The sequence below is a fragment of the Carassius gibelio genome, chromosome B7 (genome assembly GCF_023724105.1).
Source record: "Carassius gibelio isolate Cgi1373 ecotype wild population from Czech Republic chromosome B7, carGib1.2-hapl.c, whole genome shotgun sequence".
Taxonomy (NCBI): domain Eukaryota; kingdom Metazoa; phylum Chordata; class Actinopteri; order Cypriniformes; family Cyprinidae; genus Carassius; species Carassius gibelio.
This window is the reverse complement of record NC_068402.1, coordinates 37,086,142-37,222,899: the sequence shown is the minus strand read 5'-3', so window position 1 is coordinate 37,222,899 and position 136,758 is coordinate 37,086,142. Positions and strand designations below refer to the sequence as shown.

The window sequence follows — 136,758 nt, the reverse complement described above, 5'->3', positions numbered from 1 at the left end:
TATTTTCCACATTGTGTCAAATACTTTCTGTGGTAATGAATGATAAAGTAAGACTAAATGTATCAATTATGCTAAATCAGTCATGTTTAGTTGTGAAATGTGGGGCAGGTGAATAGTTTTATCCAGTGAATATGTTCCTTATTGCAAAAAAAATTGAGCAAATATCAAAGGTTTCTATACGGGTCATTTTTGACCCATTTATGTAAAATTGATGTAGAAATACAACAACTGTCTGTATTTGGTAAGTCTAGAAAGGAAAAATAAACATGATTTGTGGGGGAAATATATATATATATTTAAGTAATATCTGGACTCATGATAAAATGCATGTCTTTTAAAGATTCGGCAAAGAATCACTCAAGCATTGAATACGGGTCATTTTTGACCCATTTGTGTAAAACTGATTAAAACTATGTTTGTTTATAATGTAAGGAAGGAAAAATAAACACAATTATTTGTGAAAGTCAAAAATAGTATATTTACAGAATAATAAATGATAGAAAAACATTTATTTCAGAGATTCAGCAAAGAAACACTCATCCAAATGAAATAACAGAAAACACAAAAAGTGGCCTTTCAAAACATTTATGTTGTATGTTTTATTTCTATGACTCTGTTCATTAATTTCACACAGTCTTGTATTCTGTCTGGAAGATGTTTCTGGCCTCTGCATCACATCTTGCTCTTTAAAATGAGGATTCTCTCACTGACTCACCCTCATGGCGTCCCAGATGTTTATCACTTTCTTTCCTCAGATGAACACAAGCATCTTATTTTTCAGTCTGTATAATGCAAGAGGACAGGACTGCTTCAGAAACCACACAAAGTGAACATGACGGTCAAGTTTAAAATATCGTTTCACTGAAGAAGACACTGATTCATTAAAAGGGGTGTCATATTCACTTGATGTAGTTTTTGAAAGTGTCATTTTTGGACGACAACATATATTTGCATTATATGAAGTGAATTAGATATATTTTTCTAAAACTGTTAGTTTCCATTGAATCCCATTGCCTGTATTAATTTATTTTTCCCCACTGTGATACACACTAAATCTTTGTGTTTAACCTTTGCCATTGCCATTAATTTGCTTCTGAGTTGTCAGTAACTGAAACTGGGCTGTGGATCTTTTGTTCCTAACATGCCCAGAGCTGGATCAGGAGAGTAAATGTTGAAATGAAGTGTTATCATGTGTTTTTTTGAGTAAAGGGAAATACCGGTTAATATTTAATGTTCAGTTGTGTTTGGCATTTAAAATAGTTTCTGCAATGCCGAAGAGTTTTTGAGACTGTTGCTCCTCCAACGAGCAATAACTGTTCTAAAGTGACTTGGTCATTGCAAACATTTGCTATGCAATGAAGCTGTTTTAATAACTTCCAAGAGTTAATACTCACTTTTTATAAGTGACTAGATGCTTAATGTATGTAAGGTAAGACAAATGTATATAACCCTGTATTGTCAACAGAACTAAAACACAGTTAAAAGCATGACACTGATCTGATGTCTGCTGACTTCTTGCAGCTGTATACTGTACACAGATTGCCATCAAAATTCATTCAGCTCTCTGCAATTAGATCCTAATAAATTCTACATTGCATCAGTGTTTGCTTTTTCTGATAGGCATACTTAAAGACATGATGGACCAAGAAAGAGACGAGACTGAGCAGGTTTTTCTTGCATTGGAGGGTTTAACATCTGCGTCAGCCAAAATCGACAGCAAGAAAGCAGATTCACTGTTTGTTGCAATTTTATTTATTTATTTTTAAAACAGATTATGTGCATTTAGACTTTGTGCACTATATCTTTTCTCAGTTTTACAGTTTGCAAGTTACATTTTATTACAGTGTAAACTGATGGACATACAGTACCATATCTGAAACGGGAACAAATAAATGCACTAACACACACACACACACGCGCGCGCGCACACACACACACACACACACACACACACACATATCATTATACTTAAATAATGCAGTAAAGATGGCATGTTAAAAATAAGAATAAAAAAAAAGTGGGAATGTCGTTTTATTGCTTTTCACCATAAAAATATGACAATTCATAGTTTTTTTTCTTGCAAAAACACTAATTGGACAGTATTTTGAATTTAAATAACACTTGAGCAAGAGATATTACATTTTTCACTGTATATGGTAAGGTAATTTACTGTACAGTTAACCAAAATAACATTTTAGTCTTAGTTTACTTACATTTTACAGTAAAAATGTAAATAAAACTAATAAAAGATTTTTGACATTTAAACATTTCTGTTTATTCTTATTTTGATTATTTTAATATGCATCTGTATTGCATTATTTTAGCATCATGTGATTAACCTTATTGTTGGTGTTTTGTTCTTACATGTTGGCCAGGTTTTATGGACTTTTTATTGCTTGTTTGTTTGTTTGTTTTTTTTTAAATGTTTTTAAACATTAAGATTTTTAACGTTTTTCTAAAAATAAAAATAAAAAGTACCTTCTGCTCATCAAGCCTGCATTTATTTGATCCAAAATACAGCAAAAGCATTAAAATTGAGAACTATTTTAACTATTTAAAATAACTGCTTTCAATTTGAATCTATATTTTATTAGCTATCTAATTTATTCTTTTGAGCAAAGCATCATGTCTCCAGTCTGCAGTGTCACATCATCCTTCAGAAACCATTCTAATATGCTGATGATTTGCTTTTATTTATTTATTTATTATTATTATCATTTTAAATAGTTGAGTTCATTTTCTTCAGGATTATTTGATGAATAAAAATATCCAAAGATCAGCATTTATCTGAAATAAAAAGCTTTTGTAACATTATTCATTATACCATTCAACTTCTACACAGCTGTTTTCAACATAATAATAATAATACATTTTTATTATAATTTTTTTTTTTTTTGCAAAAATCTAAATATTCAGCTTTGAAATTACATGAATAAATTACATTTTAAGATATATTCAAATAGAAAACAGTTATTTAAAATAGGTTAAAAAAAAAATTGTGTTTGACAAACCTTCGTCAGAAGAGGGCGAGAGTTCATCGAGGACAGTCCCAGGTGAGACAGAAATGCGCCGCCTCGATCTCCAGCGCGACTAACGGACCGCCTTCACACGCCTTCAGCTTCAGAATCACGAGAGAGAGAGAGAGAGAGATTCTTCCACACACTCTGGGGTTTGAAGAGGAAGACACTTGTGCCACAGAGTGATGAAGAGACGCTGCTTGTCTTCATCACACGGTGAAAACATCCTCAGATCCACGCGATCAGTTACTGAGCGCTGCGCTCGGATCCCCAAACTTTCAAAGACGCGAGCGATGAGGACAGATGTGCTGCGGATCCAGATCTGAATCAAGGTGAGCGAGCACTGTCTGAATCTGATTGGCTCTTTGGGGGGTCTGAACTCATTTCTGTTATTACGCATTATGCAAAAGCAGATATATAAGCACAGAGGCGCGTTTATCTCAGAGAGGGAGAGAGAGAGAGAGGCTGCTCTCACGCTATGAGGTTATTTTAGTTACACACTGACACTTCTGTTAGTGTGTGTGTGTGTGTGTTTTCCGTGAGCTCGCCTCGTCTTTACACCCAGCGTGGTGTGATGCTGATAAATCGAGTTTGAAAGCATTTCTAAGCTGTTCTTTTTATCTTAAAGTTAGTTATGTTCACCCTCCCATCATCATTTAGCAACCTTCATTATTATTTCAAACAACTATGCTCTTTTCTTCTATGGAACATCTTCTTATCTTTTTATAGAATGAAAGTCAATGGGGTCCAAAACATGTTTTTCTTTCTGCGGAAGAAAGAAATCCACACAGGTTTGGAGAAGTGATGATAAATCTTTTTCATTTTATGTGAACCGGCTATTTATGAATTACCCGTACAATTGTGTTCCTGTCAAGTCTGTGTTAGGTATCTTGTGTTAGTGTGGATTACACAGAGTGCATCGGGGGGTAGATATAGATCAGTGATGATTCTGAAAGAAAGCTGACCGGGAGCCATTTATGCACATCTGATTGACAGATAAGCCACACTAATTTTAGCATTGTGGGCATTTCAGCCGGGTTGCCTTGTACATTCAGCTTTAATTTGAAGAGGTCAAACTTTATCATGCATGCTGTAAATGCTAGTCTTTGAATGAGCAAAGTATCTACTTTAACTAGTCAAGTGATATCGACCCATTTCAGAGGCAGCCAAAATTACAATTTAAAATCATTCAGTGCTCTAAAAATGTATCTTCATATTTATTCACAAGTAAATCCCTCGGCCCCATAATTCACACTCTGTTTATGACCTCGAAACACTGTTACCATTGCGCATGATTTGTAAACGAATGCATTGTGATGTTTTTGCCACATATGTCTGGCTTGTCTGGTGTAGTAAACGTGCTTGGTAGCGCACCTGGTGCAGTGTTGCACATGTTCCAGCAAAACATGAGTCACAATAAAACCTTTCAGTGACTTGTAGAAGCAAGCGGAAATGGCATGTTTGCATGAGCAAATGTGTTTTTATCCAAGGCTTGCTCTTGTTAACATTATTGTCAGGTTCATGGCAGGTTTCAGGCACGTGCACAGGTAGGGCTCAACCTGTGCAGAGCACATGCCCTTTTTGCCCTTACACTCCGAAGTGCCCTTTTTTTGGTGGTGTTTTTTTTTTTAATCAATGCTATTGGTCACCCTTTACGTCTGTCTGTCTGTTTTACAAATATTTAGCAAATGAAAGTGCTTAAAACGTGCTGTGTAAATCTTATTCGATCCTCAAGCTGTCAGTAAGCTGATAACTCCGCCCCCTCTATATTCATTGAATCAACAGATTCAATACGCAGTACAGTAGACAACAGCGGAGCTGAACAAAGTTTTGCGAAGAGTAAATACATATTTTGTTGTTTGAATAAGTACTACTAAACACTATGTCTATAAAGGCTCTTATTTTATTTATTTGATGTCTGACTGACTCACTGACTGAGACATGTGGGACATCGCCTGAGAGAGAGGGCTAGCATTTGCCATCTAGTCATAGCCAATACATAGCCAACACTTAAATAGCCTGTGCATATAGTAGCATTTCATCTTTTATAAAATGCGATTTTGGCCAAATGCATTTTACCACAGGAAAAACTGAGCGCTCCGTCTATAAACCTAGTTTGTAACCTGTAGATGAAAATGTAATGTGATGCCGGCAGCGGCAGGCGTCGTCGCCGTTTTAATGACAGACAAAAAAAAAATTCACATTTTCACACATTCGCTGGTCAAAAACTATATATTGATAAGTAAAACAACAACAATATAATTTGTTTTTACCATCGGAAAATCATAACAGGTGCGCCCCCCGCTGTTTCATACTGGAACTTACACAAAGCAACGAGTGATCCTCGTCACCTAGATAACATATATTTCTAAGAACTTTCTTCTTTGATTTATGATTGCTGATACACTTAATTTATTAACATTTAGGATAATTATGTTATGGTATACTCTCCGCTCGTCCTCAAATGTATAAAATGTAGTAAAACATGGTTTTACTACAGTAATGTAGTAGTAACTAAAATAAAATTACAGATCACTGTGAAATCTTTATATTTTATCATGCAGAATGTAATTCATGATTCATTCCAAGGCTTCATTTATTTGATCCAAAATACAGCAAAAACAGTAATATTGTGTAATATTTTTACAATTTTAAATAGCTGTTTTCTATTTGAATATATTTTAAAATGTAATTTATTTTTGTGATCAAAGCTGAATTTTCAGCATCATTACTCCAGTTCAGTACTCTTCAGTGTCACGTGATTCTTAAGAAATGCTTTTCACTGCAACTGTACTTTTCACACTATTTTTATTCATTTTTTCATTGCTGGCTTATTTTAGGGAAAGTGTTGTGAATAAGAGACCAACATCCCTGGTCCACCACAGTATCAAATTTTTGCCAGGTAGGCGGAAACATGTTGGATATGTTATAGTAACTAATGGTATGGCTATAGTATCTTATAATCTGGAATTGAGTTGGACAAAATTACTTAAATTATATTTTAAAAAAGTTTGTCAAAAATACTTGACTCATTGCTCACCTTCCCCTCTTCTCAATGTCATTCATAATCATGTTAACCAAATAATACAAATAAGCTTATAAAACCAAACAGAATAGCTAAAAAAGAGAATATATATAATTGATATAAAAAAGAGGGGGTGCCCTTTTTCAGTTTCAGCACATGCCCCTCAAAAGGTCTGTGCACGGCCCTGGCAGGTTTAGTGAAGGTGCACGCTTAAAAATAAAGCTACTTTAAAGGTTCTTGACAGCAATGCCACAGAAGAACTATTTTTGACTCCACAAAGAACCATTCAGTCAAAGGTTCTTCAAAGAACCATCTCTTTCTTACCTTTTTAGAATCTGAAGAAGCTTCTTTTGCCACAAATAATCTTTTTGTGAAACAGATCTTCAGATGTTAATGGAACCATTTAGACAAAAAAAAATAGCATCGTGAAGCAGAGTGTACATTGTGTTTAAAAATGATAGAGCATTAACCTTATAGCGGCATTCACTGGATATTTCATTTCTAATATTAATTAGTTGCTATATTCACGTTCATCTGTTTTGGATAAAACTGAATGCACTTTTGGTGCCACCCAGTAGATATTCAACTTTGAACGTGTTCTGAAACATGTGAGACTCAATTAGGAAGCAATTCATTTTGCAGAAGTGTCGCAACAGGCACGTTTTCCCAATAAGCCTGAGCTGGAATAATCATTGGTAACTAAAGCTGCCGCACTGGCAGACTGATGAGATATTAGCTCTAAACAGAGCAATAAACAAGGATTATTTAGCTACAGAGAAATAAAATATTGACCTGGGGAAAATCAATCCCACAGCTTAGACACGGAGAAGCAAAAGAGCAAAGAGCAAAGAGATGCAGAGACTGTGGAAGAAAATATTAGACATATTGGAGGAGAAAGCTGGTTTAAGATTCAAAAAAGAAATGCCACAACGCTTTTTTCTGTAGAAGAAGATATGAAGAGACGTGACTCATGAGGAAGACTGATGAAATCGTGTTATGTTTCACAGGAGAAAGTTGTCTGTGAACCTCCAGGCTGTCAGGGTCACTACATAAAGATGTTTACTTTAACACACTTTAAAAAAAGTACTGTTTATGAAAAATATTGTACTTTAATATAATATATACTTAAGTGCAAATACAACATAATGTTTTCAGTCACTTAACTGCATGTTAATTGCAATTAAATGATAATGTATTTAGTTTAAAGGGGGGGTGAAATGCTGTTTCATGCATACTGAGTTGTTTACACTGTTAAAGAGTTGGATTCTCATGCTAAACATGGACAAAGTTTCAAAAATTAAGTTGTACGTTTGAAGGAGTATTTCTGTTCCAAAAATACTCCTTCCGGTTTGTCACAAGTTTCGGAAAGTTTTTTTCGAGTATGGCTCTGTGTGACGTTAGATGGAGCGGAATTTCCTTATATGGGTCCTGAGGCACTTCTGCCGGAAGAGCGCGCTCCCGTATAGCAGAGCACTGAGAGCACAACAGACTTCACTGATCAGAGCGAGAGCGTCGCGAAATGTCACAAAAGAAGTGTGTTTTTCGTTGCCAGGGCAAGACAACCCTGCACAGATTACCAAAAGAGAAACAGCATTAAGGGACCAGTGGATGGAGTTTATTTTTACAGAGCATCAACGGAGTTGTGCAAGTGTTTGTGTTTGTTCCCTGCATTTCGAAGATGCTTGTTTTACAAACAAGGCCCAGTTTGACGACGGATTTGCGTATCGTTTATTTCTTAAGGATAATGCAGTCCCAACGAAAAGGGGTCACGATCGTGTGTTGGAACCGCAGGCGGTGAGTTAAACTGCTTCAAATATCTCTGCCTTCTTGTTAGTGCGTTCGCCTCCCATCGGAGACCCGGGTTCGAGCCCCGCTCGGAGCGAGTCGTTGCTGCTGCTGCTCTCGTTCAGTTTCAGCCTCTGGATCTGATTCTGGATCATAAATAAACGGCTGAATCTGACTGTTATCCATGGTTTGTTTTGGATGATGTTGTTTCCCTCACGGTAATGTCACAGCTTCCACATGCTCTCAAAGCAAAAGCCTACTGGCGCTCGTGATTCTTTAGCTCCGCCCACACGTCACGCCTCCAGCCGGTCGTGTTTTTCCGGGAAAAATCGGTACAGACTATCTTTCTCTTATGAATATAATAAAACTAAAGACTTTTTGGAGTTATGAAGGATGCAGTACTACTCTATAGGTACTCAAGATTAACAGGATATTGAGTGAAAACGAGCATTTCACCCCCCCTTTAAATTTGTAGTAAGTGCAATAAGTTAATAAGTTGAAAGCTAGAGTGATTTACACATGACTTATTTTTATATGTAATTTCATAATTATTGCTAGTGTCTTATAATAAACTAAAATATATTTTATCTTCATATCTATTATTGAAACTTTAATGTATTTGTAATTACAGGGTTAGTTGCAGTTTAGTGCATGTTTACTGTAGATGTGATGTTGATTATGGTTAGGTCCAGTCCTTGACTCTGATTGGTCAGCAGCTGTGTTTTATTCACGGTAAAGCACGGCTGTGACTGCTTCACCCATCACTGCACAACACCCTTACCTTAGTGTCAAAACTGATCCATGTATTATGTATTTCAGCAAAGTCAACTTCTCATTATTTATGTAATGAATTATGAGTGAACCCTGCTGGCTTTATGTTGCATCATACACCCTTAATTTTGAGGCTATGCCTTTCTTCTGTTGAATGCATGAATTTAAAAAATGTAACATATCAATACATTTATTTTTGGTTTTCATATTTGTTTAGTGTGGAAACCCTTTAAAAAGGCATGCTGTATTGTGATTAAGAAGTAGCTTACTTTTGCATTCATAAATAAGATTTTGGTCACATCGCCCACCTCAAAATATTTATACATAACATTTATGCTGCTAGAAAGTTATTCTGTAATTCTCATTTGCATCAAAAAGTTTCAAAAGCGTTGGGAACAAGCAGAACAACAGCTTGGTAACCTCACGAGGAAAACATGACTGCTGCATGAAAGTGAAAACATGTAAGCATCTCTTATGGGGATCACCTTTTGTCAGCCTGTGCTCAGGAAATGAGGTCTACACGGAGACGCAGTTATGCAAAATCTTACTCACATGCACACGGACGTTTGCATGCATGCAGCACACCACAGTATTAGCAAATAACTGATACAGTACCAGAAAGCTGTTACTGCAAGCTTCATGCACATCACTCGCAGACACACGGACATGCAAATATTTCTAATCTCAACAATATAAGGCTTTACAGAGTACTGTCTGTCTCTGACAGAAACGTTGTAGAAACACAGGAAACGCAGCATGACCCTTTCTATTGTCCGTTCGGGTAAACAGGAAGTCCATGAATTTAATAAAGCGTGCTGTGTGAAGTTAGGGATATCTTCATTTAATTTCTACTAGGACAAGAGTGAGAGATGTGTGTATTTGCAGTGACACGCACACAAAGAGCCTTCCTCTTTGTGAGTTTTAGATGAGAGTGTGTTCGGCTCATTTGCATTTCTGGTTTAATAAAGCTGCATTGTGTTGCTGCTGAAAGACAGACGCTGGACAGAGAGAGAAAAACAAGTCTTCCTGTCTGCTGGTTCAGTTCAGCAGAATTTTACAGTAACCTCAGTGAAGCGGCAAGCACAAGCAGAAGATCTGACTCTCTCGGTTTCAGTTTTAGTGTGGTTTGTTGGCATGACTTCACTTAAAACTGCACTTGTTCTGCCTGAGAGAGCTTTTGTAGCACAGCTGTGTGCAGTGACAACTGACAAGATATCAGAAGTGCGAATGAACAATGTTAGCACATGACATGTATCTCTTTTTCTCAATTATATACACAGATGAACAGTAGCTTCCGCCATTTGTTAAGCTGTCAAACTGCTCCATTTTCAGCACAACAGGAAGCATCTGCACTGAGAACCAACGGAGAACATTCCCTCTTTCTTTCCCTCTCTCCCCTTTCAAACACACACACACACACACACACATTTACTCACAGAGGGCCTTAAACAGTGTCACATGATCACTTGTGGCCAGAGTGTATTTCAGAATGTCACAACCCATAAAGTGAAGCCGCAACATACGACAGAAATGGACAATAAAAAACTGCTTACTGTTTTATTTACAGATGCACAAGTGAAAGTTTTTCACTTTCAGGGATTAGCAAAGGCCGAAAAACAACCAACGCAAAACAAAGTCACATATTAAACAGAAAGTTGTTAGAGATTACATAGTGACGCATGCTACAAATTCTAATCATAATTATTAAGCTTTGGCTAATTTGGTTCCTCAAATCCTTACAGCAAATTATGCATAATACAGACCTCATATAATTAAAAAAGAACATCATACAAACATGCACACACATATACAGACATATATATATATATATATACTATTGGTGATTCTGAATATTGCACAATTCTTAAATCCTGATGCGAGAAAAAAAAAAAAAAAAAGATTTGACAACTTTATTGGCAAAACACAGCAGAAAGAAACAATGCAACAAATATGTATAAAAAAATGTAACCAGTGCACTAATAAAAAGGATGCTCAAATAATAGTATTAATGTGATAGTAGATATATTTTTTTTTATAAAGCATACTCTAATAATCTTTGTTTTATTTACAACTTTTAAAAAATAATTTTGTAAAGTGAAGTGAAAGCTCTTCTGAAGATACTTATAATAGATCACAGTTCTCATTTATTTCCGTTCTTCACCAGCTCTATCTCCACAACATTATAGGCTTTATGTGTACAGTATATTTAAATGTCAAGAGTTATTTTTATTGCGATGCTTTGATGCATGATTATCCTCCCACGTAAAGCCTGTGTTCTTACATCGCTTGATGATTCTCGTAAGGGTCAAGAACACTTTTGGCAAAGTAGACCACTTTTTACCAAGTCCTCTACAATAATCCACCCGCATACCAGCTGTCTCTGTCCAAACCAACACACGCTCGGACCGAATCTACAGTAAATGCAAGCTAACTCTCATATAAACTGCCAGGTTGTGTGAGAGATAATAAATACACCTGCACATCCACAGAAACAAACAAGTCTGCCACTTTACAAAAAAAGTCGTTTTCTGCAACATAATGGCCTCTGCTGTGGTTCAGAACATCTGCAAACAAAAAAAGCAAGCTCATTTTCACTACTACACAAATACTTTTGTTCACGAGTTTGAAACAAAAATGATATGGAAAGGAAACTGTGCAACTGTAATGAAGCGTGAAATCAGATATTGAAAGAAATGCACTAGCATTGAACGGTATAGTGCGCATTTGTCTATTATTCTTGACATGCCCATCAGTTTACCTCTCAATACTGGTTTATTGTAAAATAAACATTTTTAAACCAATAGAATTAATATTTGCATTGGTCAGTAATTGAGAATGATGCATCATATTCGTTCATTACCATTTCAGATGTATAACAAATAAAAACATAAATGGTTTGTTGTCCAAAATAAGCTAGAAAGCTGGCGATAGTGCATATTAAAATTATAGCCATGCTTGATTAGTTTGAAAAAAATGCACACACGGGTAGAAGAAGCTGTTTTTGTGGTGAAAACGAATAGTCATGTGGGGCAACCAACATGCAGGAAAATATAGCAGCTATCATGTGGCCAAGCACAGAAATGGCCATATCTAAACCTCAGGAAATACAAAATAATATACACTGCTGAACCGCAGAAGTTAGTGAGTGAGCCCAAGTAGGTTCTGTTTTTTAGAACCTGGTTTATTTATCAGTAGGTTTCTCTTGTATAACATGGATCAAGGTATTGCAAACCACTAGTTAGGTTAATGAACTTTTATTATTATTATTATTATTATTATTATTTAATGCAGATGGATGGTTCGGTATAATTGCATTACTTACTAATGCAACACAGCTAACCTGCTGGTTTTATTCTGAGTAAGAGATGACAAACAGAAACTGGACCAATCAGCTGTGAGCAAAGTCCTCGCTGATGTAATACAGTTTAACCCTTGTATGTCCTGCTCTGGAACTTTACTTTGCAAGTTACATAATTGTATGCAAAAATTCTGTTTGCAGAGTTGTTCTTTCTGTTGGTTCTCTTGTGCTTGTGAGAAATCGTTTTTAAAGCATATGGAGATCTAGGGAACTCTACAAATCCAGTCATCTTGGTCAGTCTTCAACGCCTTGAAAAAGTTTGCTGAAAATGCACTCACTCAAGTCATCCAAGATTAGGATGAGTCTGTTTCTTCATCAGATTTGGAGAAATGTAGCATTGCATCAGTGTCTCATCAATGGATGCTGTGCAGTGAATGGGTGCCGTCAGAATGAGAGTCCAAACAGCTGATAAAAACATCAAAGTAATCCACACCACTCCAGTCCATCAGTTAATGTCTTCAGAAGCCAAAAGCCAAGATATTTTAAACTTCAAATATCCTCTATCCATAATATTTCTTTCTTGAGTGAAAATTCATGTAAACCCTGCAGATTTCTAATTTTGACAAGTCAAAACAGTCCAAAACAACTTTAAACAAATATGTGTGTGGATTTTGATGTGAGAGGAAAGGAGGAAGCAAAATGATGGACTCTTTCACTGCCGAGCATCCATTGGTGAGCAATGATGCGATGCCACTGTTAATTAACATATTTCTCTCTGTTTATCTTTCGATGCCGTCCAACTATTCTCAGTCCTTGCACGAGCTCATGGAAAGAAGTATGAACATGAAGCCAATTTATTATTACATCCACCCATTAAATCATGGCATTGCAAGGGGTGGTGCTTTAGTTTATCCAATGAGATGTGGATTATATATGTGTGGTACACAAGCCAAGAAATATACGCTATATAAAATGGAAGTATGGCCAGGAAGTTTTGGACATATCAGGAGCAAACTTGGCCAAGGATACCCCAAATCTGAGCAGAAGGACAGACCGAACTCAATAACCTTTTGGGCTATAGCCCCGATCCTGGTCTGAACATCTGAACTCATGAGGAAATATGCATGTATACATCCTTTACCAACTTGTGAACCAAGGCAAAAATCATTCTGAGTATTGGCTACATCTCTTGCCTTATAATTCCTGAGCATTGCTAGACATAATCAGTAAACCTTTATTAATCAACCTTTATCAAACATTTGCCATCCGCCTCATTATGAGGTTTATCTGTGCGACATATTCCCACTATAACACATTTAGCCTTTTAAACATAATTAGTTCATTTTGCAGTGCAGGCAACTTTAAGCCTCGTAGCTTTTCCTTGGCCTCCGTCTTAACAGTATGGTTGGCTAGTCACTACCACATGTTCATAGCAAACGAATGGTGTATCGGCATTATCTAGCCAGTTTTCACAAGGAAATATGTACAGGTGAGCATATTACCAGTTTAGCAGCCTTGGACTGATCATTTTAGCATTATTCTTACAAATTCTAGTTTCCTTCACATAATTCTCAATCAAAACATAATATATTAGATTGCAAAAATATAAGAGATGACATCTCTGAATTCAATGATGAACTGCCTTTAATTTTGCATTATTGACACACTGTTTTTCTAATGAAACAGTGTGTCAATAATGAATGTTGTTCAGTTGCTTTAACGCAATTTATTTTGTTTAAAGCGCTATATAAATAAAGGTGACTTGACTTGACCTTCTTGCTCTGCCTTCCCATGTTTTACCCTGCACAGGTGTGACACTGTTTTTCTCCCACAAAAATATCCCAGGCCAGGATAATTAACCAAATTAGTCCATAGCCATTATTTTCTCAGACATAATCTACCAGCTGATCATGGCAGTGTTGGTGCACGCTCACACACACTCTCACACACACCTCTGGCCAGAGCATCATCTCTTTCTGCCACTGCCTCCACAGACAGTGAACTGAACGCTGAATGTGTGTATACATTGAGATAGAGAGAGGTAAGACTACCAGGAGTAGAGAGAGAGAGAGAGAGAGAGAGGACAGAAGGGAGGAGGGATTGCAGAGAGGCAAACTCACAGAAATGTCTGATAGCATGATATACTGTAATCTAACAGCTATATTTCTCCAATTCTGATGAAGAAACAAACTCATCTACGTCTTGAATGACCCGAGGGTGAGTGCATTTTTAGCTGATTTTAATGTTTGTGTGCACTATACTTTTAATGCATTACACATGACCAAATGTATCTTAAAAAATGAATGGAGCTTTCAAATGAAATACAAACAAACAAAATTAAATGTTTAAAAACTAAACTATGACTATGAGTGGCTGCTCACACTTTTATGCACAAGCACTGCAGTGTCTTGGGTTTTATAGCAAACGCTTCTTTAAAATATATCAGATATCTCAGAGTTTGGATTCAAGAATGTGTTGTCTCTTCATCTAAAGAGCATATTGTGTCTCTCACTTCTCTTTTTCCACTGCAGTAAGCCCGTGTTCAAATCTGACATGATGAAGAAACCTCCAGTAATGAGAGTGAGATTAATAGTTCAGTGACCGATAATATTACACGCTCTGAACGAAAGTTTCTGTGTGAAAGCTGTTATTTCCTCCTTTAATGAGTGCTGTGTGTCTCATTAGAGCGGTACTTTACAGAGTCATAAGAGAGAGAGAGAATGAAATAAACACAGATATGTATTTCATAGCTGAAGCTACTTTCTCTCTAGAATGAAGTCAGACTTGGGTTAGAAATATCATTCAAGCCCTGAGCTGTCAGGACACACTCTCTGCAGGAGAGACTGAAATATTCAGGTAATATTCAGCTTTTCTGCTATTGATCAACACAATTCAGGGCTGTATTGTGATACCAAAATAACATATAGTAAAAAATACATTTGATGAACTTTCATGTGAGCAAAAAAGTCCAATGCTTGTACTTAAAATCAACTTAAATGTTTTTGTTTTTTGGTTGTCTTGTCTGTGGTGTATCCATGTCATCGTATCCTGTTGGTCATGTTTTAAACATAAATAAAAATACGGAAAGATACTCTTTGTTTGTAAATAAAATAAATCATGCCTCATCAGGTTTTAAATCAAATGCAGACTTTTAATTCATGATGGTTTTATATGTTTTTGATTAACTTTAATACCATTTTATGAAAAAGTACAAATGTAATGACTCTAAAAGTGCCATGTGCTGTAAAAAGCAACATAGTAATTATTATTATTATTATTATTAAGTTTTTATATATCAGTCTAGGTGCAAAGTATTTTTAACAAATATCTTTTGTATTATTTGTGTTATTTATTTAATTAGTAATCCAATTGACACTTTACCCTACATGGGGTCGCTCACTTTACCTTTTGTGGGTAAGTGTTGGTATATCAGATAGATGTATATAATTTTCATTTTGTATTTCCTGAGGTTCAAGAGCGGCCATTTCTCTGTTTGGCCACATAAAAGCTGCTATATTTTTCTACATGTCAGTTGCACCACATAACAGTATTTTCTTCTCTGTATGCATGTAGACTTATCTCAAACTAACTTGGCAGTGCAATAATTTTAATCTACACTTTGTAGCTTATTCTGGACACAAACAAATTTTTTTGTTTTAATGTTATAAATTTAGAGAACAGAATATGGTGCATCATTCTCAATCAGTGATCAATGCAATCTCAGTGGTTTACAATAAACAACTAATGAGAGCTTAATTCATTGGTTTATGTAGTCAAGTACTTTTCTTATTTGCTTTGGTATTATTTTGGTAACTTGACACAACACTCTCATGTAACTATTTTATGGTAAATCTGCTGACGTCCCATCGATGGTTATGTTTAAAAATAAGTTAATTAGGGAACAATTCTGTCTATTATCTAGTTGCTTATAAGCATGTTATTGCTAATTCACTAGCTGTTTATTAGTACTTATAAAATGCTTATTCTGCATGAACATAATCAACATCCCTAATCATAACCAATACTTAAACTTTACAACTATCTTACTAACTTTTAATAAGCAGAAAATTCGCAATTGAGGCAAAAGTCAACGTTAATGGTTTGTTAATAGCAAGAATTAGACCTTCAAATAAAGTTTGACCGTCAATTCAGTATCAAACAACATCCATGTTGCTGAAATACAGACACAGAAATACAGTCTACAGTTGTCACATTAGAAAATACACTTACGTTAACTCTCTTACATAACTGAGAAAATCCATAATGTTTATATATGCATCTATAACTAAAGCCGATTTTTTTCAGCTCAAGGGTGCGTTACATTTGAAAGATGAAGGACAGACTGTGCTTTGGTGTTTGTGGAACAGTTTCTGTTTTAGGGTGTGAAAACTACATCCATAATGGCAAAATCCATAATGTTTGTGACCGTATCTGTAGTTGATTTATTTTATTTTTTTCAGATCAAGGTTGAGTTACATAACTTTGCCCTTAAAAATAATAATAATAATAATAATAATAATAATAATAATAATAATAAATAAATACAAGAAAATGTCTTGTGTCTTGTCTGTTGGGTCACGTGATTGATTTAAGGGCTGCTGGTTAACAGTTCGTCAATTAACAATAGCATGTGAAGAATTTGCCCAGATTTGCATGCCTAGGCTACACAGAACAGAAGTCAAAGGGAGGTTTTTGGCAGGGTTTCTTAGGATTTGTAGACAGCAGGCCAATTGTGGATGGGGATTCAGGCCTTGTGTCAGAACTGCTGTTAGTTTGAGTCTGAGAGAGTCTCACTGCGCTCTTCTATTAAATCTGTTATTCTCTTCTCTTCTCTCTATGAGGGCTGTAATTGAAAGTGTCCGCCCACCTCTCTGCAGCAACACACACACACACACACACACACACACACACACACACACACACACACACACACACACACACACACACAGACACACCTGCACACCTTCCACCATATAATGAGAAACACGCATCATGTAGCGTAATGGAGGCTTTTGTGTGTGTGTGAGTGTGTGTGTGTGTGGTCATGCATCATTACCCAAGATGCCTTATTTGAGGACCCACCACTGACTTTAGGATTTTCTTTGTATTTTTGGTGGTTTCTGCCAAATATAGAAGCGAGCCTAAATTATTAGCCAGTCAGAGGACAGTGAGGTGGCCGGTTGGGCGTCACATTTTATGTTTCTCTCTATAAACTGTATTGTTTTGTACAGTTTGTTAATGTTGTATTCTTTGTAGTGGAATATAATTTGTGTTTTCGTATGGAGAGGCTGATCACAATGGGATCAGAGTGTGTCGCCAATGGTTTCCTGTTGGCCACCTTGCTAAGACTGCATGAGCATGTGTGTGTGTGCGTGTGCGTGTGTGTGGGCGTGTGCGTGTTCTGCCAATACAGTAAAGCACAGTTAGTGATAAGTGTGTGTGTGTTGTGTGAAGGGTAGACTGCGGTTTGGTGCTTGTGTGACCATTGTGTTTTAGGATGTGATTACTTGAGGTCAGTTGCTAGGCAGTCACTCAAGATACTTCTATGCATGTGTGTTACGCTAAAAGAGCTTATCAGTTGAGACCGTTTGTGCGTCTCATTCAGTCACTAATGTCTGAGAATGTAGAGTCATGATGCCGTCTTCAGCGGGTGGTTTGGTCAAAGACATAGAAATAAATAAATAACACACTGTTCTGCAGCTCTTTGTATTTCATACTGATAAAAAATGTAAATAAAATATTTTATACCATTTAAGTTGCACTAGGTATTGCATAAAACCTACTGTTCGAGTTGCTCTAACACTAAAAAATGGCTTTTTGTGTCAAGTGTTACACATTTGCAATGATCAAGTTGCAATTGCACTTTTACACGAAATTGCACTTTTTAAAAGTCTAAATCAGTTTTAAAGAGAGCACTTTTTCATTTCTTAAGTGCACTTAAGTGACCTTTTTATTTATTAAGTATTATATTAATATTTAATATTAATATTATCTGTAAGTACAGCTTTCTAAATACATAAAATTAATATTTGAAGTACAGTATAAAATAAACTTTTTAAAAGTCTACTTAAGTTTGTTAAGAAACAGTCATGCAAGTACAAGCTCTCTTTAAGTACACTTAAGTTGCCTTTTATCTCATTAATATTATATTAACTGCATACATTTTAAAAATATATACTACAAGTGCACATTCAATACAATTATGCACACTTAATTTTCAGAAGGATGTTTAGTGTGTTCTTCTTACAGTAACAATCTCTATTGACAGACAAAAGAGAAGAGGAAGATCACTGGAGGAGAAGAGAAAGACAGAAGGCTGTTAGAAAGTGAAAGTAGAGGAAGAAAAAGAGAGATATGATGGATCCGTTGCCTATGGATTCAGGAACAGTGGACGAGTTGGTGGACTTCTGCATACAATCCTTTGGTGAGTCTGTAAAGAAAGAAGTTTGGCTGGAACATTTAGTCTGATGAATTAGAGCAGTTGAGAAGCAGAAGTTATTGCTGCAGATCGACAGAAATGGTGAGTCAGCAAACAATAAGTATCCTTTTTATGAACAATGCTTAGCTGGTAAAGCTGGTCAAGGAAGTTGACCAAGGAAGCCACCACAAAAGGCAAAGCAAGTTTATTTTTATAGCACATTTCATACACAATCATAATTCAAAGTGCTTTACATAAAAGGAATTAAAATAATCACAAAAATAATCAAAACAAGAAATTTAACTCTTATTAAATTTCATATTATTAGTACTATCAATGCCTTATTCTGCATGGCCATATTAACCCTAGCCAATATCTAAGCATAGCTTCTACAAAACAACTACCAACAAGCAGCAAATTAGGAGTTTGGGTGAAAATAGTGAAGACGCGTTTTCTAATCTGAAGTATTATTAATTTTTCTTCATTAATGGTCTGTGATGTTTGTGTTTTCAGACAGTGAAGGCACTATTAAAGATCCCTCCTTTGTGAAAATGTTTCTGATGATGCATCCTTGGTACATATCCTCCACCGATCTGTCCAAGAAACTGCTGCTAAAGTATCCTTTATCTACAAAACCTTCCGGTTGTATTTTTCATACAATCGTACTTGACCAATATATTAGAACTAGATGGTTACAACCCATGTTAGATTGACTGGATCTAACAGAAAAAGTGCTGTGAAACCTGATTTTCTACTAGCGTTTGCATTCTTGTTCAAGTTAATTATGTAAAGCTAAATGAAAGAATATTTATTGGAAATCTGTGAAAACTGGACTATGCATTGATAACTTAAAATCCCATGAAGGTCATGTTTGGGTTACATGTTCTGTTGTAAGCTTTGCTGGTGTTAACAAAGTCTAAAATTAAAACTTCACACCCTTAACAAATATACAGGTCACAGGAAGGCAGCACTGAAGACATCAAAGCCAAAATATGCCACCTCGTCAAGTAAGACATCATTTAAACTCTCAATTGCATGTCTTATCTTTTTCATTGCATTTTCTCACCGCTCTTTCTGTATGTAGGTACTGGATCTCCGAATTTCCAGTAGAGTTCGATCTGAATCCTGCTTTGGCTGACCAAATAAAAGACCTGAGAGAGAACCTGAACACTGGCGGCAATGAAAGACAGAGTCAACTGATTGATGTAGAGAGTTTGTAAGTTTACAGAAACACACACCCACACTCATTATTGTCATATGAAAAGGTTAAGCGGTTTACCAAATATTAAAAATCTGTCATCTGTTGGCATCTATGGTTCCACAAAGAACCTTTAAAGGGGGGGTGAAATGCTCGTTTTCACTCAATATCCTGTTAATCTTGAGTACCTATAGAGTATAAAGTTTTTTTCGAGAATGGCTCTGTGTGACGTTAGATGGAGCGGAATTTCCTTATATGGGTCCTGAGGCACTTCTCCCGGAAGAGCGTGCTCCCGTATAGCAGAGCACTGAGAGCACAACAGACTTCACTGATCAGAGCGAGAGTGTCGCGAAATGTCACAAAAGAAGTGTGTTTTTGGTTGCCAGGGCAAGACAACCCTGCACAGATTACCAAAAGAGAAACAGCATTAAGGGACCAGTGGATGGAGTTTATTTTTACAGAGCATCAACGGAGTTGTGCAAGTGTTTTTGTTTGTTCCCTGCATTTCGAAGATGCTTGTTTTACAAACAAGGCCCAGTTTGACGACAGATTTGCACATCGTTTATTTCTTAAGGATAATGCAATCCCAACGAAAAAGGGTCACGATCGTGTGTTGGAACCACAGGCGGTGAGTAAAACTGCTTAAAATATCTCTGCCTTCTTGTTAGTGCGTCCGCCTCCCATCGGAGACCCGGGTTCGAGCCCCGCTCGGAGCGAGTCCTTGCTGCTGCTGCTCTTGTTCAGTTTCAGCCTCTGGATCTGATTCTGGATCATAAATAAACGGCTGAATCTGACTGTTATCCATGGTTTGATTTGGATGATGGTCTTTTCCTCACGGTAATGTCACAGCTTCCAAACGCTCTCAACGCAAAAACCTACTCGCGCTCGTGATTCTTTAGCTCCGCCCACACGTCACACCTCCAGCCGGTCGTGTTTTTCCGGGAAAAATCGGTACAGACTATCTTTCTCTTATGAATGTAATAAAACTAAAGACTTTTTGGAGTTATGAAGGATGCAGTACTACTCTATAGGTACTCAAGATTAACAGGATATTGAGTGAAAACGAGCATTTCACCCCCCCTTTAAAGACTCTTCTTGAAACCATGTTTGCCAAAAAGAACCTTTATTATATTTAGAAAGTACCTCTCTAATCTTATTTACACTTCTGCATTTTCAAATGTACAAAAATCAAAACCACCAGTTGAACAATAAGTTCAGATAAAATGAGGTTGAGTTGGTGATGATTTTTGTATTTAATTTTCCATGCCATTCACTGCACTGTCAGATTTCAGCATGTTAACTGCCAAGAATAACAACATTAGCACTGATATATCTGAAATAGCATATCTTTCCGCTGCAGGCCCTCGTATAAATGGAAACGACAGGTTACCAAAAGAGTTCCATCAATATCAAAAAGGAGAAAAATGTCTCTTTTGTTTGAGCACGTGGACCCCGGTGAGCTTGCTGAACATCTGACCTATCTGGAGTACAAGTCCTTCTGCAAGATAATGGTACGTTTGTGGGAACCTGTTTTGCTCTCATTGCTGGGATGAAAGTGCTCTAACTCTATTCAGAAGATACAGAAATAGACCAAATAATGTTCTAATTAAAATCTAAAAGTGCTGAAGGTGTCTGTCTTGTCTGGGTGGAGTGTTAAGATGATGCATTTATTTGTATCTTATATTAAGAACCTGATGCGAATGAGTCTGCACATAGATATCTATACAATCCTGAATATCCAGTTGAGTGCATGGGTTTGGATTTAACCCTCTGGGTGTTGTTTGGGCATTTTTTGTATAATTTTTTACTTCAACGGAATGGTATGAAACATGGATATGATTTTTGAAAAGGTTAAAACACTTGTTTTGTTTGCATTGGGAAGCTAATTCCATCTAATTGCCAGCGTATGGTACAGTGCCCAAACAAAATCTTACTGAAAACTAATTTTTTGAGATATCAACTTCAAATTTGGAACATAATTTGTTTTGATTTAGGGCTTTGATTTTGTTGAGGGAAACATCTTTTGGAAAATATATATTTCATGTTAAATTGAATGCTAGAATATTGTTCTTACAACATATTTTTGTTATCTGTGATAAAGTCATCAAGAAGTTATTTCTGAAATAGAGTCTGTGACCATCTGTTTAATGTGTGTTTTAGTTTCAGGATTACCACAGCTTTGTGATGCACGGCTGTACGGTGGATAACCCCATCCTGGAGAGGTTTATCACGCTCTTTAACAGCGTCTCGCAGTGGATTCAGCTGATGGTTCTGAGTAAACCCACCGCACCGCAGAGAGCTGCTGTGATCGCACACTTCTTACAGGTCGCACAGGTCAGGAACTCTAACTTGGTCCTACTTTACATCAGGCATCTATGTATGTCTATCAAAAAAAATATATATATACAATTGTTTGCTTCATTTGTACGTATGCTATTGAAAAAGACTTTTGCCACAGTGGAGGTGAGCTACAGGTAAGGTTTGGTAAAGGTTTCATGGTATGAGTAGGTTTAAGGATGGGTTAAAGTGGAAAGTCAACAGTGTAATTATAAAAGTAATTACAGAAATTAATTGCAGATGTAGTTATAAATGTGACTACATGCAAGTGATTTTAAAGTTAAATTTTTTTCAACTGCTTACACACATTTTCAAAACTTTGCCTCTTTTTTTTTCAAAACTTTACCAGTCCAGGAATTGCACTCACAAAATGCAAAATGCCTCACATCTCTTGCAAAACAACGCACTGCATTTAAAATATAATCTCAACACAAAAAAACAAATGTGTTGTGTTTTGCAAAAAGTGTTTTATGATATTAAGAACTTAGTCAAAGGCTTAGAAATAATGTATGTAAAAATATATAACCGGAAATTGAGATTCCCAGAATTCCCTGCGCTACATTTCAAATTTGATGTTTTTTTTTGCTTGACATAACCATGTTTCATCTTAGTTTTTTCTTATCACTTTTGTATATTAGGGTTGTGTGTTACACCTGATGTTGTTTAATGAATGTTTATTGTATTATTTCAGTTTCATGTGTCTCACTCAACATGATGGTAAACGGTAAAAATGGCAGCTGTGGTTGCTGGTATATTACCGTAAAAAATACGGTAGAAACATTTTAGGTTTTATGGGGGTTTTTTTTTTTTTCATTTTTTTATGGTACTGAAATCTGTTTTGTACCTTTTTGATACGCTGGTGATGAGAAAGTCACATCTTGAACCAAAAGTACATCACAAGTAGCTTTTAAATAATAAGAAATATATAGAAGGTGCTGTATCAAGGCCATATAATGTATGATCTTTTTTTTTTTTCTGTATTTGTATTTAATTGTAAACTTAATTATCAATTACTGAGTGAAAATTTTTGCACACCAATCCATTTTTTTTCAGAGTACAATGTAAAACATGTGCATGTATTTCCACAATGTGTAATGAATGTGTTAAATTATTAATTTTGATGTAAGGCCATAAAGAACCAAATTCTGTCATAATTTATGTAATTCCAAACCTGTACGAGTTTCTTTCTCATGTTGTGCACAAGAGTAAATATTTTGAAGACTTTTGAAACATTTGTTGGTCCCCATTGATTTCCATTGTAGGGAAAAAATACAATGGAAGTCAATGGCAAAACAGATTCCTGGTGTAGACCTTTAGTACAATGACACCTTATACCCATGTGACTTTTCCTCACTTTGTATTCTTCAGGAGCACAGTGGGGCTCCATCACCCCCTGCTCTTCCTCCTCCTGATGATCCCTTGTTCTCTTCCTTCTTATGGGCCCCTGAGCTCTTCCTCTTCCCAAATATCACTTCGACTGCAGCTTTATATCTTTCTGATCTCTGCCTTCTCTTTGACAAGGTTTCCTGCCTAATTTCATTTCATATTGAGTCGTCTTTTTCTTTAAAACACTTTTCCCTCTCCATTCATCTCCTAAAAACAGGCTAGAAGTGTATTTAGGGGCCAAACTCCAAATATTTGCACCTATTTATATATTTATTAAGGGTTCAAGCACCTATATAGCAACTAATGTAGTTTAAAATGCCTGGTTTCAGCGCGATTGACATGATAATCAGAAGCAAACAGATGTTTTTTTGGCAAAGTATCAAATATAATAGCTAGCTGTAAAGGCACATACCTATCCTTTACAGCAGCTCATTTGCATTTAAAGAGACATGCACGAAAACAGCCTGTTTCTGCTTCCACTCAAAATAGGCGTTTTCAAACTGATTTAATAAATGATCAGTGGGGTATTTTGAGAGGAACATCACAGACACATCAAGGGGACGCATCCAGAGACTAATATTACGTCTTGTAAAATAAAGGGGCATAATAGGTGCTCTTTGAGATTTTGTCAACATCATCCTCTCTTTCTTTCTCACTAACTCTCGCTCTATAGAAACTACTGCTGCTGCAGAACTTCAACACGCTGATGGCGGTGGTCGGGGGTCTCAATAACAGCTCCATCTCTAGGCTGAAGGAGACACAGGCAAACATCAGCAACGAAACTAATAAGGTGCATACAACACCTTTCACCATACACGTACATCAGAGCCAATACCAATCTCAATACCTCTTTCAGATCTTTGACAGTTTGCAGGACCTGCTGACGTCTTGTGGAAACTATAGTCGGTACCGGCGCCGATTCGCTGAATGCACTGGCTTCCGATTCCCAATCCTGGCTGTGAACCTGAAGGACTTGATAGCTGTTCATGTTGCTCTTTCGGACTGGGCAGACCCACAGAAGACTCGCGTCAACCTGATTAAAACCCAGCAGCTCTTCAGCATCCTGCAGGAATTGGCTCTTGTGCAGAACAATCCTCCTAACATCGAGCCCAACACAGACTTGCTCAATCTTCTTACAGTGAGTGCATGTGTTTTATGTATCATGTTTTAATGTTATTAGGACAAAACTGACTTAGTGAATGGGTTTCTATTTGTAAAAACCCATATTATTGTCAAGTTTGAGAAAATATGTGGATTTCCACCATAGAGTGCTGCTGTGAAAATATTTGTTTGTATGCCACCCTGTGTGTTAGCTTCACTCAGACTGCCTCAGTGATTTTCAGGTGCACTTTATTTTAAGGTGACCTTTTCCGGTGTAATTATACACAGTACTGAGTAATATTAATTGACTACATGTACTTACTATATGGTTAGGTTTATGTTTAGGGTTTGGCATAGGATTATTTGCATGTAATTATGATTAAGTTATTGTTGTTACAATATCATATAAATGTAACTTGTGTCACAAGGACACCTTAAAATAAAGTGTTACTAGATAGTTCCATTGGCTTTTGTATTTTTGCAGTAAATAAGTTCTGCAACCAACAAAAGTTTATTATTCGGAGATGTTTTAAGGCTAAAATAAAATACGCAGATGTTAAAAGCTAACAATAGCTTCAAGCAAACCACACCATGCTCGTGTGATTTTATTGTCACCACCGATAAGCTTCTGACAGCTTATTTTAAATACATTCTCTTAATAGTTTGCAAAAGTGTGATTATAGACACAATGAGGCTGCGAAAGCGACTAGTGAAACATCCCCAACAATCTGCAGTCCAGTTTAGCCACTTGTTTTCTTTGAAGCAAGTAAAAGCTGAAAAAATAAAAATAAAATCACAAGGTGGTAACTAGTGTATTTTATGTTGTAGAGTAAAACTTGAAAATATTTTGATCTTGTATTAAACACAGATCTTCATACATTTAACCAAAAATGGCAAAATAGAAAAAACTCTTACCTTCAGGATGATGGAACTGGAAAATGATAACTCGTTTCTGAGTTTTTGCATATAAATGTATGTAGGGCTGGGCGAGATATAAAAAAAATGATATCTCGATATTGTCAAAATTTTTACGATATTCGATATGTATCTCGATATGTTTGCATTTGCATTTAAATAATAAAAAAAAACATGATTTTCTTTTGCCCATTAAAAAAAAAGAAAAAAAAACTATTTAGATTAAACAGCTAATTTAAGCAGTTAAAAAAATCTAGACCAAGAGTTCACTTACTGCTTTTTATTAAATTAATACATGTAGGTCTATACGTAACTGAAGCAGTGCAAATTAAGTACAGAAAGTGCATTCTGTCAACTTTTTAGTGCATGCACTTCACAATTTAAACTATGCAACTGGGATAAGTATTTTATTTAAATTTTTTTAACAAGTTTTTATGCTAAGAACACAAGTCTGTCAACTTTCTGTGGTTTTAAGAGAAGCTCTGTGGCATGAAACTATGTTCCTACTGACATTAAAAACCCTCTTAGATGGGGAGCTAGTTGCTGAAGCACATAGCTATTTCTTATATATAAATATATATATACAGGGTTCCCACTCTTTCATAAACACCAGATTCAAGGACTTTCAAGGACTTTTTAAAGCACCATTTTATTAAATCAAGCACCTTTGAAATTCACACCCCCAGCGCATAACATCATGAAAGACCTTACTGTACTTACACTTAATATTTACATAAAGAAATGTCAGAGTAATAATGATTTATTTAATGTGAAGGTTTTATAAAATTAAACCGTTTTAGACAGTCGTGTTTAAAGGACTTGAAATCCATTAAATTATATACTGGTAATATTCAAATGCAGTTTCTGAAATATTGATTAAAAAATTAATTACACTAGTTTTTAAAGAGTTTTTAAATTAAGAATTAATTTATCTCAGCTTTTTTATATATATATATATATATATATATATATATATATATATATATATATATATAAAAAGCTGTTAAATGTTTAATAACATAGTAAAACCTGGTAACATTAAACATTTGTACATTCACTTATTATAGACGTGCAGGGGCGTAGCCATCTTTTCAGAGGGGGACAGAAATTACACACACACACACACACACACACACACACACTACAATATAATATAAAACATTACAATATAACATTTCTGTAATCAATATAGCCTACCAGTCTATAGTTTTTGAACAGTAAGATTTTTTATGTTTTTAAAGAAGTTTCTTCTGCTCACCAAACCTGCATTTATTTGATCCAAAGTACAGCAAAAGCAATTGTGAAATATTTTTACAATTTAAAATAACTGTTTTCTATTTGAATTTGTGGTAAATTGTAATTTATTCCTGTGATCAAAGCTGAATTTTCAGCATCATTACTCCAGTCTTCAGTGTCACATCCTTCAGAAATCAGTCTAATATGATGATTTGCTGATGATCAATATTTAAAAAAGATGAGTAAATTTTTCAGTATTCTTTGATGAATAGAAGGATCCAAATTCAGCATTTATGTGAAAAAAAAAAAGCTTTCGCAACATTATACACTATACCATTCAAAAGCTTAGAGTCTGTTTTTTGTCTTTTGTGTTTTTTGGAAAATAAATTATAGAAATGAATACTTTTATTTAAAAAGGATTTTTTAAATTGAAACAAAAGTGATGATAAAGACATCATTTTACAAAAGATTTCTATTTCAGATAGAAATTTTCTATTCATCAAAGAAACCTTAAAAAATTATACTCCGTTCTTTTCAAAATTATCATAAGTCTTTCTGCGTGAGAGCGCGCTCCTTCTTCGAGTGTGAATGAGTGTGTTTAGCACTCCTTGATGGTTATCTCACCTTCTGGGTCCGAATAAAATATCATGTCATGCGCAGACTATCCTGTCTCGTTGTGTTTAAATCTAGATTTATTCACGCTAGCTCTTGAAAACCTCTATTCGAACACACTTGACCGAAAAAGTGCAGGGGACAAATTTATGTAATATAAAGTGGTGGGACATGTCCCCCGCATAATTTAAGCCCCTGGAGATATGTTAAAATTAATTATAACTGCTTTTCCATAGGTTAATGCGCTAGACTTTGGGATTGGGTTAAGATATTTTAGATTTAGTCCGAGAGCTCTCAGTCCCTTCATTGAAGCTGTGTGTACGGTCTACTGTCCATGTCCAGAAAGGTAAGAAAAACATCTTCAAAGTAGTCCATGTGACATCAGAGGGTCAGTTAAATATAAAAAATAACAAAAACTACGACTTTATTCAGCATTGTCTTCTCTTCCGTGTCTGTTGTGAGTGAGTTCAAAACACTGCAGTTTAGTGATATCCGGTTCGCGAACGAATCATTAGATGTAACCGGATCTTTTTGAAACAGTTCACCAAATCGAACTGAATCATTTTAAACAGTTCGCGTCTCCAATACGCAATTATTCCAAATAATGACTTAAGCTGTTGACTTTTTTAATGTGGCTGACACTCCCTCTGAGTTAAAACAAGCCAATATCCCGGAGTAATTCATTTACTCAAACAGTACACTGACTGAACTGATGTGAAGAAAGAACTGAAGATGAACACCGAGCCGAGCCAGATAATGAACAAAAGACTGACTCGTTCACGAGTCAAGAACCGTTTACGAATTCGTGTCCGATTCGAGAACCGAGGAGCTGATGATACTGCGCATGTGTGATTCAGCGTGAAGCAGACCGACACACAGCGCTGGACCGAACTGATTCTTTTGGTGGTTGATTCTGAACTGATTCTGTGCTAGTGTTATGAGCGCGGGTAAACCGAAGGCTTGCAATCATCGCCAATGACGTCATTACGTCGAGCGCAAAAGAACCGATGAACTGTTTTCTTCAACCGGTTTATTGAATCGAACTGTCAGAAAGAACTACTGGTGATCAGGAAACCGATACAACCGGTTCTTGACTCGTGAACGAGTCATTCATTATCTGTCTCGGCTCGGTGTTCATCTCTCTCTTCACAGCAGTTCAGTCAGCATGCGCAGTCTTCTTAATCGCTTGATTCGCACAATGATGTGCCAGCTTCATCAAATCTGCCATCTACAGTTCTGGCAGTGGTAATGTGGGTAACGAGTAACGATGCAGCACATAACAAAAATAACGGTGTAAAAGTATTAAACTCATCGAAAATATGTACTGAAGTAAAAGTGGAAGTAGGGGAAAAAAATAATACTCTAGTAAAGTACAGATACCGCCTTTTAGTACTTAAGTACAGTAGTGAAGTAGTTCTACTTCGTTACTATACATCTCTGCTATAAACGGAGCAACTGATTCAGTCAAAAAATAATTAATTCAAGTTATTTGTTTTGTTTAAAAATCCCATACATTTTTGAGGTGGAAATAGGGGCCTTTTACCCTACATGGGGGAGAGGCACTCCAGCATAGTTTGTTTGAACTCAGAGGGAGTGTCAGCCTCGTTAAAAAAGTTCACAGCTTAAGTCATTTTTGGATTAATGCGTATTGGAGTCGTGAACCATTTCAAACAATTCATTTCGATTTGGTGAACTGGTTCAAGAAGAACAGATTAAATCGAATGATTCGTTCGTGAACCGGATATCACTAAACTGCTGTGTTTTGAACTCTCTCTCACAACAGACACGGAAGAGAAGACAATGCTGAATAAAGTCTTAGTTTTTGCTATTTTTGGACCAAAATATATTTTCAATGCTTCAACCAATTCTAACTGACCCTCTGATGTCACATGGACTACTTTGATGATGTTTTTCTTACCTTTCTGGACATGGACAGTACCCACAGCTTCAATGGAGGGACAGAGAGCTCTCGGACTAAATCTAAAATATCTTAAACTGTGTCCCGAAGATAAACGGAGGTCTCACGGGTTTGGAACGACAGAGGGCGGGTCATTAATGACATAATGGGGTGGTGCTGGCGCAGTGGATAAGACACATGCCTTTGGTGAGAGACCCGGGTTCGAATACACTGTGAGACACCAATGTGTCCCTGAGCAAGACACTTAACCCCTAGTATCTCCAGAGGCGTGCGACCTCTGACATATATATAGCAATTGTAAATATAGCTTTGGATAAAAGCATCAGCTAAATGTAAATGTCCCAAATAATTTTCATTTTTGAGTGAACTAACCCTTTAAGCTTTTCTTTTATTTTTTTTTATAATGTTTAAATTAATACTTGTTCAAAACAATCACTTTAGCAGAGTTTCTACTATTTTCTGCACATTCTGAAAAATAAAAATTATTTTTGTTCAGTCTATGCATATAAGCGTTCTGTGGCATATCGCCGAAAAGAACTTAAATTGCAATTTCAGTTTTGATCATACAGGTAAGAGCAATACATCAATTTAATTTGTAAAGGGTCTTCTTTTATTTGTATACACACATAATAAGAAAACTTTGTGCATTTATAAAATAAAGAAAACAGAGTGCGCTGTCTGCAGCCTTGGTTTGCGTGATCTTCATTTAGAAATGCGTCATTAAAATGAACTGAAACTCAACAAATACTCCACAAAGAGATAGGAGAGATATTTCTATATAAATCTTGACATGTCTACTTTTAAACTAAGCAAGTCTTATCGACAACAAATATTAAGTAATAAAGTAATCCATATGAAACCAACGGGATCTCCAGTCTTTTACGTCTCCCTTCACTAACGCTAATGTGACCACGCCCACGCGCTATAGATATTTAATCATCCATGTGAAGCGGGCGCGTGTACACATTAATATAATGTTTTTAAATATAATGGTTTCATTCTAAACATGGTGATTATCTCCAAGGACACCCAACATAATATGGTATTTAGCAACTGAATCTAACCATTTCATGTCAACAAATGGAAAAGTCATCAGTCTATTAATTATCATGTTAACCATGGCGCCTTTAGTCGCTACAGCGGGGGCGCTTTTTACCCCAAATATCACACATTTACATATTAATTGGTTACTAAAAAACCAGTGCTTTAATTATCATAAACAAAACTGAAAATCACAAAGAAGATCTTTGTCTCAAAATATATGCATTGATTTTTTTTAGCTATTCTTATTTGCTACTTAAATTTACAACATTTAAAAAAACTAAAAATTAGATCAAGCAAGCACAGAATCAACTTTGCGGTCTAGGTTATGTGGGCGATCGCATCAGAAATCAAACAGACTTCCCGTGTTTAGTTCTGTTTTTGACTGAAGCACATATCGGACAATTTAAAAAATAGCAGCACAAACAAAACTGATTTCATATAAATAATTCAAGCACTTTCAAGGACCTATGTTGGTTTTCAAGTACTTTCCAGGCCTTGAATCCATATGTCTGAAATTCAAGTACTTTCAAGAAGCGTGGGAACCCTGTATATAATTATAAAAATAAATGAATACCAAAGACTTTTGCATTCTCTGTCTATATTATGGAAACTGGTAAACATATCAGTGAAATTCCCCAATAGTAATTCCAAATGGCCATAGCCTATGTTTCTCTATTCAGACATCAGCGGTCGAGTAAGTGCATTTATTTTGCGATCACAAATGCAAACAATACAGTTGAGATCTCACGACAGAAGACAGACCGGGTGAACAACGCTTTCATCAGCTGGTTAGTGTTTTCAGATTATCGGCGGCGGCTCTTCCGCGATGAGGAGTGAGCATGTGCACATGGTTGCCAGATTGCTTAAAATAAGCAAACACCGGGCAGAAAATGTATCCTTGTAACAGTGGAGCTCTGATTCGGAGATTTAAACTCTTTTTATCTGGCAACCGCTATCATTATAGGTGCTGTAGGGAACTTTTGTAAAAAATATATTTTTTACATATTTATTAAACCTGTCATTATGTCCTGACAGTAGAATATGAGACAGCTCCTCTGGCTCCCCCCAGTGGTCCTATTGCCATTTGCAGAAACTCCATCGCTCCCAGTAAAAAATAACCAATCAGAGCTGCGGTCCGTAACTTTGTTTGTGTTCAAAATGTAGAAAAATTTATATAATAAGCGAGTACACCATGAATCCATTTTCCAAACCGTGTTTTTGGCTTGTCCTGAATCACTAGGGTGCACCTATAATAAGTGTTTATATTCGGACTATTTTAGATTGCTTCGGGGGTACCGCGGCGGAGTAACCTAGTACCTTTGTGATTCTTCATAGACATAAACATAGAGAAGTAGTTCCGGCTACGATGTTCTTCCGCAAGACGCAAGCAGTTCTGTTTATTAACCGCTAGAGCATCAAAAGTTACCTACCGCAGCTTTAAGCTCTCGTAGTTGAGGGGCGTAGAGCAGTCAGCAGTTACAGTTTCCTTTTTTGGACATTTGGCGCGTTCTTTTTGGAAAGTATGCTTGAATTTGAAATATTCGATATTCCCGATATATTCAAATTTTACATCGTCGTCAAAATTATTCCGATACTATCGCTAATATTCGATATATCGCCCAGTCCTAAATGTATGTATGAATTGGAAGATGTGTGGAAGACTGGACTTCAACTTACATATTCCATATTCCTCAATCTTTTCCTGTCCACACACAACATGTAAAAAAAGTTTTGAAAAGTAGTTATTATAGGAATGTGTTTTTTTTTTTTTTTTGCTACTGTAAAGCCACAAATAGATGCATTTCATAGTTGCCATAGAAAAAAAAAATTCTGAATGTGAACAATACATAGACTCTTCTAAATAATTATAGTAATTGCTGCACTGGGTTAACATACCATCAGAATTCAGGTCTGATCCAAAGCTGACCGTTTCAGAAACTACAGGGATTTTCATTTACGACTCTAAACTTTGCTTTCATTGCCCAATTGACTAAAAAAATTTAACGTAACTGTGACTGTGAGTTAGGTATAAATTCAGAATTGTGAGACGTAAACTTTTTTTTTTGGGGGGGGGGGGGGGTTCAGCATATTATATAGCATATATAGGATATAATGCTAGTAATGATACTAATGCATGTATTCTTCCTAAAAAGTTATATTATTTATTAGCAATTTATTGAATCTGTATGTGTAGGTGTCACTGGACCAGTATCACACAGAAGAAGAGATTTATCAGCTCTCATTACAGAGGGAACCCAGAGCTGCAAAACCATCGGTCAGTTTCCAGCCAGTTCGTTTTTATAGATTTTATATATATATATCGATCAGAAATGTAGATCTTTGGTTATAAAGAAATGTAGAATTTACAGTAACATGTAAACTGACATGATTTGATTGACTTTATTTTTTGATGGGTGGATCAGAACTCCTCCTCTTCCTCCAGTCCAGCTCCTCAACAGCCTTCAATGATCGACGAGTGGGCAGCGTCAGTCAAGCCTAAAGCTGATCCTGCTATCATCAGCAGTCATATCGAGAAGATGGTGGATGTAAGAGAAGAACTAACATTATTTTCATTTGAATTTGTCAAACCCATTACATCACCTTTGATTTGAGCCTTTACTTTTTACTGCTGCAAGCTCAGTCTGACTCTCCTCCTCCTTGATTAACCGTGCAGTTCTAGTTATTGGCTTGACAAGAAATGTGTGATGGAAATTTCTATATTAACCACCACATTCAATCTCTGAAAGGTAGATTTTGCTTAGTGCACATTTACACAGGACGTGTTCTTGTATTCTTTCTATGATATTTAGGCCGTAGCATTGTGTCTCGCTGTTTTTTCAGCATCTCACGACCTGAGCACTGCTTTTTCAAGATGCTCAAGTTCTTTATCTTTGAAAAACACGTCTTGAGACTCCAGGGGTCTATTTTTGAGCAAAGCCAAGTCTAGTTTTTAGTTGCCGAAGTAGCATTTGTCAGTAATGGGTCTCAGTGCAGGCAGGGTCAAATGTATGTATTTGTTTACACTGTTAATAATTTAATTTCCAGCATGTGAGATGTATTTTTGGAGATACATTTTCATGTTTTCTTTTCACAGTCTGTGTACAAGAATTTCGACACAAACGGCGATGGCCTGATCTCACGTGAAGAGTTTGAGTGTATCAGGAATAACTTCCCTTATCTCAGCAAGTTTGGAGAACTTGATAAAAACCAGTAAGTGCATTGATGCCAGTTTTAGAGTGTATCTGTTTTACTCTCTCGTGTCATGTTCTGTCTCTCTCCATTCATCAGGGATGGACAGATCAGCAGAGAGGAGATGATAGATTACTTCATGAAGGCCAGTTCTTTGCTCAACTGCAAGATGGGCTTCATACACACCTTTATTGAGACCACATATGTGAAACCCACCTTCTGCGAACACTGCACCGGCTTTGTAAGTCTCATATATGTATATAGCAACACTTTTTTTTTGAAATTGCATCTTGGGTTTTCTCAGATGGACGGTTTTAGAAATTAGCTCTAGCCTGAACACACTGGCTTTGATCTGTTGGTTTATTTTAGCATGGTGCGGTGTGCAGCTGTGTATTATTTGTTGTACGCCTTCCATTGAGTGCGTGTGTGTGTGTGGCCTCTAATGTTGTGTGTTTGTGATGTTTGTGCTCTCCCTTTCATCTATTGTTTCCCTGCTGTGATTCTCTTGATCTTAGTTCCTCCCTATTCTCACTTCCAGATCCTTTCTGCGTTTGTCTTTTTTCCTCAAAAATAACTTCTTTTCTTTTCTTTTTAAGATATGGGGCCTTTATAAACAAGGATATAAATGCAAAGGTAAGAGAGAGCTGTATGTGTGCGTGTTTGGTATGTAATATATTATATACAGAAAACATAAAATTTTGCATACCATATTTAACCGTAATGAGTTCCAGAAGCTGTGAATACCTGTATTGTGAAGGTGGACAGTATTAATTCAATTCAATTCAAGTTTATTTGTATAGCGCTTTTTACGATACAAATCATTACAAAGCAACTTTACAGAAAATTCAGTTTCTACAATATTTAATAGTAGCTTATAAGTGGTGACTGTCAGTTTGTGTGCGTATGACAGGATTTTTCAGAAAAATTAATACAAGTCGTAGTCAGACAGACGGTGAACATTATTAACAGCAATTATTATATGATGCAGTCACACTTGTAGCAGTATTTGTTAGTTCTGTTGTTGATTCAGGGTTAGCATCATCTGGGGTCCTCTGAGGGTCAGCATCATCTCTTCTCAGGTGTTCTGGATCCAGACTGGAGCTTGTGTAAATCCTAGTTACCACGGGATGTAAATCGACAAATAGAGACTTCATTAGCATAGCTAAATAATTAGTAATAAATAATTAGTTTAACCCAAGCCAAAGAATAAGAATGCGCATTTGATCAGATGCAACTACACTCACAATTTAAGAGATACATTATTCAATGCCTAAGAGATGCGTTTTTAATCTAGATTTAAATAGAGAGAGTGTGGCTGAACCCCGAATATTATCAGGAAGGCTATTCCAGCGTTTTGTGACCTTAGGGAGCGTGATGGATTGTAGCGTGGTAGAAGGCTAGTTAGGTACGCAGGAGCCAAACCATTTAGGTCTTATAGGTAAGTAATGATAATTTGTAACTTATACGGATCTAAATAGGTAGTGCAGAGACTGTAGAATTGGGGTAATATGATCATATTTTCTTGACCTCATAAGGACTCTAGCTGCTGCATTTTGGACTACCTGTAGCTTGTTTATTGAAGAAGCAGGACAACCACCTAAAAGTGCATTACAATAGTCCAGTCTAGAGGTCATGAATGCATGAACTAGCTTTTCTGCATCAGAAACAGGTAAAATGTTTCGTAGCTTGGCTATGTTTCTAAAATGGAAGAATGCAGTTTTTGTAACATGGGAAATATGATTTTCAAAAGAAAAATTGCTGTCTAATATAACACCCAGATTTTTGACTGTAGAGGAAGTAACAGTACATCCGTAGTTACAAATTTTGGTCCAATAATTATAAATATTTTTAACACATTCTGTTAGCTTAGATAATTTAGAGGTTTCATCTGGTCTCATTGAGATATATAGCTGAGTATCATCAGCATAACAGTGGAAGCTAATTCCGCATTTTCTAATAATATTACCAAGGGGCAACATGTATATTGAAAATAGATGGGGACCTAGGATGGATCCTTGTGGCACTCCATATTTTACTGGTGATAAATGAAATGACTCCCCATTTTAATAAACAAAATGGTTGCGATTGGACAGGTACAGTAGGATCTAAACCATCTTAGAGCCTGCCCTTGAATACCTGTATAGTTTTGCAATCTATCTATGAGTATGTCATGATCTATGGTGTCGAACGCAGCACTAAGATCAAGTAAGACTAGAAATGAGATGCAGCCTTGATCTGACGCAAGGAGCAGGTCATTTGTAATTTTAACAAGTGCAGATTCTGTTCTATGGTGGGGCCTGAAATTCTTCATACAGATAATTTTTTTTTGCAGGAAGAAGCTCAGTTGAGCAGATACAACTTTTTCTAAAATTTTAGACATAAATGGAAGATTTGAAATAGGCCTATAATTTGCCAGTACACTAGGATCTAGTTTTGGTTTCTTAATAAGAGGCTTAATAACCGCCGGCTTAAATGGTTTTGGGACGTGACCTAAAGATAACAACGAGTTAATGATATTGAGAAGCGGTTCTTCGGCTACAGGCAGGGTTCTAAATTAACACCCGCCAACCCGCCAAATGCGGGTTAAAATTCATTTTGGCGGGTGTTAATTAAAACTTACTAGCCAGTTTGGCTGGTGATGCATGACATGAGGCTCTGTTCTCGGTCATTTATCCCCCTGGCAACACTTCCTACATTTCCCATGAACACTATGCTGTAATCCTACGTGATGACGTTTCATATGCTCATTGTCTGCACGCAGTTTGCAGTGAAACCAGCGCGAAAAAACAAGGAATAGAGCTTCCATCAGAAAACACAAGGAAGAAGAACAAATGGAGCCAGAGCATGGACCATAGACTGAAAGAGGAGGGAGTTAGCTATTAAAGAAAAAAATTAAGATTAAATTAAATGCGGCTGTGATTGGGACGGATTTCTGGGGGCGAAAAGAGGAACGAGGCAGGGGATTGAGGATATTACGGAGCCCCGCACGTCACCTGTAGGAGAAAAATAAATAAATCCGTGACGACGGTTTTGCAATCCGTCCCCACAGTTTATAAACCGTACTCACGAATTCATAAACTTTTCCCTTGGTTAAACAAACCGTACCCATGAATTCCCAATCCGTGCGCTCAGATTTTGTAAACCGTACCGTCAGTTTTTGAATCCGTACACACGAATTCATAATCCGTGCGCATGCTTTCGCAATCCGTTCCCTCGGATTTGTAAACTGAAGCGCATTTGTAGCTCCGCCCCCACCTGCAGATTAATTTCTGTTTATTAAACATTATTTTTCATAGCATCCAATGAGTCTTTGAGCGTTTATTTTACATTAATCACCAATAGGATAAGACACAGCTGTCTGTGTTTTATGGCCAAAAAAATAAACGCTAAAAAGAAGAAGAAAATAAGGGTAAAAATCAAAACAAAACAAATAATTTGCCGGTTATGTTTTCATTCTTTTTCTCTCTAACTGAATGCAATGTTATTTTTGGCCTCATTATTTAATAATAACATTAACAGTGAAACTTGCATCTAACTCAGGCAGGAGTGGAGCTTAGTTTGATAAAATCACAAAAATAAGTACACAAGCATTTACAAAACTGTCAAAGTTTATTTAAAAATAAAGCAATTAATGAATTATTTTCTTGTACTCATTTATTTAGCCTACAAATTAAAATTATAAAAATAACTTTATTTTTATTTTTATCATTATTAAATATTATTATATAGGTTATGCATAAGAATCTTTAATCCAAAACAATTTACAACCAAGGAAATAATTACTCCAGAGTTAGTCACAATGGCAGGTTTATTGTACAATAATAATCAAGTGCTATTATAAGATTATTCCTTTATTATTATTAAACCTATTCCACATAATAATATTCAATAAAACTGTATGTTAACAGGAGCTTGCTGCATGAATCCTTGAGTACGGTTTACAGATCCGTGGGAACTGATTGCGAAAGCGTGCGCATGGATTATGAATTTGTGGGTACGGATTCAAAAACCGAGGGTACGGTTTACAAAATCTGTGCGCACTGATTGGAAATTCAGTGGCACTCATCATTTGTTATTTTTACCGAAAAAAAAATGGCTAGTGGAAATTCTGATTGGGTGGTAACTTTAGAAAGTTACCAGCCACATTGGCTGGTCATCAAAAAAATTAATTTAGAACCTTGGCTACAGGTAACAACTCTTTCAGTAATTTAGTGGGTACAGGATCTAATAAACATGTTGTTGGTTTAGATACAGTGATAAATTTATTTAGCTTTTCCTGTCCTATAGTTGTAAAGCCCTGCAGTTTATCTTTGGGTGCAATGGATAAAACTGAACTTTGATTGTATTTCTAATGTTATCTATTTTATCAGTGATGAAATTCATAAAGTCATTACTATTAAACGTTGATGGAATATTTGAATCAGGTGGCGTCTGGTTATTTGTTAATTTAGCCACTGTGCTAAATAAAAATCTTGGATTGTTTTGGTTATTTTCAATGAGTTTGTGTATATGCTCTGCCCTAGCAGTTTTTAGAGCCTGTCTATAGCTGGACATACTGTTTTTCTATGCAATTCTGAAAACTTCCAAGTTAGTTTTTCTCCATTTGCGTTCAAGACTACGAGTTTCTTTCTTGAGAGAGTGAGTATTACTGTTATACAATGGCACAGTATATTCTTCTTTAACCTTTTTCAATTTGATGGGGGCAATGAACAGCTTCTAATGTATTAGAGAAAATAGTGCCCATGTTGCCAGTCATTTCGTCTAATTCATGTGTATTTTTGGGTACAAATAGCAGTTGAGATAGATCAGGTAGGTTATTCGCGAATCTTTCTTTGGTGGCTGGAACAATAGTTCTGCCCGGACGGTAACGCTGTGACATATAGTTAATATCAGTGATATGCAGCATGCATGATACAAGGAAATGGTGTGTAATATCATCACTTTGAGGTATGATATCTATATCAGTAAGATCGATTCCATGCAATATAATTAAATCTAGTGTATGATTAAAACGATGAGTGGGCCCGGTGACATTTTGCTTGACTCCAAAGGAGTTTATTAGGTCAGTAAACGCAAGTCCTAATTAATCATTTGTATTATCAATGTGAATATTAAAATCTCCCATGATTAGCGCCATATCAACTGTAACCAGAAGGTCTGCGAGGAAATCTGCTAATTCTTTTAAGAATTCTTTAAACTGCCCTGGTGGTCTATACACAGTATCAATTTTGCATTGTCCTGCTGTGTAACACTTCCTCAAGATTTCATTTTGTGCTTTATTTTCTTACAATTTCCTCTGCACCAGAAGTCGCAGTGGCCTCTGAGGTTAAATGCAGAATTGATCACGCATAGAGTTCATTACAGTGCATAGTCATGGAGCTTTCAAGATTTATTTTATTTATACCCATATGCACGGGGGATGACTCGGGAATGCAGAATCCACTAGCCAAAATTCATTCAGTTTTTTTTTTTAAGTCAGAGCTCTCAAATGAATCCCCTAATGTCATCGGCTGGGTTAGTGGCTAACCCTAACATGAATTTGAATGGCTGCTGTCTCAGCAGGTGTAATTTTTGTATTTCGAGGAGACCTGCTCATACTGTTTGTCTGAGTAAAAAGAGAAACATGGTCAAGATAGCTGGTTTTGACATTTAAGTGAGAGAGAAATTAGTAAAGTGGGAAAATAAAGGATCTGGAAGAAATTAGAAAAATCTTATGAATCTTTTGTCACACTTGTAGAGTTTTTAGAGCTTGTTGACGTGTCACTAGAGGATGTAAAAAGCTTTCTTTTTCTAAACTGCAAATAAATGAAATGCATTATAGTTTAAATGTATATCAAATGCAATCAATATAAATACTATTAATATCATTATATTTTACATGAAATGTAACTTGAAGAATTAGAGTGCTTTTTGACCCACTTAATAAGGATTCTTTAAACTGTATGTTATTTCTTAATTACTTCTATTGATTTTGAAATATGGTTGAAGTACTGCTGAACGTGCTGACAAGCATTTCTGATAAACTAAAATATACTTTTATGTCATTTCTTTCTATATATATATATATATACATTACTACATAAATATATATAAATAAAACAGAACACCACAGTTAAAATATTAAGCAAGTGCTTTAGTATGCTCATAAACACGTTAAAATAAACATAGCATGGATTAGGGGAAGTCGTGGCCTAATGGTTAGAGGGTTGGACTCCCAATCGAAGGGTTGTGAGTTCTAGTCTCAGGCTGGCAGGAATTGTGGGTGGGGGGAGTGCATGAACAGCTCTCTCTCCACCTTTAATACCATGACTTAGGTGCCCTTGAGCAAGGCATCGAACCCCCAACTGCTCCCCGGGCGCCGCAGCATAAATGGCTGCCCACTGCTCCGGGTGTGTGTTCACAGTGTGTGTGTGTGTGTTCACTGCTCTGTGTGTGTGTAAAAAACATTTATTTCATGCTAAGTATGGTTAAAATCTGTTAACATATATTAGCTAACTCGAGATTTACTGATATAAAAATGATGAAAAATAAACTTTATTTGGCTTACAACTTAATATTAACGGTGCAATTGGAGATTTTGGAAAATGCTAAGATTTGCCTGATAGCAATGAAAGTGAAGGTCCCACGCTCCCTGCAATCGCCGTCCAAAGCCACGCCCCCTGAACGCATTTATGCTCACAGACCAGAATACCACAGATAACATTACTACAATCAGAGATGTATAAAGTACTAGAGACCCATACTTGAGTAAAAGTACAAGTGCTCTATCAAAAAAGTGACTTGAGTAGAAGTTGAAGTGCTCTTTAAGCACCACACTTAAGTAGAAGTACTAAAGTATTCAACATTTTTTGTACTTAAGTATTGCAAGTAGTCTATTTTAAAATTTACTACTCAAGTACTGAAAGTAAAAGTAGAAGTATTGTGTTATGTAGCTATTAAAGAAAGTAGTCAAAAGTTTGAACATATTGTTTTTACTATTTCAAATGATTAACCTAAAGGACAATCACAATTCCTTTGACTGTAACTTCTTGTAAACAAAAAAGATTACTAAGGTTAGTTAGCCCAATTTGCAAAATGATGTCATTAATAACTTACCCTCATGTTGTTTCAAACCCGGAAGACATCAGAGGGTCATTTAGAATTTTTTGAAGCATCGAAAATACATTTTGGTCCAAAAATAGCAAAAACTACGACTTTATTCAGTTGTCTTCTCTTCAGTGTCTGTTGTAAGACAGTTAAAAACAAAGCAGTTTGTGATATCTGGTTCGCGAACGAATCATTCGATGTAACCGGATCTTTTTGAAACAGTTCACCAAATCGAATTGAATCGTTTTAAACAGTTCGCGTCTCCAATACGCATTAATCCACAGATGAATTAAGCTGTTAACTTGTTTAATGTGTCTGACACTCCCTCTGAGTTAAAACAAACCAATATCCTGGAGTAATTCATTGACTCAAACAGTACACTGACTGAACTGATGTGAAGAGAGAACTGAAGATGAACACCGAGCCGAGACAGATAATGACTCGTTCACGAGTCAAGAACCGTTTCTGTCAGACGCGTCTGATTCGTGAACTGATGAGCTGATGATACTGCGCATGTGTGATTTAGCGTGAAGCAAACCGACACACAGAGCGTCTGAACCGAACTGATTCTTTTGGTGATTGATTCTGAACTGATTCTGTGTTAATGTTATGAGCCCAGGTGCAGTAAACGCCAATGACGCCATTGCATCGAGCGCAAAAGAATCGGTGAACTGTTTTCTTCAACTGGTTTATTGAATCGAACTGTCAGAAAGAACTAACGTTACTGGTCATCCGAAAACCGATTCAACCGGTTCTTGACTCGTGAACGAGTCATTATCTGGCTCGGCTCGGTGTTCATCTCTCTCTTCACAGCAGTTCAGTCAGCATGCGCAGTCTTCTTAATCGCTTGATTCGCTCAATGATGTGCCAGCTTCATCAAACCTGCCATCTACAGTTCTGGCAGTGGTTTGTAATGGAATGATTCGTAACATTATTATAATTGTAACGAGTAACGATGCAGCACATAAAAAATATATCGGAGTAAAAGTATTAAACTCAGCGAAAATATGTACCGAAGTAAAAGTGGAAGTAGGAGAAAAAAATAATACTCCAGTAAAGTACAGATACCGCCTTTTAGTACTTAAGTACAGTAGTGAAGTAGTTCTACTTCGTTACTATACATCTCTGACTACAATAGGCTACATAAGCGGTTCCCAATTCCAGTCCAATAAATAGTGGTGGGTGATACTGCAAAAGTTGGTATCAATCCGATACCAAATACTTATAGGGTCAGTATCACCTATACCGATACCAATACGATACTTTTTACAAAAAAGTTTTACAGTGTGTGTGTGTTCACTGCTCTGTGTGTGTGCACTTCGGATGGGTTAAATGCAGAGCACAAATGGGTCACCATACTTGGCTGAATGTCACTTCACTTTATTAAAACATAATGATTTAAATGTGTACTTGAGTGTGAAACATATTGAAAACTGTCTGTTAAGTAAGTGGCCTTATATTTCAGTATGTTTTCAGTTATCTTAAAATATACACCAAAGATCTAATCTTTGAAGTCCACTTCTTCTTTTTCACAAGAGCTTGCTTATTGTCTTTACACGTTTGTCCACCACCCTAAATACTAACCCTGCCTCTCTCTCTCTCTCTCTCTCTCTCTCAGTCTGTGGTGTGAACTGTCATAAAGCATGTTATGGACGCCTGACGATCGAATGCCGTAAAAGAACGAAGAGCGTCAGTCATGAGACTCCACCGTCACTGCAGTCCAGATCCTACAGCTTCCCTCTGCCCAGCAATGCCCCGTCTAACTCAGGTACGTAATCACACACACACGTCTCATAACTGCAGAACCTAGATGAGCTGTGTTTACCAGCCTCTCTGAGCCTATTTCTGCTTGTTCTTGGGTCTCTTCAGTCATCTCAGAAGAGGATGTTGAGGCGGCTGAGCAGGGCGTATTTGACTGCCACCTCTAAACTGGTAAACCAACATTCTGCATCACTGCATAAATACATTTCTCAGAAGAAAAGAAAATTCAGTTAGAACATTACACATTATATTTTATTGTTCACTCAATATTATTAACTGCACTAGTAAAAAAGTAATATTTAAAAAACATTTATTTCATGCTAAGTATGGTTAAAATCTGTTAACATATTAGCTAACTCGAGATTTACTGATATAAAAATGATGAAAAATAAACTTTATTTGGCTTACAACTTGTGCACAATGCACATTTCTTAATATTAACGGTGCAATTGGAGATTTTGGAAAATGCTAAGATTTGCCTGATAGCAATGAAAGTGAATGTCCCATGCTCCCTGCAATTGCCGTCCAAAGCCACGCCCCCTGAACGCATTTATGCTCACAGACCAGAATACCAGAGGTAACATTACTACAATAGGCTACATAAGCGGTTCCCAATTCCAGTCCAATAAATAGTGGTGGGCGATACTGCAAAATTTGGTATCAATCCGATACCAAATTCTTATAGGGTCAGTATCACCTATACCGATACCAATACGATACTTTTTACTAAAAAAAAAAAAAACGTTTTTTTTTCTGGTTTTAAAAGCAAATGAAATAAAATGCACACAATTATTACTGAAGAACAAACAAAGAACAAATATACCTGTGCAATTACATTCCCTAAGCCCCCCTTCTGAATGTGCTATCAGCTTCACTCTCTCTGTTTGCTGCTCCTTGTGTCACGGAATTTATTTTAGCCGACAGGTAGTGAGAAATCGCAGACAAATGCCCAAAATCACAAGCAAATCGGTGCTCGTTCACACAGTGTGATTGAGCAAAGACGCGATCTGTGATTCAAAATTAGGCTGTGTGAAAAGTGTTCTGACTAAAAACTACATCGGCGATGACCGACAGCCAATGAGAGAATTCGGGGAGGAGTTATACACCACAATATCAGCAAACATGGCTGATGAGTTAGTGTACACATAAACATTACAATTATATCAAACAGAAACAAAGCACAAACATTTGCTCGACCATCCGCTACAGCAGCATATTGAAAAGTTATGTATTTACCTCCAACTCCCATTGCAGAACACATAATTCTTGTCCCTCGCGTCTCCCCAACCATTTCCTCCATATTCTTCTTTTCTTTTTCTTGTTTTCGCTGCAAATCAGTGCAAAGGCAATTCGTATTGCAAGCTTCTTACAGGCTACCATTTTTAATAATAATCCCAGTATAATGTGAGAACTTCGCATGCGTGATATCACATTGTTTCCTTGTGACGTAATGAGTTATTCTGTCTGCGCGAACATGGTGCACAGTGGTATGCAGGTAAGCTATTTAAAAAGCTTGGACCGAACGTTTTGATTGAACGTAAAATTCTTGGTCCTACGCCTTCCACAGAATATATAAATGCAGATAAAGAAATTTAAACCACTTAACTTAATGATTGGTGTCGGGAGACTTTCAACCAGTAGAGACAATCATCGTGTTTTAATATCACTTTTGATAAGGACTGTACGATCTTTGAATAATATCACGTTCTTTAAATGCGAAATATTTAAAGTGTACTTGCAATACTTCAACTTTAGCACAATCTAAATATACTAAGCATATCTTTAATTGTACTCCAGTAATATTCCTTTGCACTTGAAGTGCATTAAGCACAAAATTAGTTGTTCCAGTTTAGCAGACTTTAAGTATACCAGTTTAGTATACTAAGAGTACAGTTGCAGGACATTTTATTAAGTGCATAAATATGAAAATCTATTTATGATATACTTGGCATGAAACAAATGTATTTCAAATGCATTTAAGTATATTTATTTTTCACTAGTGTGTACAGATTTTTGTCTGACTTCACGAATGGTCGAATGGTCTTGTGTTGAGCACAACAGTGTTGAAGGAAACAAGATGTGGAGTTGGGCTGAACTGTGGGATGGGACATGGACATGCTGCTGTCTGCTGGACTGAAGCTGCAACTGATCAACTGCCTCTTCCCTGATCAACTCTGAATGTACTACCAAAAATCTCAAGCATATTTGTAGGATTTATCATTATGGTGTACTTTCACTGTAGTAATTAGATATTTTTGTGAATGCAACTGAACTGGAGCTTAATGTCACCAAAGCAGTTGTGGCTGAATTTCAGTGTAAACTCATGCTGGTGGCATAGAACAGGTGTGTTTGCATCTGAAATATTATGCAATCATCTGTAATGTTGTTTAAACTTTGAATTTATTGAATTAATCAAAATGGGGAGAAAAAAAAATCCCAAACTTTTTGTTTTTACCAAATGAATGTATCTTGAAAGAGTTAACTGCAATAAAAGAAGCAGTTGATATTTTAGGTATAACTGATGCATCTGTGTTGAATGCTGTGAAAAAAGATCTGTATTTAAAAAGAAAGATTATTAGAATTATATAGAATTAAAAGGTCCTCCTTCCACACCACAAATATTATGTGTGAACAAGATTTTGAAATGAAACAATGCATTTCTGTAAAGCTATTCACACCATGACCAAACATTCGCCCGTCAAAGTTTGTTTGTTCTTGTTTTTTTTTTTCATCTGGTGAAGGAGTACGTTGGAAAATAAGATATCAGCTTATGGTCACATGTCCAGAAGCTTTTCCAGCCACATATCTAAGCATTTAACACTAATTGATGATGAATCTAGTTAATAGAAACGGTCAGGCACTCATGATGCCTCCATCCATTTCCAATAGAACATTTTATTTTAAAGTTATTGAAATAAAAACATGAATGGGAAAATGGCATCTTCATTGGGAAATTACATTACCTTGGATTTTTGTTGAAGAATTAATTCTAATTTTAAAGATTATAAGTAGTTCTTATGGCTCTGTGTTCAAAAGACGTTAAAATCCACTTAAAATGAATCTGGCTCTGTTGTTGAGATGCAAAAAACATCATCTGTTTCACAACACTAGGCTCATGTTTCCAATCTGAGAATATCCCTGTTCTTTCTCTTTTTAATGCACTGTATGTTGTAGCATTAGCTGTTAAGATGTGATTTACAAAATTCTTCCATTGATCTGAGAAACTGTTGATATTAGTCTGGGAAGTCTGACTCTTATGTTAGTTGGGCATGTAACAGGTTTTGTATGCATATTAACTGATATGTTGTTTTCATATATCCTGTGCTGTTTGTTGAATGTTTTGTTTCATATGTACAGTGATTTGTCATTAATTAAAAGAGAAAGGAAATGTGCAGGTCTGTAGGATTCTTTTCAGTTACAATAAATATTGATATATATATATATTTAAAAAATATATATGAGAGACTATGGGCATGAATTTAAAAAAATAGATGCATTTCTACTGCAATCAGAATCTAGCTTTAAATAATTGACAGCCTTCGTAGGCCATATAGTTGAACCACTACGATTTACTTAAGTTGTAGAGCCCCCTAGTGTTAGAAATGGATGAACGTGCCCATATTATGGATTTTTGAACATTACCTTTCATGCAATGTAAAAGCAAGCTCTAAGTGAATGAAATCATCCTGCAAAGTTTAAAATCTGAAAGTGCACCCTGTATTAAGTCATTGTTCCTCAAAAGAAAGAGTCGACTCTGAATCAGTGAAACCAATATAAACCATTAACTTCAACAAATAAATACAACATTGGATGAAATTATGGATACAAAAATGAAATAGGAAGACAAAGATAATAATAGAAATAAGAATACATGAGATAAAACATAGAAATACAGAGATAGTAAAACAAAATTACGTAACATTCAGCAGATCTTATTTGACACTTTTTTAAGTATTTATATTTTCCAGTGTTATAATTAAGTAGTTCAAGTCACCAAGAAAATAATATAGTTTTGGGAATGTTGGGGAAAAAAACTTACATTTATGAATATATCCCAATAAAATAAAACATTTCCTATATATTCTATGTTATGTTTACAATGAGAAAAAAAAAAATATTGCACACATATTTAAATAAATGTCTACATTGGATTTTGAAGAAAATAATTTTGACACCTCAGACCAAAGTTCCGTAACAAGGGAGCATTTATAGAAAAAAAAAATAGACTCAGTAGGTCCTAAAGAAATTACAGAAATTACAATTAAAATGAGGATTAACAAATCTGGATGTAATCTCATTAGTGGGGTAGGCTATATCAAGTCAAATCTGCTTTATTGTCAATTCTTCCACTTGTACAGTACATACATAGAGAGAATCGAAATTGTGTTACTCTCAGACCCCCGGTGCATACAGATAACATTAACAGTACAGCCTAAAAATCTAGATCAAATATAAAATGTAGATACAACTATACAATAAGGGAATGTAAAAAAAGACATATAATAAAATTTTAATTAAAGTTAAATAAAGCAGCACAAGGCACATGGCAGAAAGAGTGCAAATCAATGAAGTGAACAACAGTGCAGATAAAAGATTTTAAGTGCAAAAAAAAAAAAAGAAGCTTATTAAGTCTGATTAAAGTGAAAAAGGGCTCAAGAACAGTTATTTTATTTAACTGCCTGATGAGGTAGTGGAAGACGTCAGTTCAATGCTGAATGAGTTAGTGAGCAGACCAATGCTGCACAAAGTGACTGGTGCATGCCATTGTATATAGTGGGGGTGGAAGGACCTGAGGATGTGGGATCTGGGGGGGGGGGTTATAGTTCAGTGGTGCTTGGGGCAGAAGAGGGATGGATAGGGCAAGTTTGGGAGTGAGTTCAGCTTCCTGACAGCTTGGTGGATGAAGCTGTCCTTCAGTCTGCTGGTCCTGGCCAGAGGGCTTTGCGGGTGAGACGTGTTCCATAAATGAGCTGGAGGGAGGGAAGAGAGACACCAATGATTTTCTCAGCTGCTCTCACTATGCGTTGCAGAGTCTTTCGACAGGACGTGTTGCAGGCACCATACCACACAGTGATGCAGCCCGTCAGGATGCTCTCGATGGTGCCTCTGTAGAAGGTGTACATGATGGGGGGCGGGGCTCTGGCTCTCCTCAGTTTGAGGAGGAGTAGAGATGCTGTTGTGATTCCTTGGCCAGTGCTGCTGTGTTTTTTAGTCTAGGAGAGGTCCTCAGTGATGTACACACCCAGGAACTTGGTGCTGCTCACTCTCTCCACAGTCGCACCGTTGATGGTCAGAGGAACGTGCTAGTGTATGCTCTCCTGAAGTCTACAACCATCTCCTTCGTCTTCTCCACGTTCAGAGAGAGATTGTTGTCACTGCACCACCCGGCCAGGCGGCTCACCTCGCTCCTGTAGTTTATCTCATCTTTGTTGCTAATGAGACCCACCACAGTCATGTCATCCGCAAACTTAATAAAGAGGTTGGATTTGTATGATGGTGTGCAGTCCTGGGTCAACAGAGTGAAGAGGAGGGGGCTCAACACACATCCTTGGGGGGCCCCAGTGTTCAGTGTGATGGTGCTGGATGTGTTGCTGCCAACCCGTACTGCCTGAGGTCTTCCAGTCAGAAAGTCCAACAGCCAGTTGCACACCACAGATCCTGAAAAAACAGCAACAAAAATATAGTGACAGAAATGTCAGAAATAGCGTATGGGTCTGTCACGTGATTAAGGAACGACTCAACCCGAAAAAGAGACTCAAAAGTCTGAGTCGGTAAAATTATCCGAACTTCCCATCACTGATACAAACGGTTCACTCCTATACTTATGAATGGGAGATAGTCCTGCTTTCTAAATGTAAGAACCAATCACTGATTGGTAACGTCATTGTAGCGGCCGTTAGAACTTCCGGTTCCCATAGAAACTTCACCCAGACAGCAAGCAGTTTTGGCCCAGGACCAGTCCACATCTGGCCAACACTATATTGCTGTCTGGAGAGGCTAGCAGCCGCATGCGTGTTAGTGTTCATGGCTGGTTTAGCATGAAAAATAAGCTTTTTAAATGCTATTTGAACATAAGACGTTTTATTTTCAGTTAATTTAAGATATTGTTGCTGATTTGAAATATGGAATTTCATTTGCGAGTTCATTGAGCCGTTTTTGAGATTTCAGGATTCCCCAATTCAGTTAGATAGGACTTGGTTTTGTATTAGCTCTCCCGGAGTCCGGAGGCGTTGCAAATACAACTTTAGCTGGAGAGTGAACAGCCTTTTCCTTGAAAGGGACTTTAATGGTGATCTATAAACAATGTGGCTGTCTAATTAAAGAGTTAAGCGAGGTCTATTAATGCCTATTTCACTGCATGCTGGAATACTTGCCTTTTCTTGTTGCGATCAGTGTCGATGGTTTTGATCACGTCATCCACATTCAGCTTTTCAAGCATGTCTCCACAACAAACTTTCAAAAGTGTCAGAAAACATACTCATTTACCATTAGGCCAGTAAACTAGCTAGTTATGTTTTCTTATTAGAATATTTTAGCATAAAATAGTGACCCGCATGAAAAAAAAACTACAGTAATTTATAGAAAATGGCTTACTATGCACCTTTTTCCTTAACGTGGAAGTAAGCCTATGGGTGAGACCTTATATCATTTAATTCCGTTTCATTAGGTAAATAACAAGAATAACAACGTGCAGTAAACGGTAAAACTGTTTGCACTACAAACCAGTGTGTTCTAAATTAAGATAACAGATTAAAATAATGATAGGACGTCAATGCACGTCAATGATAAGACAAATCAATTATCAATATCAAGCAGCAAAATGAACTGTTTTGTACAGCTAAAAATAGCTGGACGCAAATGAGACCGGAAGCTAGACCCATAGAATTTACAAATGGAGGTGACCATTTTTATAGTGTTTTTAAACCATACTAAAATACTTGAATTAAATTGTTGTGGTAATTCTATAGTTGCTGTGGTAACATAACAAATTTAGCAATAAAAAACAAATGACTTTACCCAATACTGCACTACTACACAATTTTTCTTCAACTTTAGGGTATATTATATAGTAGTATACTGTAAAAACTATTTTTAGCTTTCAATAACAACGTAGCTCATCTGCTTCAGGACTTTTTTTGTCCACACAACTGCTGCTCACTGGGTTTTTTTTCTTCTCTTTTCCTGACAATTCTTAGTAAACCCTAGAGATGGTTGTGCGTGAAAATCCCAGTAGATCAGCAGTGTTTGAAATACTCAGACCAGCCCGTCTGGCACCAACATCCATTCCACATTCAAAGTCACTTAAATCCCCTTTCTTTCCCCATTCTGATGCTTGGTTTGAACTTCAGCAAGCCGTCTTCACCACATCTAGATGCCTAAATTTTCTGAGGCCTATATCCTCCCTCAAAAGGACAGGCTATATCTACAAATTATGTTGTAGTTGTGTTTAAAGGGGTCAGATGATGCTTTTCTAAAGATCAGTATATTGCGTATTTGGTGTAACAGAATGTGTTGACATGCTTTAATATTCAAAAAAAATTATTTTTCAAACACTGTAGATTATTGTAGGTCCTCTATGCCCCGCCTCTCTCAAATGCATTGTTTTCTATAAAGCCCCTCCTTCTGCCAAGCACAGTCTGCTCTGATTGGCCAACTGACCCAGTGCATTGTGATTGGCCGATCACAGTAAGCACTCTTCGGAAATGTTCCATAATCCCGAGCTTCATCTTGCAAAATAAATGTAATTTAACAGTTAATGTGTGACAGTTAATAATGTCTTTAGTTTTACCATCAGTTCAAGCCCGAAAGGTGAACAGGGTCATGTGATAGACACAGTGATGAAGCTTGTATGTGTTTGCAGTACACAAGCCACGGACGGTTAAGACAGCTGTCTCCACTGTGTGACCCTCTCTCATGGAGCACAGTATGCTTAAAAGTTTGTTTACATAAAGTTTTTCTTTTATTCTCATTATTATTATTATTATTATTATTATTATTATTATTATTATTATTATTATTATTATTATTATTATTATGATATTGGCTCTGATAAAATTATAAATGATAATAATCATTCATCAATTATATTTTCATTGCAATCATTCAGCGTGTAGACAGTTTTCAGTTTTCAGAGTCAAAGATGGTTTGTTTGTTTGTTTGTTTGTTTGTTTATTTCGTAGTTTTCCACCATCTCACCGTTTCTTGAGATATGGTTGAATGTTGTTTTTGAGATGGGAAATAGCGCATCAGCAGGTTGGCATATAATGTTGATGGCACACAATGGAGATCATTCACTTGGTGAACCATTGTTTTGTTTTTTTGTTTTTCTCATGGTGTGCTTTGGATCATTGATCAGGCGTTTCATGGCAAAGGCAGTCAGGTGTTGATTTAATATATGTTGTATTTGTATCCTAACAAGCTGTCCAGAGCCTTTTGGAAGAAAAAACAGCCATACAACATCAAAGAAACACCATACTTCGCCAAGAGGATGAAGTACTTCTGCATGACTGTCCTTCTGTTTACACCAAACCACCCTCTTGTAGTTTTTATTTTTTATATAGTATAACAAACCTCACCAGGGCCACTACTAAGTGTCTGTTCTGGAAATTGTGTTTATAAAATGTATTAATAATACTGTAAAATAAATGATACAGAATGTTAAATTGGGGATTTGGTTTATTCATGAGAATAGAGCAGAATGAAAATAGAAGAAAATAAAGAAAAACAAAGAGCTGCCTTTTTATAAACCCTTAAAAAGTGACTAAATCTGCAGTTACGATGCATTAGGGACACTAGTATTTTACAATCATGCACTTGTAATCTGCAAAATTCCAACAGTACCAACAATGTCCACTAGATGACCATATAATCATTGAAAAACCCAGGTAAATATACAGATATCAGTCCCCTTTTTTATTTGGTTAATTATTTTTGTTTATTATCTCTGCGGCCTGAAGCCACATCCACAGCAAAGGTTAAACAAATCACGAAAGAAACCTTGTGAGAAACCAGTATCACCTATCTGTGAAACCATCTTACTCTTGTGAAGTATAAAATTAACGTGTCTCTCACTATAAAACTACCTGAAGTAGAATTTAGAGAAAAGCATTTACAATTCCCAATTACAACTTAACTAGTTCCAGAAATGTTTTTTTGTAGTAAAAAAAAAAAACAAAACAAAGAATTAAAGTAAAAATGCACAAAGTTTCCTGTGAGGGTTAGGTGTAGGGTTGGTGTAGGGCCATAGAACATACAGTTTGTACAGTATAAAAACCATTACGCCTATGGGATGAACACACTTTTCACAAAAACAAACGTGTGTGTGTGTGTGTGTGTGTGTGTGTGTGTGTGTGGAGCACATCGACCAACCCCCCAAATCACTCCTCCCCTGCATCCGTGGTGTTGGGTTAGTATCAGGGAGGGTCACCCCACATTCTGCTGCCAGATGGTCAGATGATACTGAATCTAGAGGAGAGCCGCTCCAAATCCTAGTCGTGACTGTGTATGTGTGTGCTGACATGAGTCAGGAGTGTTTGTGCTTATTCACACACAGATAATGCACATGCATCCACACACACGTTCTCAATCGTGCAAGCACAAAAATGCTGAGAATTGGAAAAAAAAATAAAAATGAAAGGAACTGAAGGTTCCATTTAGAATCTTTAACATCCATGGAGTATTTCCATTCCAGGTGAAAAAAGATTCTTTAAATGATTTAAATTTTGTTTCGCCCTAAGAAAATGGCATTCGCTTGAAACCCCTTTTTGGGCCCTTATTTCTAGTCCATATGAATCTAGTCTCTCTACTCATCCATATATTAGTCTAGAAACAGGATTACTGTAGCTACAGTGAGGAGGAGGCTGAGGAGCCAGAGGGCAAGAGAGATCCAAGCAAGCGGGTGAAGGAGAGAAAAGACAGAAAGACAGGAGGGGGTGGAGAGCAGTAGCGCATGCGGGGTGGAGGAAGGGGCCGGCTTTAGTTTAAAGTGAATGGGTATTAAAGACGGCATGCTAGAGGGGCAGAAAAAGACGGAGAGCAGCTCATCCTGCCCCTGTGAGAACAGCACAATGTGAGCTTCTTACAGCAAGCTGTCAACGGTGGATTGCATTTCTGTATTGGGGGAAGCAAAAAGCATGCAGAGAGATCACAACAATGCTGGCATGAGGAGAAGAGCCAAGGACATTTGTGAGGAGCTGAGATGAAATCTGGAAGGTGAGATGAATGGTTTTTTGACCCAAGCTTGCCTATACCACCCACTTTGCTGTACACCATAAAACATTTTTTTCCGAAGATTACTGGTATACTATTTCAGTGTGTAATTCAGTGCCAACTGTGAAACTGAGCAGTGTGTAAATTAAGATTGTTTCTACTCAAGGCACAAGCAAATTCTGTGATTTCATGTTCAGTTTGTGGAGGACACAAGCAACGGAGAGGCAGAGAAGAGGATGTGTCAACACAGTAAAGGGAAACACATTGTGAAGCAGAGGAAGTGATGTCTGAGGTTGAAACCATGCTCTGCTAGCTTCACACGTCTGCACGTCATCGCTGGCTGGGACACACACACACACACATACCGAGCCCCGCAGACCTTTGCTGAGGATGTGCACTAGATGAAGACAGACCGAGGACATGGAGAGGAAGGATATGAGTGAAGAAGAAAACATTTAAAAAGGGTAGGGATTTCTTTCACGTTTTATGGAATGTGTGTAGATTCATGAACACGAGGATGGTGAAGTTTGCACAGATGATTTGCAGTGAAGTTATTTCCGCTAGCGCTGCTGCTTCTGCTGCTGGTGTTCAAGGTGGAGAGGAAAATCAAGATGCACTGTAGAGCCTCCATCAATCTCTCTCTCTCGTTTAGGATGGGGGAAGGGTTGCTCTCCGGGCTCTGGGATACGTTGGTAATAGATGAATAGAGAAGAGAGAGAGAGAGAGTGGAATAAGAACAGGAAGAGCAGATATATCTGTGAGCATGCACAATAAAGGGTACGACTGCATGGCTTTTGACGGCAGCTCTTGACCCTGTGAAACTGACGTTAATGTGCGTGACTGCACAGCGCTGTCTTGCACCTTGACGCATTTGTTCGGCCGTGGTGTGATGATGTCTTTTCTCATCCTCTCAGTGACACATGCGCTTGTTGGGTTCATTTGATTGGTTTTGGCCTGAGGTGTGACTCTGGTGAAAATCATTTCTCATTAACAATCAATGAGAGGCTGAACCTGCTTCAGATATATATCAGAGTATATTAGGACACACTCGACAATTGCACCCTCCTAAAAAAAGGATAGAAATACCATTTTGCTTTTTTTAAGAATAGAAATTATTTATATATATATTAAATGCAATTTTTGACCCACTTAAGTACATCTTTATGTGCAGATTCATTGATTATAGATATTCATAGAAAACATTTACAGATGCAAACACAATTTATTTATTTATTCTTTGTACGTTTGGGAAGATGCTAAAGCAAACAGACATGCTGACCGCATCTAAAATGAAGAAAGTGTTATGTACAAATATAGAAATGTTAAATATTTATTAATCATTTATATCATGTAGACTTTTAAATGTTTACTGTTTTATAGATATACAGTATTCATATAAATATTTTAACCATATCACCAAACCTAAACAGAAGCACTTAGATAATAATAATCGTTAAAAAAGTACTGTCACATTAATTTAAGTTACAGTTTACCATCATGTAGATCCATAAACCAAACCCTATAACAATTTCATGAATTATACAATGTACAGAGGAGACTTCCTTGAATGAATGAATGATTTGGATGAATACATTCAGTATTTTTTTCTCTTATTCCACTTATCTTCCTCTGACCTGCTCTAACATGCAAGCAAAGCTAAATATAGAGAGCAATGTTAAAATGGCACACTTAAATATGAAATGCTTCGACCCAAATGATGGGAAGCTGTGTTGATGTAGATGTGTGTCCTGATGCTCTATATACCTTAAGAGCTAGAGACAGATCCCATTATCACTAGATAGGCCACAAAAATATCCTACACTGTCTGGACAACATGATCTTGTAAGTATTGGTATGCATTTAGCATAAAATGTGATTCTGCCAAGCATACATTTATTTAAATTTACATTAAAATGCACACTATTGACTATTGTGTGTTTGATTGAAATTTTAACACTAGTTTTCACAGTTGCAGTGTAAACTCTTATATGATTATTTTGGTGTCAAAGAATGAGCATATCAAGTGTTCGATTAGCTGTTTGTGTGAGTCTTGCAATTGGCTTGTGATATATCTTTGAAATGTTACATTATTTGGTGACAGTATGTTATGTGATGGTAGACATCACAATAAATGATAAATGGACGATGAACCGTTAGAGCAGTGTGACTTTTCGTCTGCGGAAGATCTTAAATGAACGCTCTCACACACAACTGTGGGCTCTCGCACACAAAGAGGACGTTTGTGCATCGTTTCTGTTTAATTCTGTCTGGCCATCTGACAGTTGCTTGATTGTTTGAGTTACGGTTTGGTCTGATAAGAGCCCTCTCAATAGTCTCCAGACATTTAAATACTGGCTGGTTTGATTTGACGGATGGGAGGGGCTTATTTTACAGTAAAAAAACAAACAAACAAATTTAGTGCATCGAAGCTAATTTCAAAATACATTTATTATAAATCTTCTTTTCTTCATCTGATCAAACTGGTTGGTTTTAGTATGTTTAGGCTGTGATTTCCTAAAGGTTCTCATGTGCATGTGCAGTTTATCAAATAGCATGCAAACTTAGTGGCCATATGTGTGATTTAAAAATATGTACGCAAACCGAACCATGTGCTAATAGACACAACGATATTTAAGGAGGCTGGTATTTGTATGTATATGCCACTTACATGCAGTAAAGGATACGAGGGAGACCTTTCAGCACAATCTCATAGTGATTCATAACTGTTTTACTTATTTGTTTTCATGCACTCTGGTTAATAGTTAGGGGTGACTTGCATGCTTATTTTATTTTTATCTAAAAATTGCATGCTTTCTTGTGGATCAAATCTAACAAGTTATTACAGAATCACTTCATGAAATAGTTCTAACCTCTTTTTTTTCTTCAAATGAATTACTTAAAAAAAAAATCTCTAAAAAGTTTATTTTGTGCAATCATACACATTATAACCATGCAATAACATGAGTGGCAATGGGTGAGACTAAAATGCAAGCCATGATCCCGTTGACTATTAATTACCTTTCATCATCCGGAATTTATTATTATTATTATTATTTTTTTTTTTTTTTTTTTTTTTGCTCTGGTTAAAACATTTTACATTTTGCCATAGCTTTCAAAAGCACAACCATGCTTCAATCCCACTCTCAATGACTTATATAAAGTCTTAATTTCAGCCCTCATTATTCATAGTCTTTTTTTGTTCACAGACACATTTAATGGCCAATAATATACATAATACATAATAAAAATATTTAATACTGTATATATTTCAAGTCAAGTCAAGTCAAGTGGAGTTTAACCAAATGCAAGTACATAGTGAAACAAAACACCGTTTCTCCAGGACCAAAGTGCTACATTACACAGACACAGAACTGTTAGGGACTACATAAAAATATGTAGTGCAAACATTCACAACATGTACAGTACAATGACTTCTGGGACAGACAATGGGCACAGTCCTGGTGCAGCGCCAGCCAGTACACAGTTCTGTGACAAAGAGTACTATACAAGCAGCTGGAGTAATGTAAACATACAGGAAGAGTAACAGCCGATATACAGTATAATGAGAATTGTAGCAGCATAGATGTGCAAAAAACTTGCAAAAAAAAATGTAAAGAGGATGGTGGATGCTCAGTGTGTGTGTGTGTGTGTGTCTGTTAAAAATGCATGATTGACTGATGTTTCTTAAAAATTAATTTGCTGTGCTTACAAATTATATACTATATGAATGCATATTCTTAAAAAGCACTTGAAAACACACTGGGTTGCAGCTTATATAATGATTTTAGAGTGTATGATGTTTATCAAGTGTTTGTACAGTAACTTTTCATTAAATCGTTGAGACTCTGAACAATGGATGCACTATTTTCATCTGTTGTCAAATATTCACACTGTTGTGTCCAGTTTTTTTAATGTTTATAGTGTAAATAGTTTCTATTTTTGCTTAGCGGACTTTCTCTAAACTCCTTGAAACAAGCAAATGTATGAAACCTGAACCTAATGGTTTGATGGACAGATCAAATGAACTTGATATTAGAAGAACGGAGCCCAGGGCTCAGCTCACCTCGACTCATTAATATTAATTGAGTCATGAGAATAGACTCTAGGAAGGTCATATCAAGCAATGGCCTAGATGATATTAATAAGCTAAAAATGTGTAAATTCACACCTGATGCTTTATTTTCAGCAGAATGACATGCACTTTTACAGCATTCGGCCAAACAGATGCAATTTACAAATACAACCAAAATTACAAAGATGTGTCCATACTAATATCACTAAACACACTAATACTGATCTATGTCATTTCTTTAATAATTAACGATGGCGTACACTTGAGAAATGAAGGTTCCGTATTTTGAGCCAATGCTTCTATAAAGAATCTTTAACATTCATGGAAATCTTTTTCTATTCCGCAGAAGATTCCTTGTGTTGGCAAAAGCTGAATATGAAAATGTTCTCCACGTTAAGAAAGAACTGTTCACTGAATGGTTCTTTAAAGAACCCAGAATGGTTCTTCCATGGCAGTGCTGTTGGGAGCTTTATATTTAAAGAGTGCATGCGTTTACAGTATATTAGTTGAAATGGGGCGAGAATGTAAAGTGGGGAAAGGCTGTGAAGCAGGCGCAGGTGCAGAGACGTCAGTATGGACAGAGTGGACAGTGTGACAGAAGTATAATGGATGTAGTGATGGAGGGAAGGCTCTTTTCTGTGAGTGTGTCTCGCTCTCTTTCATTGGAACAGTTGCTCTTCCTGCCCCTTTTGGGGAAAAAGCCCCATTTCTGTAGCTATTTCAAACATTAATACATGCATACACATTATTGAGGACATGCTACAGACCACTGTTGTTTTTATTTTAAACTAATTCCTAATTTAAAAGTTTAGCATTTGTAGAAATAAAATATTTACAATGGCAGTTTTCTAATAGACAATTGTTTTTTTAAGAATGTGCTCACCCAGGATGCATTTATTTGATTAAAAATTTTGTGAAAACAGTCAAATTGTGAAATATTATTACGTTAAAGTACCTGTTTTGAAATATTTAAAATGTAATTTATTTCTGTGATCAAAGCTGTATTTTCAGCATCATTACTCCAGTCTTCAGTGTCACATGATCTTCAGAAATCATTCTTAGTGGCTTTTCACTTGTTTTTAATGCTCAATTTGTAATAATCAATTTTGAAAACATGGAAACAGCAATGTATCTTTTTCAGGATTCTGGCTGGATTCTTTGAAGTTTAAAAGAACAGCATTTAAAAAATGTTTTGTAACATTATAAATGTCTTAACTATTACTTCACTGTCACATTTTAATGCATCCTTACTGGATAAAACTATTAGTTTCTTTTAATCTTTCTTACCACAGACTTTAGAATGGAAAACATTTGGGCAACATTGATAATAATCAGAAAAATGAAAACATGATCTTCAGAAATCATGAAAATATGATGATTTGCTGCTTAAGAAACATGTTTTCATGATTTCTGAAGATCATGTGACACTGAAGACTGGAGGAATGATGCTGAAAATACAGCTGCGCATCACAGAAATACATTACATTTTACTATATATATGGTCAGAAAATAGTACAATTTTAATAAGATTTATTGATTTATTTTACTGTATTTTACTTATATATTACATTAAAACATTAAAAACTCCAACCTTTTGACTTGTAGTGTCTATAGGAAGTCACCTAAACCCACACATACAGTAGAAAACATCCAAACACAAAGTATAAAATGATCTTATTTGAAAGACCAAGTTTAATTCCCTTTGTGTTGTTTCGTCATGCGAGTTCCTCTTCCTCTTCACGTGTCAAACAAACACACAACTCACAAAACACCTGCCATTTCAAATGCAGATTCAACAGCTAAAAGAGTTTTTAAACTTCTCACTGTGAGGTCTGCTTGTGCCTTCTATCTGTGTCTGAACATTTTTCACATGAGAACATGCACCATTGGCCAGACTCTTTCATTTCACCCTCCAAACCAAACTGTAGACTTCCTGCTTGAGGTTTGTGCTTGTTCTAAACTTTGCATTTGAGAAGGAGTAAAAAGCGATGACCTTTTAAGCCTGTCCTGAAAATGGTGTGATGGTCTGCTTAAGATGTTTCATTTTCTCACGGACACGTTTATTTTGTCCTCCGAGCAGCCGTTTTTTGAAACTAAACTTAAAGTGGCATTTATTTTTCATTCAGTGTTCAGTGTCATATGCTAAAAATAGCGTGGCTTCGAGCACTGGGGTGACCTTGCACCAGTACCACATTAGGGGAGCCAATCATTACTTGGGTTGCTCTCTAAGCACAGAGAAATGAGACAGAGACACAACTAATGCTCAACTTCAGGATGCTTGTGAAAACGAACAGTGATGATTAATTGTACTGAATGTGGATTGTGATGTAGTTCAAATCTTAAAAGTAGATTTTAAAAAAAAAGCTACTTGCAGGTAGACACTTAAGTACACTTGGACGCTTAAGTACACTTTTGAAAAGTGCATTTTGCAATAACATCAAAGGAAATGTTAAAGTGCATTTTAAATAATAGTAAGCTTAATCTTTTGTGGTGTTTTAAAGAAGTACAATTGTTTTGATGTGCTGACTAACATACTTAAGCACAAGTATTTGATTATTATTTGGACTACAGTGTGATATTTTACATTATATTTACAAGTACTGAATTACACAAGTGTGTAATTACAAATATATTTAAATGTGCAGCATACATGCTTTAACAGAAATGGCATTCAAGTATATTGTATGTTAAGTGCTGCTTATCAGAACATTCAGCGGAACTTTAATCATATTTACATTCAATCTATTTTAAAAGTACATAGATGATGTCGTACTTAAGTGGGTCAAAAGGTTCAGCTTATTGCATTTAATATACATTCCAACTGTAAATATCATTTAATTGCAAGTGTCCACTTAAGTGTCTTCTTATAAATGTTCATAAAAGTTTATCCTTGTTTTCATAAACCAGCTACAAAAGTTTTAATACTCAGGATATGGATGAAACTGTCCTCTTTTGACATTTGACAAGTGATAAAGTGAAATGATCGTCCTTTAAAAGTACTGCCTGAAGTATTGATTTTTATTTTACTCCCCACTATATCAGTTGTTTAAAAATATCGATATGTGCTAAATAATTCACAGAGCTTTTTCAGTATAATATCAACTTGCAGTGACAGACTGACGTGACGTTATACTGGAGGAAGTAAAACACGATAAGAAGAGCCAAGAATATTTATACTTTATAGTTTCATTTGTAAATTCACTTATTGTTGTGTCTCTCTTTTTAAGGGAACTGTATTCAAGATATCAGAGACGCTCTTAAACTAGATTTATTTGAGACGTGTGTGATAACTGCAATCTCTCTCGGTTGACCACTTGTGATTGTATCACACTAGACATGTAAATGGTGCAAACAGGGCCTTAGTCTAGCAGTTGTATTCTTTGTGCATACGGACGAAGTATACACTGTTCAGATTTTATTGACAGAAATTAGGGAAAATGATTTCGCTTTGTACAAGTGCACATCTATTATCATTATTATTATTTAATCTATTGTGCGCATCACTTACAAAATGTGAGCATGGAGGAAACAAAGTAGAGAGAAACTACACATTGAACCAAACGGAAGTTAACCTTGTTCTTTCAGACCATGCATAAAGGTCAGCCGGCATCACATCATTTCCTGTCAAACAGGAAGCAGACCCTATAATAAGGTTGACTGTCAGAGCAGACAAGAAACAGCCTCTCTGAATAAAAAAAAGTACTGCTTACTGTTCTTCAATCTACTGTAAGTATTATGTATAAAATACGTGTTTATTGTGTATGTGTTCCTATTAAACCCAGCATAACCCTCACTGAGGTCAATATTCCTGCTCTCGTGCCTGAAAGCTTTTTAAGCCTCTTCATCGTTTAATCCCTCACTGCATCAGGGAACTGAAAACTGTAAGAAACACCGGGCATCATAGCAAGCCGTGTATCGTGGCAACTTGATAGGGTTTAAGTGTTTTGCATAGGTCCCTGTGGATCATTGCAGGATTCAAGATCAAAACTGTTAGTGTTGACTGAAATGCATTACTTGCATGTAATTATGCATAATTTATTGTTCATGTAATTGTAAGTACATGTAAAACCTTTAACAAGGACACCTTAAAGTAAAGTGTTACCTATTTCTGCCTCATCATTTCACCAAAATCCACACTGGATCTCATTCAGAAGTTATTACAAACACTCAATGAATATTGATAGTGATACGATTTTCATTAATGTTGTAGCTTGAAGCTGTGTTTCGTTTTCTAATACGATTTATATCAGCATCATAGGGATGTGGGTGGGTAAGCCATGCAATGCCAACTAATGCAACAACTAACAAATCAATGAACATCTCTTCTCCTGACAAGATCAATGTAATAGCAATATTTCCGTCCGTTGAATGTAGGCTTTTCCATATTCCAAGCTTGCTGCTGCACTGGTGACTTTATGCGCCTGAGCAAATCATGGAAATTATTAAACTAAAGCTAGGAATAGGATTGCTGGACTTCAAGTCTGTAGGGGTTGAGGAATCAAAAGCAACTAAGTAAAAAGCTGTTTTATGGATGGTAACATGGTTATATTATTACTCAAATTGTATTAGTAATTAATTAGTTGCTGTAAATAGTAATGTTGTTACTGTAATAAGTTACTGCTCAACTACATGAGGTAAGGGTAGAGCTACATTCAAGCTATTTTAAGGCATGAAGAACTTATTTGCGCAGGGAATTTTTATTTTTATTTTTAAATATGTCATTTTTATTTTCAAAGGTGCATTTTTGGGGTAAAATTTGTGACACCAGAGGGACTTCGAATTAGAATCAGGTTCATTTACAAATTAATTTAAAGCAATGTTTCAGGCATTACGGTTTTTAGATTAATGCATTCAAAAACTTGTTTTATTAAAGGTCAGGTTAACTAAGTGCATCTAAGAGTTACTTTGTGTTTGGCAATTACAATAATGATAAATACATGAACATATTATCCTGTAATACTTGTTTGTGTTTGTGTATTTGCCAGTACATCAATAATATTGATATTTATGCAACATATTCAGCAAAACCAAACATTGAAAAACACATTAGCAGGTTATGCACCTGAAACTGAAAACAGGTGAGAGAAAGCAGAGAGGACGCAGGATAATCATTTTGACACTATGAAATATTTATGATGCTTGATAATGCGTCCTAAATGTTTTATGTAGTGTAAACATATGACAAAAAGACATCTCCACTGAAAGTCCAAAATATCCACAAACATACAAGCAAAACTCAAAGCACATAATGAGAGGTGAGTAAAAACAGCTTTAATAAATAACACTTGTTTTTATTAACACCCAAATGTAATAGTTAAATTCACAAGGCCCAAAACAACAATAAAAAAAGGTCAAATACAGCATTTATTTGGTTTGCTGTGTATTTGCAGCATTGGCAAGGTTACTCCATCTTATTTATAGGGGCTTAATCATTTGACTGTACATGAATGTCTTTAGGAATGCTTTGTGCAAATAGATTGAAATCTAAAATGATCATAGCAACAAAAAATAAGTGCTAGACTTTATATATATATATATATATATATATATATATATATATATATATATATATATATATATATATATATATATATATATATATATATATATATATATATAAAATGCAAGAAAACTGGAAGTGAAACTTGAATCGGTGGTGCTGAGAATGGGGTCTCAGAAATTTCCCAAAGCTAATCAGAAAGAGGAAACAGACATGTTTATTAATATAATTAACAAGAAATTCGCTCCAGATTCTGTTGGATCCTCCTTTGGATTTTTTGACCAAAACAAGCGTTCATTCTTCATAAATAAACTCATCTTAACGATTCAATTACATGTGCAGTTGCCCTCCAATCTAATGAATTGTTTATTCCGTGCTACATTACTGCCTTTATGAGCGAGAAGCACCAATTCTGGCATTTGATTCTGCTGCATTTGCTCAGTGCGCATACGTTTCCCCCAAATCTGCACTAAGCAGGAGAGGAGAGTGTGAAATAAGATCGGGACACTCGCTGAACCGTGTGTGTGTGTGTGTGTGAGAGAGAGAGAGAGAGAGAGAGAGAGATGTGTTTCACCTTTGAAACACATCACCGCAGTGTTCGCGTGCTGGCGCTCGCTCGGCAGGCGCGCGCATCGGAAGGGCTCGCTCGCTGCATCATTGCACCTGTTCTCGAGGTTGCAAATCACAGGAAATTGCTGAGCATAAACGACAGATTCATCGAGCTTACGATCTAGCCTAAAAGACGTCAGTTCGACAAGAATAACCCGAGAGCAGAAAGAGAGAGAGAGCGGAAGAGAGCAGACAGCTGTCAGACATCGCTTTGTTGTCGGTGAGTTTCATTCGAGAGCGCTGTTTTCATGCGAGTGACACCGAGTGCCACTGATGCAATCCTGTAACTGAGAGAGGACGTGCTGCTCGCTTCTTTGTTCGTTCGGTGACTTCGTCCTGTTCCGGTTGGCATTGCTGAAATGTAGCAGGCAATGATTCATATCGTCATCTATTCTGTGCGAGCAGCCTTTGTTGATATAATGCTCATATACTCTCATTTAATCGTGAGGAGATTTGTTTAAGCGTTGATGAGTCGGAGGCAGGCAGATTATTGACTGCATCCATACTGCTCTTATTGCACTGCCCTCTGTTTAGCGACATTTGGATGCAATTTAGTGCCTGGATGCTCATATAGGAGAGAAACGGCACATCAGCACAAAAACGATGCGGAGAAAGAAAGACATGAGCTATTCAGGGCGGTTCTGGGGTCAGTGGATATCTCGACATCTGTGGATGCTCGTGGAGCCATCCATTGATTAAATGTAGAAAACATGAGAAGACCTATACTCAAAAGTTTTAATTAAATAGGACCAAATTTGAAACATTACTGGCTAAAGCTAAAAAGGACCGGTTAAATTTTAACTAAATAGTCTCAATATTGTGGATTGTGGATTTAGCCTACCAAACTTTTGAAGTTTATTGCATTATAATGTATTTTTTTATATTATTTTTATTTATTTTTTTGCCAGAATGCCAGAAGGCTTGATGCATGTCAAATATTCTATTTTATGTTTCTGAAATATTAGGAGCTTTTTACACCTTACCAAAACACCAACACATTCTTTTAGTGGCAAGTCAATTTATCCTTAAGCTTATTGGTCATTACTCTGTTCTAACTGCAAATTTGGATATTTATAATGCAATTTTGCCAAGAGATGCAGCAGTTTGTCATATGCATGTGTTTGTTTTCTATTTTCTTTTTATTTATTATGAGATATTTAGTTAGCATTTGAGAGAAGCATGGATGTGTTAAAAACATCAGTCCATCCGTGTATCGGAGGGGCTGATCTACAGAATTCAGTTATCGCAATATTTCTTTGTCTCAGCTGACTTCCTTTATTTAATTTTAGAAATCTACCGTTGAGTTTTCACAAGTCTAAGTTTAGAGCTGTCTAACTATATTAAGAAAGAAAGAAAAAAATCACATGCAGGTTATTTTTAATTGACTTAACTTAAGATATCTGTAATTCAATATGATTTGACTGTGATTCTAATCTAATCTGTAATTGCATTAAATTTTGTCCAGTCAGACGTATTTTGCACTTTACATTTATCTAAAATTATTACATTTAATAAGAATAAAAAGAGAACTAGTATGTTTCAGACCTTTACAAGGTTGGTAGAGTATAATCAAATTCATTATTACTAGCAAAAATTTAATTAAAGACTTCTGCGATAGTAATTCTTACTTGTCAGAACCACATCTTACAGCTTTCTATTCACAGGCAGCTCATTATAGTAATTGCATCTCATGAATATTTATTGGGGCTTTTATAAAAAGCCAGACGGGAAAGTGTTGGGGCAGTGGATGAGGCCAAGAATGAGTTAAAGCAGTCGCAGAGCATTAACACTGATTTTCAAGGAGGTCTCTGTATCTCCGGGAGTCAGATCACAGTATGGCTTGTACTGTAGTAATGGATGGAGGAATGCTGAATATTTGAATAAATGTCAATATTTATAAATGTCTACCTTCAGCAATGTTTGGAAAGAGAAAGAGACGTGTAAACAGTTTGTTTTGCATTTAATGCAGAGTAAAAATGTTGTTGCAGAGCTTTATAATAAAATATATGACTAGTCAAAAGTCATCATATCATGATTGAGATTGAAAATGTCTACTTAAAGTAAAATGCATATGGTTTAGACTGTAATTTATATCAATCTATAGTTTATATAATTTTTTTTTTTGCAATAAAGTGCTGTGCTAGATTTCTGTATTTGGAGTTTTTGTAATTACTCAATAATAGAGTTTTAAATAGGCTTGTTACAAATGCAGCATGATTTATTTTTGTCAAAATTAATTTGCAACAGAATACTGCTGACATTAGATAGACAGATATTTCCTGAAAGAGGGTGTGTGCAAGAGAAAATAGCGAGGCAAAAATCATGCAACCTGGTCTTAAAAAACTTGGCCTTCAGTGTTACATATTTTATGAGTACTTTCCGATGTATTGGCAAAGTTTGCAGGAAGCCCCCTCCTCCTGTGAGCAGAGCAGCTATTGTGCAGGTCAGCTGGGTGGATGTGGTCTGATGTGTGCTACAGTCTGTGCTATTTTTGACAGAAAGGAAGTGTAGAAAAATGAAAAGCGTTCTACCTTTTAACTTCATGTTTGCGCTGGTGTTTAAACAAGACTATGATCCCCAGTTGCAAGATAAATGTGAATGATTTGTTAGACACACGTGTGTGTGTCAGATATTACATGCTCAGTTACACAGCCACATGCAGAGTGTACATTTAACATTGGAGTTCTTACAAGGTTTTTGTTGTTGTCATTGTTCTTGAGGGGGGGGGGGGGGGTGAAATCTCCTGTTATTCTTGAGTACCTATAGAGTAGTACTGCATCCTTCATAACTCCAAAAAGTCTTTAGTTTTATTATATTCATAAGAGAAAGATAGTCTGTACCGATTTTTCCCGGAAAATCACGACCGACTGGAGGCGTGACGTGTGGGCGGAGCTAAAGAATCACGAGCGCCAGTAGGCTTTTGTGTTGAGAGCGTTTGGAAGCTGTGACATTACCGTGAGGAAAAAAACATCCAAAACAAACCATGGCTTACAGTCAGATCCAGCCGTTTATTTATGATCCAGAATCAGATCCAGAGGCTGAAACTGAACGAGAGCAGCAGCAGCAACGACTCGCTCCGAGCGGGGCTCGAACCCGGGTCTCTGGCATGGGAGGGGACGCACTAACAAGGAGGCAGAGATATTTGAAGCAGTTTCACTCACCGCCTGCGGTTCCAACACACGATCGTGACCCTTTTTCGTTGGGATTGCATCATCCTTAAGAAATAAATGATACGCAAATCCGGTGTCAAACACTTGCACAACTCCGTTGATGCTCTGTAAAAATAAACTCCATCCACTTGTCCCTTAATACTGTTATTTTTGGTAATCTGTGCAGGGATGTCTTGCCCTGGCAACCAAAAACACACTTCTTTTGTGACATTTGGCGACGCTCTCGCTCTGATCAGTGAAGTCTGTTGTGCTCTCAGTGCTCTGCTATACGGGAGCGCGCTCTTCCGGCAGAAGTGCCTCAGGACCCATATAAGGAAATTCCGCTCCATCTAACGTCACACAGAGCCATACTCGAAAAAAACTTTCCGAAACTTGTGACAAACCAGATTTTTTGAACAGAAATACTCCTTCAAACGTACAACTTAATTTTTGAAACTTTGTCCATGTTTAGCATGGGAATCCAACTCTTTAACAGTGTAAAAAACTCAGTATGCATGAAATAGCTTTTCACCCCCCCTTTAATGTGAGCAGTTCCTGTTTCAAAATGAGCCTTTATATGCAGTTCAAATCTAATGTATGTCAGTGTGTGTAAATTAGGAATGGGGCATGTTTGTGTGGCGTATTTTCTTCTGTTAACAAACTCAAACTCACCTTTCGCTCATTTTTCTTTCAGCATCTGCATCTCAGTATATGGTGACATGTATACATGAACTTTATAAGATTACACAACCAGCCAGCTATAAAAAAACACAGAGAGAGGAACAAAAATGTTAACACATTTTATCACACGGTTAGTGTTTTTGCAAACTTTGTACGTGTTACTTTTCCCAAATATTTAGGCTTTCACATATTTAAACACAACATTCTTTTTCATCTCAACTCTTAAAGTGGTGTGTGGATGCATTTTGTCAGTCTTCTTGGGTCTGTTTCAGTTCCAGAGCTTCTCTTTTAATCAGTTCACCAGCTTTACACGGTTTCATTTGAGAAAAAAAATACTGTCAAATACACACTGAAACTCAAAGATCTTCATGACAACCTGCCAAAATAAAAGTTTGGTTTAACTTGAGAAATTATGAGAGAAATATATTTCTATTGTATACTAAAATGTACTTCTCAAAGTATTATTATGATTAATAATAATTATTTTTAAGAAATATCATTAAATCAAGACATTTTTAATCATTTTTTATTTATGCACTTTCTGTAATGCAGCATCTTATTTGACAAAACAATAAAAATGCACTGTTTTGTTGTGAATTAGATAGTATTAAATCATTAAATAAAATTTTATTTGATTTATATAATTATATATTTATAAAAAAAGAATTCAGAATATTTTTCTTTATAGAAAACATAGTGGAAAATACAATTTCATGGGGCTCTAAATTAAAAGGTTATTTTGTGCAGTTTAAATGTGACCAAACTGAGAAATCAAACTAAACTGAGCTGAGCTGAGAAATAAAATTTCCCTTTGATCTTTTGACATATAGCAGGGCAATGTATTATAAAAACATCATGTAAGTTTAAAAACAGCTTTAATTGAAATCAAGCCTAGAAAATGACTCATTTTATGACATAATAGTGTGGCGTCATCGCCTCTGCAGGAGAAGATCAGTGCCTACTTCTACATCGCTGCCTGTTTAGCTCCGCCCACTGATACACACTTATAGTAGGAGGAGAGGAAATACTAGAGAGGATTACTCCATCAACAGAACCATACAGATGACATTAAAAGATTACAGTTTTTCTCAGTCGCTTTGGTACGTTTCTCGAATCAACCTCACAATTTGCAAAACAGTAAGTGCATTTCTCGAAACAATTTGTACAAATAGCAAAACACCATGGATAACCTGCAAAAAAATCCTTAGTTCATCTCTCAAAAGTAAATATCTGTGTCAATGAACATGTCAGTGCCATCAGAATGACAAGTCCTTGTGTCACAGTTTACGGATAAGACATGTCGTCGATATAACAGTTTACTCTGGAGGGATGTTCTGATGGAAACTGTGGCTAAAGTTTTGATGACAATTATTGTCAGTTACATCTGAGTAAGCGTGAGTGTAATTGCAAGAGAATGGAAAAGATTCAAATTTACACTCTTACTGTTTGTACTGTATTTTATTGACAGAACATGTCATTGAGATACAGAAGTGAAAAGACAGCACTGAATAGCACACACACACACACACACACACAAAAACATAATGAAGAAATGTGAACATAGGAAAAACTGTACATGCGGTGCTGTAGAAATTACATTAAGGAATTACAATCTTCCTACACCTCTTGACGATCCTGTCTGTTGGGCCACAAATTCTCATCCACATCACAACGAACATCTTCTCTTGCAATGCATCTTTTTGAGTGTCTTATCCAGCCTCTGCAGGCATCTGCGGTGATCTCGTCACATGCTGCATCCATGGCATCCAGAAGCGTCATTTGTGTATGTGGCTGACGATCGTATACTTTCCATCTCCATGCTGAGAAAAATTCCTCAATGGGGTTAAGGAATGGAGAGTAGGGGGGGAGGAACTCCATCAGCATCCTCTCATGGGCTGCGAACCATTGCCTGATGATGTTGGAATGATGGAAACTCACATTGTCCCAAACGATCACATACTTTGGCAGGTCATCTCCAATCTGACCCCTCTCTTGTTCAGGGATGAGATCCCTGTAGAGAGTGTCTAAAAAGGTGACAAGACGCTCTGTATTGTATGGCCCAATAATGGGAATATGCTTTAGCACACCATTCTCAGAGATTATGCTTCATGAGAATCACCTTCGTTAGAGAAAGTCAAGATTCACCTGGATTCACCATTCTCAGAGATTGCACAACCCATGGGTATGTTTCCGCACCGCTGGCCTGGCGCATCAGCTGTAGCTCTGTGGCCGATGATATTTCAACCACGCCATCTACGTTTTGTTAGTTTGAAGCCAGCTTCATCCATGTAGAGAAAGCTGTGCTGTGGTTCACTTGGTGGTTTCAGTTCCATTATACGCTATATCCAGAAGACACAAAATGAGTTTTATGAATTACATGCATTTTCATTTTGGCCAAGATACACTTACATCAATGTGTACAGCACATATTTGCTATGGCTGTAGAAAAGATGATGCAATGTGTCAAGTTCACACTTACTGTACTGTATATCACTATTGTACTGTTTACTCTGAGGTACAGTTGCTTCATGCTCATACATGTTTTACCTGTACATATTGGTAACGCAGCTCCTTCACTCTTTCACCATTTCTTTCAAACGTAACAGTGTAGAGCTGCTTCATATTCATTTGGTGTCTTTTCAGCACCCTATCAATGGCTGAGATGCTGACTGTTTGGATGTTTTGAAAGATGTTGTTGTCCTTTATAATGGCACTTTTTTCTCCCTAAGTCTTATTGCATTGTTTTCTATTACCATGGTGCAAATGGCCTCCTCCTGTTCATGTGTGGCTGTTTTTTAATACATTTTGATCAACATGACATAAGCAACTGATAATGTTGGAAACAACAGAGAATTGTACATAACCATTTGCATGTGTCAATCACTTTTACACACTGCCTCCAAAACAATCATTAGTTCAGACCAGATTCAGTTTTTGCGTTTTCGTATCCATAGCATGCATTTTGATCAGAAATGATTATGAAAGAATGGAAAAATGCATGCAGTTGTAAACATTTTCTTTGAATTGCGTTTTTTGGTGATCCTAACACTGTATCTAGATTAGACACAAGCACTGTCACACATCCATTTCTCTTTCAGGTCAGAAGCAGTGTGAATGCTTGGAGTGTGTCAGAAATAAAACTTGACATTAGTTAACTGTCAGAGATTTGTTGTGTCTGTCTGTGCTGCAATCAGTGTAAACAGAATTGCTGATTATAATTGGTTCGCTTGTGTATGCGGCTCACGTCCAGTGTAAACACGGTGTAACTAGCAAAGAGCTCCAGATCGCATCAGTGAAACACTGTTCGTTTGTTTGCTTTACTTTACTACATATTGATTTTAACAAGACAATATGGTGCAGGCTTTTCAGAGAGACTGAGAGTAAATGATAATGCAGTGCTGAGTCTATTTTGGATCCAGTAGTAATGTTGCGACACATAAGCTTAAGTAAAGGTGTCTTTACCACTATTGCATTGTCTGGTCCAGACTCTTGAAGATATACTGAGTATTAATAGGTTTTTAACCTAAATGACCCATGTTGTTTTCAGAGTAGATCACAGCAGTCCAAAAACTTTTTTTCTATCTTGATTCTTCAGCTGTTATTAAAGACGGATAAAAGCAAACATCTAGAAAATAAAATAAGAACAGACAAATCACAAGCTATAGAACAAATAAAGCAAAGGGAACAGTTTTTCAGATTTCCACCAACAGTCAAGTTATTTAACGATTTCACTATTCAAGTAACTTTTTCATATATTTCTTCACATATAACTTATTAAAGCTACAAAAGTAAACCAGCCACAGTTAGTGGATTTAATTAAACATATCAGTGTTTTTGGCATGTTTACATTACCAAGACATCTGTGCCAATACTCACCAAGGCAAGTATTTTGAGTGTCGGATTGTTAAACCTTGTCCACATGGCAAAAGTCTGACCACTTTTAATATAAGAAGTAAGTGACTGTTTAAAGTCAATCAACAAACCACTCTCATATAAATAACTTAAAGCGGTGGTCCCCACTAATAGCAGCACAGATCGATACAGAGTACAGCAGAATACAGCAAGTGGTGAAGCAGATTTTACTACAGCATATAATGTACTGCCAGGCAACAGTATGTAATTTACAAAAATGCAACATCTATTATTGCATATAAACTAATAATAACCTGTTTCATTGTGTTTCAGGAATACAGTGGAGGATGCAGCCGTGGTCTCTAAGGGCACAGAGCTTGTTGGTCGGCCGTGAACAGAGAGTCACAACGAGGCGTACCTGACTCAGAATAAACCAGACTGGGAATCCAGTTTCAGTCAGTCCACATACAGTCATAGTCATTCTGCTGGATGCATCCTATACCATTTATGATGAGAGTAATCAAGTATGTCAGAACTTAAGATGTTTACCGAGAGATTGGAATCATCTCTGGAGCCTTCACGGCTGTTATTTTATTCCAAGACAGAAGGTTGTGCTGAATATTTTAGTGAATGAGGAACCTATCGAACGGAGATCTGCTGGCAGCGCTTGAGAATTTCAGTGTTCATGGCTAGAACAAGAAACATTTGTGCCAGTCACTTGAGTTCCCCGAAAACTCCTGACTTGTTCACACAGATGCAGTAAATTGGTACGGAGGCATAAGAAAAGGGGCAAGGGCAACTGAAAAGTCAGAGCTTTCAACTTCAAATCATGCAGTCAGACGATCTCTTTATCCGCAAGTTTCGTAGGCAGAGCCCACGCCCGCCCCTAGTGAGAGTGAACTTTGACCCTAAGCAGGATGGTGGTAGCGTGCGGACACGAGTCCTGGCAGAATGGCCCCCTAGGAGAGAGGGAGAGGGAACAAACAACGAGACTGTCACCCCCAGCACAGCTGCACTGAACCTGAGGTCAGTAGGTCGTGGACACATAATGCAGCGCAGCAACAGTGACGTCACCCTTGGAGACTTGGATTCAGCGGGGCAAGTCGGGAGGAAGTTGCTACGAGTAGGGGGCGACAAATCTGGGACCACTGGGCAGGGCGAGTTCCTCCACCGAGAGTACGGTAGCCTGTCCTCGCTAGAAAGACAAACCCATTCTGTAGATCCCAGTTCGGAAGACCAAGGTGTTCTCAGTCCCAATGCCTTGCGCTTCAGAGATCCGTTTGTTCTGCTGGGTCTGCAAGAGACACCTCCTGAGGTGGATGGTGTGTATCAAGGAAACTGTGCCCCAGCGGCAGACAAATCAAAACCGGTCAAGCCCCCCAAACCAGAGGGGCTCGGTAAGAAGGCCAAACCGTCCCCTCCGCAGGCTCCTCAGTTTTCCTGTGACCAAGTCCCAGGTGGTGCTTGGGTGCGTAATTTTGCACACTATGATGTACAGAGCATCCTCTTCGACCTGTCGGAGGCTGCGACCAATCGGGACAGCATCGGGCGCAAGAAGAACATTACGTCCGGAGCGTCAGCTGCCTCTCAGCTCCGTCCACTTTCACAATCCACACCTTCCTCAGTTTCTCAGGGCAGCTTGGGAAGCGGGACTGGCTCGGAAGATCTAGAGCAGTCCTTGCTCGATGAAGGAGATGGAAACGATAATGATCTCCTGCTCAGCTGTCCTCACTTTCGGAATGAGATGGGTGGCGAGGAGAGTGTGGGGCTCGGCCTGCCGCGGGCCGCCAGGCACAGGTGGAGGAGTCTTCAGAGTCCCAACAATGCTGTGTCCGTGTTAGAGGAGCCCAGGGAGAGCCATGTCCAGGCACAGGGGAAAAGTAACTACTTCATAGAGCATGCAGACCTGGGGGCTCGGTACTATCACAAGTACTTTTACATGAAAGGTGAGGGTGTGTGTGTGGTAAAGCATGTTTGCACTTTTTGAAGAAACATATTGCATACTTATTTTTAGGGCTTCCATCAACTAAAGATTTTCTGATTGACTAATAGTTGTTCTTTCAAAGTGATTAGTCAACGAATTGCACATTTATATTAATAAACCGTATGATTCATTATTATGTGCTTTTAATTCCTATAGCCTACAGTATAAGTGCTCAAGCCTACACAAAAAGCTTGCCACAGCACACCACAGAAGTAATGATTATTATTATTATGAAGACTGGCTTAACATTATAATAATTCACTGATTAACCAGTGTTTTCTCTATTTTCGGCTTAAGAGATGATGATGATGACTCGTCATATCCATAATGGACGTTCACATTTTATATGAATTACATTATCTGAAAAGATTTGTTTTCCATTTGAATTGGTTCATTTAAAAGTAGAAATTTCGCTCTCTATAGATAATTTTTTCATGTCTGAGAGTCTTGTTTTGGTTCATTTTGGTTCATTTTATTTATGTATGCAAGTTCACAAAGACCTAGACGACAGAAAGTGCATGCTTTTTTCCCCATTATTTTACAAAAGCCCAACATTTTGTTGTTATTGTGCGTGCACGCACATGAATAAACATTTTTCAGATTCATGGAAAATTCAGATGTATTTCTCTTATCTGTATGAGCAAAAATGACAGAGTATTTTAGGTTAAATGCAATTGATCCCATAGGCTCCTACAAGTTAACTGTTATGCAGTGAGCACACTACTGTTCAGCCTCCACGCTCTGCACAAACACTTCAAAAGTGCAATTTTTTATGCAACATGTAATGATGATGTTACTTACATGTTTCATTGATAAGCTATGTTTGAGGTCGATTAATGAAATTGGCGTTTGCATGTCCTGACTGATGTACTGTAATTACCACACAGAATAGCTGTTAATAATGTGTCCTTAATGGACAACCTGACTTCGCACCTTTCTGTGCTTTTTTTTCCTGCGACTAAGAAAAATGGATTGACTTAAGCCTCTTCTCACCGACTAACTATTAACCCACAGTCACACTAGATTTTGAGACTCTTTTTAAAACTTTAATTCAACATATAAACCTTAAAGGGATCTTTAAGGCAGTGGTTCTCAACTCCGGTTCTCAGGACACACTGCTCCTCACATTTGTATGTCTCACTTGTCTGACGCATTCAGTTCATGGAGCTGCTGATCTGAATCAAGTGTTTTAGATGAGGAAAATCATCGAAAACAACTGAATTTGCAATATAATGCATGCCAGGACAGTAGTTGGCAATGTCACCTTGTAAAGAAACACTAGGTATCTGCACACATACGTATTCCTATAGACTGAACATGTAATATGCATGCGCATGACGTCACCGTTTTCACAAATTTGTGTTTTCATAGTTTACAGGGAGATGATATAATAAAAAAAAACTGTGTGCTTTGTGTTTGCAAGCTTCCAAAAAGCAGTTGTTATCAAATGAATGGCCAAAACACATTAAAAATTGATCTGCTTTAGTTACGCGAGTCTGCAGTGGGTGTGATTTCATCATCAAAATAGTATGTGCATACTACAGAACACCGTAAGCACCATTCCATTTTTGTAACTGTGTGTACTTTGTACAAACAGGTCACACATGGCCATTGACTTGGTATTGCAGTAATCAGATGAACTGATGATCTGAATCAGGTGTGCTAAATAAAGAAGACATACAAAGTGTTCAGAGCACTGGGTCACCAGGACTGGAGTTAAGGAGTTGAGATGAGTTATAACGTTGTCCCCTTAAAGGGATACTCCACCCCAAAATCTTTTTTTTTCCATTAATCACTTACCCCCATGTTGTTCTAAACTGTTAAAGCTTTGTTTGTTTTGTCGTAACATAATTTAAGATATTTTGTATGAAAACTGGGAGGCTTGTGACTGTCCCATATTCTGCCAAGTAAGTTTCACTGTCAAGGTCCAGAAAAGTATGTAAAGCATCGTCAGAATAGTCCATCTGCCATCAGTCGTTCAACCATAACTTTATGAAGTGACAAGAATACTTTTTGTATGAAAAAAATATATATATATTCAACAATTCCTTTATCAACAGTCATCTCTGTGTCTCTCCACATCACTCAAACTGCCTACGCTCTTCTGCATCCGCCGCACCACAAGGATGCGCTGTTTCTACATGTATGCATGCTTTGATTTGAAAGAAAACAGTGCATCCTTGTGGTGCAGCGAGAAGGGCATAACTGCAGACCGGAGATCTCCAAATAGGTGTGGGAACTCCAAAACGGGGTGGGAGCTCCAAAATAGGGCATGGCTTCCTCCCATTGAGAGACAGGCACATGACATGCATGCACAATTTCCCCCCAATCCACTTCAGTGCAAACTCTGCCCCACAGCTGATTTTTATTGGTTTATTGGTTGTGTCAGTTAAACTGTTTCCTAAACTATGCAACAAAAAATGCTAACCCCTAAACCCACCCCGCACCTTACCTTAACCAGTGAAATTGACTGAATGGCGGAATCTGCGCTGCATAGTGTGATAAAGAAAGTTTCAGTTCAGGAGATAAACAGTTATTAGGATTATGTGAAATGAGACTCACCAGACAATGGTACCTTTTTAGTTACACCCAGCATCACTACCCCCTCCTAGCCTGCGAATTTCGTGCCCTGGGACGGCCCCGTTGCTTGGAATAAAACGATAGAGTAAAATCTTTCCCCTCCGCTGGGACGCTCCTGAGTGATTCCCGTTTAAATCATGAGGCAGAGGTTCAAACTTGTGTCCAAACACCACTGAAATGTAAGTCAGTAACAATGGTGAAAGTCTTCGTGAAAGGAGATCCCGCCCCATTCTGGATGTTCTGCCCAATTTTGGAGTTCATGCCCCATTTTGGAGATCTCCGGTCTGCAGTTATACCTACTTGGGTGCGGCAGACTCAGAAGAGCATGTACAGTTTGAGTGAAGTGGAGAGACACAAAGGAGACGTTTGACAAAGGAACTGTTGAATAAAATTGGTATTTTTGTTTTCTTTTCATACAAAAACTATACTCGTCGCTTCATAATGTTACGGTTGAACCACTGATGGCAGATGGAGTATTCTGATGACATCTTTCATACTTTACTGGACCTTGACAGTGAAACTTACTTGGCAGTCTATGGGACAGTCACAAGCCTCCCGGTTTTCATCCAAAATATCTTAAATTGTGTTCCGAAGACGAACAAAGCTTTTGTGGGTTTGGAACGACAAAATTTTCATTTTGGGGTGGAGTATCCCTTTAAACCCCTGTGAATAGCTGCTGTAACCATAAAGATGCAATATTTGTCTTTTATTGCCTTTGTTTAACCAACTTACTGTTTTTGTATATGTGGTTATTTTATATTTGTTAGTCTCCTGAAAAGGCCGATTTGCATTCATTGTGGTGCAGAAAAAGTTTAGTGAATGACATTTAAATGGCCTGTTATTACAAAATATGTGTTGGGCTTTACAAAATGCAAATTCACCCCCAACAGTACAACAGATGGCCCAACAGTCACCATTCACATTCAGAGCTGTGAGATGTTCAGAAAAGACTGTCAGTTCCTAACATTTTGTTTTAGACTTGTTTTGTGCTAAAGAGATGTTTTTAAGTTAAAATGTTAGACTTTTGTGTCTGCAGTTTCCTGACAGATAAGCAAGCAGTGCCTTTAGTTAAATGTGAAGTGGCACATATCATCCTCTTATTGTGGCCTTTTATTTATGATGTATAATTGTATTTTATTATAATTAAAAAGTAACTTTTTTTTTAGATAATGTATGCGTTACTGTAGTGGTTCTCAAACTAGGGGTGCGGAGAGTACAGATCAACATTTTTGATGACTCGTTCTACACTTCAAACTGCAATCAGATTTCAGATTTTTCAAATGCTAGGATTGCAGAGGATGCAATGCGCATATTTACAGCCTTTTTATTTGCAATAATTTGCAATCATTTTTGTAACATCATCATAATTCATTTTACTGTAGTAATAATAGTGAATAATAGCATATGAAATCTAATACACCTGTGGTTGTAACCATAATTTGTCACAATATTAATTTGCTATTTAAAAATAGCGTAGAGTCGGATATGTTGAGAAAGAAAGAAAAAAAAACACTTTGGATGTTAAACTCATAATACAGGTAGAACACAGTTTGTACAGCAGTTAAGCCGTAATGCATGCTTGTTCATCTCAGTAGTGAGCCGTGCAAGGTTACACAATCACTGTTCCTCTTTTTCTGCTGTTCAGTATTCTGGGGTTTGTTTCTGTTATTTTAACATTTGTTTACTGCATTTTGTATGAACTGTTAAAACATTCATTCCCCTCTTTTATTCCAGACCACCAGAATTTCTTTGGCATGGACGAGCGTTTGGGGCCGGTGGCCGTCAGTTTCCGCAGGGAGGAAAAAGAGGGATCAAGTGGGTCCCAGTACAACTACAGAATCATTTTCAGGACCACTGAAGTAAATACAAGACTCTCACACACACAGATGTCACTAATGATTTTCAAACATTTCATGCATTTCTTTGAGGTCTATTCCTAATGCAATGCTTTTAATATTTACAAGAAAACTTATGATTTTGTATTATGTTTATGTAATTTTCCACCCTCTTCCTGCTTTTGATTGAGATGATCACTAGAATGTTTTTGCACAAATTTCCCCTTTCATAAATGTTTTTTTTTTTATCAAAATGTGAACATTATATTATTAATAATTATTAATTACATTAATAAATGTATGAATACATTTACATTACTAAACAAATTATTATATTTGATAAATCAGGCTTTTATGGCTCATACTGTACACTATAAGAGGATATGAAACTGAAACTTTTTTTTTCAATTTAAAAAAAAAAATTCAGAAGCCCAAACTGAGAAAAAAAATAAAATAAAATAAATAAATACATACATTTGGTGCAGCCGCTTTATTTGCTCAAAAAGTAAAGATGGAATTCTGACTTAAGATTCAAATGCCTTGTAAATCAATCTACATTACATTATTGACCTCAGGGTGGGGAATAAATATCAGAAATGTATATGATATAATATGACCCCTTTAAATCTACATGATGGTTTTGCACTCATTAGTTATCTGGTCTCTGCTGTTTTTCTGCAGCTGAAGACCCTGAGAGGTTCGATCCTGGAGGAGTCCGTTCCCTCCGCAGCGCGCCACACCACGCCACGCGGCCTTTCACCCAAGAGACTGCTGGAGTTTATTTTGCCCGATCTCAACCTACATTGCCTCAGACTAGCCTCAACATCCCCTAAAGTCAGAGACACGCTCCTCAAGCTGGACGAGCAGGGGGTAAGAGCTGTGATATTGAGCTGCAGAACTGACAGCTTGGGTTTGCTGACAGTCACTAAAAGGCTGCTAGAAATAGTGTAGCAACAAACATCCTTAAACGTTATATTGTAAATATATATAGGTGTGTATATAGTTGGTGCAACTTCTATTGTAAAGACAAAGTCACGTGAACTAAACCTAGTATTGTGTATTATAACTATAGTTAACTCTATGATGCATTGCTTTTTGCAAAGTCACTGATAAATCCATTTAATAAATGCATCGATGAATGCATAAATGTAAATGTATTTCCAAACAAACGGTAACATTTAAATTTACTGTATATACCTTGTAAAAGCTTGTATACAGTCAGATCTGGAAGTATTGTGACACTGAGTGAGTTTTTGTGCTTTATCCTTTATTCACCACTACAGTGGATTTGAAATATAACAATTGAATTGCATACTTCAAATTAAAGATCAGAGTGTGCACTTTAGGTCCATAATCATAATATAACTGTAACTTAAAAAAATAATAAAATTGTGCCTGTGTCTAAATGTACAGTATATGGACCTGACTGTAAATGCCTGCTGCTGTAGTAACACTTTTGCTCCTCTTACACTTGTGCATGCAATGTGCAACTGACTTCATTACAAAATGAGGAAGAATGATTTTGCGTGTGTAAAAATCAAGTTGGAGCAGTAGCTGTAATTTCATCTTTGTTAATGTGTGTTTTATATGTGTGAAGTTGAATTTCCAGCATAAGGTGGGCATTATGTACTGCAGAGCAGGACAGAGTACTGAAGAGGACATGTATAACAATGAGAGTGCCGGGCCAGAGTTCGATGAGTTTCTGGACCTCCTGGGAGAGCGAGTACGACTCAAGGGCTGGGAGAAATACAGAGCTCAACTAGACACAAAAAGTGAGACCAAAAATCAACATGCAGTCAGTCTTCATATAATTGCACTATATTACAATAGTATCAGTTTTATTCCATGTGTTGTATTTAAGTAGAATGTAATTTCTATATTTATTTTTCTTTTTTATAGTTGTTCCACAAAAAGTTAAATTCAAATTCACATTTAGTTGATTGCACATAAGTTGAAGTCTGGGATCAGTAAAATTTTGTTTTAAAGAAATTAAAAACTCTCTTTTCAGCAAAAATTTATTAGATTGATTGATTGAAAGTGACAGTAAAGATGTTACAGTGTTACAAAAATTTTATTTAAAAGAAATGCTGTTCTTGTGTACTTTCTATTCATTAAATAATTCTAAAAAACAATCACAGTTTTCACAAAAATATGAAGCAAAACAGCTGCTTTCAACATTGATTATAATGAGTTTTTATGCTGATTTGAGAAGTAAATCAGCATATTAGAATGATTTCTGAAGGATCATGTGACACTGAAGACTAGAGAAGTGATGCTGAAAATTCAGCTTTGCATCACAAAATTATATTAAATTTTACTATATATTTAAATAGAAAATATGTATTTTAAATGGTAATAATATTGTACAATATTATTGTTTGTAATGCTTTTTAATTTTTAATTTTTTTTTTTTAATTGCAGCCGACTCCACTGGTACACACTCACTGTATACTCGCTACCAGGATTACGAGATTATGTTCCATGTCTCCACCATGCTTCCATACACAGCCAACAATACACAACAGGTAATCCACAGAACCCTAGACTTACAGTATATCTCTGGAAGAAAAAAAGAAAAAAACATTTTCACAGCACAGTGATACAAATCAGCAATAGGATAAGTATTGAGATATCCATGTGTAAATCACCTGGTGTCTCGTCTTGTTCAAAAGAAATATACTTAACCCTACAGAGTAAGAGTATACTTAAAGGGGTCACAAATTGAGAAAACAACATTTTTGACAAATAACAGGTTTAGCCCCATTTAGTCCTGCCAACCAATTCTACATTGATGTACTATAAAAACATAATTTAAGTTTCAGAACTCTCATTAGTCTAAAAACTGTTTATATTGAAGGCAGTCTGCCAAACAACAGCTTGAGGAATGTACTCTATAATGTAATAGTGTGTATAAACAGCACCTCAGCAGAAGATCCATGTCTGAATCTACATCACTGCCTGTTTAGCCCCACCCACCGCTTCTACATCGCAGCCTGTTTAGCCCCACCCACCGCTTCTACATCGCAGCCTGTTTAGCCCCACCCACCGCTTCTACATCGCAGCCTGTTTAACCCCACCCACCGATTCTACATCGCAGCCTGTTTAGCCCCACCCACCGCTTCTACATCGCAGCCTGTTTAGCCCCACCCACCGATTCTACATCGCAGCCTGTTTAGCCCCACCCACCGCTTCTACATCGCTGCCTGTTTAGCCCCACCCACTGATTCTACATCGCTGCCTGTTTAGCCCCACCCACCGCTTCTACATCGCAGCCTGTTTAGCCCCACCCACCGCTTCTACATCGCTGCCTGTTTAGCCCCACCCACTGAATCTACATCGCTGCCTGTTTAGCCCCACCCACCGCTTCTACATCGCAGCCTGTTTAGCCCCACCCACCGATTCTACATCGCAGCCTGTTTAACCCCACCCACCGCTACATCGCTGCCTGTTTAGCCCCACCCACCGCTTCTACATCGCTGCCTGTTTAGCCCCACCCACTGAATCTACATCACTGCCTGTTTAGCCCCACCCACAGAATCTACATTGCTGCCTGTTTAGCCCCACCCACCAATTCTACATCGCTGCCTGTTTAGCCCCACCCACAGAATCTACATTGCTGCCTGTTTAGCCCCACCCACAAATTCTACATCACTGCCTGTTTAGCCCCACCCACATAATCTACATTGCTGCCTGTTTAGCCCCACCCACCAATTCTACATCACTGCCTGTTTAGCCCCACCCACAGAATCTACATTGCTGCCTGTTTAGCCCCACCCACCGCTTCTACATCACTGCCTGTTTAGCCCCATCCACCAATTCTACATCACTGCCTGTTTAGCCCCACCCACAGAATCTACATTGCTGCCTGTTTAGCCCCACCCACCGCTTCTACATCACTGCCTGTTTAGCCCCATCCACCGCTTCTACATCACTGCCTGTTTAGCCCCACCCACCGCTTCTACATCGCTGCCTGTTTAGCCCCACCCACTGAATCTACATCACTGCCTGTTTAGCCCCACCCACAGAATCTACATCGCTGCCTGTTTAGCCCCACCCACCAATTCTACATCGCTGCCTGTTAAGCCCCACCTACCGCTGAATGAATGAAACTTGTATGTCATGTATTTAAATGTATTTGTACCCATTTGTAATGATTACGCTGCAATTTAGTACATTTAAAATATATGAATGTTTCTTAATTGCAATGATTTAAGATGTTCTAGTACTTTGCATGTGCTTTAGTATGTTAGTCAACACATCAAATTAAGTGTACTTCTTTAAAACATGAAAATTGTTAAAATATAATGATTTAATTTGACATTAAAAATGCTTTTTAAAAGTGTACTTAACTGTGTTAACTTAATCACTTAAGTGGCCTTATATTTCATTAATATTATCTTCAAGTACAATTTTTTACTAAGAACTAAGCAAAGTAAAACTTCTTTTTCACAACGGTCTGATGACTTTAGCATACTGCACTTTTCATTTAAGTCACTACATTTAGAAATTAAAAGTTTCTCTATGTCTTTTTTCGCTTTCTATCTTCTAGTTGCTGAGGAAGAGGCACATAGGGAATGATATCGTCACAATAGTCTTCCAGGAGCCAGGTGCTTTACCTTTCACCCCCAAAACCATCCGTTCTCACTTTCAGCATGTGTTCATCATTGTCCAAGTACACGAGCCCTGCACCGAAAACACATATTACAGGTAAGACAGCAGACAAAAATCACTGAAGAAAAAGAAAACTGAAAAAGAAAAATGTTACAAATAAAATTAAGCGCGTCTTTATCTCCACCCTTCTCAGAGTTGCAGTAACTCGTTCCAAGGACATCCCTCTCTTTGGTCCTCTCTTCCCTAAAGGTGCACGCTTCCCACGTTCTACTGCCTTCCGGGACTTTCTCCTCGCCAAAGCCATTAACGCAGAGAATGCTGCGGAGAAATCAGAGAAATTTCGCTCTATGGCCACACGTACGCGGCAGGAGTACCTAAAAGACCTGGCAGAGAACTACGTCACCACAACGCCCATTGATTCTTCCACCAAATTCCCCTTGCTGTCGCTGGGCGGAAAGCGCAAGGAGAAGCTGAAGGGAGCGAAAGGTGCGGAGCTTCACAGCGCTGGTGCTTTAGTGTGGGCCGTCACCGCTGTTCAGGGCGGCGAGAGAAATGGTCTGAGCCTGTCCTGTCTGCTCGGCGTGTCAGCAGAGTCAGTCGTGCTCATAGAGCGATCCACGCGAACCGTCGTATTCAACTGCAGCTGCCGCGATGTGATCGGCTGGAAGGCCGTGACTGAGTCTGGAGCTCAGGGTGGCCCTTCACTGGATATCTTCTATGAGAGAGGCGAGGCAGTGACTGTGACGACTTCAGAAAGCCAAGTTGAGGATATCAAGGAGGTTGTCCAGAGGCTGGAGGTGAGATTTACTGTAATATATGAATAAAACTAAAAATATTGGAGTATGTTTTACAAGAAACTAATACTACATTCTTTGTACGTCAAATTTCATGTTTAAATCTTTCCCCGCCAAACACGTAATTTTCCGTGTTTCCATGTTTTCATTGTTATATGCTAGGGGGTGTGATTACATCTCCTGAACGAGTCTAGAAAGTGCAGATCAAAAACACAGACCAGGAAGACGCAGAAAAGAGCAATCTCATATGTATGCATTTGCATATAAAAAATGTGACTATCAACACTTGTCGTATATAAATGAAAACTACAAATTTGTGTCCTGTCTAAAGTGTGGAAAGATTATCCATCCCTCGCGATAATGGCATAGCATTTTCCACCACCCAGGATTATCTTGTAGCAATAGTAACCTGTTTTGTACTTGTTTATGAAAGTTGTTGGCTATTGAATTACTTTAAGCCAGCGATTCTTGTATGAGATCTGTCCATGGTCCTGAAAGCACAGTCCCAGCTGCCATTCAAGTATGCAAAATCAAATATATTATATATATAATATATATATATATATATGTAAACAAGCTGGTGTACCCCTAAAGGTACTGTTTATTTGTTCAACCCTCAGTCATGATTGTATTGCATTGCATTACACAATCAAACCAAAACATTTTCAGACACCAGTAAAAAAAAATATCATTTTTTTTGGTGGGTGCAGTACACTATAGTTCATTTATTTAAGTGAAAATAACAAAAATAAAGTAAACTGTGACATATTATACCCAAAGATTCATACAGTTGACTACCAATAAAATGATAAAATTTTCAGACACTTTGACCTGACCATTAATTGCTAATGCAAGCTTTTTACACCACAGACTAACAAAAGTAAGCATTGGTTGGTAATTGGTTGACCTAAATTGGTATCATCTAATTGTGTACAGCTGACAGCTATTCAACAGAATTCATTCAACAGGCAGTCTAACAGAAATTATCAAAATTTGTTCTGACAGTTTAACTCGAGTCTACAGCAAAAAAGGTGTCTGAATATATTTTGGGTTGGCTGTATTTTTGGATCACTAAAATAATCATTTAAATATCATATTAAAAGAAATATTATTGGATATATAGGGTGACGTCTGATATTTATATCATTTTATGCAAGTACATACTATAAGGTTAACTCTATTATCTTATTTATTTTACAAGCTATCAGAATTTCTTCAACTTGTTGTCCATACAACTTTCAGCATCTGCACCAAACTGCATATTTTTTGCTTAGTTTGAGTATGAAGAAGTCTATGAATGAAGAAACTGAGTAGTTTTTTCCTCCATTTCCTTAATTTCCTCCAAGTATTCAAATATGTTACTTAACAAAAAATGTTGTGTCTAATGGTTTTTTATTTCATATGTCCAGCTTTACCACACTTGGAGCTCTTTAGAATGTGCTGTGTGCCATTTTAACATGATGCTCCTGAACTTCTCCGCAGCTGGTGACTCGAGGCTGTGAGGCACGTGAGGTCACTCCCCTGCGGGACGGCGTCGGCCAGCCGGGCTTCCTGATGAGCGAGGAAGGATTTGTAACAGAGCTCCAGCGGTTCGGATACGCGGAGAGCGGTGGGCTGCAGATGGGGGCTCGTGTGGTTCGTCTCTGTGGGCAGGTCCTGGTGCACCTCAGCCTGGAAGAGCGAAGCCGACTCCTCCGCACGGCTCAAAAGATCCACATCACAGTCATTCCTCCAGACGAGAACGGAAAACCACGCAGGTAATAGAGGTCACGGGGTATCTGTGTGTCAGAGGAAGTGGATAAAATTGGCAATGACGTAAAGAATGCATACACTGCAATGATTTTTAGAGAAAAGTGGGCTGATGAGTTAAAAATAGTGAGCCGTGAGTGGAGTGCTGTTAATAATTTAATTAATGATGGTGAATATAATGTGTATGCCATCAAAAACCACAGCTGAAAAGTTTTTTTTTTTTTTTGCATTTTTGAAAGCCAGGATAATTAATCATATATTGTATTGCTTCCAGAATAAAAAAAAAAGGTTTTATCTCACAATTCAGAATTGCAACATAATAACTCAGAATTCTCAGTTTACACCTTGTGATTCAGTTTTTTCTCTCTATTTTTCCATGACAAAAAAATAAATAAATAAATGGTAATGTTACATTTTATTTCACAATATACAGTTGCTTTGCAATTAACTTTTTAATATTTATATATTTTTTGTTTTAAAATTTCATATACCAATGCTGCATGTATTTGATAAAAAAACAGTAAAAACAGTAATTTTGTGAAATATTATTACAATTTAAAATAACTATGTTCTATGTAAATATGTATTATAAATTGTCATTTATTTCTTTGATCAAAACTGAATTTTAAGCATCATTATGCAGTCTTTAATGTCACATGATCCTTCATGCTATGCTAATTTGCTTAATAATTTATAATTGTGCTTATTTATATATTTTCTCCCACCAATGATTCTCTGATGTATAGAAAGTAATAAAAACATAATTGTTTTAAAATAGAATCTTTTTTTGTTGTGTCTTTACTGTAACTTTTGAGCAGTTTAATTCCAAAAACTTTTTAAAAATCATTTTAATTTAAGTAGGTAAAATAATTAGACTGATGATCTGTTATCTAATTACCTATTGTCTACCTAATACCGTATTATCTATTATCCAATTATCTATTTGTACATATGCATTTGTATTGTATATTTTTATTTATGCTACTACGGAGGGAAACAGATGGATAGAGAGGAGGAGGGAGCAAATAAATGAAGGACAGACCTCATTTTATTGACATGAACATGTTTTAGTCAGTGTTTTGCCAGCTGCACAGACGTCATTCAACTCTCATAATGCTTATTGATCCATCCATCCAACACACACACACACACACACACACACACACACACACACACCAGGCTGTCAGGAAGCTGAACTCACTCCCGAACTTGCCCCTCCCCCCTCCCCTCTTCTGCCCCAGGCACCACTGAACTATGAACCCCCGCCCAGATCCCTCCCCCCCACTAATATATGATGACATGCACCAGTCACTTTGTGCAGCATTGGTCTGCTAACTACCTCATTCTCCATGGAACTGACATCATTCCACTACCTCATCAGTCAGTTAAATAAAATAACTGCTCTTGAGCCCCTTTTCACTTTAATCAGACTTAATAAGCTTTTGTTTTTGCACTAAATAATCTTTTATCTGCACTGTTGTTCACTTCATTGATTTGCACTCTATCTGCCTTTTGCCTTGCGCTGCTTTATTTAACTATTTATAATTTTATTATATGTCTTTTTTAACATTCCCTTATTGTATAGTTGTATCTACATTTTATATTTTGATCTAGATTTTTAGGCTTTAATGTTAATGTTATCTGTGTGCACCGGGGGTCTGAGAGTAACACAATTTCGATTCTCTGTATGTATGTACTGTACATGTGGAAGAATTGACAATAAAGCAGACTTGAACTTGAACACACACACACACACACACACACACACACACACGCACACACACACACACACACACACACACACACACACAGATATTGGGTTAAAATGCCATTTTGTTCAAACCCTTTATACAGCGATTTATTCAACATGCTTTATGTAAGTCTTTGATTATATAATTTTTCTTGAAAAAAAAGAGAGCACCAAAATAGCAGGATTGATCTCTTCATCCATGACTAACAGTGAAATGTGTACGCTGAAATAAATGAGCTGAAACTTTCAGTTGTTCTTCATTTTCTTTTCCCATTGTTCTCGTGTCTGTCTGAGTTCAGGAGTTTCTCTGAGCTTTACCAGAAGGCCATCCAGGACGCAGAGAGCAAATCCGGAGAGGGACAGTCAGGCGAGGCCTGGGTTCTGGATGACGACGAAGAAGTTGAGGTTAATGGCAGTGGAGGGGAGAAAGAGGAGAAGAAACAGATTGAAAATAAGACGACAGACAGGGAAACTCCAAATCAGGTGATACACGAGGAGCAGATGGGATTTCCGGAGCCCATGGAAACAGATTCGCTGCTCTCTCCACCCAGTCTGCCTCTCTTACGGGCCACTTCCCTGCAGGACAACATGAAGAACCAGAGCCCTGAAGTCACCCCCGTCTCTCTCACACGGAGCTACTCGCTAGAAGCACACGCTCCGTACCAGGACATCACTGAAGGGTATACAGATTACATCTCCTTCCACTCAAAAACTGTGTACTCCTTAACAAACAGATCTGAATTAGGTTTTTTTTTTGTATTTTCAGTTGGCATGTTAATTATAGTGTAAGTAGTTTTGCAGTGTGCTTTTGTCATGTTTTATTTGATAAAAAAAAAAATACTATTTATCTTATTTTTTTGTTTAGTTAATTTTAGTACTTCAACTTATTTTATTCCATTTAACTGCGAAGGAAACATTTCATTTTTTTGTTATTCTAAAATTATTAAAACTAATATTTTCTCATTATTGAAACTACTACCTTTTTAAAGTTAATTTTACATTTAAGTTTTCATCTAATATCTACAGTATATTTTATTTTAACAAAAAATTATTTTTTATCATTTTAGTTTAAGTTAACAGTAAAGACTAAGATTGTTTCTTAACTTTTTTAAGTGGGCTTTGTAATAATGAGTAGTAGAAATGACATTAAAGTATAGTTTAACATAGAATGCTTTTTAAACAGTAGTATTTATAAAATTACACATAAAAATGCGCTTAAGTTCTACCTGAATGAGTCAAAAAAGTACTTTAAATTTCTCTAATCTAACTGCATTGGATATATTATTGCTTCTAATACATTTTTTTATTTACAGTTAGCATGCATGCTGAAAACAGTAAATTCAGCTGATATATTCTTTAAAATCTATTATTGCAGTAAAGAGTACTCTAATTAAAGTGACCAAGAATATGTGCCCCTTTAATTGGAAAGCGTTCATATTTATAAGCACAATAGACAACACAAGCATTTTATTTAGTTTAAAAAGACATAGTGAAGTGTAAATTTGTAATTTTTATACTACTTTATTATACCTTGATTTACTCTGTTCAACTGATGTTTCTCGTCTGTGAATGTGTTTGTCTGTCAGGCGTGTATATGATAACGTGGCACTGAAAGTGAACAGGCACATCTATGAAATCCCTGGAGAGCCCCGGGACGAGACCCCTGACCTCATACTGGCAGTCAAACCCAAAGTGCCTCTGGAGCAAGAGCAACAGGTATCTGATGCACACACTGCTCTCTTTTTATTAAGACAATGGGAGAAAAAGCCTATTGAATGAATGCACTGATTGTCACGACAAGCGAGAAATGATCATGTGATCACAGGCTCAGAAACAATGATTGTTTGAGCAGCCCAGGAGTTATCAATGACTTCCTTCACACAAATACATTACTTTATTGGAACAGACCCGTTTGTAGGTTTTCGATTTGATTCATAAATTATCCTTTTCAAATTCAAAGTAATTAAATTCGATGTAATTCACAATGAGATTCAATTCCAGGTCAGTTGTTTCTATTCAGTGTTTTTTTTTCTTTTCTTTTCATGCATTGATAGGTTATGTAAATGCTAATGTTTTTTAAGTAAGGAAAAGACAAACTACTTAAAGGGATAGTTCACCCAAAAATCTAAATTATGTCATTAATAACTATCCCTCATTACCTCCTTTTATCTTTGGAACACAGTTTAAGATATTTTAGATTTAGTCCGAGAGCTCTCAGTCCCTCCATTGAAGCTGTGTGTACGGTATACTGTCCATGTCCAGAAAGGTAAGAAAAACATCATCAAAGTAGTCCATGTGACATCAGAGGGGCAGTTAGAATCTTTTGAAGCATTGAAAATAAATTTTGGTCCAAAAATAGCAAAAACTACGACTTTATTCAGCATTGTCCTCTCTTCCGTGTCTGTTGTGAGTGAGTTCAAAACAAAGCTGTTTGTGATATCCGGTTCACAAACGAATCATTTGATGTAACCGGATATTCTTGAACCAGTTCACCAAATCAAACTGAATCGTTTTAAACGGTTCGCATCTCCAATACGCATTAATCCACAAATGACTGAAGCTGTTAACTTTTTTAATGTGGCTGACACTCCCTCTGAGTTCAAACAAACCAATATCCCGGAGTAATTCATTTACTCAAACAGTACACTGACTGAACTGCTGTGAAGAGAGAACTGAAGATGAGCCGAGCCAGATAATGAACAAAACATTGACTCGTTCAAAGAGATTTTAAGAGTTTTCTCGGTCTGGAAATAACACATTTAAAATTCACTATTATTCCGTGAATTGCTGAGAATTCATTTTAAAAGCTAAAAAATGAATAAAAGTCATTTTGAACCAAAATTATTATAGTTAACTAAAACTAAAACTATAAACATTTTAACTGAAATAAAACTAAATATTAACAAATTTTAATGTATTTTTTAACTATTTAAATAGTTAAATAACTAAAACCAAAGCTAAAAATTAATTAAATAGCATACATATTTAAGAAACAACACATCCAATTTACTAAACCCAACTAAAATTAAAGTCGAAACTGAAAATATAAAAAACTAATTAAAATATTAATGACCATAATAAAATATTTTAGAGCCAAGCACACTTAGGAAAGTATTATATATATATATATATATATATATATATATATATATATATATATATATATGGAATACTTTCCTAAGTGTGCTTGGCTCTAAAATATTTTATATATAATATATAATATATATATATATTCCTTATATATATAATTTACATAAAAAAAATTCCCAGTGAGATTTCTCAGTTTGGAAAACATCATAATTAAAATTCCCTTACTTTTTCCCTGACTGTGGCAATCCTGAATTTAGCGTTTAAATATTTTTAAAATTATTATATTACCAAGATCACTGTTCATTCATATCTTAGCATTTTAAAATGATTCTCAACCCAAACAAATGAAATCCATGTTTCAAGATTAATGCAGTTGCATTTGTAATCGATGCATGGTGAAAACAAGTGAATCATTACATGTCTATTTGCCCAGCTTACTTAGAAACAATACTAAGGACATGAACACTTCTAGAAGAGCACAATGCATTGAAGCACCTGAATCATGGCGTGATGTGCTGCTGTTGTGTTCAGAGTGTGTCTCCCACACAGAGGGCATCCGTTGGATCCGCTTGTGTAACTCTCTGTATTTGGAAAGAGATTGCTATGTTTTCACAAGGGTTTTAACCTCTCAGATCCGTCTCCCACTCTCTCTCTCTCTTTCCTTCCTTTTAGTTACTCCCACTTCATCCTTTCCCTTCTTCCCCTCATAAAATCACTTTCTCTCACTCCCTCTATTTCCTGCGTTTTATCTGTTCATATTAATCATACTTTATCTTGATTTATCTGTTTGTTGATTTAGTCGATTGCTGTTTTGATATTTTGGCTGTACTGTCACATCTACTCATAGATGGTTTCGTTCCTCCTCTCTATCTAGTCTGTGTGTGACCAGGGGCCTGAAGAGTGGCCATCGGTCAGTGATGTGACCATGAGATCCGCCTGCATGGAAAATGCAGAAAGAAACTCCAGAGCGCTGAGCATCCATAACTCCATCACTAAGAGTAAGTGTTTCTTAATGTTACCACAATAACATTACAGGTTAAATGTATTATTTTTAAATGACTCATGGAGTTAATGTTATAAGTTCATACTCATGTTGCTAGAGCAGGCCATTATTTGCAGTGGGTTAATAAATAATCCTTCATATAGGTACGTTATACAATGATTGTGTGGCTTCAAAACATATAAAACTTCATTGGTAATCTGTAAGTGCAGTTTCCACAAGTACAGAGGGGATCTTTAGATATTTTAAACCGTTAGAGGTTTAACTCTGTAACTAATTGAAAAGCAGCAGGAGTTCTTTCATTTAATCTAAAGGCTGGAATGTGTGCAAATCTGAACAGATTTTGCAGATCATATACACAGGGTTACAGAGAAACTAAACACTAATAAATGTTTCTCATTTTCATTTACTTTAATTTGATTGTAATTAATTTAAACTAAACCTGAAATAAAGATTAAAATGAACTATATAGACATATTAAAAATAGATGTGGAAACACACAACAAAATTATTACACTTGCTCTGACATTCAGCAACTAGTGATGACTCATATAGAATGGAAATTTGGGCAAAAGTTGTGTTTTGTACTGCATGTAGTACATTTCATCCTTAAAATGCTCCTGATTCATTTCTATAAATCAGTTCATACTGAATTAAATAATTTCAAACTTTTTTTTTAATTGCTCTTACTGTGATTTTCCATTACTGAAAATGTTCAAAGGAATTCTAGTGTGGTATTTTTTATGTATTAAAAAGTTTTAGTAATATTTAAAGGGAGAAAGTGTTCATTTTATGTCCCTTTTAAGAATAAAGAAAGAAAGTAAATAAAGATACAGTTTTTACTACTGTGTATTATATTGGTTTGTTATATTGTTACTTTTAGTTTAATTAATATTTTAATGATAAGTTGTCTTTTTACACAAATGTAGAAAACATTCTGTGAATATTTTACATAAGAAAAATACATATAGAAAGATACATTTAGATAATATTCCTCATCTGTTACTACTGGTGTTCCTCAAGGCTCTGTCTTGGGCCCTCTTTTATTAATTATCTTCCTATTACCCTTTGGTCATATTTTGAGGGAAATTTGGTATTAAATTCCAAGGCTAGGCAGATGATACCCAGCTCCATTTGTGCTCCAAGCCTCTACTCTTCTTTCTCCTTTCCTTTTGGACTGTCAGATGAAATCAAAGCAAAGCCTGGTTCTAGAGCAAATTTGGAAAAATCCGATAACTTTTCACTTACTATTGATAATGCCAGCCCTCCCCTGTTTGGATGGATTATGTTATGGATGATTAGATAGATAGATAGATAGATAGATAGATAGATAGATAGATAGATAGATAGATAGATAGATAGATAGATAGATAGATAGATAGATAGATAGATAGATAGATAGATAGATAGATAGATAGATAGATAGATAGATAATTAACAAACTCAGACTGCAGTAGGAACCACCTTTTACTTGTCTAATTTGGGGCAGAGCAGCAGTTATAAGTAATTTGCAAATGATTAAAAAACCAAGCCTAGCTGCACTTAAAGCCTAGCTGCAGTATTAGAGCTATTGGAAAATAACCTGTTTTTGTCTTAATTGTACTAACTGTGCACTTGTAGAGTACTTAAAATCCTAATCATATTTTTTTTATAAAATAGAATAAACTTTTATTCTTGACTTAAAGAAAGACACTTTCATGTCTATAAACAAACTTAAGTATACTTTTAAACAGTGCACTTTTTAATAATGTAAAATCAAAAGTTTTGCCTTAAAGCCATTTTAAATCATTAGCCGTGTTTTAACCATATTTCAAATATAATAGAAGTAATTATGAAATTACATATAAAGATGTGCTTAAGTCCTACTTAAGTGGATCAAAAAGCACTCTAAAGTTCAGCTAATTGTATTAAATATACATTTCAACTATAATGCATATAATATAATTTATATTTAACTTTAAATAACATGCAGTTAAGTCTCAGAAAACATTTCACTCTTTTAAACTATTATTTCCGTAATAGATCATCATACATCATAAATCCTAAATAATCCCTTCCACTTACACGTACATATAAACTGTGGGGGAAAAAAACAAAAATATTTTTTAAACTTTTAATACTATGTTCAGATTTAAAAACAGACTAAAGGCCTCTTTACACTTCTGCATCAGATTCATGCTGTAAGTTCTGCAAAGTGTATTCTGTGCCACATGTCTCTCCAGTGTAACTCATGTTGCATCCACACAGACCGCAGCAACTCTGATTGGTCTGCTTTGTAACCAGAGACCCTCAGGATAAAAAAAAAAAAAGATGCAATAACTTCACGTCCAATGGGAATGAATGTAATGGAGAACAGAGAAGGATAAAAAAAACATAAACGAATCTACTGATCCAAAAATGTCCATAATGTATTTGTTTATGCACAGAACAGTAAGTTCAGTCTTAACATGACAAATGAACAGAGAATTCCCCTAAACTCCAAACAGTTTCACATTTGACTGTCTACATTAAAAAAAGGCGTATAAACAATTTTAACTAAGAAATTGCTAGTAAATTTCACAATTAATTACAAAGAAACAGCATGTAACACATGGATGTAAACATGAGTTTTTGTAGTCTAAAGACTGGTGTGTAGTATGTTAAATGTGCCAATAGTATGTAAAATGTATTCACAATTATCTTAGTTTTATTCACAATTTAGAAAATTATACATAGTCATCAGTTGTTTCTCTTGGTAAATGTAGAATTCAAAATATTCTTTTTTTTTAACTGTTGTCTTTTCGAGACCAAAAACACTTCTCGTAAATGCCAACAAATAATAAATGTAAGTACTACTGCCTTACAATGTGTTTTTGTTGATTTCAGTTCTCTCAGAGACCACAGATTCGTCTGAGGAGGAGTGGCAGTCGATCTCTGATCTGGCCAACGCCTGTCGGAACATTCTGGAAGCTTTGTCTCAAGAAGGTGGGACATGGCAATTTTCAAATGTGTTTGAACATGTGAAAGTGTGAGCTGGAGTGAGTCAGTGTAATTTACTCACTGAAAAGAGCTGGTCTGGTAACTTTTCTGTGATGAGATGGAATATTAACGATGTCATTTCCTGCTGCGTTTCAGACCGGAAGCCAGGAGATGGATCACAGGCGTCCCCAGAAACGCAGTCAGGTCAGACAGACACCAGGTTCAAAGATATGAAGGACAGGTGAGGCTGACTCATCACACAGAGGACTCGTTGACATGAGATTATTCACTACGCTGCAAGGCAGTTAGCAAAAAACTTTAATTCTGACAGATTTTAAAAAACATGCTGAAAATGCAGCTTTGAACACATTTTACACTATAATTAAATTGTTATACTGTTTCACAGTATTCTTTTTTTACTGCATTTTTACTTTAAATACACCCCTTTCTTGCTTTAACTTTGGAACTTCGGAAGAACAAAATTGCTCAAAATTTTGAAAAATAATAACTAAAAAAAAACGTTGAAGTCTAAAGTAGAAGTCTCTGTTCAAATAATGGCCAAATAACACAGGTGTATTTCTCAGAAAATTATGCAAAATTTATATCATATAATAATACACTACCAGTCAGAACTTTAGAATAATTGAAAATGTTTTGTTTTTTAAATAAGTTTCTTTTGATCATTTATTTGAGCAAACGTACACTAAAAACACTAATATTGTCAGATATTATTATCATTTAAAAGAGCTGCTTTCTATTGATATATATTTTAAACTAATTTATTTCTGTGATGCACAGCTGTATTTTCAGCATCATTCCTCCAGTCTTCAGTGTCACATGATCTTCAGAAATCAGTATAATATGATTTGCTGCTTAATTGTAACAATTATTACTGATGCTCAGTCTTTACTGTAACTTTTGATAAATTTTATGTCCTCACTAAATTATTTTATTTATTTTAAACTTAATCCAAACTGTATCATGATTTTTACAAAATATTAATCAGCAAAAACTATTTATAACACTAAACAAATCAGAATGAATCCAAAACGCTTGACTGGACATCATTGTGTTTTTTTCTTCTTTCTCTCCCTGCGTCCGCAGTGACTCGCCTGGTCACCTTGAGGAGAAAGTGTCCCAGCTAGAAGCCATGCTGAAGCGCCTGCAGGACGACCTCCAAAAGGTACTTTGTCCTCTGTGGGTTTGTCACATCACAGCTCTCTCTGTCGCAGCACTCTTCCCACACTGTAACCCCTTCAAATATCTCCCATTCAATACATCCACCCATCCTTGTCTGTATATCTGCCCTGTCCAGTCCTTGCCCTCTTCGCTTCTTCAAAGAGCCACTGCTACTTCACAGAGCCAATCACACAGAGGGACTGTAGAGGTAGGGCGGGACAAGCAAAAGAAACCTGTCTTGTCATTGAGCAGGGTGAACAGAGGAGATGAGAAGATTGCTGGAGGGACAAGCCATGCTCACTCTCAACACTAACCCACCAATGGCAGTTAAGGCAAGTAGAGCATGAGATTTTTACTCAATCAGTAACAAAACAACAACATGTGTGACAGTTCCTACTTGACTAACAACAAAATGAAAGAAATAGTTCACCCCAAAATGACCTCTCCCTCAGGCCTTCCAAGATGTAGATGAGTTTGATTCTTCCTCAGATTTGGAGAAATGTAGCATTGCATCACGGATGCTCTGCAGTGAATGGGTGCCGTCAGAATGAGAGTCCAAACAGCTGATAAAAACATCACAAGTAATCCACACCACTCCAGTCCATCAGTTAACATCTTGAAAAGTGAATATAGTGTGTTTGTAAGAAAAAATAAATCCACGATTAAGACATTTTTAAATGTTAAACTTTGGCTAAAATTTGTCTTTTATCCATAAAATTGCTTTCTTCAGGGAAAAAGTTGTATGGTCTGAATCAGGAGAGGAATTTGCACGGATACTGTTTACAAGAAAAACAGTCCTAAAAATATGGGTGGATTTTGATGTGAGGACAACAGGGGATGGACTTTTTCACTGGAGGAAGTATTATAATGGACTATGGACTTATTTTAGCAGGAAGCAATGGCTTTAAGTCAAAAAAAAAAAAAATTAAGCAATTTTAACTGATGGACTGGAGTGATGTGGATTACTTGTGGATTACTGTGATGTTTTTATCAGCTGTTTGGACTCTCATTCTGACGGCACCCATTCACTGCAGAGCATTCACTGATGAGACACTGATGCAATGCTACATTTCTCCAAATCTGATGAAGAAACAAACTCATCCTAATCTTGGAAGACCTGATGGTGAGTACATTTTCAAAAAACTGTCATTTTAAAGCGAACTATTCCTTGAAGAAGGTGATGTTAGTTAGTAAATACATTCACTAACCTTAATTAATGGGGCCTTATTTTTAAAGTGTTACCACATATTTTTATATATTTCGGTCTTCATTAACAGGGATTTGATCATTTAGATCAAAAGTTTCTTGGTTGGAAAGCAGTTTTAAGAGACAGTGTTGAGTTGGAACATGTTGTAGTAATTGCAGTAAATCATGTATAATGCAACTAACCTCAAATCAAACCCTAATCCTAACCCTACGCATGTTGTCATTTAATATTAATCAGTATTTAAATATATATATATATATATATATATATATATATATATATATATATATATATATATATATATATAGTTACATCATAACAAGGACACCTTAAAGCAAAGTGTAACATAATCATTTTTTTAGGGAATGGAAAACATATTCTTACAGCTTGAGGGATTTAGCGTGTTTTGTTTGTTTGTTTGATTTGCCTTTTCCTATTTTACAATATTTTACAACACAAAATGGGCAAAATTGAATATAATAATCTAATGATTTAAAGTATAGCATTAACTATTCATTATTTAATATGAATTATTGTTAATATTACTGCTCCTGGATTTGAAGCGAGACATAATTTGTTTGAATGTTGCCATGAAGTTGTTAAACCTAACTTCTATTGAACCTGAACATTCCTCTGAATGATGAATTATCTCGACACAAAGAATATTTCACACACTTTTCACTTTTCACACATGAGGTCAGGAAGGGGAAGCGAGGGTGAGCATGGTTGACTGCATAACGTCCCACAGTTATCCAGCACACTCATTTAGGTAAATCATAGTCTACTGAAGACTTCAGTCACCTTGAGAAAAAAAATGTGTCCTTATAAAATATGATTATTATACATACACAGATAACAGTCTACTGTGGATTACTACCATGTTGAGAGGCATCATTGCTTTTTTAGTGTTTTTTATGCATTAATATCATTTAGGATGCATGACACATTATTAAAAATGCATGTATTTTTCTTTTCAAGAATGCCCAGTGCTTAATGAATGCTCTTATCACTGATGCATGTCTGATGCCACGTTTGGGCTTTTATTTTATTTTTTTATTTGTTTACTGCAATTTGCATGCAGGTTCTGATTTACTAAGATAACTAAAAAAGCTACTAATTTGCTTCTTCAGTCTACAGTATACAGAAATGTATTCAAAATGTCTACTGTGGGAAAATAAGCACCGTTTTGGGTAAAACTTTATAATAACTGCATGCTATTAATCATTAGTTAAGCATTAGGAAACAGTTAATTCATCATTTATAAATCATTAATAGACATTTATAAGCAGTTTATAAATACAGATATAAATGCTTTATACCTGATTTAAAAGCATATCTATAATGTATTTAATAATTGTTTTTTCTTACTTTATTAATGATCAATTTATCATTTCTAAATTAAGTATAGCATTATTTACACACCAGTTATTAAGGAGTTGTCGGTGGTTCATAAGATTACTTAGAAATTGTAAGTAAATGATTAATAAACTATTTAAATGTGCATTCATACATCTTTTTATTCAGACATATAGTAATAGTTATTTAATAGTGGTTTATTAACATGTATTTCTACTGTAATTCAGGGTTAATTCAGGTAGTTATAAAACATATGTAGTTGTTAGTTAACTATTTTTGTGAGCTCATCTAAAGTGAGGACTATTTATGCCTTGTAAAGCTTTTACAAAAGAGATTTAAAGGCTGTTAATATTTATATGTTCTGTATCACTGTGTTGTGTTTGTTTCCGTTTTTGTTTAGAAGATAACTGAGCCTTTAAATATCCTTTATAAATGCTTTACAAGGCATAACTAGTCCTCACTTTAGATGAGCTCACATAAATAGTTAACTGACCACTACTAAATGCTTTATAACTACCTGAATTTACTACATTTCTTGTGATCTTTTGAATCACTGGCAACTCCTAAATAACTGGTTTGTAAATAATGCTATACTTCATTGAGAAATGATAAATTGATCATGAATAAAGTATGAAATTACACATTATAGATATGCTTTTAAATCAAGAATAAAGCATTTATATCTGTATTTATAAACTGATTATAACTGTCTATTAATGCTTTATAAATTATGAATTATCTGTTTACTAATGCTTAATTAATGATTAATAGTGTGCAGTTATTATAAAGTGTTACCCAGTTTGGTAGGTGATCTTGCATCCAATTGGCAGAAATAATCTGTTGATATTTTGTATAATTGTCTGTCAGTCCTCCATTATGCTTTTTTTTTTTTTTTTTTAGGATTGCTTGATTGCTTTCATTATTAAGAATGCATTCCACTGATCAAAAGTAACAAAGACATTTAGATTTTTTCTTGTGTTTGTGCTATTTGTTTAGGGTTTATGAACAAACCAGAGCAGTATAATAAGGTTCATATAAAGCGTAGCCATCCTGTTTAGTGATTGTCTACAAATTTTCACTTATTTTTATTTGTTATATTTGATTGTAGTTTAAGACACTTAGAATGGACATTTTCCACACAAAAATTACTAAATATGCTTTCCAATTGACATTTGTTTAATTAAATTGATATTTTTAATGTATTGGTATTTGTGAAATGCCAATCAAATATATAATAAAGTTTTAGGTCAGTAAGATGTATTAATTTATTTTATTAAAGTATTTAGAATTTTAAAATATATTTAGGCCTACTTTTTTTTGTGTGTGCATCCTTGGTGAGCATAAGACACTTCTTTCAAACATATTTAATACATTTACAGACACCAAACACTGTTCATACGTTCAAAAATGCATATAAAAAATGCAGTTAGATATGTTTTTAATATAGCAAGTGATCAAAGGATCAGTGTTTGTATTGCAGCATGTAATAATGTGGTGCATTTTGTTGTATGTGCAAGTTTCCCCAGCTTCAGCCATTGTCTTCTTCATCTGTGTGTCATTGCATCGTCATATTCAGACATAGCATCTCCTCATGTGGTGTGGATGTGTCCTGCCAATACAGCGTGAGAACGCTCGACTCTGAAAGTGATTATGTTTGCATGCCTCCCACAGGAGAAAGAGGACAAGGCAATGCTGCAAGCAGAGGTGCAAAGTCTCAGGCAGAACAACCAGCGCTTGCAGGAAGAGTCCCAGAGCACCGTGGCACGGCTCATTAAAGTCACCGAACTGCTCTGCAACGTCAACAAACCCTGCTAGCATCGAAGGCCAAACCATGGCAGCAAGAAAGATCAGAAGACGCATGAAAAGGCCAATGAAAATGTTAGCGAATCCCTAAAATTGTCTCTTAAGTGACAAGACCATCGATAAGCCTTACTAGAAAAAGTGCACGAAAAAAAAACTACATTCTTACTCAAATTATACAATAACAATTAACATCTCTGTTGCACCCTACAATTTTTTTTTTTTTTTTTTCACATCACTGTGACAGCTTGTTAACAGTGATAGCCTTCTGATCTCAATCATTGGCTAATGTTGTTCAAAAACATCGGACTGTCCAAAAGTCATTATTTGCAACCCTCAGATTCGACTTTGGAAAGCATTTAGTGACATGTTCAAAATCATATTGTCTTTAAATATTTTCATCAGATCCTACACAGTGAACCGGAGGGTCACAAACAATCGATCGTGTCCAGATACCAAGCAATACATGAACCTTATCTGTGGTGAAATAGGTGGCTTCAGACTATGACCTTCAGTGTATATACTAGAGGAAAACTATTAAGATGTCAGTGTGATTGTAACCCTCTATTAACCATCACAGTATCTGAAATAGATAGAGCCCGTTCTCGCCTTTTCTCTGTTGGCCATGGGTAAAAGGCTTCTTTCTTATCTTTAGAGTGAATATGCTAACAAAACATCAGGAGAGATGCAACCCGGCAATGAAAATCATAAAATGTGTGCTCTCTGGTGCACTGGTAAATTTTTTGATTGTGACCACCCTTGTGAAAAAGAAGTGCTTAATCGTGAATGTGCACTTGTACGTCAATTCTTAAAAATGGTACTTGTAGAGAAGATATTAAATAAAAGTGTAATTAAAGAGAAACACTTTCAGGGCTATTTTAAGTACACTTTTAAAAAGTTAGTGTCAATTTAAAAGCTCTCTTTTAAATTACATTTTAAATCATCTTCATTAATCCTTTGTTGTGTTCTAAAGAACTTATTTTAATGCGTCGACTAACATACTAAAGCACATGTTAAGTACTTGATTATAATTTTAACTGTAGTGTGTCATTCAATATTGCATTTAAAGTTAATACATTTTGAATGTACTAAATTACAAATATATTTAAATTACATGACCTAGAAGATTCAATATAATTTTTTTTTTTAGTTTAGCGTAAATGCTCATCAGTACATTCAACAGTACATTTGTACCATATTCCAAAGACAACTATGAAATTACATGAAAAGAAATGCAACTTAAGTGTCAAAAAGGACTCTCAAGAGCTTTTTGCTTTTAATCTGAATTAATTCAATTGCATCAATTATAAATTGCATTTAATATAAATTTAAACTATTAGTATAATACATGGCATGCTAAGTGTCTGAAAACAATTCAGTTCACACTTAAATTCATTCTTTTAAAATATTTTATTTCTGTAAAAAAAAAAAAAAAAAATTAAACTCTCAAAAGTGTAAAAGTGTCTTTTTCACAAGGGTTAAACATGCCAGACATGTCAACATGGTTTTCTATGGTAATTGACTTGAACCTGGAATGTTTCGTAATTTATCACTGACAATTCCTGCTTTAAATAGCCACTTAAGCCACTGGAATAATTCACTGGACTTTGTATATTTTATGACACATACCAGAGACAAAAAGCTCATTTCATGAGTGTATGATGTGATCTATGCTTTTTTTTTATGATTTTTTTTTATTTTGGTATGAAGCCTTATGCCTGATCCCACTGGATCTGAACGAGCCTTGCAGTCGCCTGCTTGAAGATAAAGTAGGGCTCTTGATTTGAGAAGAAAACAAGTTACTAAAGAAAGCATGACTTAAAATAGAGCATTTCTATTTATAAAGATTGCAGCCAGACCAGTTCTACTTTGTTCTCACGCAAATTTCCTAGAGTGCTTAATGCTGAATTATAGCACATATTTATAAAACTGCTATTTTGTCTTTTATTTTCCATATTGCACCCAAATATCGCTCTTTACCTCACCTTAAGGTGCACTGATAATGTGAAGAGAAGAAGAGCAAAACGACTGGACTCTTGCCTGCTCACACTCGAGTGAAAATGAAACACACGGCAAACAAGTCAAAAGGGAAACGAAATGTCACATTACCATCCTTCAGCATTACTGTACATCATACATGTCCTCTCCCCTTCAAATGTTTTTATTTTAGAGTCACTGTGATAACCTGGTACCAGCAGATTCTGATGTATTACGATGAAATTATAAATCTATATCTTTATTCCTCTGTGTGAAGAAGTGTAGAGCCAAAATACGTGTTACCTCCCTCTGATGTGTGTAAAGTTTAGTTGTTGCCATTAGTGGAGAATTAGTTGAATTTGATGAATGCAGAGAGACAGGAAGTACACTGATGCAAACGGTGATGCATTCTGTGGGATTTACATAGCTAAAGAGCAATGTAAAAGAACTACTTCCTGTTCATCTGTGTGCAACCTAGTCTTTTAGATCGTAGGAGGATGTGAAAGCACGAGACAAGCAATTTCTAAGCCACCTTCTGTATCTGTGTATGTATTTATAAAAATGTAATAACTTATTAATCTTGAAAATGTGGATGTTATTGCTAGATATGTATATTTGAACTGGAAGGGATGCAAATTTGTGAGCCAATGAATGTTTTTTTATGTTATTTAGATTGTAAGACTATTAAGGCATGACATGATAGCAGGTCATATTTTGCTTTACTGGAAAAATATCAATCGTTAAGGCATTTTCCCTAGTGGAAAACTCCTGAAATCACACTGGAAATGAACTCGATCGTGGCTGCTTGGAAATTACGCGTGACATTCCATCTTTTCATGTTCTTAACAGTTTTATCATTATTTTTATCGTTAAAGCTGTATTGTGAATTTACTGAAATGTTAACTCTAGGCCTGCTATGGCGAACCGAGTGGTTTCCAGTTAAAAAATAACTTTCGTTATTTATGGATTGAATCAGGACGCTTCATCTGCAGAACCTTTCTGAGAAAAAAATGAAACAAAAAAAAAACAAATGCATTTATACTAAATTACTTTCAATCATGTTTGTGATTAAATGTATTTTAAAAGGACAGGTTTGTAAATGTCAAACTGATCCTTGTCTTTTTATGGATGTTTTATGAAGCCATAAATGCTTTTCATCATATGGTAATGCTTTACTGTTTGATTTGTGTTACAATTCAGTTTTACTGTCGTTTACAAAAGTTGGACCTTTTGTTATAAATGTGATGCTTATATTATGCACTGAAACATCTGTAAGTATGGCCTGCTTTCACTGGAACAAAGCCACAGTCACTCCGGGAAATCAAGCCATGCAAAACATGCAGATGGACTTGGAAAAACACGAGTGGATTTCTGTAGTGCCAAATTTCGAGTCGTTCCACTACAACTCTGGCATTGGAAGACTGTGCATTTAAAAGCCTCTTACAAACAATCCAAACCACTCCTAAGAATGTGCATTTCCCACTTTGCTAGTGATCATTCTTAGATGTGTTGCTCTTTTTTTAATGTCTTGTCATGCCTGAGGACAGATTTACAGATTAAGCTTAGTCCCTATTAGTAGTTATGTCAAAGACTGTTCTAAATTGCCAAATCTGCCAATAAATAGCATTATACTGTATCCCATAAATGATCAGCTCCCAAAACAGAATCACTAGAAGGCACTTTTATAAATAGGTATTGTCACATGAAACTAAAAATGTAAGTGTATGGCAAGCCACAAACCCACACACTATGCACACTGATCTATGATATCCGGAAAGAATAATGATTGGATCGACAGGAATAATCCATCCAGTCAAAACATATAAAGAAATGGTTTGGTGATCACTGGAGCTGTATGTTTCTTTTAACTAATAGGGATTGATCAAGTATTGTATATGTGAACCTGAGGGATCCTGGCAATAAAAACTGAGCTTGTTTCCATATGAGCTGGTGTCAGAAACGTGTTTTTTATAGTAGTTTGATAAAACATTTACTATATCTTTACTCACCTTATGATAAGTCAAAAGTATTTGCGAACATGCCACTTTATATTTGGGGTGAACTAACCTTTTGTGTTCTATTTAGCTTGTAATATTACTTAAAATGTGTATAGTTAAAGAGGTTAATTTGCTGTCTGTGTACCTGAGCATTCCTGTAGTGATGATGTTCTCCAACAGAGGGCGCTGAGAGCTGCGCGGTTACTCAGTAGCGCGCCAAAACACGTCATGAAGAACTTGGCATGGGCATGAAATGAGCGCTAATCAAATGATCAGATTCAAGGTATAATTACACATACAAAGGATTCATTTCAAATGACTTTAGTTTGCATTTACTATAACAGGGTCTGAATGGTGTGGGATTGCTTTGCATGCAACTTTAAATGTTATTAAAAGTTCCACCTTCATACACCTACGTACACATCTTAGCTATAGCATGAAGGTGAAAGTACACTTTGATAAGTATAAATAATATTATAATATTCTGTTGATTTTGATTGCTTCCACTCCACTTCGGAAAAAAGCATCTGCTAAATAACCACAGTTACTTGATTACTGTACTTAAGTACACTTTTTAAGTATCTGTACTTAAGTATTATTTTATTTTTTTACGGAAACTTATGACTTTAACTTCATTACATTTGAAAGACAAATATTGTTCTTTTCACTTCAATACTATCAGGTAACTTTAGAAAAGTGATTACTGAAAGGCTATAAGTGTAAGTTGTTGTAAGCTGTAAGTGATTTCCAGCATTTTATGAACTTGATCCAGTTATGAATGTTTCCTGTAAAGCCACAGAAGAACACAAACCCTTCTTACAGCAGGGTTTAAAGCAGGTTTGATTTTTGTTTTGTTTCTTATCAGTCTGTATATTTGCAGTGATTTTACTGTCAAATTTTCAAATGTGGATGAACAGCTACACATTTTTTTTTGGTCTCTCACTTCTCTTTTCTATAGGGTTTTAATATTCTAAAATCTCTTTATTCCAAATAAATACTACAGGCTAGTTAGTGTATTCAGTAGGTAAGTTGCTTCAGAGGCATAAGGTATTGCAAGTATTACGTACAACAATAATAAAACAGTGCATTGACATAAAAAAGGAAATTAACTTTTGGTGGTACTTAAGTACTTTTAAAAGCATTTACTATTGCTTAAATACAAATCTGTCTTTTCAACTTTCACTTGCAGTATCTGTACTTTCATACCTCTGATATTAATAAATATTAAATTTAACTAATGTAGTTCAACTAAATTAAACTTGCAACAATTAAATTGGTAGAATGCCCATAAAATATTTCAAAATCCATTTATTTTATTTTGAATTAACATTTTTTAATTGCTCATTGCATTTATTTCTCTTTTTATTGATCCATTTTTAATAGCACATAACATTTTATTAGGTAAAAGAAAACTGTAAACAGTATATTCACAGTTTGTGGTAAAAAAAAAGAGTCTGTAATGTATATGTTAAATACATTTTGTTTTATTTTTGTAATGTGTTTTTTGTAAAGTCATCATTTTGTTTTATCTATTTGTAATGGTTAGGTCTTTTGAGCACTAAACTAGGAAATGTCCATTTCAGAAATCTGGTCACTTTACATTACAATTTTACAGACACAGAACCCTAAATATAGCTCTTATAATTTCAAGAGTCAGCTCATTTATTACAAAGTGAGTGTATTTATTTCTTTACACTTCTATGTGAATTGAACACCAATAAAATTACTCTCAAAGATATTTTTAAGCATGGACTTAACAAGCCTGTCTTGGGACCACATTGAGTGAACTTAAAAGTTTCATTGATTTTGCACTTGCTTCTGAGTCATCATCACTATGAATGTACTGTGTAAGATCCTCTCTCGCTTCACGGAGACGGCACCCACCACCCACGTACCACTAAAGGAAGGAGGAGGAAAGCGGGACAGGCATCACTAACACCAGTGCACTCCCACCAGAGCCAAGACTGAACCCTGCATCCAGGAGTTTCCTGTGCTTCCTGTAACGACCACGGAGTTCATCCCCAGATGCTCTGAGCTTCCTGTCTCTCCTGAGCTTCCTGTTTTTGAGGGACATAAGTTATTATTTGCTGAGTATAGAAGTAGAGATTGGCAGCAGGGAGAGTGAAGGTTTTGGAAAACGTCATTGTGCCTTGTTGTGATGAAACAACCAGGCACTGCTCATTCACTGACCATAAATGGCATGAGGAAACATACTGTTATTCCAAGCTATTCCAATTTTATTTCAGGAATCCAAGACCAAGCCCTGTCTGCTTGAGTGAGGAAAATCTGAAATCTCAAAAAAGTACTTGCCAAACTCACATTTATAACATACAGTAAGTAAAATTTGAACATGAACACGAACTGCCCCATTAATCAAGCACAGAGTTAATTCTGAAAGGTCCCGTCAGTCTAGCTTACATCAGCTGATCCATGTCTACCGATATCAAAATGATGCTTTATTGCTTTGATCAGGAGCTAATTATTACCCTCCTCCATCCCCAGCTCCTCCTTTCGTCCACAGTCAAGATTTGGCCTTTTTTTTTTTTTTTACCCATGTTGAATCAGACTCTTTTCTTTTGAATTATGTTGTTTCATTAAAGTGTCATTAAGAATATTAATGTTATCAGCTACATGTATTTGTTCTGTTTACTCTAGAGGGGTTATCCATGCGAGGCTGTGTGGATGGGCAGGGAGTTTTTGCCCAGAACAGAACCATACCACCAATCCAAACTGTTGCTTATTGTCAGTAATCTTTGATGATAGTGGGCCTGTCAGAAATGTTGTTTCTTATGCTCAAATAGCATTTGATCGCATTGGTCCAGAGAAAGCACAGTCCTAAGTGTGCATTTCTGCACTTCAGAGCTTCTGACGGGAGCTGCAATGATCCAGTGACTTTACCGATTACTGATTGCCTCTTTTATTAAAAAGGCAGGATTTATTCTGCAATAGTTTGCATTGCATTGCATTCTCCTTTTCATGATATAAGTGCATCATCTTGGTATATCTTTTTTTTTTTTTTGGCTCCATACAACATTGTAAAGGCCAGCATCAAAATCAACAAGTCGGATGAGATGTTAAACCAAGGTCCTGACTCTCTGTGGTCATTAAAAATCCCAGGACCAAAACATTACATATCACACATATCTTATCACATAGTTTCTTCAGTGAGGAGTGAGGAGAGAATACACACAGTAAACATCGCCACCTGCTGGTGAATTGTCTTTAAGGACATAAGTTATTGTATTTGACAGTTTGGTTTCGTTTTCTTAATAATGTTACTTAGCAACTGGCTCTCATATCATTGCTGTAACATATTTAAATGTGCAGAAACTTAATAAAGGTGGCAACCACAAAGAGATAAAGATTCCTAAAGGTATTAGCAATATTTTTAATAGCATGTGAACATTGCCTCACACAAATATAGCTATAAAGTACTGGTCAAAGTCTGAGCTACATCTACCTATAGGACACCCTGGTAAAATAAGTGCATTTCTTTTATAATATTTTTTAAAAGATTAATAATAGTATATTTCAGAAGTCTATACTTAAGCACTGAATGTAATGTTTTAAGACAATTACTGTGCATATCATAGAAATTAAATAAAAAAAATGCTTTCATAAAAATTTATATTAAATGCAATTAGTTAAGAGTAGTTCGCCCATAATGAACATTTTGTCATCATTTCCTCACCCTCATGTCCTTCCAAACCTGTGTTTCTGAGTTTCTTTTCTTATGTTAAACATAAAAGATGATATTTTGAAGAATACTAATCAAACAGTTGATGGTCCCCGTTGACTTAAAGAAATTTTCCCAATATTTTCTTTAGTGTTCAGCATAATAAAGAAACTTACTCAGGTTTGGAACAACACTGGGGTGTATAAAATATAACCCACTTAAGTAGAACCGAAGTACATCTTTATATGTATTTTTTTTTTTTTTATTGTATTGTCTTTGACATCTGATTGAAGTTCTGCTGAATTTGTACTGACAAGCATTTATGATATTTTGAGGAAAATACATTTTGTTTTTTATTTTTATTTGATGTTCAAAATGTTCATAAAAATAAGTGCACTTCTTTAAAGCACAACACAAGATTCATAAAACCTTTAAAGCATTATTACAAATTGCACTCGTGTACTTTCAAGTGTGTTAAGAAAAGTGTTTCTCTTTAGGTGCACTTAAGTGGCCTTTTATTTCAATTCATTTTTAGAATATACTTTTGAGATTTTACCTACACAAGACCACATTAAATTCAAAGCACATGTAAAGTACTTGATATTTAATTTAAAGTAAATATAGTTATAATTTCTAAACTGCAACGTCATCATTACAAATTAGTAGCCAAATTACAGATAGCTATATTAAGATACAGGACATATGAGTTTCAATAGAAATTATATTTAAGTATATTTCAGTCTATCATACATGCTTGTCAGTACAAATTGAATATATATATATATATATATATATATATATATAAATATTCATTCCATATATGTGACCCTGGACAACAAAAACAAAAACAACAAAAAAGTCGCACAGGTATATATTATTTTAAAATATACAGATATATAAAAATAGGTATATTTGTAGCAATATGACAAAACATTGTATGGGTCAAAATTATATATATATTTTTAATGCCAAAAATCATTAGGATGTTAAGTAAAGATCATGTTTCATGAAGCTATTTTGTAAATGTTCAACCTTAAATAGGCTACATCTAAACTTAATTCTTAATGACTAAGGACTTCATTTGGACAACTTTAAAGGCGATTTTCTCAATATTTTGATTTTGGTGCTGCCTCCGATTCCATATTTCCATATAGTTGTATCTCAAACAAATATTGTCCTATCCTGACAAACCACACATCAATGGAGAGATAATTTACTACCTTTCAGTTGGTGTATACATCTCTCTCTCTCCTTTTTTTTTTTTTTTTTTTTTTTTTGTATAATTTACTCTTATGACTGGTTGGGTGGTCCAGGGTCACTTCTAGCTTTCAATATATTTTCGCTTTTTGATTTATCAAACTCAGAGATTTGAGCAATAAGGATATCATCCTAGTGTTTTCTTATCGGTCGTCCACGATTACAGCACGACTGTTGGCAAGAGCCGCCCTCAAGTGGTAGCGGTGTGATTTCTGTGTGTACTGTAGCCTATACGAGAGAGAGAGAGAGAGAGAGAGAGAGAGAGAGAGAGAGAACCATTTACTACGAGCGCTCCACAACTAATGGCATGCGTGCGCATTCACGCGCTTTGAAGCAGATGGTACCTGAGCTCCTAAGACAGGTTAGCGGGACGAAGCGTCTAAACAGTTCGCAACAGCGCTGTGATGAAGAAAAACAAGGCAACCCAAAAGTTTAGTTCAGTCAGAAGGTAGTTCTAACAGGAGGACTCCGCGGAGATCATGCTGTGAGTCCGAGGAGCGGAGCGGGATGAAGTCGGTGAGACGGGGCACGCGCTTCTGCTGCTGCGGGCTCGCGCTCCTCGCGCTCCTTGCGCTGCTGTGGCTCGCGCAGCTCCTGCAGCTCACAGGTTTGACGATCACAGATCATCCTTTGGTCATCATTCTGGTCGTGACATGCATTTTTTTTTTTTTTGAGAATCTCATTTGTGTGCCTCTACGTGCTCATAATGAAGAGGAGCGTACTGATTTATAAACATAAATTAAATAAAACAAATTAATTTTAAATAGTTTGTTGGTCTTTTGTACGTTAAAAATAACAATAGCCTAATAATTTAGCCAAAATGTGACCCTGGACCACAAAAGCAGTCAAAGGTCATTTTTTTAAAATTGAGATTTATGCATAATTTGAAAGATGAATAAATAATCTTTCCATTGATGTATTGTAAGAATAATATTATATATTATATTATATTTGGCTGGAATACATTGAGAAAATTGCCTTTAAAGTTAAGCGCGTTCAATGGCGTCCAAAATAACCTGATTCTAGAAATTCGCGTGACATTGTATGAAGAGATCAGTTCTTTTGTGGTTTGTGAGCCTCAGAGGTGCTGTCTTTATAAAGTAGCCTATTTATCTCTTGAAACACTCAAAAATAAATTTGCATTGCATACAGTATGAACTTGAGCTTTGTTGAGGCTGTTTAAATACTAATGAATACTGGTTTGTAAACATATTATGTGCGGCAAATGTGTTAGAGAACACAGTGTTAACATTATAACTGGAGGAACCAATGGCAAGCAAGAAACTATCCTTGTTAAAAAAAATAAAAATAAAGAGTACCTATGGAAATAATATACTGAAGTGCAAACTGAATGTAATGTTTTTGGACACTTGCTGCATGTTAAATGCAATACAAATAATTATTATTAAATGCAATTAGCAGATCTTTAAAGTGCTTTTTGACTCACTTGACTCACTCAAGTAGAACTTGAGTACATTTACAGTATATGTAATTTCATAATTATTTACACTGTCTTTGAAATTGTCTTTTTATGGTAATTTATTTTTAATGCACCGATGCCATTTCTAAACTAAATATATTTAAATATATTTTTAATAGCATATTTGTTATGATGAAGTTGCAATTTAAAACATATTAACTTAAAAACACGTGCTTTACATGTAATTTAGTCAATTTGTTAGTCAACACATCAAAACGTGTATTTCTTTAAGACATGGTAAATGCTTATTAAAACTAATGTTTAAAATTTCAATGTGACATTTTTAAAAGTATAGTAAATGTGTTTAAAAAACATCAGAGTGTCTTTCTTTATATCACTTAATTTGTCTTTTATTTAATAAATATAATAGTAATAATAATAATACTAAGTTTTATTTATATAGTGCCTTTCCAGAGTTAAAGGACGCTCTACAAAGTACATGCAACAAGGGAAAAAATAACACTGGAAGGTTAGACGATGATGAAAGACAATAGTAGAAACAGCAAAGTAACATTCTGTAGACAGGGCAGCACAGCAAAGCAGAATCAAGCCCTACGAAATATGAAACAACTTATGGATGATAACATTCAGAGAATAAGTATTATCTGCAAGTATAGTCTTTTTAAGATTTGAAGTTGTTGTTTGTTAATTTCATGTTTGTTGTTTTTCACAATGCACAGTAATGATATATTGACATATGGTCACTTTCAGTCTACAATGTGTGCAAGCTGAAAAAACAAACAATATTCTGCTCAAGTTTACTTGTATAACTGGATTATTTGACATATCTTGAATAAAGGACAGCGACAGGTTTATAACTAATGACAGTAGACTGATCCACGACAACAATCTGTTCCAGTGTGATCTTCGTGTGTGGCATCACTGGTTTCCTTTTTATGTTTTGTGATGACAGAGAGGACGGTAGTGCAGCAGAGGAGCTGGTTTTATCCATATATAGCATCAAAAAATGAAAGCTGGAAAAATATGACCTATAAAGAGAGCAAGAGAGGCAGTCTGATAAGAAAAGGTCGGTGAGAACAGCTTCAAAAATCTTTGAACAACAGAGTAATAAGCACATTAGAAATAATCTTAAGGCAGTTTAAACCACACTGTGTTGTCTCAATTCAAACTCACAAATTTAACATAAACTTTTAATAAAATATTAAAATTTTTAGGGACAATCATCTCTGAGTTTTTAATGAGATAATCTTAATGGCTTCACCGATAAGAAAGTTCAGGCTATAGAATCTGGCAAAATGATGATGAGATGTCCAGTCTGCTTTTAGACAATTATCATTCAAACAATATTCAGACCAAGCTTAGGACGCACAATGACCAAACTAAGCTCTCATTTGAATGAAAGAAAGGACTGAAATCTTGCAAAGACACAGTATCTGAATGCTTACAACGTAAGCTGAACTTTAAGATCAAGAGTTTCTTTGGAGAAATTTAGCATTGCATCACTTGCTCACCAATGGATGCTCTGCAGTGAATGGGTGCCGTCAGAATGAGAGTCCAAACAGCTGATAAAAACATTACAATAATCCACAAGTAATCCACAACACTCCAGTCCATCAGTTAATGCCTTGAGAAAAAGAAACCAATCTTTTAAATAAAATGCCACTTCTGGCAAAATTCATAATCCATAATAATGCTTCCTCCAGTGAAGAAGTTCATCCAATGTTGTCCTTTCACATCAAAATCCACCAACATATTTGAAAGCAAAACAGTTGTGGGCCGTTTTGGCTTGTATATGGTGCTTAGTCCATGCATATTTCTCTCCTGATTCACAAGAGAAACATATTTCCCTGGAAACAGCAAAATTATGGTTAGAGGACTTAGTTTAGCCAGAAGCCAAGATTAGAAATGCCTTAATGGTGGATTATCTTTTCACTTCTTAAGATTTAACTGATGGACTGGAGCCGTGTGGATTATTGTGGATTATTGTGATGTTTTTATCAGCTGTTTGGACTCTCATTCTGACGGCACCCATTCAAAATCAACAAAATGCAATGCAATTATGATTTCAGAGAATATTGCTTTATTTTAGGTAAACTGTGTAAAAATACACATAGCTCACAAAACAACAAAATTCTGATTTCAGTTGTTACATTTAGCTTGAGACAGATGATGTCAAATCTGTAATGAATTAAATATACATTCATGTGTCGCTGTGACGAATGTGTTGATCTTTGCGGTACGGTATCCTCGCAGTATTATATATAACTCTGCTGCCCTGAACAACAGAACCGGACGCTGCGTAGCTGTACCACACTGTTGTGTTTTCTTGCTGTCAAGAGAAAACTAAACAAAATGGTTCTGGTTTTACAGTATGTTTGTCAGGACGCACGCTTACATAGAGGAGCTTGAAGTGCCTTCTGGTGCCAGATGTCTTTATTCAAGAATACTTGCTCGCAAATACCTTTTTTGGTCTACCTGATGGATTCATAAATGTTTTCATTAACATTGTTGACTGTTGCAGTGACACTTTGCAGATATAGAAGTAAACCTTTATACACATTTGGTTGTGAAGGTGTAGTGATATATTAATTTCTCATGTCATTACAGAGATCAAGTCTTCGTGGCCAGAAACAGACTTTCCCAGACGCAGGGTCCTGCAGTATGGCGTCGAAAATCAAACCCTTGACACTCCAAGAGCAGGTAGGGAACAAATGTTTTATAATGTTTGCATTGCAGAAAATTTTATGTTGTGATTTTTTACTGTTTTGTGGTGATTTATACTAAAAGTGAGAGTAATTATTTGTTTTGCCAAAAGGAAACTGCTTGAAAGATATATAACATTTACACAGTCAATATATCTGTGTGTGTTTGTAGCTCTATGATACTATGGTTGCATGGAATATATTCCCTAAACCTCTCTTGTAATGAAGTCTGCTTCACTGTACTGAAGTGTGCACTTATCATAAAAAACACTAAATGTCTAAAAATCTAAACATCCTTAAACACAAGGTATATTTGCCTGAGATGGAAATGTAAACTTAGTTCGAATGAGTTTATTCTTAAAACAAGAACAAATATATGTTTGAAAACTTTTTTTTCTGGGCCCTTTTAGATGTTTAATTTCAGTTAAATCAATAAACTAGATGTATTTTAATCGATTTCATTCTTAACAAGACTTTTTATCTGATGCCACTTTATCAAGTAAATGTGTAACAATTTTAAAATAATCACTATTTTGTGTTTACTCATATTCCTTAATTTTTTTAATTGGTCTTAAAAAGGTTTTAAAAGTCTTGATTTTATCTTGATAAAACCTGCATAAAGCTGTTAATGAAATAAAAGTCCACTTAAGTGACAAAAGAGAGAATATTTCATGACTGTTACTTAACACACTTAAGTACATGTTTTAAAACTTTATAAAATGACAAATTAAAAGTTTTATATTTAAACTATATTAAAAAAAATTTAAAGAATTTTGTGTAGTGCTTTAAAGAAGTACATTAAGTCAATATATAAAGACAATAGAAGTAATCATGAAATTAAATAAAAAAATACTTAAGTGGGTCAAAAATCTCTTAAAGTCTAAGGTAAAATTTCAGCTGATTGCATTTAATATATATATATATATTTTTGAACTTTTTTACATTTTTGTTTAATTGCAATTAACACTCAGTTAAGTGTCAAAAACATTACACTACATTTAAACTTAAGTATATTCTTTTAAAATACATTATTTCCTTAAAAAGTACTCTTTTAAAATGGTGTTAAAGTGTCCTTCTTTTTCACAAGAGTCTGCCTGACCTTCTGAAAGCAAAGTTCTGTCTGAAGAGGCCTCGTGTTACTGAGATGTATGAATTACTGTTGCAAAACAGAAAACAGAAAAAAGGACGTATAAAAGGGACGGAAGAGAAAACATACACTGTCCAGAGATAAACAGACGTCAGGAACAGACTCTCTACTGCCTCATCTGGAAAGCACTTGATCTCAGACAAATGCCTCTGTTGTTATTATTGTAGTTCTGTTGCAGTTTGTGTATTATGCAGAGATTAATATGATTAAGACCTGAATACATTAGTTTCTCCACATTACTAAAGTCCCGTACGCATACATACAAAAACATTATTCAACCTGATTCTACTGAATGTGCACTTGTAGTTTACTTCAAATCTTAAAAGTATATGTTCACAAAAGTTAACTTAACTTTTTTAAATCAAGTATATGATTTAGGTGTGTATGTGTGCATGTGTTCACATAGCAAGTAGAAGAAAACTTAAAAAATAACTAATCATTTTTTTAAGTTTTAATTAATTATTTGGAACAAAATAATTTGTTTTTATAATAATTGTTTTTATACATTGTGTTATAATATTGAAATACAAGCAAGTTATCATTGCGGTTAAAGGTTAAATCATGTTTAATTTGCCATGTCTCACTTTTGTGAGTATGAGAATATAACAGGTAACTCATAAATTGAAAAAGCGCTAGCAAAAATGTTAATGAGTGCTCTCAGTGTCAGATCTGCAGTTGGATGAAATGCTACTCTCATAATCTCCAGTATTTTGCTTGTCTAAGAGCTGAGCAATATACGTTTTATAGGTACAGTTCCTTAAACTTCTCCTCCGTAATTAGAGGGGATTATGTAATAAATCTGAGATTGATTTCTTTTTTCTGTCTCTCCCGTCCTCGCCATTGTTTTTGTTCCTTACAAAACGACGAGACGTCAGACCTCGTCTTCAGATGAGAATCCATTGAGGTTTGTGTTGCCTGGCAACTGAATGCTAAAGAGAGAGAGAGAGAGAGAGAGAGAGAGAAAGGGGGGGAAGAAATAAATAATCTGAAGGAAAGGGAAGATGCTATTTTTCAACATGTCAGTAATAATTGCACATGATGCGTTGGCCAAATATTTTGTGTATATTTCAGAAGGAGTGAGTGGGTCGAAAATCCCTCACAGACAAGCACAAGCACTAAAAACAGATAATGCTGCATCATTTCACTGTGTGGTAATCAGACCTGGAGTGTAATCTCTTCTGACGTGATGCATTGAGGTCACATGATGGCACAAGCAGAAGTAACTGCTTTCAGTTGGATATCATTTGCCCAGTATTTAAGGAAAGTGACCCTAATAAGCCCATGGACCAAATAAATCCTCTTGTTGGTTAGAAATATATAAATAAAAGAAATGTTTAATAGAAAATATAAAAAAGACAGAAGTATTAGAGAGATTTCAAAGTAATGCATATGTTTGTTACTGTCATTTTACCTTTATTTGGAGCCAATCAAATGTTGCGATCTTGAGTTATTTGTTATAATGTGTAATTACTGTCTGGCTGAAGTCACATCCAAAACCAATCTTTTTTTTTTTTTACAAACCAGTGTGTGTGTGTGTGTGTGTGTGTGTGTGTGTAAAGTATACTGTATATGTACTGTAAACATGAAAGTGTGTGTGTGTGTGTGTGTGTGTGTGTGTGTGTGTGTGTGTGTGTGTGTGTGTGTGTGTTTATAGTGGACACAACGTAACACTTTTTGACTTTCTCCATTTGTGTAAATCCACATTGGGTTCAGAATATAATTTTTTATCCACAGTAATTTCACACTTGTCTACTACAAATCTGTCACTTTGTTTCATAATTACAGTTTATACATTTTTCTTTATTTACCTTTAAAAATTTAGAAGTGACAATATGCTCTGTTGGTTGGGTACATTGTAACATCTGAGGGGTACGTTGTTACATGACAGCTTAAAATGTTATTTTAATATATAGTATATATTTTTTTATATATAAAAAATTATGGTATTTTTTAAGAATTGAAAATAATCTGATTTTGGAGTTTGACAATGAAACCATTGCAACAATAAATGAGCCAAAATGCTTTACATGTCTTGAAATAATAATATCTAAACATTAAAGGGGGGGTGAAATGTTCGTTTTCACTCAATCTCCTGTTAATCTTGAGTACCTATAGAGTAGTACTGCATCCTTCATAACTCCAAAAAGTATTTAGTTTTATTATATTCATAAGAGAAAGATAGTCCGTACCAATTTTTCCCGGAAAAACACGAGCGGCTGGAGGCGTGACATGTGGGCGGAGCTAAAGAATCACAAGCGCCAGTAGGATTTTGCGTTGAGAGCATTTGGAAGCTGTGACATTACCGTGAGGGAAAAACCATCATCCAAAACAAACCATGGCTTACAGTCAGATTCAGCCGTTTATTTATGATCCAGAATCAGATCCAGAGGCTGAAATTTAACAAGAGCAGCAGCAGCAATGACGTCTCTATGTGGTATGTATTGAAACTGTATATATTTGCTTAGCGGTTTTGGAAAATGATTAAGTTCCACTTTGTCATCTTTTTTTTTTTTTTTTTTTTAAGCTGTACATGTGGAAAGTGCAGTTTGATATTTGAAGTCTGTTGTGCTCTCAGTGCTCCGCTATACACTCTAAAAAACGCTGGGTTGTTTTTTCAACCAAATTGCTGGGTTGAGGCCGTTGTATAGGACTTTGGGATGTTTTAACCCAAGTTTGGGTTGAAAATAACTATCTTTTTTAACCCAGCGGGGGTGGGTTGAGGACGCGGACGTGAAGGAGAGCACGCACGTCACGTCAAAATCGTACGTCTCTCCAGTGCGAGCAGCCGCCATTTTCTCAGCGTGATAGAAGCGAGAAGCCAGTGAAAGACTATGGTAAGTAACGTTAAATATTCAAAATGTAAAGTTATCTTTTATTGTTTACCCGGTTGTATGAAAGGCGGAAGGTTTTATGAAAGGCGGAAACAAAGGAGCTTAACGTTATATCTAACGTTATATAAAAAAAAAAAACGGACGCGGTTTTCGCCTCGGACACGGAGGTCTTAACTGCCTCATGTAACGTTACTGAACGGAGGATGTACTTTTAATATAACGTCTGTGAATGTAATTTGTCATATTTACATAAGATTTTACATTATCTGTTCTCTTTGAGGCGTTAACAGACGGTTATGGTCACGGTTACGCTCATGTGAATTTGTCTTTTTTTTTTCGCGGTTAAACTGAATGTATGTTTGTCTCCTAAAGGAAACGGCATTGTGTAGTAAAGACTAGCATAATTATTTTGAGGCTGTTGAAGTGGTAACTGTTAAAAGTATGTTTTACATGCAATATTTCAGACTTGTCCAGCTCCTGTCTTCATTGTCCTCGCGCTGAGAGTTAAAGACACAGAAGCTGTTTGTGTGAGGAGTCACAGACCTGTGTGAGGATGAGGAGGAGGTGTTCTTCTGAAGAGAGGGACAGACGGGTTAAGGAGAGTAAACTTCAGAATAACATCAAGTTATCTTTATTTTTACTAAGACTAAAATAATGTGTGTGTTTTTTTTAGATGTTGAAATCCAGAGACAAGATAACTTCATTCTTTTGAGACTGATGTAAGTTAAATTATTATTATTATTTTTTTTTTAGAAAATTTATGTTTCTGTTGTGTCCTGCCTGTTAACTTCACATTTTGATGCAAAAACAGTGTGATTTTATATATGTATGTATGTATATGTTAATATTTTATTGAAACCATTGATGTCCCTCTTTGCAGAACTCAAACTAACTGGAGTTAAGGACACAGAAGTCTGCTTGTGTGAAGAGGAGGTTTTCTCAGCTTCTTCTGAAGAGAGGGAAAGATCGTTTAAGGCAAGTAAACTTCATAATTTCATGTTATCAGTTGTTGTTTTTTTACTAAGAGTAAAATAATGTTTGTTTTTTGTTTTTGTAGATGTTAAAAGCAAGAGACATGGGAGATCATCATTCCCTTGAGATTTTATGTAAGTTATTTTTAGAAAATAAATTTTTCTGTTGTCTCCTGCCAGTTTACTTCACATTTTGATGCAACAACAGTGTGATTACGTGCTCATTTCATTAAGACCATTGATGTCTGTGTTTTTCATTGCAGAAATCAAACCAAGTTTGGAGTTGTCTGATTTGGAGAGTCATTATTCTTGGTCTGCGCTCTTAGAGGTAAAGTTCACACAAAAAATCATTTACTTGCCCTCAAGTCATTCCAAACCTATAAGACTTTTGTCTGTCTTTACAACATAAATTAATATATTTTTAGTTTTCTCATAATATTTGTTAATCCATTTATAGTTTAGATAATCAGTATTTTCAAGCTTCATAAATATAGAGTTATTGTAGAAGTAAATTCTGATTTTTATATATGAATACATCTTAAATTATATGATAGCAAACATGTATGTTCAAAATAAAATACTGGTCTCCCAGACCAGCAATGGAGGACACAAAAAGAGAATATTAAATATATTCATATGTGTTACGAACCTCCAGTGAAGGGTCCAGAGGAGAAGGTTTTCAACCATAATAATTATAATAAAACCACTTCGGGTTGAAAAAACAAAGGAAACTGATCTTCTGTATATATGGTGTTTTATTTTACCCATTGAATTAACCCAAATACATAATAGATACCAAGAACTACAACGATGGAAAGAAAGAGCATACACATTACTCTTTACCACCCTCTCTCCACCGAGAGAGTAAACCCCCAACACGAGGATCAAACGCTACTGCAGGAACTCCACGAACGCCCCTTCAGTATCACCCAGCTCTAGGAAGCTGTATCCAGCTAGATGTCTGCTCTCCATCCACTCCACTCACTTCTGCCGGTTCTCTTCCCTTTATACCAGCTCTCGCCCTCCTGCTGATGGCCAACAGGTGTTCCTCTAATTGATTACCAACTAAAAGACAGGTGTGCACACAGAACCTGTGAAAGACAAAAGAAACAGCAGTACATCTAGACAGACAGACACAAACACACACACCTGACCTAAGGGACGTAACAATATGTTTTCCAAAAAATGAACAGAGTTTGTATGAGTCTGGAAAAACATGGGGAGAGTAAATTATAAACATTTTAATTATTTGGTGAACTAACGGTTTGAATAGCAGCCCTCCATGTACATGAATATTGTGAGGTATGTGAATGTCATGTCTGTTTTAATGTTTCAGTAAAGAAGCTTTCTGAAAGCAATATTTATTCAAACAATATCGCATGTCCTCACACTAGTGCTGCCATTATAGACTTCATGAGAGCTGTGATAGACAGACATTAAACAACCGCACAAAGTGTTGAAACTTTAAAACCGATTATTTACCTATCCTTACGGATGTGAATACACCTCTACCTGAAAATGGATAGTTTAATTAAATGTTTAATTTTTTCAAATTTGTTTCTCTTAGGCCACTGATGAAGAGCAGGCGGTGACTGGGATGAATGCTGGTCAGAGAGGAGAATATTCTTTCCCCTAAACTGATGCAGCGGTGGTTTTAAAGGAGGACGCTGCCCTGGATGATGTAGATGTCACATGCTGTGCTGATGGGGTTTCTTCATGATTACATCAGTTATGCTAAAGAGATCATGAAAATTGACCGTGATGCATGATCTGTATTCATGGACTATGAAACAAACTGTAAGTGTATAATTTGTTAAAAAAAAAAAAGTTAAATGCTTTTTCTGTGTTGTTTAGTAGAAAAGTTTACACTCTGTCATTCATACACCTGCTCACATTCTTTCACACACACACATGCGTCTGTAAAGGTTATAATATCAAAGTTAATGTTGTGATTTATTTGTGTACTGTCATGCCAGAATAGTTGGAAAAAAAACTAACTAATTGTAAATTTATTGTATGTGTTTTCGTATATTTTTATACAATATATACAATTGAACAAAGCCCAATTTGATCTTAAGTTATATTCATCAAATGTTCAATGCTTTGTTTATGAACTCTGTAGCTGTTAATGCCATCCTTTTCTGCATTTCTTCTAACATGTTACTTTTTGACTTTTCTCTTGTTTTTAATAAATATTTTCCTTTTGGTAATTATTATTTGTGTAAAAGTGATATTTAAAATGAACAACATTTGTAGGTTTAATGCCTAGCTCAATTTGGGTTAATTTTAACGTAGAAATGCATTGTTTCCCCACATGGCTGCACTCTGCGAGTTTATTTTCTGCCAGCAGGAGGCGCTAAGAGCAGGAGAGGTAGGTTTCTCCGGTAACGGCTGCAGAGCAGCGCTGAGCTCACAAACGCTGCCTTATCAAGCACATGCGAAATGATATCGAACATTTTCTAAATACAGTAGTTTTCCTTCTGAAATACAGTGATAAAAAAAACACCCGCTCTTTTTTTAAACCCTGCAATATAGTCATTTTAAACCATAAAAAAGGCAACCCAGCTGGCTGGGTTAAATATGATAACCCAACTGGTTGGGTTAAAACAACCCAGCGCTGGGTTCGTCCCTTTTTGACCCAGCGCTGGGTTGTCAAAATAACCCAAATTGGGTTGTTTTCAACCCAGCAGTTTTTAGAGTGTACGGGAGCGCGCTCTTCCGGCAGAAGTGCCTCAGGACCCATATAAGGAAATTCCACTCCATCTAACGTCACACAGAGCCATACTCGAAAAAAACTTTCCGAAACTTGACAAACCGGAAGTAGTATTTTTGGAACAGAAATACTCCTTCAAACGTACAACTTTATTTTTGAAACTTTGTCCATGTTTAGCATGGGAATCCAACTCTTTAACAGTGTAAAAAACTCAGTATGCATGAAATAGCATTTCACCCCCCCTTTAAACATTGACTATCAGTCTTTTTTTTTTTAATTAAAATTCACTCAACTAAATAGTATAAAATAAAGCATAAGAATAGCATAGTTTTATAATGGTATGCCACCAAAACAGAATTAAAAATAAAACAATCAAGATGAAATTGAGGTGCAGACTTTAAACTTGAATTCAAGAGGTTTAACAAAAATATAAAATGCTAAGGAAATACATTTTCTTTTTTATACACAGCTCCCCCTTTCAGGGGCTCAAATGTAATTGAACAAATAAATATAATGTTCATTTTTTATATTCTGTAGAGAATCCTTTGCAGGCGATGACTGCCTTAAATCTGGACTTCATGGACATCAGCAGAGGTTTCCTTCTTTGTGATGCTTCACTGGAGCTGACTTTAGTTCTTGTTTGTCTGTAGTTTTGTCTTCAGCAGTGAAATGCGACTCAATCAAGTTGAGATCGGGAGATTGACTCACCCACTGCAGAATATTCCACTTTTGTACCTTTAAAAAATCCTGGGTTTGCTTTTGCTGTATGTTTTGGGTCATCGTCTATTGTACTATGAAGCACTGCCCAGTCAACTTTGCTGCATTTGACTGAAACTGGGCAGAGAGTATAACCCTAAATCGGTCACTTGTTCTGCCATCTGATTGACAAACTGATTTTCTATTTTTGTTGGAGTCGAACGCCGTCTCATATGTGCGTCTGCCTCTCAGAACCCCAAGACGTCCCCCCTAGGAGAGGGAGAAGGAGTATTTTTAGCAGCTGCCCTTCTGTGTTGCTTGTCATCTCTTTGGTCCCTCCTTTTTTTCCATATTTCCTAAATCAAGTCCATGGGAAAGATATATCCTCCACCCAGTTTCTCACTTTCGCTCCGTTGCCATTGGCTTCAGTTATTCACTTCCCTAGGGAAGACGTCATCATAGTACCTCCCTCTCTGAGGCAGCGCGTCAGGACGTTCGTCAGAGCAGCACTTGTTTGCTTCTGCGCAGAGTCGAAGGAGATGTGATGGTACTTTAGTCAAACACAACTGAGAACTTCAACTTGTCTTTTCCAAAAATATCTTAATAATTAACAAAAAAAGAAGGAAAAGAATTAAACAGCTTTAAGAAACAGCTATTAAATTAATGTGGATGGTAGCAATGTCATCAATCAATCAATCAATCACCTTTATTTATATAGTGCTTTAAACAAAATACATTGCGCCAAAGCACTGAACAACATTCATTTGGAAAACAGTGTCTCAATAATGCAAAATGATAGTTAAAGGCAGTTCATCATTGAATTCATTGATGTCATCTCTGTTCAGTTGAAATAGTGTCTGTTTTAATTTGCAATCAAGTCAACGATATCGCTGTAGATGAAGTGACCCCAACTAAGCAAGCCAGAGGCGACAGCGGCAAGGAACCGAAACTCCATCGGTGACAGAATGGAGAAAAAAACCTTGGGAGAAACCAGGCTCAGTTGGGGGTCAGTTCTCCTCTGATGAGACGAAACCAGTAGTTCAATTCCAGGCTGCAGCAAAATCAGATTGTGCAGAAGAATCATCTGTTTCCTGTGGTCTTGTCCTGGTGCTCCTCTGAGACAAGGTCTTTACAGGGGATCTGTATCTGGGGATCTAGTTGTCCTGGTCTCCGCTGTCTTTCAGGGCAGTAGAGGTCCTTTCTAGGTGCTGATCCACCATCTGGTCTGGATACGTACTGGATCCGGGTGACTGCAGTGACCCTCTGATCTGGACACAGACTGGATCTGGTGGCTACAGTGACCTCGGAACAAGAGAGAAACAGACTAATATTAGCGTAGATGCCATTCTTCTAATGATGTAGCAAGTACATGGGGTGTTATGTGAAGTGTTCCGGTTCCAGTTTACCTAATTAATGCAGCCTAAAAATCCTTTAACGGATTTGGATTTTAAAAGCATATTAGTATGTTATGTGTATGCCAGGTTAAAGAGATGGGTCTTTAATCTAGATTTAAACTGCAAGAGTGTGTCTGCCATCTGTCATCTCATCAGCTTTATTTTCACATAAAAACTAACAATAATGATGTATTTCTGTGTGTGCCTCTGTTTGTGTGTATGTTTTCATATGAGCGTTCATATGACTGCTAGAAATATAATTGAGTTCTGTCGTCATTAAAGTTCATATTATTCTGTGTTCCTATATGCCACTAGCCCACCACACATTCAGCTAAAGTCCAGCAGGCACAATTGTTTCTGATGATGCCATGTCGAAACTGTGTGGTGTTTTCCCTTTAGCAATTCATGAGTTCCCTGAGGACATCTTCACCAAAGAGCAGCGCAAGAGAGGAGCTGTACTGCTGCACGTGCTCTGTGTGAGTGACACTCCATCCATCCATCTATCTATCAATCCATCCATCCATCCATCCATCCATCCATCCATCTATCCATCCATCCATCTATCAATCCATCCATCTATCCATCCATCTATCCATCTATCAATCCATCCATCTATCTATCCATTCAGAATCCAGAAGGTTTAAAGCGTATTTGGTCTTTTACTTGCGCTTCTGAATTTATCAGGATTTATCAGCTCCGTTTTCAATCGGACTCCAATTTCACGTGATCATTAAATTTGGCCAATATTCTATCAAAAGCTGATCACAGCTATCGATTATTTATTAATTTAGATATTTGAGTTTTCTGGAAATCCCATACTTTCAATTGTTCGTTCATTAGGTAGCAGGCGTCGCATATGAATTACACTCAGCTGATAGTGAATCCACTTACACTACATGCTCATAACAAAAATGTATTTTCCCCTATAACCACGAGAGCAGGAGGATGGGTGAAGGAACCAAAGAGTGTTTGGCTTCACAAAGAGATCAAAGCCCTTTGTTTTGTGGAATGGCATTTGCATTGTGAGAGTTCCTGAGTGTTTGGCTTTTTTTAAATTCCTTTCACATCCATCCATTCGTCCGTCCTCTTGTTGCAGGCCGTCTATATGTTCTACGCGCTGGCTATCGTTTGTGATGATTATTTTGTCCCATCGCTGGAGAAGATCTCAGAGGTGAGTGAAGCCGCCCGTCAGACATTTCAGCACAATACTTCTGCTATCCTTCAGAAAATGAAGTGATGACCGCCATGTTTCCCTGCTTCATGGGTCAGAACTGACGCTATGTGTGATGAACGCTGGCTAAAGTGTTAATTAACATGTCATGGCTGACAGGGGAGTTTCCTCCTGGGAAAATAATTCCCTTTGTTCACATATACACACATTAGGTCTGTTAACTTAATAAATTAGTTATGAAAACAGTGTGACTGAAATATTTTACAGTTTTTATCAATTGCTTTGGTTCAATTCTCAATTTTCCTTTTTTTTTTTTAACAATAAGTTCAGATCTCTGAACAATTAGCTTCTTGTTCACATTAGATTGGAATTTCTTATTGATTTCAGGAAATTTCAAATGCTTTGGCACATGTGTGCAAACAGTAAGTACAATTGTCTGCAGTTTGCATAACAACTATTTGCATATGGCTTGTTAATCAAAACTGATGAGGCGATTCTCACTTGAACTGTCAAATCTCTTCACAACCTTTTAATCATTTTTCACCAGGTAAGCCATCACATTCAAAATGATCCATTCAGTTATGAAAAATTGGTATACACACATGTATTTTACAAAAATATCTGACATTGACATTGTTTGTAATGTCTGCTAAATTGGCAAATGAACTCTAATTGCGATACGATTTGAATCAACCATTTAACCAATCAAGTTTGGGAGCACATATGTGTAGATATAATACATACAATCCTGAATTACAGTAACATGTTTGTGGAAGACCAATTGGAAGACGTGAATACGTGGTGGTGGTGTTAGAGGAAGACATAATAAAGGAAGAGGTGGAAAGAGAAGAGTCCCGAGTCTCTGATGAAATCAGAGCCACACTTGTGGATCACGTCATAAATCATAGTTTACAGTTTTTCTCAGTCACTTTGGTGCATTTCTCAAATCAAAATGAAATTCTCAAAACTACTTGTACAACCTCCACATCATCTAGTCAAAAAACAGTTTCTCATTGTTTTGAAAAGGATGTGATTGCTTTTGTACATTCATGCAATTGATTATGCACATTTATCTGTGGTTTCCTACATTATCAGTTGCTCATGTCATGTTGCTCAAAATATATTATACAGTTTTCTGTGCAATAGTCTTACCACTCAAAACATAGTCTTTAGTTCATCGTATAAGTCATTAAATGCAAAATGGTTAATCTAGTTGTCATAAACTGACAAGCACACTTTTTATTTTTATTTTTACACATTATTACTAGACTTTTTGGCAATTTGGCATGACTTGTGCAAGTGAATCTTTACTAATGAAGAGATTGTAGATGATAAACCAATGATAAACCATTTCTCTGAAATAGCTCAAAGGTTCATCTCATGAATCTTTAGTTGAAAAGTTTATACTGTATAGACAGAGGACAACACAAGAGTTACACATTCTGAAAATTTAATTATTTTCATCTTTGTGCCCTTTTTCCTTTATATATATATATTAAACCTACATTTCCATGTTTGACTATCATGGTGAAAAAACAAATAAATATTTTGACCAGTGTGACAAAAATACTTAATATTTTGGTGGCCTTGGCCAAATTACTGACATGATAACTAGGTTTTGAAGCATGAATGAAATGTTTTGGGTGAGTAACTACATTTCACAGACATGCAATGAAGTTCTGAAGTTCCAGCAAACAGTTGTGACATTTGCACTCACAGTTTAGAGAACATCAAGACTTTCAAAAAATGTGCCAAAGCATTTGAGAAAAACTGTAATGAAGTTAACGCACTGGCCCTGTTCCAAAATCCATAAATGCATTTAAGCATATAATTCGAGATACTGGTGCAAAAATGTCCCTGTATGAGGTTTGTCTCATATATATATAGCAACACAGCTGTGTTTAATTTCTGAATAAATCCACATTTTGAACAAATCATTTGAGCCAATGATTCAAAGGTCTATTCAGAAAGCCTTTTACTTTATTCCTGAATGAATCAGCTGTTTGAACAAATCAAATTAAGACATTTACCGCAACCTGCTGGCAGATTTAGTTTCTTTAGATTATCATTTCATAAATAAATAAATAAAAATATTAAAAGGATAGTTACAGGATAAAAGGATAGTTAGTTACACGACAAAAGATTGTTAATAAAACGTGGTTGAAAAAGTACTTTAAAAGTAAAATTCTTTTTTTAAAGTGTACTTAAATGCATAAAGAAATATACTGTAGTCATGAATGTGTTTCTCTTTAAATTATATTTTATTTCATTAATATATTATCTGCAAGTGGAGTTTCTGAAAAGTGTTCTGTAATGGTTTTTCTTTTTCACAAGGGAAGATTAGTTGAGGTATATGGCATTTGTAAGACAAAGGGGACCATTTTATTGGTTGCAGATTATTGCTAGTGCTCATGATTAATCATTTATATGATGCTCTTGATCAGAACCTGCAGCTGAGTGAAGATGTGGCCGGGGCAACTTTCATGGCTGCAGGAAGTTCAGCTCCAGAATTATTTACTTCCTTAATTGGTAAGTTCACTTTTGCACAATTTTTCACTTGGTATAATAAAATAAGTGAATAAATTAAATATGCATATACTACAGTACATCTTAAGTAAGCCTGTAATGTACAATCTCAGATAAAGGTACAAAAGCTCTCATTGGGGTGTTACCTTTTCAAAAGGTACGTTTGTCCCTACCGGGTTTATTTTGTACCTTAAAGGTATATATTAGTACTTAAAGTGTGCATATTAGAACCTAATAGGTACAAACACAATTCCAAAAAAGTTGGGACACTCTACAAATTGTGAGTAAAAAAGGGAATGGAATAATTTACAAATCTCATGAATATTTTATTTACAATAGAAAAACAGATAACATATCAAATGTTGAAAGTGATACATTTTTAAATGTCATGCCAAATATTGGCTCATTTTGGATTTCATGAGAGCTACACATTCCAAAAAAGTTTTGACAGGTAGCGATAAGAGGCCGGAAAAGTTAAATGTGCATATAAGCAACAGCTGGAGAACCAATTTGTCACTTATTAGGTCAACTGGCAACATGACTGGGTATAAAAAGTGCCTCTCAGTGTGACAGTGTCTCTCAGAAGTCAAGATGGGCAGAGGATCACCAATTCCCCAATGCTGCGGCGAGAAATACTGAAGCAATATCAGAAAGGAGTTTCTCAGAGAAATATTTCAAAGAGTTTGAAGTTATCATCATCATCTACAGAGCATCATATCATCCAAAGATTCAGAGAATCTGGAACAATCTCTGTGTGTAAGGGTCAAGGTCAGAAAACCATACTGGATGCCCGTGATCTTCGGGCCCTTAGACGGCGCTGCATCACATACAGTATTGATTCTGTAATGGAAATCACAACATGGACTCAGGAATACTTCCAGAAAACATTGTCGTGAACACAATACACCGTGCCATTCGCCGTTGCCGGCTAAAACTCTATAGGTCGAAAAAGAAGCCATATCTAAACATGATCCAGAAGCGCAGGAGTTTTCTCTGGGTCAAGGACAAAGACAACCCAAGTTGTTATCAGCGCTCAGTTCAGAAGTCTGCATCTCTGAAGGTATGGGGTTGCATGAGTGCGTGTGGCATGGGCAGCTTACACATCTGTAAAGGCACCATCAAAGCTGAAAGATATATCCAAGTTCTAGAACAACATATGCTCCCATCCAGACGTCGTCTCTTTCAGGGAAGACCTTGCATTTTCCAACATGACAATGCCAGATCACATACTGCATCAATTACAACATCATGGCTGTGTAGAAGAAGCATTCAGTACTGAAATGACCAGCCTGCAGTCCAGATCTTTCACCCATAGAAAACATTTGGCCCATCATGAAGAGGAAGATGTGACAAAGAAGACCTAAGACAACTGAGCAACTAGAAGCCTAGAAAACTAGAAGACAAGAATGGGACAACATTCCTCTTCCTAAACTTGAGCAACTTGTCTCCTCAGTCCCCAGACGTTTGCAGACTGTTATAAAAAGAAGAGGAGATGTCACACAGTGGTAAACATGGCCTTGTCCCAACTTTTTGGAGATGTGTTGATACCATGACATTTAAAATCAACTTATTTTCCCCTTAAAATTATACATTTTCTCAGTTTAAACATTTGATATGTCATCTATGTTGTATTCTGGATAAAATATTGAAATTTGAAAACTTATTTGGAATCGGGTTTGTACAAACATGCACCTTTTGAAAAGGTACTGCCCCAGTGACAGCTTTGATACCTTTATTTCTGAGAGTGTACAGTAAATCAATAAGAACAGTATAGTGGACTACTTAATGCATATAAAGATCATTTTCTCCCAATTGTCAGGATTATGGACCTGGTTTGTGTGTGTGTTTCCTCCATCATGTGCCCATATTTGGTTTTGTTTCTGTTCTCGTTCTGTCTAACTAGTCAATCTGTTCACCCTGAGTTCCTCCCAATTATCTTATTATCCCATGTATGTAGTTCCAGTCTTTCCTCCTGTCAGGTCTAGAAGTTGTGTATGTGTTTCTTCCTTATCTTCCAAGTGTTGGATTTAATAAATGACAGTTTTGTTTATCCACGGCTCCTGTGTTCCTTCCTGTAATGTATTGTGACAGAAGACCTGACCAAGAACAGTTTATTTGTGTTTTCCTCTCCATTTGTTTTCGGTGTTTTTTTCAGTATTTTGTTTACCGTTTCCCCTGTGTTCCCCATGGATCCCCTTGCCGTGAAGTTCACTGCCCTAGCCCATAAGAACCTTTGCCTTTTGGAGTGTGCAGTTGAGTTCAGCCACTTCCACATTTATTGGCGTTTGACTACGCTGCGCTGAACTCACTGTTCGGATGAGGGCAAACTACTACCACCCCATCGACCTCCCAGACACCACCGGACTGTGCTGGAGGGGAGGAGTCATCCGGTGTCTGGAGAACATCTATTTCAGATCCAGAACACAGCCAGACTTTATCTGTCGTCGACCATCTCAGGTCTCCACTCTTCTCGTGCCTCCGGCTCCATCAAGCTCCTCCTCAGTCTTCTGTCGCTCTGGCTCCACTGCAGCCTTCTGGTTCCCCACCTCTGCCTCAGTCGCTGGTCCCATCTGCTCCGCATTTGCCCTCGGGATCCTCCTCGTCACCCTGGCTCATCGGCTCTCCATCTCCACCTCATGCTCCCCCATCGCCGTTGGTCGCCCCCCCTGGAGTCATCAGTCTTTCCTCCACCATGGCTCCTCCCTCTGTCGGCTCCACCATGGGATGACATTATGGTATGGATCCCACCTGGCACCACATGCTCCAAGTCCCTCCTGCTGTCTCCCTGGCTCCTCCCTCCGTCTGATCCGCCTTGATTCCTCATATTGTGTCCCTGGCTCCTTCCTCCAGCTGTTCCACAATGGCCCCCTGAACTCTTCCCAGAGTCCCTGATCTGCCTTGGAGGCCTTCCTTGTCCCCATCCTGCACTAGCCTCCAGGGCACCAGATATTTGTGTATCAAACATGACACAGAAAAATGCATAGGGTTAAATGGCCAAACTGTGCATTTATTGGATGAATATTAATATATTTGGCCAAGCCCTCTGATGTCAAAATTGAAACTACACAGTAAAATGGGAAATTTGTTAAATGATTTTGGCTCCTGTGCATAAGTGACCATTGTTCACTTGTTTAACTGGCAGGGGTGTTCATCACACAAGGAGATGTTGGCGTTGGCACCATTGTCGGGTCGGCTGTCTTCAACATACTTGTAATCATTGGAGTGTGTGGTATCTTTGCTCGTCAGGTAGACATCTATCTATCTGTCTGTCTGTCCAAACTATTAATGATTGATGAAGTGTTAGTCTAGCCATTCTGTATTGGAATCACATTGAACACTAGTTAGCCACAGTTTCTTGTGTGTCCTTTCTTCTCTAGGCGGTGGCCTTGACCTGGTGGTCTCTGTTCAGAGACTCGTTGTACTACATCTTCTCAGTGCTGGCTTTGATTTTGGTGAGTGTATGTGTGACTGTACATACAACAGAGAACAAAAGAGAGAGAATGCAGTTTCTCCTCTGTTTTATTAAGGTATGAACATGACATCAGTAATGAGTGCCAGTACTAGTCTGCAGATTTACTTCTGTGATAAATTCATCAGAAACTTCTGGTCATTTAAGCCATTCGTTTTCTGATTTTATCCAGGTTATCTATGATGAAAGAGTTGAATGGTAAGTCTCATAACTACACCCATATTCCCATGTTTAAGCAGATGAGAAACATTATATTGTATTTGCAGAGAAATTACAGTGCTGTAATAATCTAGAAGCATTAGGAAGGTAATATCGTTGATGAATTGGTTTTTTTGATGAAGCGTCTGCTAAATGCATGAAGGTAATAAAAATGTACTCACATGAGAGCTGTTTTAATAATATTTGTGTCGTTATTGCATTGTTACAGGTGGGAATCTATGCTTCTGATCTCCATGTATGGAGTCTACATCCTTATCATGAAGTGAGCATCATGCTGTTCTCCATCACAGAGACTTTAGTGCGAATACTGAATACCTTCACAGTGCATTTAGAGAGTGTATTGAATAGTGTTCTTGAAGTATTCAGGTGCCTGGGGAGGAATACAAGTTAAAGAGTGCTATATTAATGCACAAACATCATAAAAGCATGAAAATGTATTACATTTTATGCCATGCATTGTTATATTTGATATCAATATAAATCATCTTCGAGATCAAATTATAGCACAGACCAAAATGTCTTGAAGCTGTACTTTTACACAGACCTCCCTATTGCTTCAGTCATATCAGTTCAAGCTTCTCTTCTCTTTATTGCTTTGCGATTGTAAATGCACGCCACATCTTGCATGTGTATGAAGGAGAGGAGCACGTTTCATGTGTTGTTTGGAAAGGAGAGCTGATGAATTACAGTGTTGTAGAGATGAAACAGCTTCTAGAGAGATAAAAGAGAGATCGTCTACACGACAACAAGCTTCGTTAAGCACCTTTTAAGGCCATTAGGGGAAGGCTTGAGCTGTTTGAGCCTCAGATAAACATCTCTCCTCTCTGTTTTGTTGGAGGAGAGGAAGCATTTTTTGTCACAGAGACATTGATAATTCAAGATATTACATATTTATCCCATACAGATACAACAGTGCTGTTGAAAAGATGAAGAATAATTTGTGTTTTTGATGCTGGTGGACTTTATGTCGCCAGCAGGTGCCTTAAGAAAACAGGGACCCAAAAACCCTTGAAGAAGCTATTGAAGTTTATAGAAGTCAACTGGGAATGTATAATAATACATTTATTGATACATGTAATTAAATTCAGAAAGATGAACAAGAATAAACATTTTACAAAATCAAAATAATGCTCTTACACAGTTTATATACTATGTCTTTAACACTGAATACTTACAAGAAAACTGATTAAGGGTTGACAGTGTAACTATATATGTCAATGAATAAATTAAGTAATTAAAAGTAATTAAAGAAAAGGTCTTTTTAAATATAGGTACAATGTAAAAAAATGTATCTATACAATGAGTATATTGTATCAAATGATTAAATGCAATTGAAAATAAGCGTTCAGATTTATGTATTTCAAAGAAGGTGATTGTATGTTTTATTTCTCATATCTTTTTAGATAACTGGTATGAGTCTCAAACAGGTTTGTTAAATACTTTGCCAGGTCTTCTTAAGTAAATGGAAAACCTACTTTACCTACTTGAGGTTGTTCCCCATCATTAACACACAGTTCCACAGTTTTCATGCATTATGGGAAGGAAAAAAGAGGATGTGAAGCATGAAATAGTGCACCATCTTCCAAAAAGGTATTAAACAAAAATGTTGCACTAATCTCTTTGGCAGGTTTAACAGTAAGATTGCTAGCTTTGTTCAGAGATCATGTGGCAGTCCAGGCCAATGTTGTGTAAGGAGACAAACGTCCAGAGATAAAGAAGCTGATGAAGCGGGAACAAACGGCAACACCTCCATGGTGCTGTTAAGGAAAGGTGCTCATGCATGTTTTAAATTGCTTTGTTTTTGCATGAAATGCATTGGTCATGTGCAGAATTTGGGCTCTGAAGCAGAAGTGATTTTGGGTTTGTTCTCAGGACAGCAGTCTCCAGTAGTGATGGTGGATGAGCTGCTCATCTTAAGGCCACACCAGCTCTCGTTCCCAGAGGCTGGACTGCGTGTCATGATCACACCACATTTCTCTCCACGCACCCGTCTCTCTATGGCCGGACGCATGCTCATCAGTGAGGTGAACTCCAACATCACTCTTTCATTTATTATTATTATTATTATTAGAATATCATTTAAATTCCAATTCAGTTGAATTAAGATAGTAAAGAGGGTGCACGATTATTAACATTATTATAGTACGTTTAGATTTGAGTCTTTCTACTTCAAAAAATCATGTGTAATTAAATATTACTTGGTGTTTTTTTATAATTAATTGTGAATGTTACTAGCAAGTGAAAAAATAAGTTGAGTGTTGTAATAAAAATCTATTATTTTTAGATTATTTTCATATATATAAAATAATGTGGTAAACAAATCTTTGTTTAACTGGATGGATGTTAGTTGTTTTGACTTGAAGAAAAAATGTCTAATAAATTGTTTTTATCATGCATATCATATGTTCTATCTATCATATATAATAAATAGGATAGTTTCTCAAAATTAATAATGTAGTTTTTAGTCTCAAAACTTAACTGCATCATATTTTTAAAGTTATGGATGAAACATTATTGGATGTCAATTCCTCTTTTTCTTTGCTCATTTCAGAGACAGAGACTGCTCCGGGAGGATAAGATGAGCAGGACCTCGGTGAACACATGCGGTTCTAGAGCGATAGTAAACGGAGGAAGTGTTGAAGCACAGCAGACACCTGAGGACACAGAAACGATGGATGGGAAGAAAGGAGTGAAGATGGAGGTGGAAGACTCTCAGCCTAAAAAAGAAGATGAGGACCGGGACCAAATGTTCACACCTCTCCATTTTCCTGGTTAGTACATGAAAACAGATCAAATTCAAATAATTACTGGTAATAGCATGCAGAAAGTTTTGGTTATTGGTTTATTTTGCTGCTTTTGGTAGGACAAATATGTGACCCTGGACCACAAACGTGTCAATTTTTCGAAATTGAGATTTATAACTCATCTGAAATCTGAATAAATAATCTTTCCATTGACGTATGGTTTGTTAGGAAAACAATCTTTGTTCAAGATAAAACTGTTTGAAAATCTGGAATCTGAGGATGCAAAAAAATCTAAATACTGAGAAAATCACCTCTGAAGTTGTCCAAATTAAGTTCTTGGCAATGCATATTACTAATCAAAAATTAGGTTTTGATATATTTATGGTAGGATATGTACAAAATATATTCATGGAACATGATCTTTACTTAATAGCCTAATTCATTTTTTGCATAAAAGAAAAATCTGTGATTTTGATCGCTAAAAATATACCCCAGAGACTCAAGACTGCTTTTGTGCTCCAGGGTCACATATATCTAACATGTATATAACTGTATGTAATGTCATGTCAAACTGAGTCACATTTATTTATATAGTGCTTTATACAATACAAATTATTTTAAAGCAGTTTCACATTAAATGAAGAGTCAAACCCAAAAATGAAATTGGCCATCCAAGAAGTAGATAAGTTTGTTTCTCCATCAGATTTGGAGAAATGTAGCATTGCATAACTTGCTAATAAATGAATCCTCTGGGTGCCGTCAGAATGAGAGTCCAAACAGCTGAAAAAACTTCACAATAATCCACAGCACTCCAGTCCATCAGTGAACATCTAGAGAAGACAGAAGCTATGTGCTTTTTAACTTCAAACCACTGTTTCACTGGAGGAGGATTTCTTATGGATTATGTACTTGTATTTTGGCCAGAAGCAAGAGTTTGAAGTTAAAAAATGACTTTGTTGTTGTTGTTTCTTACAAACAGTCAGCTTTACACTTCACAAGACATGTGGTATGAATTACTTGTGGATTATTGTGATGTTTTTATCAGCTGTTTGGACTCTCAATCTGACATTCACTGCAGAGGTTTCTTTTCAGAAAAAATGCATTTAAAATGTTTTATTTAGAAGTGATCAAAACAGTGCTCTGAGAGTATTTGGTGGTCATTTAGTCTCTGTATCTTGTGTGCATCAGCGGGCTACAGTGCGCGTCTGAAGTGGCTTGTGTCCTGGCCGCTGGCTGTTCTGCTGTATTACACAGTGCCTAACTGTGTTTCGCCGCGTTGGCATCGCTGGTTCATGATCACCTTCATTGCTTCAACCTTTTGGATTGCTATTTTTTCCTACCTCATGGTGTGGATGGTAAGGAAAGATCAGATATAGACATTTATATTAAATGTACGAAATTTGTACCAAATGTACATATATCTTTACTCTCCTCTCATTCCATTAGTTGGTCGATTATGCTGACATTTTTCATTATGTGACGTGTTTTGCAGGTCACTATCATCAGCTACACACTAGATATTCCTGATTACATCATGGGAATCACTTTCCTGGCTGCTGGCACTAGTGTACCCGACTGCATGGCCAGCCTCATCGTCGCCCGCCAAGGTGTGTCACCTGCATATGCACAATAAATAGTTTTTATGCATGCTTATTTTTAATATCATCTTTGTTACCTAATACAAAGAAACTATTTGAAATTCCAATTAAATGTCTGAATTCGAAAATCTTGGGCCTGGTTTCACAGACAGGGTTTAGATTAATCCAGGATTAGGCTATAGTTCAGTTTGGACATTTAAGTCATTTTGAAACATCTCAGATTTACATTTTAATCCGGGACTAGTCTTAATCCTTGTCTGTGAAACCAGGGGTTGAAGTATGAAGATTAATTTTAAAGGTTTTACATTTTACATAGTTTAAAGTACTTTAAAAAGGCTTTAAATGCCAGATAGTCAATAGATTGCTAGCACGTTTATGCAGTTAGTTTATTTTAGAATGTTGTTAGCATTTCGAACGCATTGTTTTAGAATGTTGCTAGAATGTTTAAGAACATTGCTAGCATTTTACCATGCTACTATCATGTTTTAACATGTTTATATATCTTTCAACATGTTACTAGCTTGTTTTAGCATTCTATTTGTGAAATGCATTAGATTCTGGTTGTATTTTGTGTCACAGGAATGGGGGACATGGCTGTGTCGAACTCCATAGGCAGCAATATCTTTGACATCCTGCTGGGACTGGGCTTCCCCTGGGCTCTGAGGACACTAGTAGTAGATCATGGATCCGCAGTGAGTCTTTGAATTATTTTACTGTTCCTCTAGTGCAGATGCCGTGTTCCTGCTGATGCTTTCCTCTTACTGCTTTCTGTCTTTTGTCAGATATTCATCAATAATAAAGGCCTGGTCTATTCTGTCATCCTGCTGCTCGCATCAGTCTTCCTCACGGTGAGTAAAGCCTATCCATAATCACAAGAACATATACTATATTTGGTCGGGGTGCTTGGAGGCACAACAGAGGCTGATTTGGGGGATGGCCTGGCTGTGGCGAGACTCGGCCCCTTCCTCTTCCTGTACCGCAGATCAGGAGGCACCCGGTCCAGTGCTATCTTGGGCCAGGTTCTCTAACGTTTAGGGAACGGGTAGAGTCTGGCTGAGCAGGAGCGATGATGGGGTTCAGGCTGATGGTGCTGGAGGTACGGGCTTCGAGGGCTGCTGAGTCGTGCCGTCTTGGGGTGACTGGAAGCGGCTGGAGATCTGAAGCACTTTGGCAAGAAGTGTTGCAATACCTGGGATGAGTTCTGTGAAGGATTGAAGCGTTCAGCGAAACCCTCGAGCACAAGTCTAAACAGGCCAGTGGGGGAGACAGGGGAGTCAAGGACCTTATCCACATCCTTGATCTCCAAACGGGTCAACCATAGCTGGCGCTTGAGCACCACAAGGTTGGCCATGGATCTGCTGATCACCTGAGACGTCATCTTGGTGGCACACAAAGTCAGGTCGGTCGCACTGCGCAGCTTTTTAAAAGCTGCTGGGTCTGGGCCAGTCTCGTCCATGCAGTGGAGAAGTTTGGACTGAAAGACCTGGAGGACCGCCGTGGAGTGAAGCACCGATGCAGTTTGTCCAGCGAGAGCTAAAGTCGTCCTATAGGGTTTGGATGTGGGGGTGGCCTTTGCCTTCCATCTGATAGCCGTGGACGGGCAGAGATGCATGGCCACTGACTCATCCATGGTGAAGCTTATTGTCAAGGGGCCTGACGGCACCCAGCAAGAACTACTAATCCAGGCGGCTGCAGGTGGGATCCTCCGGTGGAGACCACTCTAAACCCAGCTCCTCCACAGCTTTAGACAGGCTCTTCAGACGACAGTGGTGCGGGGTCGAGAGGTGAGCCTGACACATCCTTCGTATCTGAAGCTGCCAGAGACATGCTGCACAAACCAAAGGCCATGAAGTTACACTGCGTTATTGAAAAGGCTTCAGTTATCGGAGAAAAGGGAGTTTTTCCTCATAGCATCTTAGCAGATGTATTAGGAGTGAAGTATCGATAGGGAACTTGCCTCGCGTGGATGACAGCAATAGCTAGGAAAACTGACGACTTGCCATTTACACATAAATAAAATTGTAGCATAAAATGAATCAGATTATTCTCATTCCACCCTTACAAATCTGTAAGACATGTATTAATATGCCGGTAGGAAAACACCATCTACTGTCGGAAATGAGAAATGCATCCTGTCTGACCAGAAGCAGAGATAGAAATTAATGACCAGAAAGAGGTCAAAATATCCCCAATCGCACCCTGATTCCACACATACACAATGATGTTAGTGTCCATGTTGACTCTATGTGTGTGTGTGTGTGTGTGTGTTGTAGGTCCTGAGTGTGCATCTGAACGGCTGGAAGCTGGATCGGAGACTAGGTCTTGGTCTCATGCTTCTTTACTCCATCTTTCTGCTCTGCTCCATCCTCTTCGGTCAGCTCTAGAGGTGTCACACTCTTCAGGGCGTTCTTGTTTCAGTTTTATTATAATAGTGCTTTTACAGTAGATCAGGTACCTAATCCTGGCTGATTTCACGTCTGTGTACGGTGTAGCAGCTAGCGGAAATGTTATGCTCTACAGAAGCAAAACCTCAGAATGGTTTTCAAGATCCTGTCAGACCAACAGCAAGAACGAATAAGGTTTTTGAATGACTAATTGAGAAGGTGTACGGTATAATATAAAGTTTTTCTGTCTTCAGTCGACTCAGGATGCTGATGACTTACAAGAACACTGAAGGATTACAGTCAGAGACAGTTTAATTGCTTATGACTTCAGTAATTCTTCTCGGCATGTTTTAACCTTGTGAAAAATAAGTACATTTCAGTACACTTTCAAAAAAGAGTACTTATTATGGAACTAAGATACTTTAATATACTTAAGTGTGAACTGAATGTAATGTTTTTGGACACTTATTTGAATGTTATTTGCAATTATTGAAACTGTGTTGTAGTTTACATTTATTTCAAATGCAACTAGCTGAACTTTAGAGTGTTTTTGACCTGTGTAAGTATTACTTAAGCACATCTTTATATGTAATTTCAGAATTATGTCTGTTATCTTTCAAATTTGGTTGAAGTGTGAAGTATTTAAATATATTTGTAATTACACATTTATAATGATGAAGTTGCAGTTTAGTACATTGAATAGATATATATATATATATATATATATATATATATATATATTAATTTTAAATGCAATGTTTAATAACCTTAAGTTAAAAATTATAATCAAGTACTTTACATACACACTAATATGTTAGTCAACAGATCAGAATAAGGGTACTTCTTTAAAATACCACAAAATATTTGAAAATGTGCTGCAAATTTCTTCCTTGGACCATCCAAGGAAGATGAGTTTGTTTCTTCATCAGATTTGTAGCATTGCATCACTTGTTTATCAATGGATGCTCTGTAGTGAATGGGTGCCGTCAGAATGAGAGTCAAACAGCTGATAAAAACATCACAATAATCCACACCGCTCCAGTCCATCAGTTAACATCTGGAGAAGACAAAAGCTGCTTGTTTGCAAGAAACAAATCGATCAATACATTTTTTTACCTCCAACCATTGCTTCCAGCAAAAATATGAGTCCTCTATCCATAATATTGCCTTTTTCCAGAGAGCACTATTATATTATATTGTTTTGACAAAATACAAAAAAAAAAAGACCAAAAATGAACATATTCCTTCAAATTACTGCACATGCCACAACACAAATAGACTTAAATATTATTTTTTTTTTAATTATTGCATGTTTTGATGAAAATCGAATCACTAAGTTGTGAATTGTAGAGCTTGTTCACCCAAAAATTAAAATTCTGTCATTATTTACTCGACCTGTATGACTTACTTTCTTTGGTGAAACATAGAAGAAAATGTTTTTAATCATTGTTTCGTCCATTCAATGACAGTCAATGGTCTCCAAAAGTATTTGCTTACAATTACTCAAAATATATTACCTTCTGTGATTAATTTTTGGGTGAACTATCCCTTTAAGAATCGATCAGTATTCAGCAAACAAAAGAAAACTACCGTAGCAAACTATTAATCTTTACAAGTTAACTTTTGTTAAATTAATTTATTGCTGTTGACTGAAGGTAATGTAAAATATCAGCATGTAGTCCATGAAAAAGTAACTGTACTCTGATTACTTGTTTTTTTTTTTGTTGTACTCTAATTAAAGTACTTCATTTTGTAATCAGATCATGTAATAGCACTGGTTATA

At 36.3% G+C, this 136,758-nt stretch overlaps 3 protein-coding genes and 2 long non-coding RNA genes across 11 annotated transcripts; all 5 read left to right on the top strand.

Moving 5' to 3' along the window:
• The first annotated feature begins 3,119 nt into the window (after positions 1–3,119).
• On the top strand, positions 3,120–45,489 carry LOC127961510 (RAS guanyl-releasing protein 2). Of its 3 annotated transcripts, none has more exons than XM_052560672.1 (17): positions 3,120–3,349; positions 18,165–18,320; positions 18,828–18,930; positions 19,268–19,321; positions 19,399–19,530; positions 20,873–21,023; positions 21,673–21,846; positions 23,909–24,025; positions 24,092–24,373; positions 32,256–32,336; positions 32,485–32,607; positions 33,156–33,271; positions 33,350–33,491; positions 33,847–33,883; positions 41,955–42,104; positions 42,206–42,268; positions 44,149–45,489. In XM_052560672.1, exons 2-16 carry the CDS (start codon positions 18,251–18,253, stop codon positions 42,262–42,264), a joined length of 1,791 nt encoding a protein of 596 aa, XP_052416632.1. In that variant the 5' UTR covers positions 3,120–3,349; positions 18,165–18,250; the 3' UTR covers positions 42,265–42,268; positions 44,149–45,489. The 3 variants fall into 3 exon arrangements, with proteins under 3 accessions (XP_052416632.1, XP_052416630.1, XP_052416631.1); XM_052560670.1 differs by having other exon boundaries at positions 44,098–45,489; XM_052560671.1 differs by lacking the exon at positions 3,120–3,349 and adding an exon at positions 14,581–14,752 and having other exon boundaries at positions 44,098–45,489.
• Positions 45,490–52,104: 6,615 nt separating this feature from the next.
• On the top strand, positions 52,105–101,985 carry zmp:0000001168 (signal-induced proliferation-associated 1-like protein 3). 5 transcript variants are annotated; one of them, XR_008154500.1, is made up of 18 exons: positions 52,105–52,309; positions 52,504–52,770; positions 70,503–72,115; positions 76,468–76,592; positions 77,250–77,438; positions 78,166–78,340; positions 78,990–79,093; positions 81,118–81,275; positions 81,373–81,976; positions 83,456–83,730; positions 85,772–86,152; positions 87,059–87,188; positions 89,437–89,560; positions 92,428–92,526; positions 92,677–92,761; positions 93,625–93,703; positions 93,952–94,031; positions 97,934–98,082. XR_008154500.1 is itself a non-coding variant. In XM_052561017.1 (18 exons), exons 3-17 carry the CDS (start codon positions 70,999–71,001, stop codon positions 94,010–94,012), a joined length of 3,822 nt encoding a protein of 1,273 aa, XP_052416977.1. In that variant the 5' UTR covers positions 52,105–52,309; positions 52,504–52,770; positions 70,503–70,998; the 3' UTR covers positions 94,013–94,031; positions 97,934–98,082. The 5 variants fall into 5 exon arrangements, 4 of the variants coding, with proteins under 4 accessions (XP_052416977.1, XP_052416978.1, XP_052416980.1 ...); XM_052561017.1 differs by having other exon boundaries at positions 93,836–94,031; XM_052561018.1 differs by having other exon boundaries at positions 52,473–52,770; positions 93,836–94,031.
• A 5,236-nt stretch (positions 101,986–107,221) lies between these two features.
• On the top strand, positions 107,222–136,216 carry LOC127961018 (sodium/potassium/calcium exchanger 3-like). Its single transcript, XM_052559942.1, has 17 exons — positions 107,222–107,576; positions 111,018–111,110; positions 121,264–121,340; positions 121,961–122,035; positions 124,480–124,564; positions 127,704–127,807; positions 127,939–128,013; positions 128,203–128,228; positions 128,458–128,511; positions 129,877–130,019; positions 130,122–130,273; positions 130,801–131,020; positions 132,182–132,348; positions 132,486–132,600; positions 133,171–133,283; positions 133,374–133,439; positions 134,865–136,216. The coding sequence occupies exons 1-17, from the start codon at positions 107,477–107,479 to the stop codon at positions 134,973–134,975; spliced, it is 1,776 nt and encodes a 591-aa protein (XP_052415902.1). The 5' UTR covers positions 107,222–107,476; the 3' UTR covers positions 134,976–136,216.
• On the top strand, positions 114,903–116,065 carry LOC127961021 (uncharacterized). Its single transcript, XR_008154369.1, has 3 exons — positions 114,903–115,093; positions 115,555–115,809; positions 115,971–116,065. It is a non-coding gene; the product is annotated as an uncharacterized LOC127961021 (long non-coding RNA).
• Positions 116,059–118,214, top strand: LOC127961019 (uncharacterized). The gene is made up of 3 exons (XR_008154368.1): positions 116,059–116,196; positions 116,325–116,389; positions 117,629–118,214. It is a non-coding gene; the product is annotated as an uncharacterized LOC127961019 (long non-coding RNA).
• Positions 136,217–136,758: the final 542 nt, after the last annotated feature.

Bases quoted from the DNA above. Each gene is read 5' to 3' on its own strand.
- LOC127961510 (XM_052560672.1), top strand. From the start codon at position 18,251: ATGATGGATCCGTTGCCTATGGATTCAGGAACAGTGGACGAGTTGGTG. The intron at 19,531-20,872 runs GTAAGTTTACAG...TTTCCGCTGCAG, and splicing joins CTGATTGATGTAGAGAGTTT to GCCCTCGTATAAATGGAAAC. The intron at 32,337-32,484 runs GTCAGTTTCCAG...TGGGTGGATCAG, and splicing joins CCAGAGCTGCAAAACCATCG to AACTCCTCCTCTTCCTCCAG.
- zmp:0000001168 (XM_052561017.1), top strand. From the start codon at position 70,999: ATGCAGTCAGACGATCTCTTTATCCGCAAGTTTCGTAGGCAGAGCCCA. The intron at 78,341-78,989 runs GTGAGACCAAAA...TTTTAATTGCAG, and splicing joins AGCTCAACTAGACACAAAAA to CCGACTCCACTGGTACACAC. The intron at 87,189-89,436 runs GTATCTGATGCA...CTCTCTATCTAG, and splicing joins CTCTGGAGCAAGAGCAACAG to TCTGTGTGTGACCAGGGGCC.
- LOC127961018 (XM_052559942.1), top strand. From the start codon at position 107,477: ATGAAGTCGGTGAGACGGGGCACGCGCTTCTGCTGCTGCGGGCTCGCG. The intron at 121,341-121,960 runs GTGAGTGACACT...CTCTTGTTGCAG, and splicing joins TACTGCTGCACGTGCTCTGT to GCCGTCTATATGTTCTACGC. The intron at 128,512-129,876 runs GTGAGCATCATG...TCTCTTTGGCAG, and splicing joins GTCTACATCCTTATCATGAA to GTTTAACAGTAAGATTGCTA.